The sequence below is a fragment of the Pholis gunnellus genome (genome assembly GCF_910591455.1).
Source record: "Pholis gunnellus genome assembly, chromosome: 14".
In the NCBI taxonomy this organism is placed as follows: Eukaryota; Metazoa; Chordata; class Actinopteri; order Perciformes; family Pholidae; genus Pholis; species Pholis gunnellus.
This window is the reverse complement of record NC_136541.1, coordinates 20,174,778-20,297,108: the sequence shown is the minus strand read 5'-3', so window position 1 is coordinate 20,297,108 and position 122,331 is coordinate 20,174,778. Positions and strand designations below refer to the sequence as shown.

General features: G+C 42.1%; 6 protein-coding genes across 16 annotated transcripts; 3 read left to right on the top strand and 3 right to left on the bottom strand.

Moving 5' to 3' along the window:
* The first annotated feature begins 829 nt into the window (after positions 1 to 829).
* Positions 830 to 31,139, top strand: depdc5 (DEP domain containing 5, GATOR1 subcomplex subunit). 9 transcript variants are annotated; one of them, XM_079173996.1, is made up of 42 exons: positions 830 to 1,089; positions 1,466 to 1,533; positions 1,632 to 1,719; positions 1,796 to 1,842; positions 3,030 to 3,115; positions 3,197 to 3,280; positions 3,367 to 3,416; positions 3,693 to 3,762; positions 4,590 to 4,668; positions 4,741 to 4,802; positions 4,888 to 4,957; positions 5,041 to 5,113; positions 5,408 to 5,511; positions 5,618 to 5,692; positions 6,364 to 6,498; positions 6,613 to 6,674; positions 6,754 to 6,827; positions 7,031 to 7,100; positions 7,201 to 7,237; positions 8,169 to 8,289; positions 9,434 to 9,642; positions 10,121 to 10,321; positions 11,185 to 11,320; positions 11,422 to 11,513; positions 11,784 to 11,843; positions 12,893 to 13,049; positions 13,908 to 14,068; positions 14,361 to 14,481; positions 16,251 to 16,418; positions 16,529 to 16,739; positions 17,263 to 17,399; positions 17,493 to 17,589; positions 19,580 to 19,686; positions 19,955 to 20,035; positions 20,478 to 20,610; positions 21,283 to 21,382; positions 22,202 to 22,456; positions 24,271 to 24,440; positions 25,294 to 25,465; positions 26,719 to 26,779; positions 28,315 to 28,397; positions 28,480 to 31,139. In XM_079173996.1, the coding sequence occupies exons 2-42, from the start codon at positions 1,476 to 1,478 to the stop codon at positions 28,776 to 28,778; spliced, it is 4,656 nt and encodes a 1,551-aa protein (XP_079030122.1). In that variant the 5' UTR covers positions 830 to 1,089; positions 1,466 to 1,475; the 3' UTR covers positions 28,779 to 31,139. The 9 variants fall into 9 exon arrangements, with proteins under 9 accessions (XP_079030122.1, XP_079030127.1, XP_079030120.1 ...); XM_079174001.1 differs by having other exon boundaries at positions 12,866 to 13,049; positions 17,266 to 17,399; positions 22,217 to 22,456; XM_079173994.1 differs by having other exon boundaries at positions 12,866 to 13,049; positions 17,266 to 17,399.
* A 1,051-nt stretch (positions 31,140 to 32,190) lies between these two features.
* Positions 32,191 to 45,056, bottom strand: LOC306705638 (major facilitator superfamily domain-containing protein 12-like). Its single transcript, XM_079172449.1, has 11 exons — positions 44,314 to 45,056; positions 43,060 to 43,179; positions 39,852 to 40,062; positions 39,617 to 39,746; positions 38,272 to 38,511; positions 37,985 to 38,077; positions 37,763 to 37,855; positions 34,545 to 34,715; positions 34,371 to 34,465; positions 33,151 to 33,281; positions 32,191 to 33,044 (listed from the first exon to the last, which is right to left on the bottom strand). The coding sequence occupies exons 1-11, from the start codon at positions 44,459 to 44,461 to the stop codon at positions 33,001 to 33,003; spliced, it is 1,476 nt and encodes a 491-aa protein (XP_079028575.1). The 5' UTR covers positions 44,462 to 45,056; the 3' UTR covers positions 32,191 to 33,000.
* A 2,245-nt stretch (positions 45,057 to 47,301) lies between these two features.
* LOC306706309 (casein kinase I-like) lies at positions 47,302 to 69,518 on the bottom strand. Of its 2 annotated transcripts, XM_079173330.1 has the most exons (11): positions 69,405 to 69,518; positions 61,636 to 62,798; positions 61,303 to 61,372; positions 59,690 to 59,838; positions 59,359 to 59,593; positions 57,428 to 57,513; positions 57,238 to 57,322; positions 56,941 to 57,089; positions 54,351 to 54,431; positions 50,501 to 50,607; positions 47,302 to 48,532 (listed from the first exon to the last, which is right to left on the bottom strand). In XM_079173330.1, the coding sequence occupies exons 2-11, from the start codon at positions 61,948 to 61,950 to the stop codon at positions 48,478 to 48,480; spliced, it is 1,332 nt and encodes a 443-aa protein (XP_079029456.1). In that variant the 5' UTR covers positions 61,951 to 62,798; positions 69,405 to 69,518; the 3' UTR covers positions 47,302 to 48,477. The 2 variants fall into 2 exon arrangements, with proteins under 2 accessions (XP_079029456.1, XP_079029457.1); XM_079173331.1 differs by lacking the exon at positions 69,405 to 69,518 and having other exon boundaries at positions 56,941 to 57,086; positions 61,636 to 61,828.
* Positions 69,519 to 77,337: 7,819 nt separating this feature from the next.
* Positions 77,338 to 86,257, top strand: mrpl37 (mitochondrial ribosomal protein L37). Its single transcript, XM_079173049.1, has 8 exons — positions 77,338 to 77,820; positions 79,811 to 79,994; positions 80,399 to 80,514; positions 82,033 to 82,221; positions 82,338 to 82,492; positions 82,767 to 82,898; positions 84,946 to 85,020; positions 85,933 to 86,257. Exons 1-8 carry the CDS (start codon positions 77,436 to 77,438, stop codon positions 86,008 to 86,010), a joined length of 1,314 nt encoding a protein of 437 aa, XP_079029175.1. The 5' UTR covers positions 77,338 to 77,435; the 3' UTR covers positions 86,011 to 86,257.
* A 3,492-nt stretch (positions 86,258 to 89,749) lies between these two features.
* LOC306706135 (acyl-coenzyme A thioesterase 11-like) lies at positions 89,750 to 106,572 on the top strand. 2 transcript variants are annotated; one of them, XM_079173047.1, is made up of 16 exons: positions 89,750 to 90,470; positions 90,649 to 90,718; positions 90,823 to 90,883; positions 94,008 to 94,112; positions 94,296 to 94,431; positions 95,815 to 95,906; positions 96,018 to 96,079; positions 96,189 to 96,308; positions 96,484 to 96,622; positions 99,777 to 99,832; positions 100,206 to 100,272; positions 104,181 to 104,228; positions 104,580 to 104,713; positions 105,453 to 105,620; positions 105,704 to 105,830; positions 105,924 to 106,572. In XM_079173047.1, exons 1-16 carry the CDS (start codon positions 90,260 to 90,262, stop codon positions 106,161 to 106,163), a joined length of 1,836 nt encoding a protein of 611 aa, XP_079029173.1. In that variant the 5' UTR covers positions 89,750 to 90,259; the 3' UTR covers positions 106,164 to 106,572. The 2 variants fall into 2 exon arrangements, with proteins under 2 accessions (XP_079029173.1, XP_079029172.1); XM_079173046.1 differs by having other exon boundaries at positions 104,145 to 104,228.
* A 1,086-nt stretch (positions 106,573 to 107,658) lies between these two features.
* On the bottom strand, positions 107,659 to 121,744 carry fam151a (family with sequence similarity 151 member A). The gene is made up of 13 exons (XM_079172476.1): positions 121,635 to 121,744; positions 121,289 to 121,452; positions 118,330 to 118,479; positions 118,043 to 118,192; positions 117,779 to 117,941; positions 114,137 to 114,194; positions 113,368 to 113,457; positions 112,662 to 112,738; positions 112,331 to 112,467; positions 111,251 to 111,421; positions 110,069 to 110,175; positions 109,368 to 109,547; positions 107,659 to 108,422 (listed from the first exon to the last, which is right to left on the bottom strand). Exons 1-13 carry the CDS (start codon positions 121,643 to 121,645, stop codon positions 108,129 to 108,131), a joined length of 1,752 nt encoding a protein of 583 aa, XP_079028602.1. The 5' UTR covers positions 121,646 to 121,744; the 3' UTR covers positions 107,659 to 108,128.
* Positions 121,745 to 122,331: the final 587 nt, after the last annotated feature.

The following is a 122,331-nucleotide window of genomic DNA, read 5'->3' as shown; positions in this document are numbered from 1 at the left end:
TGGTCACTTCTGCAATATCTGTGCAGTACATACGCCGCTATGTCCATCATTTCAGCGGTGGACAGTAGTGCCTGGACCAGACTCATTTGGGACAGGCCAATATGGACCCTGGTGAAACCGTTGTGGATGCTTTTGATTCTTTTTTGCTGCCGTTTGTTTTTTTAAATACAGTATTGTTGTGGAATATGTCTCATATATGAATATGTTTATAGGCTGGACTCTGTGACCAAGGAAACCAAATCTTAATGTTTACTTTCAAGTAATAATAGTGTAAATGACTCTACTCTTAACTCTACATATATAATGGTCACGACATTATAATGTAATTTCTTAAAGTAATAGCAGCTGTGCTTTTATGAAACCAGTATTGTTGTCAAAGCCTATTAAAGTGGTTTATCAGCTGTCTGAACTGTTCTTCTTCTCATGATACAATTCGAGATAACTAATGGTTATGCAAGATTTACAAGCCAAATACCTAATGTGTCCTTAATGATTAGGACTTTCTTATCTACTGAAAAACAGTGAATGTGTGCAAAGGCTTGAATGAAATATTTGCATCACATTGTAGTGGTTTATGCTTGATCGCAATTGAAGTATGACCAGGAATTCAAGTACATATATACAATTTAAATAAAGTGTGTGGCATTTCGGGGAATTCGTAGGTATTCTGGATAAAAAAGAAATAAAACATTTGTTTTAATATTTAGTCTTTCAAAATAAGTGAAGACAGAAATAAGAGGAGTGAAGCCTCTTACTTCGCAAATACTCTCTGACCCACCTCCAACCAATCACATCACACATGTCCGTGTTTTGGCGGAAGTACGGGGCCGGTGTGAGCTAGGTTAGTTAACGCTGGCTAGCAAACCGCTTTCTATTTCCTCCACTAAACGGTGGCTCGAGCTTTTTTCAACTATATGGATGTATTTTCATTGCAAGTAGTTATTGAACCGTTGGGTCTGGTGTTAGTTAATTTAGTCCAGTAGCTGTAAATTGTCCCCAAATTGGACACATGCGAGGCTAGCGTTACGTCAACATCCCATGACAGCGAGAGCTGCTAGGAGCTTGAGTTGTTGAGGACAGACTGCTAAGGTACTGCTGTATTTATTCTATGTTCACCTGTTCCTACTCATCTATTATTTAGTATTACGTCTGTAATAAGTAAAGCGTTATAGCTCTTGTCTGTGTGATAGAGATTCGTTATTAGTTTGGCTCAACAGTAAAGCTTTAAGGAACGTTACTTCAGTTTCACAACTATATACTTTCAGTCAAAATGTAACTTTCGGATTAGTTAGCCTAGCTCACTACTTTCTACTTAAACATCCAAAGTGACCTCCACCGCTGTGTAGAAGACTAGTGTATTAAATGAATCACGTGGAGTGTAGGAATGGCACCACGATAATAGAGAACACGTGGAAGTTTGCCACTTTTGAGAAGTCCCACATTAACGACTGATGTGAATCCGCAGCTGGTTCACGATGAAGACCAATAAGTCATACAAGCTCGTGCTGCACAAGAAAGGTTTTGGTGGAAGTGGTGAGCAATATCTTGGAATTCATGCACATTAATATTTCTCTTATGAACGCGTTCATTTCAATGAGATTGTCTTACAAATGAACTTGTCCTTGGAGCAGATGATGAGTTGGTTGTCAACCCAAAGGTTTTCCCTCAAGTCAGTCTGAGGGATATAATCGAGATCGCACACCCCACCGATGAATACAGGTGAGCTTCTGAGCTTTCTGTTCATCACATGTTGTCACTGCTGAGCCTGTAACCTCTGTCTCTGTGGAACCCCCAGTCCTCTCCTGCTGCAGGTCAAGAGCCTGAAAGAGGACCTTCAGAAAGGTAAATTCATGATGTTAGCTATAGTTCAAGAATTCAATTAGGATAGTTATAATTAATCTAATAATAATGACTTCATTCAAACATTAAGAATTAATATAACAACAATAGAGTATAGAGCTGAAACCGTAAACGTAGTACAGAAAATGTTATCTCTATAAACAGGCAACGGGACACGGTTTAGGTATCGGAAGCATCCGGTTTACATTTTTAGTCAAAGTTGTATTGACCGATCACGTTCGAGCAGGCTTTAGTTAAATACAGGCAAACAGCCGGTGTGGAGAGCAAAAGAGGAAGAAAGCATTGGCCCAATGTGAACTCTGAACCCACCGGCTATCGTCTGATGACCATTCAGCTTTTTATTAGCTTGTACACTGGCTACTTGTGAAACAATCCGGCTGTACACATCATGCCCCAACTTCATCTCCAGTTGCTAATCCGCCTGTAAACAGCGAGCAGCACATGGAAGAGGAAGGCTTGGCCTGGATATGCACCGGCTACACTGGAAGCCCTGAAATAGACTCTAGTCCCCAGAAGCTTCCCTGTTGACAGCCCGTGGGTTCTGAGATTGCAGAGAATGAAGCGACTTGATTGGCGATTAAAGGAGATATATATACATATATATACATACTGTGCTCATTTTCTGCTCATTTTCCGGTTCATACTTGTATTTTGGGTTTCTACTAGAACATGTTTACATGCTTAAATGTTCAAAAAACACAATATTTCCCTCATACTGTCTGTCTGAATATACCTGTATTCACTCTGTTGGTCTCTTTAAGTCCCCCTCCCAAAAATAGCTTAGTCTGCTCTGATTGGCTTGCGAGAAAAATATGATTCACTTGTGGAAAGGTAATTCTCAAGCTGTGGGTGGAGATACTCAGATGGGGGGGGGGGTACAAGCAATCTGAAGACCTCACTTCAGGCTTAAGGGAACCGTAATGGGCATTTTTCATTATCTTCTCTGATTTTATTGACCAAAACTTAATTGATGAATTGAGAATATAATTTGCAGATTAGTCAATAATGATCATTAGTCCTTCTCTTATAATATACAGCTCAATGGACAAATATCCATTGATTGCAAACGTTCTGCTACTATATGAAGTCCTTTCACTACTTAATGCAAAGCTTTGTGATGGTTGCCTTGCCTGTTCACTACTCACGATGGATAGTTTGTTCTTATCTAGAGACAATCAGTGTGGACCAGACTGTAGCACAAGCCTTCAAGCTGCGTGCCTACCAGGATGTCATTGTTACCATTGTCGACCCAAAGGTATGTTCGCTGTGACCCTTTTGACGTCTTCACTATTTGCCAGTTGAACAGAATCTCTCATAGCTTCATTTTTCCTTGCAGGATGTAACTCTGGACCTGGTGGAGCTGACGTTCAAGGACCAGTACATCGGCAGAGGAGACATGTGGAGACTAAAGAAGAGTCTGGTAGGATATGTGGAGGTTTATGTGTCTGCGTGTAATGTGTAACAATACAGTTGTTGAGGATTCAACTGCTCCAATCTTTATTCCAGGTGAGCACATGTGCTTATGTGACGCAGAAAGTGGAGTTTGCAGGAATCAGGTACTAAGCATACATTCTGTTCTCTACACTCCATTTGCAGAAATACATTTAGAATGACTTGAATGTGGAATAAATCAACATGTACGCACATTTTTCTATGACTGCGCAGCAACATACGTTATGTGGAAAGGTTAAAAAAAAGCACACAAAGGGCCCAGTTGTGCTGCTGGAACTTAGAAAAGAAAGTGTACATTTCCATAGATGAGGACGTTGTTTAAATGTCAGCTGTCGTTTGCTTTATGCATCCTCATAATGTCTTTTTTTTTCATTCTCCAGAGCCCAGGCCAGTGAACTCTGGGTGAAGGGAGAGAAAGTGACCTGTGGGTACATCAGTGAAGAAACCAGGGTAAGAGCAGTGTTGGAAGCAGATGCTGAAATGAACCAACAGTGCAGCAACACATGTAATTTAAGTTTTTCATGCAACAATGCTATTGTTAAAAGTTGACCACAGAATTGTATTGTTACTAGGCTACATTCAGACTGAAGGCCTGAATCAGGTTTGTTTTGTGCATGGGCCACTTCTATATGTGCTCCTGAATCAGATACAGGTCTGATTCTATGCAACAAGAAGTCTGAACCGGGTCAGTTCAGGAATCTGATATTGGCCACATTTTAAAAACAATAATGTGAACAGCCAAGGAAAAAAATTGAATCTGAACAAAAAATCTGAATTGAGCACTAAGGCTTCCAGTGTGAGCGTAGCACGGACTTTAAACGTTCAAATGAACAGGAATTACATGTCAAGTGTAAACGTTTCAAAGCAGCAACAAATGAAGCAAAACTTGAACCTGATAGTCCACTAATGAATGTATATAGTATATATAGTATCGTGTATATAGTTCAACCCCACTTTCAGGCTCAGTATCGCTGCATCCCTAATTATAACCACAACTTGAAATACAATGACACATAATAATCCGGACAAGCATTACTTCTCTTTTTTGTCCATATAGTGTAGTGCAGCACAACTTATGCTGCATTCATCACATCATGTGAGTTTGAACTGCATACCTCCTTTTTACCACAAGTACCTATATTACCGATATTCAAGGATCATATGTGAACTTTTCCCATGAGCATGTGGACCTGACTCCCTTTGGCTTTTAAAGGTTGCTATCAAATGGTCACTCTAGTATTTATTCATCATTCGTTTCTTGTGACCTTGTGACACAGGTGGTGTTCAGATCCACATCTGCAATGGTGTACATCTTTATCCAGATGAGCTGTGAGATGTGGGACTTTGACATCTATGGTGGGTTGGACCTCTCTGATTTGTTTGTGTTTCCTCTCTTGAGAATGTCTAATGTGAATGTTTTGCTCTCAGGTGATCTCTACTTTGAGAAGGCTGTAAATTGTTTCCTGTCTGACCTTTTCACCAAGTGGAAGGTTTGTGATTTTATTTTTTGGGGGGGGGGGTGGATTTTGTTGTAAAAGATATAAAACAAAAGCCGTGTTTTTAATGTTAAAACAGGAGAAGAACTGCAGTCATGAGGTGACAGTTGTACTTTTCTCCCGTACATTCTACAACGCCAAAACTATTGGTGAGTCTGTTTTCCTATGTTTCCAGTGAGTTGTGATGCAAATTGATACATTTATCATTAATCCAAAAAATCATTTTCCTCAGAGGAATTTCCTGAGATTCTGAGAGGCTGCATCAGACAGGATCACGAGGGACGTTTTTATGAAGACTTTTACCGGTAACTATAGCTTTTTAATTTGATATCTAACCGATGGTTAATCTGAATTAGTGTCTGGAGGACAGCGGTCTTTTGACGGTACTTACCTACAGTAGATGACGGTCGGCTTGCCCTCAGTCTATAGAAACAGACAGGAGTACCAGCACGGAGGCAAAGTAATATACTGCTGTGGACGTTTTTCCAAACTAGCCCTTTAAAACCGTGCCACCCGCCATCTACTGTAGGTACAACACTACCTCATAGAACCCTGCCTCTGAATATCCAAACGATCCCTTTTAACTGTTTTGTGATCAGGGTTGTGGCTCAGAATGAGAGACGGGATGAGTGGACATCATTACTGGTCACTATCAAGAAGCTCTTCATTCAGTATCCTGTCCTGGTGCGGCTGAAAGAAGCAGGTAGTGAAGGAGTCCAGAGTGTTTGGCTGATGAATAGATCTCTTGGTCAGGTGTGTTTTGTAAATTCAAATCTTGCCTGTTGTGTCTTGGTGTTTATTTATGCCAGATGGTTTTCCAATTGGTTACAACTCAACTGCTGCTCAAGGAAACTACCTGGAGGCCATTAACCTTTCCTTCAATGGTAAGTAGAAGCAGGTTTATTTAGGTACTTAAATAAATGTAGGATTTGTTGTCATTGAAAACACATGGAAATGAGGGAAAAGTAGAATGACCTGTAAAATCTGTTTTTGTCCTGATAAATTCTTTCAACATTCTCCTATTTTGCCTGCTATCAGAGCTCCCCAAAACGGATAACATTACCATCTGAAAGGGTTAAGTTATGTTTAAGATCATATTAACGTTTATGGACCACAGTGTTTAGGTTATGTTGTGGAGTTGGATGATGATGATGAATGGGAAGCCGTGGTCCAGACATTAAATACTGGCTAACGGTACTTACCTCGCTAGCATTGTGCTAGAGACTGCACTTCTTTTAAATCAGGCTTCCATTGCAGGGAACACATTAGTGTTCGTGTTAGTAGATTGTCACTGAAAATGTCCTGTAAAAGTCCTTGAGAAAAAAAGTTGGAACCCTGAATGTTCCACCTGGTTCTTTGCCCAGTCAGTGCTTCCTTGTTGATCTGCAGTGGATGGTTGGTCTCAGAGGGATTATGCAGTGAAAACACGTTGGAACATATTGGCTTGTGAAATTGTCAACCTGTCCCTTCATATCATATCAAAAGTTAGTCTTTCGCAGGTCACTAACTAAAAAAACACAAGAAGAGAAGCTGTCAATCACTTTGTCTCCCACAGTGTTTGACAAGCACTACATCAACCGTAACTTTGACCGCACCGGCCAGATGTCAGTGGTCATCACGCCCGGGGTGGGAGTGTTTGAAGTCGACCGTCTGCTTATGATTCTCACCAAACAGCGTATGATCGACAACGGTCAGTGTGACAATGGAACTTCAAACTGACCAGATCTGTTTGATCGAGAATGAAAGGTTCATTGGATGAAGTGAACAATGTTGGTGTGTTGACACATATTGTTTCTCTCTTTAGGTATTGGGGTAGACTTGGTGTGCATGGGGGAGCAGCCATTGCACGCAGTACCCTTATTCAAGGTAACACATTCAGAGTGTGAGTCTCTTTGGGTGCACTAGGACCATATACCTGGTTTCTGATGGTCATTACTCTCTGTAGCTGCACAACAGGGTGACACCTGGAGACTCTCGTGTGGGAGACGACTATAACCTTCCTCACTGGATCAACCACAGGTAAAACTGGAATGTTGCACTCAGTAGAAGGCAGATCTCTGCCAGGTGTGTTCTGTAACAACACACACACACACACACGACCGATCACATGATTCTGCTGGCAGAGATAACAACAAGAATGATAAATACAATGACATTGTTCTGCAACGGTGAAATTGATGGATTTCGTATCTTGCTTGCTTCTTTGTCTTTCACGCCTGCAGCTTCTACACCTCCAAAAGTCAGAACTCTTGCAGTTCCTTCACCCCTCGAATCAAACTGGCTGGCCGCAAGGTACATTCACATTTTTACTGTAGCTCTACTGTTTGACTTAAAATTGAAAAGGAATTCTTTTGTTCGTTTAAACATCTCGTTACAATGACTTTTCTTCTAGCTTCATGCTGAGAAATTCAAGAGCAGCAAGGAACACAGTAAGTTGTGACCCTTTTATCTCTCTCACCCCTTTTCCACCAAATTAGCTTTGGTTCTTGACGAGGTTCCGTTCAGGACTTTTGGAACCTTTGTGATATCTAGAGAACCAGCCCGCGTTTCTACCAGTTTTGACCAGAACCATTGTAATCAAGGATGCCCTCATCAACGGAGGGTGTTGTACAATGCAACGGAAGTAAACAGTAGTAGCAAGATTGTGAATGGCATTGAGTACCTGCAAGCTCTATCAGAGCTCTTTCTAATTTCTTGAATCATGAATTCGACAATGACTTTATGTTTAAGCATGCTATGGACGGCAATTTCGGTTTATCAGTCAGTCGTTTGACCACTTTGGTCTAGACTACAGCAACCACTGGATTGAATAAGACTTTGCACAGACATAAATGAATGTAAGCGTTGGATTTTAGTGGAATGGCTTTACAACATTTGTAAGGATTGCCATGAAATATGCCAAAGATATCACCGACAGCAGCAGCAGGAAGTCGGCACACCCCCAGCGTGAAAAAACAGACCGGTGTACCAGCACGGGAGCAAAGCAATGTTCAGCTGTGAGCGGGGGGGCAGCAGCAAAACAAATTTAAGAGATCTAAAGGAATTTAAAAAATCAATTTACGTGTATGCTTTATTTAGAATATTTTCACCTTTACCTTGCTGTCAGACATCCATTTCCAGCTGGATTTTGTATTTTCATCTATGCTCTCTTCAAAGCCACAAGACTCGACAAAAACAGTCATTTTGCCCCGTAGAACACAGGAGTTGCTGGTCTACTGCTGCCTTGTTCGTTTGCTTTTGTTATTGTGTGATATTCTTGGATTTTCGTGAAATGTCTTCACAACATTTGGAATGAAAATATGGTCCAGATATTTATGGAGCCCAGAGGATGAATCCTAATAAATCCTAATCCTCTTCCAGCTCTCTGTGCGCCAAAGGACTCTGAAAACAGCCTGCCTATTCAAGTGGACTACGACGCCTACGATGCTCAGGTGTTCAGACTGCCTGGTCCTTCATTGATTCAGAGGAGCACCAACTTCAGGTAGCTAACTGCTTGCACAACACTACATTCTGTACACATGACATCTATCACACTTCTGTCCGTCCTGATAGAGGATCCTCCTCTGTTGCTCTCCCTCAGGTCTCTCCCCCTTTCCTCCCCGTTAAAGGTTTTTTGGGGGAGTTTTTCCTGTTCTGATGTGAGGGTCCTGAGACAGAGGATGTCGCATGTGTACAGATTGTAAAGCCCTCTGAGGCAAATTTGTGATTTTGGGCTATACAAAAATGAAATGAATTGAACTAAACTACTTGAAAAATGTTTTTATCCTCTATTTAATCAGAATCAGAACCGTTTATTGCCATGGTATGTTGAACATACGAGGAATTTGACGTGACGGGAGGTGCATAACATTTAACAATCAACAACAATCAACACAGTGCAAAGTAGAAACATATAAAATAATGTCGTGTGTAATAGAAGGGATGCAGGGGAGTGACCGGTATATTGTCCTGGGGATGACCGAGTCAGTGGGGGTCCCGGGCTCTGTTAATGAGCCCGGCTGCCGACGGGAAGAAGCTGTTCATGTGGCGTGAGGTCTTGGTCCTGATGGACCTCAGCCTCCTGCCAGATGGAAGGGGCATGAACAGTTTGTGTCCAGAATAATTCTATTGAGCATTTGAATGTCATTTCTATTGGGTTCCTAGCTTAAATGTTTCACACAAGCACCACATAAAAACACTAATAGCATACTTAGAAAAACAAAGCAGCAAAAAGTTAAAGATTCAGGGCCAGGACAAGTACAGTAAGGGCTCAAATAATCCTTAATCCTGTTCAAAATCTTGCATGCTTACTTTAAATGTATCTGTAGCTCACACGTAGATGAGGAAAAACTATACTCCATTAAACACGGAGGACAGAGCTATCCTTTCTAGTAGACCTTGTGGACCTTCCTCCCCGTTGAACCTGTTAAGGCCCATGGGCCCCCACCGGGAGCCTGGTCCTGCCCGAGGTTTCTTCCTGTTAAAGGGGAGTTTTTCCTTGCTGCCGTCGCACCAAAGTGCTTGCTTGTGGGAGAATGTTGGGGGTCACCGTAAATGAACGAGTACGGTCTAGACCTGCTGTTGTGATTTGGCGAGATACAACTCAACGTTACTTGACTTGACTATTGACTGTGTGTCTTTTTCAGGATGGGTCGAGACAAAGAGACGAGTGTGAGGAAGAGCTGGGGCTCGGTGGACGTCAGTGCAGGCATAGGCGTGTCCCCTCCCGTTCGCTCTGGAGGCAGCCTGGCCTCTGATGATAGTCTGGGCCCCGTGTCCAACATGCTGCTCATACCCCGCATGCCTCCCGCCCAGTATGAAGTCAGCAGCTCCCTCGGATACACCAGCACCAGAGGTACCTCCTCCAGATCTTAAAGGGATAGAAGTGTGGTTGAATGAGGTACTTATCCACAGTCAGTCGGCTCGCCCCAGTTTGTAGAAATAGACGGGAGTGCCAGCATTGGAGAAAAGCAATGTTCTGCTGTGGACGGGGGCAGCAGCAAAACGTATTTTAGCCAGCTAGAAAATCGATGTCAGGTTAAGTGTACGCTATATTTAGAATGTCTTCGCCTCTTTATCTTGCCTTCAGACAGCCATTTCCAATTTTCTATGCTTTCTTCGAAGCCACTAGACTCCTTTGACAAAAACAGGAATTTTACCTCGCAGAACACATGAGTCTGCTGCTGCCTCGGTTGGTTAGTTTGTCTGTATTATTCTGTGAATATAAAATATAGTTTTTGTCAAAGGATTCTTGTGGCTTTTAAAGAAAATGCTAACACTTTCTCCTCCTCCATTCCATTCGTCTTGTCTTATTTTGTTTTTCTGTTGTTCAGAGTTGTTGGAGAAGATGATGGACTCTCAGCGGGACTCCAGTGCCCCGGGCAGGTTCACAGTGGGAAGCGCTGAGTCCACTTTGCACATCCGGCCAGGAGGTTACACCCCTCAGAGAGCCCTCATAAATCCCTTCACCCCGTCCAGAATGCCCATGAAGCTCACCTCCAACCGGCGGCGGTGGATGCACACCTTCCCTGTCGGTGAGGGGACACACAGCTTTTTTTTGTAATTTGGTGAACCTATTAAATGTGTGAGTTGGTATTCGTGTATTTATGATCACTTTGGATGATGTAGTTTATGGCGTTGAACTAGGTGGTGTTTAACTTATACTCATTGATATAAGTGGGTAAAGTTCAGCGGCACCACAAACTGCAGCCTCCAAAGCAATCGTATATATTTTATCCACACCTCCCTCAAACAATGTCAACAAAAACCTAAACATTGTAACATTATTCGGTCATCTAGAAAGTACAATATAGTGCAGGACAGCTTTATTAGAATACATTTGTTTGAACTAGATAAACCAAATAAACTGACGAAGTATAGTATTTGTGTTTTAGATATAAGTGAGTAAAATTAGAATTGATTTCTGGGATTTAGTTATTGTAATATTGAGATATGTCTTAGTTTTGTGTTTTCAAGGTCATGAAAGGAAGGGTTCACAATTTTTAAAGTGTCTTAAAACAATGCTCGCATGCATACTGGAATACGAATATCACAGTTCTAATTCCTAATTAATATCGAAGTGTTCGATCTACTTCATATTATTTCTTAATTGAATCTCTCGAAAAAGTACTATATCACTATATTATATTGTAGTTTTGTACAGCATTTAGATTCCTACATTTGTACGTTAGTGAGAATGTGTTTTGACGTTTCAGCAAATTGCAGATTTTTCCAAGTCTTCAGACTTGACAGACCCGATCTCTTGAGTGCCACCATCACAACTTAACACCGCCACACGAGAACGATCAAAAGCTAATGTGAATCTGTGAATCAAATCAACGCTGCAATGCTGGCGGTTATCCGAGCATCAGACTGTAGGTGCACTGTTGTTCTTCAGGTCCTTCTGGAGAAGCAATCCAGATCCATCACCAGACCAGACAGAACATGGCCGAACTGCAGGGCAGCCAGCAGAGAGATCCCGCCCACACCTCCGCTGAGCTGCTGGAGCTGGCCTATCATGAGGCCACTGGAAGGTTAGACACCTACCACGAAACACAAGTTTTCCTTGTAAAGAAATGCATCTTTGAAGCACAGACGATGAGATGAATGCTCGTTATTTATCTCTTTGTTTCAGGCGAACGGCCTCTAGGCATGCAGGAGAGAACGGCCTTTACGTTGGAGGAGGGATGGAAGAGCTGACAGGAAGTCCAGGGAGCAACAACAGTGGTGATAAGTCTACTCAAAAACCCTGTTCTCCTGAAACATACTGAGTATTTTAACCCTTGTTGCGTCAGCGTCTTAGTCGCTTTTCCAATGAAGTATTGAAGATCAATTGTTTCAGTCATTTCTCAAGCAAAAAGGCCAGAAATGTTCAGGTTCCATCTTCTCAAACATGAGGATTTGCTGCTTTCCTTTGTCATACATGATAGTAAATGAAATATCTTTGGGTTTCAACAATACATCTTAATACATTAAGATACTGTAATGTCTGTACAGGAACTCTCACCAACCGCGGCTCCACATTTCAAGACTTTTCCGTCAGTGGTGCCGATCCAAGTGAGTCCATCTTTCCCCCATAAAAACGAAAAAAACGTGTCAATCGCTAAGTCGTCAAACATTGTCATGCAGCCATACCTCAGGATCGGGTTGATGGTCTAAATCACCAAACTTTATAATGCCAATAAACCTTCAGAGGTGTCTTTGACCTGTGAGGGCTTATTCAGCTTTGGCAGGCAGGTTTCTCTGGGCGTCTGTCTCCAGGGGTCGCAGGTATAAAGGACTCTTACAGGTCATGTGGTTTTGGGGTTACCCCTCCTCCTCCCTCTGTATCCTCACTGTCTCTGTCCCACTCTTTTCTTTCTATTTCTCTGGGCCTTCTGTTGATCTTAATTCTCATGATGAAATATTAAATTCCTCCGATTAATTAGCCCTGCCATCATTTTCCTTCACCATGACCTGTTTGCACTCAAAAAGCCGTGTATATCTCATTCCTGCATGGCGGTATGCAAAGTATATTTCTCTTGATTGACTGTAAATTGGTGCATCTATCAAAACAAGTCTCTCGCACACAGTATTTAAGAGTTTGCACTCTCTATGTATGTTTGCACGTTGTGATTTCTCTGCTTAAATTCACTCACAGTCACAGTTCACACCTTTGCTGAGCTCAGGGCACATTTTTCACTTCTTCCTTGTGAGTGATGGCGATCACAGACTGTCACAGGGCCACAATCTGCATGTCTGATCACTGCTCTACAACCACAGCCCTCGGGAATCACCAGCAGGGGGCGACAAGGCCAGTAAAAGTAACACGTTCTGTTTTTTCTTCCCCTCTCTTCTACTTTCTTTTTGTCTGTTTGTTTGTATCGTCATTTTCACTCCTTCTTTTCCATCTTCATGTCTTCATCCTCTCCCTTCCTCTCTTTTCCTATCATCCCTCTGTGCTTCCCCTTCCTCTGTGTATCCCCCCCCACACACATGTACCTCTCCACTCTGGGTACATGCATTTGTCTTTGTTGTGGGGATTTTTTTTGTCTGTGTGTGTGTGTGTGTGTGTGTGTATGGTGTGGGTGCTCCTGAAGCCCTGCTGCTGTCTGCGCCCCCCACAGTGCCCAGCTTCTGCTGCACAGTGGGTGTGGACTGGAAGTCTCTGACCACCCCGGCCTGCCTGCCCCTCACCACCGACTACTTCCCCGACCGCCAGGCGCTACAGAACGACTACACGGAAGGCTGCTACGACCTGCTGCCGCACAGCGACCTGGAGAGGTGGGCAACTTCCTGTCTTCAGAGTAGAACTGTCTGTAGTCGGTCACTTAGTGCTCGCTAAGACAGAACCGGCTAAGGCACTCAACAGCTGTCCATAAATTCACATGCCCGAGAGCGTCATTTACACTAAGGATCTGGGAGACATGTCCCCCTCACTATTACAGTTTATGGTTGATTTTGTTACTGAAATGACTGAACAAAGTATAATAGTCTTGATTAGAGAAGAAAAAAAAAACGATCAAAATGTTGGGACACTCAACAATAGAAGACTTCAGGCACAACAATATGCCCCTTCACGAAATTATATTCCATTTCTGCCTATATATATATATATATATATATATATACTGGACTGTCTCAGAAAATTAGAATATTGTGATAATCCCCATACGTGTGATTTAGTTTACTGAACCAAGCTGAGTGTTTTTCAAGGCTCAGGAAACCCTTGCAGGTGTTTCGAGGTAATTAGACGATTCAAGTGATTAGTTGAATACCCTACTAGTATACTTTTTCATGATATTCTAATATTTAGAGATAGGATATTTGAGTTTTCTTAAGCTGTAAGCCATAATCAGCAATATTAAAGGAATAAAAGGCTTGCAATATTTCAGTTGATTTGTAATGAATCCAGAATGCATGACATTTTTGTTTTTTTAATTGCATTACACAAAATAAAGAACTTTATCACAATATTCTAATTTTCTGAGACAGTCCTGTATATATAATATATATATATATGAAATGAAGTCCTGTGAATCCAATCAAACATTTCATATCACAAATTCCTTTGAGTATAAAATGACCTGAGCAGCATTGAGTGAATCTGAGGATCAGACTATGTGCTCATCTGTCTCTCAGGCGGGAAGACGAAGCCTCAGTGATGAGTGCGTCCCAGGTGTTTGAGGAGTTCATCTGTCAGAGGTTAATGCAGGGCTACCAGATCATGGTCCAAACCAACAACAGGAAACCACAGCCCACTGTGGCTACACCACTTGGCAGCAGTCCTCTTTACTCGAGAGGTAAATTCATGTTTCATATCATTTGTTTTGTTTCTAAATATAATCCTTGAGATGTTGTCATTGTCCACTGTATTTTAACATCAAATTGTAATCATACATTATTTCTCAGTTAGTTTGATTATTAAGTATGACTGATATCTGATTATTCATGGTTGTAGCCCCTGATTCTCAAACTGCGTCTTGTGGTAGTTATTTCCCACAATGCCTTTCAGCAGCTTTTAAATGACATGTTAGAAAACATCAACAGACCCACGGTGACTGAATGTGTCCTCTTGTCTTCTTGGGGTTTCAGGCTTGGTCTCTCTGCGTCGAGCTGAGGAGGAGGAGACGGTTTACTGGCTCAGTATGGGCCGGACCTTCCATAAGGTTTGCCTCAAAGACAAGATCATCACCGTCACTCGCTACCTGCCCAAGTGAGTACACCCGGCAGACAAGATCACTTTAAGCGTACGTTATATTTAGAGTATTTTCACCGCTTTACCTTGATATCATTCAGCCCTTTACAAAAACAGCAATTTTACCTGGCAGAACAGGTGAGCTGCTGGTCTACCGCTGCCTCGATCAGTCAGTGTGTTAGTGCTATCGTGGGACTTTGGTGAAACTGAACTAACCCTTTAAAGCAGTATTTCTCAAACTGTGGGGCGCAGTGGTATTACAGGTGGGGCGCAGGGGGAAATTAAGATTTTTTTTTATTTCAAGAACTCTATTGAGAACTTCACATATTACAAAGTACACGGACATAAAACTAAGTCATTCATAAATACATGGCGAAATGCCCGTACTTTGGTGTAAATGTTTACGTTACGCCGTTAACAGGTTTACGTTGTTTAAAAAACAGGTTTACGTTGTTTAAAAAAGATTTGTAGTGGAAAGCGGCTCATTGCAGCCACTGATACTGATAAACCTGATGGCTCACACATCTGCACTCATTTGGTTTTGCACAGGTTGAACGTTATTGTTATTGTCTTGAAAATATATTCAGTGCAAAACAGGTTAATTGCAGCCACAATAAGCTATTTATTTCCAAATATGATTTATTTTTTGCACAGATAGAACTTTTTTTGCATTGTTCTTACAAAGTGACTGCACATTGTATTTGTTTTTGTCTGATGGAGCAATCTGGTTTACTTGAAAGTGATTGCAATTTTCTTTATTCTATTATTTGAAAAAGCACAGATGGAGGAGTCACAAATGGAGCATTTTGTTACCATGTTGTTGGGGCAGGAACATTTTTCTTCCTCCAAAGTGGGCGTGACAGAAAAAGATTTGAGAACCACTGCTCTAAAGGCAGGGTTGGTGATCTTGAGGAACTACCAAGAGGACGCTAGATTGAAAAACAAAAAAACCCAGCCGAGAGTGGCCAACTCTTCTCCAATGAAAGAAGCAGCACGAGCTCCTACAATCGTATCTAGTAAGAAAGTCGACAACATCGACAGCCCGTCCCTTCAGGCCTCCATCCTAAGGATTCAGTTCTATGTTTATACACTTTATACATTAAATTACTACTTTGACCAATTTGTTGCTCCATTAAAAAGGTTTACACTTGAATTAATAATAATATAATTCAGTAAATGATATCTCTCTATGTATTAATTACATTTTGTTTTTGCAAGGTTGGTAAAGCAGCCTGATGTTGCCTTACAGATAAAAATGATCCCTTCTACACAGTGAGGTATACAGTTTATTAATTAAACACTGGTATCTTATCAGTACTCGGTCTCGGCTGATACCCAAAGCCCAGGTATCCCCATCGGTACCAGGACTGATACAGGCTGGTACTCCTGTCTGTTTCTCCAACCTGTGGGCAGGCCGACCGCCATCTAGTGTCGTTAATACACTGACTGTGGATAAATATCTCATACAACCCCAATTCTAAAAAACCTAACGTCTCAAACAGGAGAGCTGCTCTAACTCAGCTGGAGCTGCTTACAGGCTATTGTGTGTATTAGGCGGGAAGTACCTTCCTGAATATACATAAAAAAAGCAGAACCAGTGTGATGTCCTAAGTTCTGAGTCGCATGTTTTAGAGAAGTGTTCTCCACATGAATGTCGTCCCTCATCTCTCTTCCCTCATCCGCTGTCAGCTGCCCACTGTCTTTGTCCAATTAAAAGGGAAAAGGCCAAAAGAAATACTGCCAAGGAAAAGGAACTCCTGTTTGATCATGACGTGTGTGTGTTTTAGGTACCCGTACGAGTCGGCACAGATCCAGTACAGCTACAGCCTGTGTCCACCACATTCTGACGCTCACTTTGTGTCCTGCTGGGTGGAGTTTGGCCATGAGAGACTGGAGGAATACAAGTGGAACTACCTGGACCAGTACATCTGCTCTGCAGGCTCGGAGGACTTCAGGTACACACAAACGGTTGTGAGTTGTGAGAGTTTGAGTGAGTTAACTCTCTCATAAAGACTTTGTCAGAGCGTCCTTAGCGGACACCTACGCCTTTCTTCTGCCTCCACAGTTTGATCGACTCTCTGAAGTTCTGGAGGACTCGCTTCCTCCTGCTGCCAGCCGGAGGAGCTCGGCGGGTGGCAGACGGGGAGGGGCACTGGGATGTTTATGGGGAGGGAGCAGGAGGCGGCGGGGACTGGGTCCTGCTGGATGGCTTCATCCGTTTCCTGGAGGGCCTGAACCGCATTCGCCGTCGCCACCGCTCCGACCGGATCATCAGAGTGAGGCTCTCCTACTCTACATCATTTCATGAAAACACCTCTTACAGTTTGCTCTTTGAACTTCCATGTCACTGCTATCATTTAATATCAAGGCACCAGACACTTGTGCTGTAGTAATCGTTTTGCGAATTGAATACATTTGTCTTTAAGCTTTTATACATTTTCTGACTCGACTTTGTTTTTGCTACTTTACACTTCTACTCTACTACTGTTGTACTTTTTAAGCTGTATTTACTACCAAACAGAAAATATATCCATCCTGATCACCTGCAGCAGTACCATTAAAATGCACGACTAACAACAACCCAATAACATAATGTAACACCAACAGGAGCTATTTGAAACCGTAGTTGTCTGACACACTTGTGAAGCTTTGGTAACGTGAGCTGCTGATTGCAATACCGTGGTACCGCCAGCCGCAAGCGTCTCTTAACATTTGCTCTGTTGACGTTTGTATTTCCTGTATCTGAAGATGCTGAAATGGACACTTTCCTGTGTTCCTTTCACTCTGGTTTTCACATAGCAGAAGGGCACACCGATGAAAGGACTGCAGGTCACCAGTCCTCTCCCCTCGTACCCCACAGAGCCTGCGGTGCCCCCGCAGGGCAAAAAAGGCACATCGGCTTTATCGGCTTTACTGGAGATGGAGCAGAACCAGAAGTGAGTGTCCCTCTGGCACCCGCAGGCTGTCTCGTTGTCAGCGATGGCGCCACGGATATCAGTTTGAACTGCACTCTTTCTGCTTCCTGCCAGGTCTCTGGAGGAGCAGCTGCAGGCGAAGCCATCAACAGCCGTCAGTGAGCCCTCAAGCGTTGCCACAGCTCCCACATATGTGGACAGCCCCCGCAAGGTGAGCGTCCGTGCTGTGTGTGTGGATCGGAATAAATAGTTCTGCTTCAGGCACTTAGCTTTTGCAGACGCATCTGAGTGTATTTTACTCTGCAACAAATACTGGGATAAAATGGTTCCTCTTTGCTGGTGCTTTGGTGTGGTGCTTTTGCTCTTGTGTCTCTCCTTCCATCTGCGTGTGTCCCCTGTGTCCCCTTTGTCCCCTGTGTTCTGTTCTGTTCCTGTTGCTGGCTTTTGGGTGTTTGATCCTGGGTGATGTTCTTCCTGTGTGCTGACAGGACGCTGCCTTTATTTTGGATTTTATACGTAGCCCTCGCTCCTCCTACATCTATCACTCTCAGGTCAGTAACGCGGCCTGTGTGTGTGTGTGTGTGTGTGTGTGTGTGTGTGTGTGTGTGTGTGTGTGTGTGTGTGTGTGTGTGTGTGTGTGTGTGTGTGTGTGTGTGTGTGTGTGTGTGTGTGTGTGTGTGTGTGTGTGTGCCACGGCTCCTCTAACTCACTCTGCATGGTGTGCATAACCACTGTGTGGTAGTCACATGATGTTTGTACTTTGTCCCCAGTGCTGTAGTAGCTGCTGGTAGGTAGTGACGCTGTCGGCTCTCACACCGGGATCACATGTATCTGTACATTTGTGATGATTCAAGCTGTTGGCAGTTCCCCACAGCTTGAAGAATTTAGGCATAAAACGTATTCAGTGAGGTGTGACGCACTGACAAAAATCTGAACATCATGCAAAGTCGCAGTGAGTTGACAACAAACTGCCTTTCATGATTAGGTGTTATCTGTAGTTGCAGAAGAGACTTGAGTTAACGTTTAATTCTTTAGTTTTCCAATAACCACCCACCATACTTCCTACATGAAACTGCTCACAACAAAGGGATTTGGATTATTTGGAGTAACCTGCTCATGATTTCTGGAAAGAGACTTTGCTGTTGAGTTCTTCAAAAGTATTTTTTGGGGTGTTTTGAGCCCCACAAGCAGAGAGTCATTTAGTCCCGTTATAGTGGAGAGAAGGCCGACATCTCTGACACTCGGCAACACCAAAACTATCTAGATTGATGAATAGCACTACAGGTAAGAGGCCAAATATGTATTTTTTGATTTTGGGGTGAATTTTCCTTTTAATGCTATCAGATATGTTGAAATCTGAGCTTCCTGTGGACAAAGTGTGCACTGTATGCAGTATATTGGGTAGTTTATAGGAATTAAGTAAAAATTGGATCATAGAATATGGGCTGACGTTGAAAATAGTCCCGTCCGATGTGTTTTCCTAACTATTTTTGGCTAAATGGAAAACGTCGTGAGATCAAGGAAAGACGTGAAGGACTCGAGAGAGTCTGACTGCGCTTACACCACGCAGCGGCAGGTGAGACTGACGTCTAAATGATGCCTCACTTTAAATGTTGCTGCCGCAAGGAATTATGGGACAGCATTATCTCCTTTCCTTTGGTAAAGGACGGGTTAGTGTAATGTATTTTAAAGGAGATGAGAAAGGAAAGGTTGAAGCGTTCCATCAGCTCAAACCATGGCCGTACACTCTGATACCTCTGGGTCAATTCAGTTAGGAACCTTCCTCAGCAAAAAGCAAAAGACACAATCATGTAGGCTACTGATAATACCTTTGCCTCAGTACAGAAATCGTAATGGTAATGGTCCTGGTGTAACTAACGTTCTGTAACACAACTGGGCCCAGGTTCCTTACATGATATGAGCACTTGGTAAAAAACAAACAGACACAATGACTTCACGTCCTTCCACTGTGATCCACCCATTGAAAACCATACACTTTTAATGTTATGTTTCCATGCAGCCACAAGCAGAATTCAGTTCAGCTCCGGCCTCCAGGTGTGGCGGCTGAAATCTCCCAAGTCAGATATCTCAACCTGGACAAATAGAACCACGCGCATGGCATGAATGAAGAGCACACTGTTTAATGTGCTCTTTGCTGAAATGCAACAGCAAATTGAGTGAAGTACTTTTTAACTGTGCAGTTGTCTGCTGAAGCCAGCGAGGTTGCAGATAAAGGAGTCCAGCCAGCAGCTGTAGCAGCACAGCCTGCAGGAGAGACTGCAGCCAGCAGCAGCACCTCAGACACCAGGTGGCCTTTTTGTTCTTCTACTGCTGGGACAGCTGTGAAAAAATGCTAATGCTAATTCAAAGGATTACAGGACACTTTCAACAATGCACCCCATAGCAAAGCTAAATAGTATCTTCCATATGTTTGTATTATAAAGTTTTCCTCTTTTAAAATGGACTGTTAAACGCTCTGAAACTGAGAACCAATGAGAATTTCTGATAATAACTTGATGATGAATTTTGGATCATCTGCCTGAACAGTAACCTGACCGGTGATATCTTGTCCACAGTGGGCAGTCTGCAGCGGGAGCCCTTTCTCTGTCCTCGTCCTCAACACTCATGGAGATCCTGGAGGCCATCAAACATCCCACGTAAGAGTCGTCGTTGTGTGCGTTTTGAGTCTTGGTATGTTTTGAGTTACAGTGGCTCACAAATCATTTACACAGCTCAGACATTCTGGCTTTTGCTGATTTGACACAGTTTGAACCAGTTGCCCCATCAGCATCTTTCATGTGGCTACTGTAACCAGTATGTGGTTATGTACGTGCATTTTATATTCATTTAAACAGTTGTAGTTGTTGTTTTTTTAATCTTCTCCTCAATCTTGACTGTAAGGGAGCCGGAGAGGGCAGTGAGATTCAACTCTTCTGAAGGAACCTTTCTAGTGGAATATGTATTAAAAATGCACACCTCAGCTTTTCCTAATCAGTGTCAAATTGGAAAAACGGGGTCTTGGCTTTGGTTGGAACAAAGTTATATCCTCTGCATTTGTACAAGATGGATTATAGTTATCTGTGTCCTCTGGTATCACAGGACCGGTGTACAGCTGCTGCCGGAGCAGAAGGGCCTTCCACTCAACTGCTTTATTAGCGCAGAGGTCGTTCATTGGCTGGTCAACAGTGTGGAGGGCGTGGCCACACAGGGGATGGCTGTGGACATCATGCAGGTAAGAGTTGTATGTCCCAACTTTCCATTTAAGTTGAAGAAAAGTGTCATGTGAACAAGGAACGATGTGAGCAAGATTTCATAATGAGTTTAAGGATTTATTACAACTTATGCCAACATGCAATAAGGTTGTACTCACTGGCTTAGTTGCTGGAATGCAGCAACAGCACAAGAAACAGATGATCAGACAGGTTTTAAACAATCCTCCAGTTTTTGGAAGAGAAAACAAAGGCAAACAGTTAGATTATTAACCAAACTGTCCTGGAGTCCTATTGTCACTGTGAGGTTGCCAGGCAACCAGCAGTGACAGGAAGTCACTGTTCCTGTCCTGGAAATGTTCCCGCTCCTAACGCCAACTGGTTTTTACAGTTTGGTTTGTGTTTGGATTAAAGAAGCAAGACACAATGTGTTCTTCAGAGGCAGCTGTGGTGCTTAGAGAGTCTTTGATGAACTCAAGATGTCCCATGGAGCTAGGATGGTCTGTCTTTGGCCTGCTGAAAGTAATGGAAACACGTTCCATTTATTTGTTAAAGTTGAAGGATACACACAGTGCCTTAAGGTGAATAACTCTGCATATAATCATAACAGGAAAACTCCGCAGGGCTCTATTTTCCTACTTGTATGCATCTGCTGAGCTGTGCACCGTTTCCTTCCCTGTGTTTGGTTTGTGTAGAAGATGCTGGATGAAGGTGTGGTGGCCCACGCATCTGGAGATGCCATGCGCACCTTCGTCTACGGATTCTACTTCTACAGGATCGTGGGAGAGAAGGATGGTACATATGCTCGTACTTGTATGTATTGTGGCAACCCAGGGGTCTTGGAGGCAAGATTCACACCAAAAATAATTCGGGGAAACGGAGTGGGGTCCAGCTTAGACTGAAGAATCCTCCGGTCGGGGGTCTTTGGCCTTTAGCCTTTTCTCAAGGCGGTGGGGTTCCTCTATCCAGTGAGAGAGGCGAGTCTTTGCGGTTGGTGAAGGAGATTCGTTTGGTTTGCCTGCACCGGTGGTCTTCTTTCCAGCCTCTTGGCGTTGATACTCTACTGTGAAGAATCCAAAGGTCAACGAGTGTAACCCATAGACTATAGATGTAACCGGCCAAAAGCCATTAACCAACCTCCACAATGGAGGAATTGTAATTATCATTTGATTTGGCTGGCAAAATATATACTATGTATATGCCTCCCTGTTTCTAAAACATCTAAAAACGAAATGGCCTTCCTGGTATACAATTTGCAGTCATGTAAATAGTCCTCTTATCTGTGAACTTGTCACGTGATCGTGCGTGCCATTACAAACATTCAGAGGTGCACGGCTCTGATTACGTCATTTCCTGGCACGCACCGGATTCACTACGCTTTAGTGTGAGCTCAAACCTCTGTTCAAACTGCTGCTGCTTTGATGCTGGGTGAACAGATGGGTTGCTGGTGTGACCAATGCCATGTGCTCAGTGCCCCCCTATATGATCTCCCCCCAACCTGAGCTTGGGGATCCGCCTCCTGTGTTAGATTGGCTTTGCTGTTTCACCCTGGTTTGCCACAACATCTATAATTAATACTATGCAAACCATCGTGTGTTGTGACATTCTTGGCAGTCCTCTCTTCTGCAGGCCCGACCTCCCAGCTTCCCTCCGCGGCGGCTGGAGGCTGGTCTGCTGCAGCCCTGGAGGACTTTGCTCTGTTCCAGAGGAAGTGGTTCGAGGTGGCCTTTGTGCTGGAGGAGCGGCGACCCTGCGACCTCCCCGCCTTCCTCCTGCCCTGGCTGCCCAGCCGGCCGGCCTCCTACGCAAGTAGGCACAGCTCCTTCAGCCGCAGCTTTGGAGGACGCAGCCAGGCCGCCGCACTGCTAGGTACACCCAGCCCACACCTGATCCAGTCTGATGCTGATCACAAGTCTGCACTTCAGAGAGTTGTCTGGGTCCAGTTTTTACATCACACAAAGCACAGAGGGTGCATTTGTTCAAGGGCTCTTGGTCAGGTAGACCTGACTGTTTGTATAGACTACTGTTCTATACAAACAGAAATCCTAATTGGCTGTTCCAGTGCTGCTGCTGATTATTAATGCACACAATACACAGTTGGCCCGGCCCAATATCCACCCTTCACCTGATCCAGGAACGAACTGAGCATGCTCAAATGAGCCCTCGATCTTCCATACAACATTCATCCACATCTACCTGCGGCTCTTTGTTTTCGGTTGCTAATGTTACGTAGTGAAAATTCAAAATGACTGGATTCAGTTTTTACATTTCAAATAGGCTGTCTCAAATGTTCTTTTTAACATTAGCTGTACATGTTAGCCTTTACACTTGACTTACAATTAATTAGATACAATGTCAAATGGCTATGACAAAATTAGCCAGTAAATATAATTAGGCTTTTAGCAGATGATTAAACAACGCAGAGAGGAGTGAGCCATGGAAGTATAGTTTATTCTCCTGGTAGTGACCAAAAATATAAATGTAGCCATTAGATGAAAGTCTGTTTTATTGAAGTTTGTATGTTGACGTTGAGTTTTGCAGCCACAGAGCATCGGTTCAGAGAGACAGGTTTTAATGCCTCCTCAGCAACCTTTTCCTGATGGAGGTGATCTGTTGTGTAACTCCCAGGCACAAAGTGAGGCCCCTGGTTCACTGCAAACAAGGTTGTGTTGCAACAAGCACAGATCAGACACTTTGTTCACTGATGTAAGTTGTTGAGAAAATGTAGTTTGTAAAAAATGGTTACAGTCCAAATGTTCTAAATAAACACCAATAAATTCATAAATTCAAAAAAGTTATATAAACCAAAAATAATGAGCACTACATGTACATCACCACCACTCACCATTCCAACTCTAGCTACAACAAATTCATCATTTTCCAACTCACACGGTGGGATTCCTACTATCACCACAGAACTGCTTCTGTGACCTCATATAACATTTCATGACATCATATTTGTCACCGTCCCATCATCCACATCATCTCCTTGTGGTGGGACAGAGATACTGGACCCAGCTCTCCTGAGGGTGGACCGTAGATCTGCATTGTGTAGCGCATGACGAGAGTCCCCTACCTCTCGCTGTAGAGTGATTCGGTGTGATCCCCAGCCCCTTCCAAGTAGTGCATGCAGCGGGGTTAGTGTGTAGCTGATCCAGGAGCAGTAATCGGTTGGTGTTTCAGTGCATGCTGTGGTGTTAGTGGCTGTGGTTCAGTAGTGCTGTGGTGTGCAATGTCCTCACCTGTCGCGCTCAGAAACACCGTCGCAGCGGCGTTTCTTCTTCAGCTCCATTCTTGCTTCATGCGACCGCTCAAAGCTTCATTTGTCACTTTTGACCTCGGCATATTTGGAAACGCTTGCGTTCTTTTAAGCAACAACTTTGCAAGATGAATGCTTTTTCAATTTGTGATGTGACCTCTGGTGTCCTGGAACAATGTGATGCTGAAGTTGTTCACTAGACACTGGCTGCATTCATAGCTTATTTGTTGTTCTAATTGCTCTTTATTAAACCTGGGATAATGCAGACATTCATGCTGTTTCAACTTGATGTAACCCTCGCTCACCACCTGCTCTCACTCCTCCTGCCTGCCCATCATGCCATCCATCTCCCCTTCTTGTGCTTCCTTTGCCTCCTGTCTTCCTGTCTCTCCACCTGTCTCCCTCCCTCCCGTCTGTCCCCCAGCTGCTACGGTCCCGGAGCAGAAGACGGTCACTCTGGACGTGGACGTTAACAACCGCAGCGACCGAACCGAATGGTGCAGCTGTTATTACCACGGAAACTTCTCACTCAACTCTGCCTTTGAGATCAAGCTGCACTGGATGGCCGTCACTGCTGCAGTGCTTTTTGAGATGGTATCTAGATGTCTTTGTCTTTTTGCTTCGGTTAATTGTCAGTGGGTCAAATTCTTCACGTCAAGAGACTGTAGCGTGAACGGGTCCTGCCCTCGTACCTAACACGGGGGTAACTCCGTTAGTAGTCCGACCGACCTTCGTGGGTTTTAGTGTCCCCACAGAGGTGTCAGAAAAATACCTTCAGCCTTTAATCTCAGCCGGTAGCCGAGTCGTTAGGATTTCTGAATTATTGTCTTTCTGAGAGTCTTGTACGGCTACGCCCTAGGAGCTCTCTAGGATGTAACGCTAACTATGAGTAGTTAATGTAGATCGTCTATACTTTACTACTGCCTATTTTAAGTTTCTCACCATTTTGACTAACACTGCCAAGTCTTCATCCAGGGAACTTACCGTAAGCTCCTCTGGTAGAGTCGGTCGTCGCATCTGTGTCACACGTTTCAGGGACAGGGGAAGAGGGTTCAACTAGTCTAAAGAACCAGAGTCTTTAGTTTGGGTCTTCATAAATATATATATATTTAAAGGGTTATAATTCTGAAAATGTGTTATTCATGATTAGGACAGATGTTGGTTAAAATATTTAACTTGAAAGTCATATTAATATATAGTTTAATGCTATTCAACACTCTAAGGACATCAGAGCAACTTTTTAAAGTGAGGCACAAAGGGTTAAATTGTGTTTCTTTCTAGTCAGCTACTGCTGAACATTTCAGTGAATTGATGCTAACTCTAATATGCTAATTGTGTTTGTGTCTGTTTCTCACTTGGTTACTACAGCAGAGACGGAGAATATCTTAATAAAACGGGTCCAGTTCCACACTGAACTGCCATTTTGTAATCCGTTATCTTCCGTCAGGTTCAAGGGTGGCACAGGAAAGCGGCCTCCTGCGGCTTCCTGTTGGTCCCTGTGCTGGAGGTTCCCTTCGCAATGACGTCGTACCTGTACGGAGATCCACTGAGAGCCCAGCTCTTCATCCCTCTGAACATCCACTGTCTGCTAAAGAACGCCGGCGACAACCTGTTCGAAGGTACAGAAGCCGTCTGACTTCCTGTCTGTGATGTGTACAGCACAGTGGCGGGCCGTGCATTTTATACATTATTTGTTTCGTGTAAAAATGAAGCCAACACCTATAAATACACTAACTGATCACAAAGAGGACGTCTCCTCTCTGCTCTGACTGCAGCTGGACCGCTGCGCGAGTATCCGTCTGTGAGTGCTTTGGAGCGGCTCACGGCAGCTCCTGCTGCTCGTTCACACAGTGCAGAACGTACGAGCTTTAACGTCAGAGTCTAAACACCAGAAAACTCTCCAACAACACCAGAACAAGTCGCTAGATTTGTCACTAGTAGGGTTTGGAAAGTCGCCAGATTTATTAAGAAAGTCACTGGCACTGACCGACTAAATATGTCCCCAGAGCAACATTGGATGTAACAATAGTTCCTATCACATATAAAACCAAACAAAAATCCATCTTCATAAAAACAAGTTGTACAAATAATGATATATAAACAAGCATCTTAAAGCTACTGCAGATGTAAAAACAAAAGCATTTAACTTACCAAAGCTGCTGTTCAATATTTAAAGACAAAGTCCATCCTCCTTTCTTTGTTAACAAAGAGTTTAATCTCACGGTTGTTTAGTACATCCGTGCGGTTCAGTTCCAGTAAGAAGTCCTTCTGGATTCATGGACGCTAGTGAAGACAGTCGAGCCTCCCCAGTTGTATTTCTTGAACATGTTTTAATGCGTTTGAGGCTGAAAATGTCCGCTCCAGAGAGGCAGCAGATGTTGGGATTGTCACCGCCCAACATGTCACGCTAGCCCACTGACCAATCACGTATGGCTAGGCCAGCTAGAAGGCTCTGGTACGTCAAAGAATACGCCCAACATGTCAAACTAAAGATCTGATTGGTTGAAGACTATGACAATCAACAATATCGTCCCCATTCACTTAAACTGCACATGGAGGCACTGGTGAGTCTGCAGGCCTGGGGCCTCTCTTCTACCGAGAGACACAGAGGTGAAATCTGATTGGATAAAAGCTCTACTTAAATATAAGACCAACAGAACCTTGCAGTCACCTGACACTGGATTTTGACTACATGCACACCACCGCTCTTTGACTGACCGGTGAATCCGCAACAAGAAAGTTATAGCTATGAAATAGCTATAACTTTGTGATTGTGTTTAGGCCAGCAGAGAAGGCTTTGCAGGTCCTGACAGCTCACCGCTGGTAGAACAGCTCAGTCACATGTTGTCGTCTGTTTGGACTCATCCAACAGGTTTTGAACCTGAGACGTACTGGGACAGGATGCAGCTCTTTCAGGAGGCCATACTCTACAGGTTGTTGTTGTTTTACATTTCATGATATATTTATATGTGTGTCTCTTGTGACTCTTTGTGTAAACAGGAATTATGTTTTGTAGAGACGTTATAATCACTCAAAGGATTATTTCATTTGAGCGAGCAAAAGTTTTATTTTCTTCTTGATCACTGTGTTACAGATCACAGCCACACCTCATATTATACATAGTTTTGGATACATAACCAGTTTAATGAACCTTCATTACATTCCATTTGTAAGTGAAAGCCAGCTATCTTGGTAGGGAGCTCGCTAACTCCTGCTGGATACGCAGTAGCTGAGCTATCTTTTAGTTGTCTAACATGATAATTGACCTTTTGCTAAGTCCCGCCCCCAGAACGTAGACTGGCCAATCATAACGTTGCATCGTCCAGCTCCGACCAGGGCCCAACAACTATCCCGCTCTGCTCCATAGACTCTCACAGTGGTTTCAGATGTTCTTCATCTTCAGGTTTAGTGGATTTGGAGCTCGTCATGGTTAAACTCGTTACCCGGAGAGGTTGGGAGGAGATTTATGTTTTTAAAACGTTACGTTTTCTATGTAAAAAGCTGACCTAACATTAGCAGAGTACGTTAGCAAATCATTAACTAGCGTTAGCACTTCTATGCTATGCTAGCCACTGACGGTATACACAAGCTGCCTTTGCTGTTTGAGTGTAACAGTGAGTAAAAAGCTACCCAGCTTTACAGGAACACTTGTTCCTTCATTTTATCGTCTTCTGTCTGCTTCTCTCTAAAATCACTGTTTTTAAAATAAATAGATCACATTTCTTCAGTGGGTGCAGTTAGTGACAGTGTGGGCTCCATGGAGGCGGGGCTTATCAAAGGGTCAATTGCCAGTTACACAGCCAAGGCATTATCATCAGTTTAAAGGTATAAAATTGAAATGGTAAAAAAACATAGAATGTTTAATCCCATAATGTATAAACCCTCTTCATCACTTATGAATATGAATATTAGAAGTGTGTAGCAGAGACCCTGCTCTCTATCGACATGCTTTTGTATGTCGAGACCTAGCGGCAGGTGTACAAATACGCGTTGGTACTTTTGTAACTGTACACAAAGAGTGTACTTGGATGTTGTTTACCAACAGTATGTGATCATGGCTGCATAGTGTAACTAAGATGTAACTGTAGCGCCTGTGACAATGTTAGTAACAGCTGACGAGCATAATAATGACTATTAACCATTTCATAGCAGGCTTTAAAATGAGATGTCGTACGCTCTATTAACAAAATGATATCTTATCTCAACTTTTTCTTTTAAAGGACCTCCATTGATGATTATATTGCCTTATCTCGGTAGCTTGAATCATCAAGTTATCTAACCAGCTCAAATTAAACTTAACATGTTGAGTGATAATGCATTCTCTGTCAAATATAATGTATTTCCATGCAGTTTGTTTTTGTGCTCCGGAATGAGGCACAAAGATAGCACCATGCTATGTTACAGTGAATTACAGCGTGTCAGAGTTACATCATGCAAACATGTGTAAATGTTGTGCTCTTTCTACCAGATTTGGCTTCGTGCACGACAAGGTTTCTGCTTCTGCTTTTAATTTCCCCTCTGAGAGCAAGCCCCAGTACATCCACGTAACAGGTTTGTCACATCACTTCCAAAAAAAACAAAAGTTCTGTTTGCTGGAGGCCGACGAGCTTCAATCTGCCTTCTCCTCCGTCAGGCACCGTGTTCCTGCAGCTGCCGTACTCAAAGAGGAAGTACTCGAGCGGGCAGCAGCGCCGACGCAGAAACTCCACCACGTCCAACAGCCAGGGCCCGTACGGCGGCGAGGAGCGCGTCGGTTACTACTGGGCCTACAACACCATGCTCACCAAGGCCTGGAGGACGGGCGTGCTGGGGGACGAGAGGCTGGCCGACCGCCTGCTCAGGGACTTCTCCGACTTCTGCGCCAACAAGGACAACAGACTGCTCCACCTGTGGGACGGCTGCCAGGAGAAAATGAACGCCAGCGCTCCCTGACGGGAGGAGAGACGACTGCAGGACAACAAAACGTAGACCGTGGAAACTCTTTGTAGTCTTTATTTATCCAGCTCAATGTTGGACTCCGAGTTACACACGGAGCCGTGACAGACCTGCTGCTCCGATGATGAGAATCAAGTCTTTGGACGTTTTCCAGTATTAAATGTTTGATTCTCTCGACACTTTAAATATCATATTCATGCCTTAAGAGCAGAGATTCTGCTGAAATCATATGTTCTGTTAATTCTTTGTTTATTTTCACACTGTAAATAACACTTTTTTTTGAACCAGTGAAACCAGGAACTCTGCTGCCCTGTTTAGCACCAGACAGACTTCCACTAGGTTTCATGACACCCTCCACCTGTCGAATCCTCCAATAAACAAGCACCTCCTGTCAATTTCAGCCAGTAGAGTCACGAGCAGTGTTCTAATGGGGAGGAACTGGATTGCTTTGACGAAGCAGATCGGAGTAGATTGTGGAAAATCACCAGTTGTGTCACTGACGAAACAATTCATTTTCTACAAAGAGCAAAACTAAGAGAAGTCAACCCCGGATGCATCCAAAGTCCATAACCATCCAAATCTGATCTGATCAGGTTCTTCACTGATTACATGAGTATAGGTACTAACGCCCCTAAACACCATATAAGGACAGGTGTTGTGCCCTGTGCAGATACTCTGAGAATTGGAGAGATGCCACCACAAATGTGCTGTGAGAAGAAGAAGTTCAGCAGTAGTGAAGTTGAGGTTCTGTGAAACAAACTTAAAGTAAACGTGTGATTTTGAGTACTGACGTTACATGAAGATCTAAGAGCAGTATTTAAGCCATTCAGAAGCTTAACTCCCCCATCATCCGAGGTTTTTACAGTCAATAATGGGATTAACGGATCAATACTATTTTAATAATCCTATAATTACTCTAAAACATATAATAATCTAAATTTCTTTATATGATGTTCAAGCATTCCTTCTGTGAGCTTCAAATTCCAAACTTATGTTTCCTTGCACTGGATAAACAATTTGTGGTTTAAAACAAGACTTTTTTTACTATTTTGGGAAGAGCTCATAAAATGTTCTCTTACCAAAGAGAAGGGTAAAGATAAGAAAACTGGTGAATCCCAGAAAAGAATGGGTACGAGCAAAATAAAAACAAATCGTGGATGAGAACAAAAATAAGAGTAATGTGTTTTTAAACTGCTTACTCATCATCTCTGACCCTAACCGACAATCTCACCACAAGATCATTTTAGGATCACGTCTTCCTCAACAGAACAAGTTGGCCCGGTTGTCAAGGAAATGCAAATTTCCCAGTTTTCTTAACTTCTCGTCCACGTTTGCTCACAATCATTTTTCACATCTTTTTTCTGAAATATGCCTCAGTGTGGCTTTGTTTTCAGGTCACTAAAACATGTCACTGTGACCTCACAACATATGCCCAAATCCATGTTTTGTCCATAACTCAAGAATATATATGCCAATTATGCCAATTTCACAAACAGAATCACAAAGTTATAGCAATTTTATAATTTAATAATTTTTCCCAAATACACTACATGTATTCAAATTATTTTCTCATTGCACAGCTACTGTGTTCCTCAGTTGCTCTGCTTCCAGTGCAGCTTGTTTTAAGTAGAGCTTTTATCCAATCAGATTTCACCTCTGTGTCTCTAGGTAGAAGAGAGGCCCCAGGCCTGCAGACTCACCAGTGAATCCATGTGCAGTTTAAGTGAATGGGGACGATATTGTTGATTGTCATAGTGTTCAACCAATCAGATCTTTAGTTTGACATGTTGGCCGTATTCTTTGACATGTCAGAGCTACTGAGGTAGCCTACAAGTACGTCAGCATTAACGTGCACTGTGATTGGTCAGTGGGCTAGTGTGACTATTTTGAAGCTGAAGCAGCTTGCAGAAGTTAGTATTAGTAGTAACAGTTCAAGTTGAAAGATATGCAAGACGTTATGACATTTTTAGCATTTTGCTTGGTGTAGATTCTTTTTTTTTTGTTTACCTAGCTTTGTTTTTTTAACACTCAATGGCTGAAGGAGGAGAAACGGATTTCTGGAGAAGGACTTTTTAGGAAAGAATGGACATCGTATCAAAGGGTCGGCCAACCCCACAGCTAGCAGCCCTGACCCAGCATGGAATTTGTACGAAAGGTATTTCTGGCTGACAGCGTTGGAGAAGCGTTGCACATTTTGGCTAAGAATGTGTTTTATTTGCAACCAAGCGTCTTGGTGTTTGGAGCTACGCTACGCTACGCTAACTGAGGTGGCTAACCAAGCATATAGTATAACCATAGCACTACAACTCAACGAACATGTTCGCAGGAGGACTGGAACTGAATTGCACCGATGTTCTGTACAACCGCGTCATTAAACTCTTTGTAATCAAAGAAAGGAGGATGGACTTTGTCTTTAAGTGAACAGCAGCTTTGGTAAGTGAAGTGCTTTTGTGTTTTTACATCTGCAGTAGCGTTACTACTGTGTTCATTTTTCTATGGTGTCGTTTTTATGATATGGTTAATATTGTTCCCTCTGATGTGAATATTTGAATGGCTCGTGCTCTTTAGTGTGGGATGAATACGTGTTTCAGCGCCGCAGTGTTGCTGGATTGATTTGTCATATAAATATATGTGACTGGTTCTTGTGAGTTTGTTAATTACATTGATTCTGACTTGTCCGTTAATGACGAAGCATCCCGTCATGCGCGGGGTTATTTCGGACATGTGATTCTCTGTTTGGGCTGTTGTTTTCTTTTACAAAGCATGAATTATGGTCTGGAGAAATGGGGATTGTGTGGCGACTGCTTTAATCAGTCTGTCAGTCAGTCAGTTTAATCTGTTTGAATCAGTAGAGAACAGCTAAACGCTGCAGGTAGAGTTTGTAGCTTGTGTGCTGTTGTTTTCCTGCTAAGCTAGTTTAGCATAGCCTCCCAGAACACATGCGCCTCACCAGGGTACAATGTTTTGTTTCCGGGGTCAGAGTGTCTCTTACGTAGTGGGTTGCCAGTTTGAGCGAAGTCCACCGAAAACATATTTCCCACAATTTAAGCTTCTGCATTTTTCAAATGCACTAGTATTATTCAAACGTATTGTTCGGCTCGTAAGCCTCGTACCGAACGGTTTAATATGAATACGTGTATTGTTACACCCCTAGAAACAAATAACCGTAGCTGTGGCATCATAATGAGGTTATTAGGAGGTGGTTCAACTGTAGAAGGACAGCACTGAAGGCCCAGGTATAAAATGAACGGCCCACCACTGTCTGAGGCACACAACCGCCAGGCCTAATTCTAGTTCATTTTTTTCCCCACGATATGACCATGTGGTTATTATGTGCTTAACTTTCCTCTTAAGCTGAGTAAACGACTAACAATTAGGAATTCAAATCAAACACGGACACATTTCCAGCTACACCTCATGAAATCTGTTTAATAAGCGTCTCTTCACAAAACACCAGAGAATCAGAGAAGTCACCGCAGCAATAAAGATATAAAAAGGAAATAAAAACACAAAGTTATCGCTGAGACGACTGATTATCACGCAGGTCACAGAGAGCTTTGGCACCTTCGGTCGAACAAGACTTGAACACCAGTGCCAGTTCGGTTCATTTACCTGTAGAATTCCCTCACATTATATTATATTGATACACATATTTTAGAGTTTATCCCTTTTAAAGTAATTTTATATTGAATACAATTCTGCTATTCAATTTTCTTTTGATTATAAAAATATTCTTTAAAACCATATTCCATTTGGTCTGTAAGTAAGTAAAACAATGTACCAAGAAAAAGAATAGAAATAGAAATAATATCACATCACATCATAACAATGATTTGATCCATGAGTGAGAAGCCTGCCGAAATCGAGTTCTAGTCTAACTGATCCACAACAATTAGGCACAAGCACAAGTTATCCCAGTTCAGCTTTTTAGAGATTTTTTTACCAGACTGAGATGAAACGGGACCTATGTTGAAAATGTCTAGAACTAAAATGTCCCTTCTCAGCTCCTGTGGATTCCCCTTTACTCCTGTAATATCATCAGGGTTAAAGTGCACCAGTCCAGCAGTCAAGTCAGGAGTTACCCTGGTGCCTCTAAAACCAAAGAAGAAGAATCTTCTAGAGAAACTAAAGGGAGAGTTCTTCCAGCTGAACGCTCCAGAGTTGTTTCCCTGTTGTGCTGATGAGGTGTCAGTTGTAGGCAAATGTGGGGGAGGGGCTGTTAGTTGACTGTGGGTTCATCCTCAGAGATGAGTGGCAGACCACCTAGAGACACACACACACACACACACACAGAGAGGAAAGCTAAGATGTGAACCAGAACTAAGCCATTAGGAACAGCTCCAGCTCCAATACATCAGCAGAGACTCACGTGGTCTGATCCTGATTGGCCAGATGAGGATGGAGCAGAGCGCCAAAGCTGCGATGACTGCCACGCCTCCCGTTACGATGACCATGATGTAGTGATAGAACCACACACAGGCTGGACAGCACACTACGGTACTGAGGGAGACAACAAAATGTGTTCGACTGAGATGTACAACAGCGTGTTAGGACAACGTAGGGAAAAACAAACTAACGAAATGAAGAATGTCCAAGATTTAAGTCGTGAATTTACTTGAAAAGACTGACAAATTTGCACGATGGCTTCTGAGCGGGGCGAAGGTCCTGAAAGATACATATACGTGTCGTCTTTCATGTTCTTTTATGAACATAATGCCGACACTGGTATGAATATTACCTCATCCTCAATGGCAGACCTGGTGCATGTTTTATTTTGCCAAAGATAAATCAGATAAATCCTCAAGATTGATTTCAGTCAAAGTGGAAAGTTACATACGCACGTTTTCTTTCATGTTCATTCAGTGTTCTCTTATGAACAAAACACTAATATTTGAACAACAGTTCATATATTTAGCACTCTGCGGCTCACATTACTGCATGTTTACCGGTGGCATCTGTGGTGTGATGAGGTTCATCCAACCTTGAAGTGATGTGTTTTTTTTATTGCAAATTTCTGATCTCAGAGAATATCCAAGTTTTACCTCTGGATATTAAGAGTGTTTGGCTAACCGTTAACAGCTAACCGTACTACCAGTACACACACGGCTGAAACTCCACAACTCACCAAGCTGGTGACTCATTTGGTATGAAATGTCTTAGACTTGGAGCCGCATCCATCGCCGCTATTTTTTCTTTATTTGAATGACGTGCGTTTTAAAGTGGTTTGGCGTCTAGACGAGGGTTGAGCCAATTGTGGGTTGCATCGTTCATTTCCACATCACAGCAGTGGTCTTTGCAGACGCACATGGTGGAGATGTGCCTTCTACTGAGTGAAGCTTTCTAGTTGATGTGTTTGTCCCTACGTAGACGTGGAACCAGCAGAACCCTGACTGGTCTGAACACTGAGCTCATTCAAAATGTCAGTCCTCTTTTTGATCTGTTTTCTAACATTTCCCTTTTGATTTCTTATCTAACCATAAATATTCTTTGACATTTTAGTAGTTGTGTAGAGTAGTTTGTCATTGAACTTTAGAGGAGGTCCTAGAATAAAGGTTCATATAAGATGTGCGTGTGTGAGTGTGTACTAACTGGCAGGGGTGCAGAGCCTGAATGATCATCACAGCTGCTCCGTTAGCCAGCTTATCAGTGAAGCTCATGGCTCCGTACACAAACGCTCCACTTTGCTGCACAGAGAGAAGATGATAAATATAGAGAATGATGGGAAAGGAGTGTCTCTCACACACACACACAAACGCATCTTACCGTCTGGTTGGCGATGAGATCGGCCGTCATGGCGAGCGATATGACCAGGACGGTGGCTGACCCCGCCCCCAGCAGCACAGCGGCCCCGTACACACGCTCGCCCATCTTGTCGTCCAAAAGCACCCAGTAGGAGAATGCCATGATCAGCAGGAGGCCCACGAAGTAGGTGAGCTGCACCAATCAGGAGAGAGACACACGGCAACAGGTGAGTTGCTGGTTCAAATCCAGCCCCAGTGAGAGCCAACACTTTGTTCTGGCTTAAACGCTTCCACTTCTTATTAGTGTAGATACGGAATCAGATACCTCACCCCCCAAAATGATCATTTGTGTATTAATTGCTCACCCCGTGTTACTTTGAATAATAAAAATAAAAGTTTTGTTTTTCTCTCATGCGTCTCAAGGTGAATGTAGAAAACGGCTACAGAACACGTGCAATCATGCATTATGTTGCTCTATCTGAAGGGTAAACCACATTGTGTAAAAGTTACGTAAATCGGATGCTGTTTGTCACAAAAATGCAGATTTCCTTAAGCCAGCAGGTGGTGCTGTGAGTATTAGTGAAAATTAGCTTGTAGACATCCTCAGGCCACGAGTGTTATCAAGCATGTGAAGTTTGGGACCATTTGGAACAAGTCCAGCTGAGTTACACTAGCTTTTTTGATGTGGAATCCAAAAAGGTAGCCACCCGCTACGGCTAAGCCATTCAACCAAATGTAAAGCTTTTGATAACTTTTAATCACAAAGTTCTTAAGATTGTACTGACAAAATTTAATCTGGATCTGACAAAGTCCCTAGGAGGAGTTCGTTTAAGTATAGCACCTATAAATTGTCCAAAATCAAGGGAAAATTCACACAATTCAAAATTGCCAGCTTCCGGTACAGTTTAGAGCATGGTCCCATGAGACTTATCTTTAAGTCTTCATGGGATACATGTGCATACCAAGTTTCATACATGTACCTAAAACGTAGCGCTGGGGCTGCTCTTTTGAAATATTGTAGGGGGCAATTTAAAGTGGCCAAGCCAAAAACCCATATAAAATATTTCTTCCCATGACTTATGAGACATGTACTAAATTCCATGAGTTTTTGAGCCTTCCAAGCTACTGAGCCATCAGCTTCCTTTTTCATAGTGAATGATGCGTTGCCACGGCAACAGCGTTTTACGAAAAGTCAAAAACATCATCAATGTGTTCAGGCTTTCCTTACCAAATTTGAGAGTCATCAGGTCAACTGGCTAGGAGGAATAAAGAAAAGTATAAAATGTGACATTTCCTTTTGCCAGTAGGTGGCGCTATGAGTTATTGAACATTTTGGCATTGGAATATGCTCAAACTTGAAGTAGCATCATGCACAAGAAATGTGCAGATTGGATAATGTACCTTGGAGTTATAACAACTTCTTTTTCATGCCGAATGAGACAAAATGGCTGCCACACCACGTCAAGATTTTTCCATGAAAACTCACGAATTTGATAACTTTTTATCACAAAGGTCTGAAGAGCATTCTGACCAAATCTGAAGTCGATCGAATAAATTCTGTAGGAGTTTGTTAAAGTACAAAGGCTGAAAAATGCAAAAAGTGACAAAAAAGCACAAAATCGCGGGTTTACTCTAGCGCCCCCCAGTGTCTGAATGGAAAGAAAATGTCAGGGTATGTTACAGGATGCGATGTGCAAATATGCTACAAATTTGGCGATTTTAAGACAAATGGTTGAGAAGTTACGTGTATTGATATGTAAGCCACGCCCCTAAGACGTTTATTGGTCCATATCTTGTAAACGCAAACAGATATCAAAAAGCTTTTGATAGCTTTTGATGATCGAGATCCATTAATGATCCACAGCAAATTTGGTAACAATCTGACCCAGCGTGTAGGAGGAGTTGCAAAAATGTGTTTTTCACAAAATTCAAAATGGTGGAAAGTTTTGGTAGGTGGAGTTTAGGGGTCTGAGAGGCTTTTTTGTAGAGCTGGACATGTGTGTTGAATTTCAAGTAAATCGGGGATACTGGCCGAGGGGCATCGCCGGTCCAACTTCTAGGGGGCGCTGAAGAGCCATTTCTTTACACATAAATATGCAAACTATATCAGATAGCTATTTTCACCAGGCCTGACAAGTGTGCACAATTTGGTGAGTTTTCGTGCATGGCAAGTACCCCAAAAATGCTCCCAAAGTGTAAAAATAAAAAGTAAATAAAAACCCTTACGCTTTCAATAGGGCCTTCGCTGGCCCGAAGTTGTGGGTTGCTCGGGCCCTAACTATATAGAAACAGACCATCTTCTCTCTGATGGTTCACATATGAAGGTCATATAGAGGATCAGGACTACATTGAGATGGTTTCACAACCCATTAATAGATCCTCAGTAACTTTAACATCCAGTGACACTGAAGCGTCTGATGAGGAAACGTTGTACAGCACAGAACCAGTCCGTCTACTCCTTGGCTCTGCTTGTGCATGGAGAGCTCTCTTATCTGTGGTCACATAAATAGTTGTTGTGTTATACAGGACTGCATTGTACTGAAAAGGGTTTCTAACATGTTGTACCCTGCTAAACGGACAGGATCTGATATAAGAAGGGATTGAGCTATTAACAATCGCTCTCTCACTTATTTTCACTCCCTTTATTTAAAGCCCCTGATTTTGTATTTTAAGTATTTCTTTGTAGGATTAAATGTACATGTGAACGCCTGCTTCATCAGGACTGTTTGTGTGTGTGTTTTGATCACATTTGATTGACAGCAGCGAATGTAATTTGCCACAATTCTGTCCACAGGTTTTCAACACATCGTAAGTATCTGTATCTGAATCTGTTCCAGGAATAACAACCATGTTACTGACACAGCTACGCACTCCGCCTCTCAGGGATACGCCGCTGAGAAGAAAGGGTTTGATTGTGAAGTATGAGATAGTGGGTGTGAAAGGGTTGATGGTAATACGGTTCATTGACACTGAAAGAGAGAGTATAGTTGGCTTAAAGCTGGATCACTCAATTCGTGGCAGACGACCACAACGCTGCACAACAGGGATATGATGACAGGCGAACAAATTACATAACATAAGTCGAGTCGTTTTTAGACATCTGAATGAAGAAAAGTTACATATTTTACCTTTAAAGTTGAAAGTAGCCTGATAGACTAAACGTGTTAAAAAAAAAGGGTCAAAGATAAAGTGACCCATTCAGAAGTCTGGAGCCATGCTGTGGTGTGAGGTTCTACTTACACACTTTCCAATGAGTCTACTGACAGGCTTCATGATGAAGGAGGACAGGAAGCCACTCAGGTACATCACTAGTGGGATTGTTGCGATGAACTTCTGTTGGCGGGAGAAAGAGAAGGAAGGAACGCTGAGGACAGACTGGTGCAGGTCGCTGTCATACAGAATGTCATTGATGAACGCATAATGTAGACATGAAAAAGGACGACTGTGGTGAATCTGTGTTACCTTGGGCAGCCCCAGAGTGTTGATGAGATACATGGAGATGTACGTCTGAGACAGATTGACCATTAACCTGGTGGACATGTAGAGTAAGGCCACCTACAAGAGACACACAGTAACACAGGTCTGTCAGCCTGTGTGCTGCAGGCAGGGGAAAACATTTGATTAAAGACAACGCAGACTGTCAAGCTGCTGGAATGAGAATCATTGCCAAGAGTCCGAACACAGAAGAACGCCCAGCGGAGCCGCTGCAGGTGAAGTTTAGTTCCGCTGTGTTTGTAGAATCGTCCCACCTGGTAAAAAGAAGGCTGCTGCAGCCAACATTTCCACTGCAGAAGAGGCGAGGAGGTCTTACAGCGGGGAGGCCTTGGCTCATCCTCCTCATCCTCCTCCTCATCTTCCTCCTCCTGCAGCCTCTTCCTCCCCTCCTCTCCTCCAGCCTCCCCGTCTGCTCCAGGGCTCCTCTCTGCGATTCCCAGGTGGAATAGGAGGGAGAAGAGAGCGCCGATGCCCAGCACGATCAACGCCAGATTCTGTGATCAAACAACATGGCAACATGGTCAAGGGTTCATTTAAACTAGTCGATCGCCAGCTGTTCTTCATTGTTCCTTCACTTCCCCCAAAGTGTGTGAGGTTTTATAAAACGTCTGGGCATCCGACAGCCAGCAGTAAGCTGGGTCGTGGAGTAGCCTTAGGCCCTAGCTGGGTTAGCTTAGCTTCCATCTCTGCTCTCTTCTTCCACTGCACTGTTCCTCCCGCTTCTTTAGCTCATCAATCATAGCTCAGCAGTGTGTGTGCTGGTAGCTCCATTAGCCAAACACATCGTCCAAAACACTAGAAGTGAGCAAAGTGTGGGCGCAGAGTAGCGGCTGTTATCTACAGGCCGGGGGACCGGTTAAAAGGTACAACGTAAACCCTTCAGGGGATCCTCGCACAAATAGAATATCATATTAATAACTATGTCATTAGTGTAAAATCACCTGAAACTAAGAATTGTTCATATCTGTATCGGGAGCGGGTCCTCGTCACAGAGTCCACCACGTTATTTGTGGTCCACCGTAGTTCTCCGACACAAAACTGCATTAAAAGTGGGGTTAGCCGCCGTCTGACTCCCGCTGCTCCTAAAGAAGTGTTATTACTGTGAGGATGGCCTCTGAGCGAGGGGAACAGCGTTACAACAGTTTTGCACTCACTCGCTAACGTAACCACAGTCTCGGAAAGTGGAGGGGTTTGTAAGTTTGTAATTTTGTAAAATTGTAATATTATATAGGTGGAGGCTTCAAATAAGCCCAGTTGGCTTTCTGCCTCTTCCTGCACTGTGATATTCATTTATCTCTGTTATGTTTGTTTATTTTAAATGTCTTTGTTTGAATTGTGCAAATATATATAAATAAATAAATAACCCTTTATGTTGGGTACTAGGCAGAACCCTCAAAAGTGCTTCAGATGGAATCTTTATAAAATGTTCTACCAGGAAGAAGACTTCCATGGGGACAAGCAGACGAACCCTATATAGTTCTAGTTAGCACCTTTATTTGGAAGAGTGTATCTTTCATTGTCTAGTAGGTTTTCTGTAGCTCCGCCCACTATTCAACACTGTCAAGTGTCATGTGTCAGTTGAGTAGAACTCCTCCTTACCCTGAAGACGGGGATATCTTGTGGTCCGAGCATATCACTGAGCGGGTCGTCATCCCCTCTGGCCTGGATATGGAACAGCAGGTAAGCCACTGCATACACTGTGATGTTGGCTATCACTGTGAACGCATACCTGCGCGCGCGCACACACACACAGGCAGAAACTGCATATTCAGGATCTGTACCTTACCTTGCCACGTGTACCGTTAGGTGCACTATCTTTGCATATAAAACGCACCTGTATGCAGTGAGTTCGACTCTAGCGTGCTCACAGGTGACCAAGTCTGGAATGAGAGACAGGTGGGAGATCTGGGTGGCGGCCCAGCCGAACTGAAAGACGATGATGAACGGGATGAAGTAGGTCAAACTGGCCCACTGAGGGGTGAGGGAGCCACAGCCCAGACACTGGTTGAAGATGAAGGCAAAGGACAGCATCACGCTCAGTGTACCTGACACACACACACACACACACACACACACACACACACACACACACAGAAGCAAACAAAGATATTCAGTTTATACTGTAAAGATACACATATCCTTTTTCTTATTCACTCAAGTGAACTCGTATCAGATGACCTCAATGATACCCACACACATGAAAGTGACTAACTGAAGCTTAAAGCTGGGGTAGGAAGTGGGTTTTTTGGAGCATCATTTGGCAAAAACTCCACCTTTCAACATATTGTTGTGGTGATACCCCAGAGAAGGCAGCTTTCTGGAACAGGCAAACAACACCAGAAAGATCACATACATTGTCCTTCATACAGTAACCTGTACTAGTACTAGTCATTAATTTCCAGTGGCGGGCCGTGCATTTTATACCTGGGCCTTCAGTGCTGTCCTGCAGCTGAAACACCACCTAATAACCTCATGATGGAGCTACAGCTACGGTTATTGGTTTCTAGGGGTGGAACATTACCTATTCGTATTAAACCATTCGGTACGAGGCTTACAAACCGAACAATACGTTTGAATAATGCTAGTGCATTTGGAAAATGCAGAAGCTTAAATTGTGGGAAATATAATGTTTTCGGTGGACTGCGCTCACGTAGGAGACACCGGGCTGTGTGACTTCTGAACCCGGAACAAAAAGAACCAAAACAAAAGACAGCTGAGGCCCCGTGTGTGTTCTGAGAGGCTAGGCTAACTAGCTTAGCAAACAATAACTCCGCGCATGACGGTATGCTTCGTAATAAACGGACAATGCATATAGTCGAAATCTATATAATTAACACAATAACAACAAACTCACAAGAACCAGTCATATATATTCATATGACAACAGAGCAACAAATCAATCCAACAACACTGCAGCGGAACACGCATTCTACTACACACTCGAGGGCCATTACACCAAACGCAGTTGACTTACCAAATGCTGTTCACTTAAAGACAAACTCCATCCTCCTTTCTTTGTTGACAAAGAGTTTAATCCAACGGTTAAATTCCAACTCACAAATCCATTTCTCCTCCTTCAGCCATTGAGTGTTAAAAAAACAAAGCTAGGTAAAAAAATAATAATCTACACCAAGCAAAATGCAAAAAAAATGTAATTACTTCCATATCTTTCAATTTGAACTCTTACTACTCCGACTAAGCCTCTGATGGCTATTTTAAGTTTCATTTTCCAATAGTCACGTGCTCGCCCACTGACCAATCACAGCACACGCTGCACCTCACTGCAGAGCTGCACCTTAAAACTGAGCTGCGTGTTAATGCTGACGTACATGTAGGCCAGCTAGCAGCTCTGACACGTCAAAGAATACGCCCAACATGTCAAACTAAAGATCTGATTGGTTGAACACTATGACAATCAACAATATCGTCCCCATTCACTTAAACTGCACATGGATTCACTGGTGAGTCTGCAGGCCTGGGGCCTCTCTTCTACCTAGAGACACAGAGGTGAAATCTGATTGGATAAAAGCTCTACTTAAAACAAGCTGCACTGGAAGCAGAGCAACCGAGGAAGACAGTAGCTTTGCAATGAGAAAATAAGATAATGGGAAAAATATTTTTATAAATTATAATACATGTAGTGTATTTAAGAAAAATGACCCTGACGGCCCACCACTGTTCATTTCATACATCACCGTGGGCCGTAGGGTTAGGGTTAGTCAGAGCAGAGGAGACTCAGTCTCGGCGTATTCATATATCTGCACTCTGCAGTTAGTGTATTTATAGGTATTGAGCTTCATTTTTACACGAAACAAATAATAACCGTAGCTGTGTTTCAGCTGCAGGACAGCAGTGAAGGCCCAGGTATGAAATGCACGGCCCGCCGCTGTCATACAGTAACCTGTACTAGTACTAGTCATTCATTTCATACATCGTCCTTCATACAGTAACCTGTACTAGTAACTAGTTTGAAGCCAATTATGGTCCAGTATGTATGGAGCTGTCTTCCTACCTTTATTTAGGATCATGGTGTATTAATTTGAGAGCATTACTCCTTCATTTTGTGGGCATCCTTGTCAGTGTATGGCAAAATAAAAACAGGTTGGCATGGGCAGTAGATTACATAATAGAGCCATGAGGGACACTCTAAGAAGTTAAGCAAACGCACCCGCAACGAGGCAGGGATCATTTCATTGGTCAACACTACACCTGGCATTCTATATAGCGGCAATATATCTGAGTGAAGCAGACAGTTTGAGCAGAAGCTGAGCAAATCCAAGCACAAGCAGGGCTATTAGTGTGAGGACAGCGTTTTGAGGGAAAGCATTACAAAATCAATGTGTCATGCTCAAATCCAATGACATGCTCTTGAAAGAAGATAGGAAATAAGCTCCATAAGTATGCACCTCACACTGAGAATGGACTTTACAGTGAAGTAGGAGACACCTTGTGACCAGCTGCTCAACACAATGACCTCGTATAGGTTTATGATGAAGCTTTCCGTGTGTGTGTGTGTGTGTGTGTGTGTGTGTGTGTGTCACTAGCATACTTCCAATTCTTAAGACGTTCCACTGTGAAGCACGGATAACCCCCCCCCCCCCCCCCCCCCCCCCCCTGACATCAGTCATTACGGAGTCTTGTAAAACATGATCTGACCTGCACTTGATCAATAAGTGCATAGTCCATGCAGGAGGTTTTCTTTAAGTTACATGAATACCCTTTATGGGAGCATGTACATAACAGCTGACTGACAGAAACAAGGACTAAACCACAGGGCTGGTGCACAGAAGAACATTCACTGAGTACTACTTACATAAATGTGAGCATTAAGTAATATGTATCAATAACAATATCAATAGTTTAGACAAAAAACTCAGAATACACAGAATAAATATAACAATGTATAATATATTATGTTGTCTCCCTACCCTGGACCTTTAATTTTATTTGGAGGTACTATGTGAAAAACAGCTGTATGTGGATTACAAATTCTCTGAATGTACACTTTACTGCTGAAGGGTTTGTATATCTATCTGACTTACCAACTAAATGCCATGTCTTCCTCTTGCCGTAGTTGCCACAGCCAGGCGTTCGGTCTGACTCGTAGCCAATGAGAGGCGTACAGATGCCATCAGCTACCTGGCCAACCAGCAGCAACACACCTGCACCGCGGGTAAACATTCACCAATCAGTTATGTACAATACAAATCAACGTGCGACAACAGACAGAGAAGAAAAATGTATGGCACGGGTAAATATTCACTGTATTAATTCAGTACAAATATCCATACAAAGGAATGGCTTTAAAATAACTAAGAATGCATAGCCCTCCTTTAAAAACACCAGCGTAAACTGAACGGTGGAGTCTCTTCAAAAAGATGTATTAATGGGTTATTGTACTACATGCATTGTCCAGATGTCATAAATATCACATACAACATGTGTATAACTGTAGAGAATGTGATGTCATACAGATACAACATGTAAAGAGGCAGACAGACCGATGGCTGGACCGATATATACGTATACACTCACCGGCCACTTTATTAGGCACACCTGTTCAATTGCTTGTTAACACAAATAGCTAATCAGTCAATCACATGGCAGCAAGGCGTGATGAAGACGAGCATCAGAATGAGGAAGAAAGGGGACTGAAGTGACTTTGAACGTGGCATGGTTGTTGGTGCCAGACAAGGCTGGTCTGAGTATTTCAAACTGCTGATCTGGGATTTTCACCCACAACCATCTCTAGGGTTCACAGAGAACGGTCCTAAAAAGAGAAGATCTCCAGTGAGCAGCAGTTATGTGGATCAAATGCCTTGTTGATGTCAGAGGTCAGAGGAGAATGGGCAGAGTGGATGGAGATGATAGAAAGTCAACAGTAACTCAAACAACCTCTCGTTACAACCAAGGTATGCAGAACACCATCCAGTGTTTCCCCTACCATGTTATTGGGGGGTGCAGCCGACAAATCTGCAGCAACTGCGTGATGCTATCATGTCAATGTGGAGCAAAATGTGTGAGGAATGTTTCCAACACCTTGTTGAATCGCTGCTACCAAGAATTAACGCAGTTCTGAAGGTGAAAGGGTCCAACCCGGTACTAGCAAGGTGTACCTAATAAAGTGTCCGGTGAGTGTATAGATCGATAGACAGACAGATATATATATATATATAGACATAGATCGATAGACAGACAGATATATAGATATATAGACATAGATCGATAGACAGACAGATATATAGACATAGATCGATAGACAGACAGATATATAGATATATAGACAGACAGACTACCTGCATATGTGTTCTCGAATCCCAGGACTGAGTGGTAGAACACCAGCAGGTATGTGAACCACATGGAGGCACACAGGTCGTTCAGAAAGTGTCCCACCGCATAGCTGAGTCTCTTGAGGGCTGGCAGAGACCTCTCCGTGTCCGACATGCTGGCTCGTGGGAGATGGAACACTGAGGAAAAAGCTCAACACCGCCTTCACCGGCTACATTGACGGAGCTAAACCAAGTTTAATAAATTAGCTAAAGTTGGTCGACAGAGCTGAATGACTATGACCATTCCTCAGTTCCCCTTTCCACATGTCACCAGTATTTCACACACGCTCCTCATTGTGTCAGTCCGCTCAGCAAGGTTCTACTCTGGTCGTATAAACGTTGGGAGGACACAGAGACCTTCCGCTCTGTCTCGGTTGGCTTGTAATCAGGTGACAGTGAGCTGTGTCAAAGCCAGGAGGAGGCGAAGCGAAACCGATTCACACGAGAGGACTGAAAGCGGTTTTCATCGCGGAACTTCTCCCCTTACATTGCGAAACCTAACTAGCTTGAACAATGAAACTTATTCGAGCTGTTGTGCCTCAGCTTTCTGTCAGGTTGGTCCCATTGACAGTGACCCCAAATGTAAACCCCACGTGCGCCTTTTCTTCGTACATTTCGTTCAATGGCAGCAGCGGGAAATGTAAATCCACCTCGGTACGGAAAACATCATTAACCTTTAGCTAACTAGCTACACTGGTAACGCACATCTGGCGACACAAACATAAACAGATGTAAACAACAAAGCAGACCGGGCAACTACGATGACGAAAGCATGACAAGCCAGAGGAATTGACCAATAGGAAACCCCTGTTGCTCCGCTCAGCCAATAGCGGAAGCGCCGTGGGTTCAACTTCCTCACGTGACAGCCAAAGATCGTGTATCAAAATCGAAAAAGCGACATCTCAGGTCACTTCCGCCGTTGCGTAAAGATGTTACCTATTAAAAGTGTCAAAGCTATAAATCACTGTCAATTTGGCCACCATTAGGAAATATTATAAAAGTAGTTGCTATGTTATTAGTCTACATATGTTGTATTAGTCAAATGATGTTACATATTGGTATGTCATAGATGCAAAAAGCAGACAAAGCAGAAGTTCACCCACAGTTCCAGTTCCTTTTCAGCGGTTTGACATCCAGTGCCTTGCTCAGGGGCACTTGAGTTATTTTAACAGGAAGTTATCAGCTGCCTGCCTCACAAGGTCCCAGCTGGCATTAGTGCTGAGATGCATGTTGACGGGCCATTCAATATGTCTTTTTCAGCAGTGTGGGTAAAAGATCACTGAAAGTGTAGAATAGAATACATGATTTGAGTTCTACACCCGGTTTGAAGATGCAGGTTTACTGGATTATTTGGATAACTGTGCCGAAACAGTCACATCATGAAAGATAAAAAAAGTCAAACCCATCTAGGAAGATCAAGTCTAGATTTCATTATACTGTGTTATTAAGATATTTGAGAGCCTCACCTACTTTGACTATTCTCCATTGCTTTTCTGTCTGTAGATGCTTCCCCGAGCTCTCAGTCACTACCAACAAACAAACATATCTCTACATTTTTATGCCAATGTTATTCAGTCACGCTATATTCAAGCAATTAGGCTTCACATTTAGAACGTGTCAAACTTCCCTCAAATGTAATGACAGATAATCTGAGATTGTCTCTTGTGGTCCACTAAATGTCTCCATTTAGTGGACCACATTATATAAATAAAAATGTCATAAATACATACAACATATTTCTATTTCCTACTGACTTGACTGATATTCATGCTCATTAATCACTCCTTTCAATGTGGCTGCCAGAAAAAACACAAATCACAGAAGGAAACACTGGACTGGTCACCCATTGATATTAATATTGAACTGGTAATTGTGCGCAAAGAATAAAGTGAGATTACTAGGACTGGATTTGCGGAGGCTTTACAAAATGTATAAGCTCTACAGGAGGCAGGAGGCCAAGCTCACCAGCATCTCCCACAACATCTCCCCTTAGAGGACCATGGAACAAAAATAGTGCCAATATGTTTACATATCCTGTGTACCTTAACAAAACCTGATCTCCGTTTATTTTTTTAAATATATATTTATTCTCCATAAGTCTCTTTTACAAATAGCCCACTTATTTGCAGCATGTTGTTTTCAGCCCCACTAGGAGGGCAGAAGAATCCAGAATGACACGTATTGACAACCACTGGGTGTATTGTACCATCATCACTTCATCATCTTCCTTTTGTTCATCAGCCTCAGCTGCGCTTTGTGTTTACTGCTAATTTGTACGCCAGCAACTGTTAGCATGCGGAAACGCTAAACTAAGAGGGGGATCTGTGTAACATCAGCATGTGCATGCTAGCAGAGCAACCCCCCAATACCCTTCATCAGATCATCAGACTGAATTGCCATTTCATTTCATTGAATTGTTCAACAAACTGGAGATGTAGACAGAAAAATTCAGAGTTCTGAACAAGACTACGACCAATAAGGATCAAAATCCAGTTTACAATGTGCTTCTCTTTACAGTGACTGGTAGCGCCTCACTATCCTGGCTGCAGGCGCTTAGTATTCCATTTAGTCTGCTTAGCCCTTTTCTGTCAGTTCAAGGCCTTCATGCTTTCTCATAAATTGATGTTTCATTATGTATTTGCGTAAAGCACTCACTAATAGTCGTAGATAAACTTTTAATATTACATGACACTCTCCAGCTAGATCTGTACATGGTTTTATCCTGTACCAGTTATTTCTGGTGTGGCAACCGTAATCTCAACAGGAAGGGACCGACAAGACTTCTCTGGTAAAGCTTTACAATTATCCTTCAGTTCAGATTCTCCAGACCCGTGTCCTGACCCGCCTGTATGATCACACTGTATCCTTAGTTAAGGCCAAGTTAAATGATGTACTCCAACATAGGCACAAATATCAAATATCAAAACACTGAAACAAACATTGTTCACGATTCCCTTACATAAAGATCAGCTTTTATTTTGTTTGGTTGTTTTTTAATGGAGTTATCCGACTTTCCATCCTCCAACCCAGAGAGAAAGAGGAAAAAATAAAACAGAAAATTAAAATTACAAGTTATTAAAAAAAAAAAAAAAAACATTTTCAGGAACACACTCCAAGCTACAAAACACAAACTTTTCCAACGCATATAGACAGAAAAAAAATAAAAACAGGATCCAAATTGTAGACAGTTTTTTAGTTACAAATTAAAACAGGAAAAAGCATTGCTTTCACATAAACATCTTTTTAACTTTTGATTCTTGTGGTTGTGAGGGGTTTCCTCTGAGGGTGAATGTGTCTGAGAAGTACACTGAGCCCAGTCTGTTGCAGGAAATAGACCAAGCCGCTCACGGTATCTTCCATTGACCCTAGAGAATAAAAACTTTATAGACTATATGCGAGACCTGCATCTTTTTGTCCATGAAGTCTCTTTATGATGAGCTCGAGAACGTGTGCAGCGTGTTTGTACATATGTGTGTGTGTGTGTGTTTGTTTTGTGTGCACGTGTGGTCCGACAGTCTCATTGCTTCCAATCTTTTTTGTTGTTCTCTCTTCTGTATCTCCTCAGAAATACACTTTTCTCTCTCTCTCATCTGAACCAGCCAATAAGGAAGAAATAAACCAAAACCCCCAAAAATAGAGAACTAGCCAGTCTGCCATTAAACCAGCTGAATCCAGTCTGTCAGCCAATCAGCTTGCCTTTTACAGTCTATCAACTGTTTTCATTTGTGGTCACTTGTTTCCCCCCCAGCAGTTTGTGTTGATCCAGTTTCAGTTCAGTTTGTGACCATAAATACAAGAAGACTCCTGGTGCAGCTGGTCCACAGTTAAAGCTCCCAGGTGGAACAGCAGAACTCCGCCTGTCCGGTCGTTCCAGACCAGTAGAAACCAGTAGATCAGCTTTGCAAACATATCCTGCTGCCCGGTGGGCCCAGCCAGTCCAGCCGACTCAAGGTAAACTACAGGACCTCCAACAGCAGGGTAGGAGGGTCAGAGGGGGAGTGGGGGAGGGGGAGGGGGAGGGGGGGGGGGGGGGGGGGGGGGGGGGGGGGGAGAGGGTTACATGAAGAGGGCTCGAGGAAGAGACGGAGAGAAACCACAGAGAGACCAGGGCTTCCCTCTCCTCTCTCCTTTTCATTTGTGTCTCTGGAGAGCTTTCCTCTTCCTCCTCTTGAAGAAACAGCAGCACCTGCAACACACGTCAAACAGTCTGTCATTTGTTATCATGGCATTTGAAGTAACCATGAATTTTGTGAATTAAAACGTGGAAACTCCAGTAAGACCTCTCATGAAGCTAATCAATAACAATACGGATGATAATACAACTGTATTTGTAAAGCACCTCTCATACAAGAAATACAGCACAGAGTGCTGAAACATAAAGGAAGGCAGAGATGGAATGAACATTACAGAAACTTCAGCGGAGGTAACCAGCTTCTTTGTCTTGCCGAGGGTGTAACCTCACCACAGCTCTTATCTGAACACTGTGGACACACACACCAGTCTGTGTCCACATGCAATCAGTACCCACACTTAGAGCATGCAGCCACACATCAGCACATAGACTGCATCAAATCAAGGAAAATACAACATTTCAAAAGAATTGCAGCAGTGAAAATAAGACGCACTATAAAATAAGATCAGAATGAAAACATGAACAAGTGCACTAGTGTTACTAGCTTTGTATACTGTGGGTGATGGGGTCTTACATGAACACAAACCGTACAACCCTTTAACCCTTCCTAGAGATGCACTGATACCTGCCCACACAGATATACCTCCCATATCAGAGCACAACTAACACATATAGAAATATTCCAACGCTATTCATTTTGAAGTGTCAGGTCGGATTCACAGACAAACAAGTGTAGGGTTGAAACTCCTTTAATGTTTTGAATAACGTGAACCAATCAACGCACAGCAGCTACTGGTGAGAAGATTTCTATGCATGCATTCCAAAAGTAAGACGATCGTTTTAAAGAGGAGTGCAACGGCAAACCAACAACTCCTTCATAACGTTTAAGACCATGTAGAGTAGGAAAGCGGTAGACAAGCTAGACTTCAGCACCCTGTAGCAGTAGCCTGAAGGAAACATGCTGCAGGGCTGTCACTATGAAAATACAAGTATAGCCATGTGCTGTTTATCTCACAGCCACTCGACCTCCGTGCTAAAGACGCTAGCGTGGCTAACAAGCTTCTTATCGGCCGTAACACAGAGGGACATCTCCACCATTATTACATATTCATATGGAGTGTTAACCTCAGCGATTACCTCAGTGTCTGAAGCCGATACCAATATAGGATCGGATCAGTCTCATCTCTAGTTATGTCACATCGCAGATTTCTTCTTCTGTGGTCACTGAATTACTTGAACTGGCTTAGTTGGAAAAATATGATATCGCATCACTTCCATCCACCAATCTTTTTTTAGCAATACTTAAATCAAAATGTGATGGTAGTTTCGAGGTTCTCTTCTTCCAGTTGGAATCAGACTCCTCCCACACGCCACTAAATAAGCAGAGCTTTTGTCTGTAATGTCGGGTTTGCATTAGAGGTGGAAGCGCCGCGATTTCCAGAGAAGCGAGTGCGGCGCTAATATTGAATGTTAGCAAAAAAAACCCATAACAAAGCACTTCTGTAGAATGAGTCTGCACTGTCACCATCCTGTTAGTGCAAGGTCAACACTTCCTGAAGCACTGCTTTTGAGAGCCACAGGAAGTCACACTAACGGTCACATGAGCAACTCCGCCTAGGGTTGTTAATACCTGGTTTGTTTTTACTACATAAGTTAGTCTGAATCAAAATGATCAAATATAAGAGTTGCAGGTGTTGACATACTCTACACATATATTCTAGTAGAACTTGTGTGTGAGTTCATGGTAAATGGACTTGTACTTGTGTAGCACCTTTCCAGTCTTCCGACTGTCATTCCCCCATTCACACCCATTCATTCACTGATGACAGGGCCTAACATGCAAGGTGTCATCTGCCCATCAGAACTAACTAACCACTCACACACCTTCACACACCGTAACAGCTCTGGGAGCCATTTGTCTCGCCTAAGGACACATCGACATGGAATAGTGGAGCCGGGGATCGACCCGCTCTACTACTGAGCCACAGTCGCCTCGCCCTGTGTGTGTGTGTGTGTCCTTACTTGGTATCATCAGCCACCTCCACCTCTGCATTGGCTGTGATTGGTGCGTTGGAGTGTCCTGCAGTGGGGTCGTCTGTATTCAGCTCCCCATTGGTGGAACTCATCACCTGGAGGTGACAAATGGAGGAGAGGAGGATGAGTACAGGCGTACCATCGTCCTATCTTGGTGGGGCAAAACTAAAAAAGAATTGTACTATGTCCACACTGAGACGGATACATTTGAAAACGTTGCTCATGAGTGAAAACAACATGCTTCTACACTTGTGTTTTCGGTTCATTTTTCAGAAGTTTTTTTTCTCTACATTGTAGCACCGAAACAATAGAAAAGCAGACATGTTCTTCTTCACTTCAGTTACCGTGCCGAGTCTCAGCTGGTCAAACGTCCATCTGTGTCCCGCTCTGCACCCTCACACAAGGAAAAGATTGTTTTCAAATGTAGCCGGCTTAACGTGGACTTAACAGTCCATAAGAGCTGTGACCTCCAGGGAAGCGTCACACTCTACAGACACAGGCATTGTCAACATTCATTTTGCTGCCATGCAAAAAAAGCAACACCTCTGCTTTATGACTTATAACAAAAAGCAACAACTACTTTTTGGCCTTGAAATGTTTTAACTTCACTCTGAACAGCTGTTCTGACATCACATGCATGCTTTTGAACATTTCCCTTCCCTTCAGTGTGCCTGACATTGCTGAAATGTGTTTTTTTTTTTGCCAAAATATCAGGTTTGTCCACTCCCTGCAAATACTGCAGAGGCTTAAAGGGCCAGTGTGTAGATTTAGGGGGGTTTATTGGCAGAAATCGATTATTCATAACTATTAATGTGTTATCACCTGAAACATTTTAAGATCTGTACATATAACGCAACACAGACGTATTCCAAAAGCAGGTTGAAGCACTGGTGGGCCGTCAGGGCCTTCAAAGCCTTCTCTGCTGGCCTAAACAGAATCACAAAGTTATAACTATTTTATAATCTTTCTTAAATACACTACATGTATTATAATTTATAAAAATATTTTTCCCATCATCTTATTTTCTCATTGCACAGCTACTGTCTTCCTCAGTTGCTCTGCTTCAGTGCAGCTTGTTTTAAGTAGAGCTTTTATCCAATCAGATTTTACCTCTGTGTCTCTAGGTAGAAGAGAGGCCCCAGGCCTGCAGACTCACCAGTGAATCCATGTGCAGTTTAAGTGAATGGGGACGATATTGTTGATTGTCATAGTCTTCAACCAATCAGATCTTTAGTTTGACATATTGGGTGTATTTCTTTGACGTGTCAGAGCTGCTAGCTGGCCTACAACTACATCAGCATTAACACGCAGCTCAGTTTTCAGGTGCAGCTCTGCAGTGAGGTGCAGCGCGTGCTGTGATTGGTCAGTGGGCGAGCACGTGACTATAGTGAAACAAAACTTAAGGTAGCCAGCAAAGCTTAGTCGTAGTAGAAAGAGTTCAAATTGAAAGATATGGAAGAAATTATGAAATTTTTTGCATTTTGCTTGGTGTAGATTTTTTTTTTTTTTTACCTAGCTTTGTTTTTTAACACTCAATGGCTGAAGGAGGAGAAATGGATTTGTGAGTTGGGATTTAACCGTTGGATTAAACTCTTTGTCAACAAAGAAAGGAGGATGGAGTTTGTCTTTAAGTGAACAGTATTTGGTAAGTTAACTGCGTTTGTTTTTTTACATCTGATATCTGAATGGCCCTCGAGTGTGTAGCAGAATGCGTGTTGCTGCTGTTGTTTTCCCGTTTAGCTAGTTTAGCGTAGCCTCCCAGAACACACGTGCCGTGCCTCAGCTGTTTTTTGTTTTGTTTTTTTTTGTTCCGGGTTCAGAGGCCACAGACCGTTGTCTCCTACTTGAGAGCAAAAAACATTATATTTCCCACAATTTAAGCTTCTGCATTTTCCAAATGCACTAGTATTATTCAAACATATTGTTCGGTTCGTAAGCCTCGTACCGAACGGTTTAATACGAATACGTGTGTTCAGCTGCAGGACAGCAGTGAAGGCCCAGGTATAAAATGCACGGCCCGCCACTGGGTTGAAGGAATGAAAGAGGGAGGCTGTGTTCACACGGTCGAACCGTCCGCCACCGCTGGGAAACTTCTGATTTTGATACAAAGAAGCGAAAGGGAACAGTCGTTCCACTGTTCCATATTAAGATTGTTAATCAGAGATGGTAATGCACGGCTGCATGTAATAAGGAACATTAGTGGACATTTCCTTTAACCATGTTAACAGCTTAATAGTCATTTTGTCATTTTCGGAATAAGGGCAAAAAAACAGAATACTTTGTGCATGTTAACATAGTCAGTGACGAGAGACCATATATGAGGCATCAGGCATGTACACTACCTCTGGAAAAGTAAGCCTACAAGGAAACAACTGTGTGCAGCCAACGTCAGCTGACACAGGACAGCTACTAGTGCCTCAGATTGCATTGAATCCCAATATGTTTAGACATGGATTCTGTCATGTGCATTTCCCTCTGAACTGTGGTTTGATGATATAACAGGTCACCACTAACTGAAAACCATAGAATCAAATAAGAGCAATGGCAGGTATTGAGCTACATTTGGAGTTCTGGGTCCAGAGTGCCCGGCACAAGCCTAGATATAACAGAACAAAAAGCCAAATGCAAGCTGAACCTTTCTTTACCAAACTCCTATGTTACACACAGAGTTTATACACCAACTCGTATGATCTCAGCAATAACTATCAACGTATCTGTTCTGTCAATAGAGAGGCCAAGACACAACCTTCTGTCCCTTGTAGAGTCTCCATTATTTCAATGTGACAAAGGAGGTGCTAGTTTGAAAAACAATGCCCAAAATACACTAAGGTGGATGCATTCATTTAGAGTCTATATTACAATAGCCCCACAAGAGGGGATGACTGAGGTTCTGAGGAAACAGACTAGAGGTCGGCCCTGCTCCGTCTCGGAGAAGGTCATGCAGGCAGACAGATAGACAGGTAGGCAGACAGACAAGAAGCCAGCAGAGCTAACCCTTCCTCTCAGTACCTGGACGGACCCGCCCAGCCTATCAGCAGTGAGATGGGAGCCCAGCAGCTCTCGATTGGTCACTGGAGTGGGCTGCGACTCACTGCCTTTCCCCTCTGGAGACTAGAGGAGACAGGAAGCCGATCGCAGGAGGAACGAGAAGGGAGGAGGGTGGTGGTGGAGGGGAAAAGGTGAAAAGGATAGATAAGATGGAAGAGGAGGCATGCCATGGAAAGGGACGGAGACGGGGTGGAAAAGAGAAAATGAAAAAGCAGTGAGGCGAGGGAGAAGTGAGAAGACAGGGCCGATGGAAAAGAGGAGCAGTACGGTGAGGAGAGAGAAAAGAATGAGGAAAGAGAAAAGAAATAGTGAGTTCAGAGTCAGTATTTGGTGGAGGAGCAACAGGCGGGTGAGCACTCAAGTGTGCATTACAGTGAAGTGCACAGAAGGCTGTGCACAAGTGGAAGCCCCATGCAAAAGGGGAAGGAGGAGGTCTATTTTCAGTGTTTCCTCACCCTCACCTGTCTCAGACCCACAGAGCAACCTTTGTGAACCTGGACTGACATGTATTTGTGTTTATGAATGTAGAAGAAGCGGGGTATAACCACAACAAACCGCTCACTGTAGAATATGCAAAGACATTGATTGGGAAACTCATTTGTTCTGCTACAGAACGGGTTAGAATTATGTGCTCACATAACATCGACACATTTGAGCAAAAAGGATAATATTAGGGTTGTCCCTGAATCAGGATTCAGGACTTTGTGGGGGGGGGGGGGGTCATCTTCGGTATGTGAATGAAAACACCAACATAACCGTCTCCTAATTTGTTCAGAGTGAGTGTGTGTACCTGGTTTTTGGTCTGCGGCACTTTCTCTCGGTTGCTCGTCTGAAGTGGAGTCTCACTGGCCACCGGACCAATAGGAGTGGGCTAAACACACAGGAAGTCAGGTCAACATGGGATCAGAGTAAGGAAACAAGACGTTTCTTTATGTGGACTTATCCACCATTATTAATCTTACACATTCAGCCATTAAAAACTAGCCTAGAGGCGTGAGAGCGATGGCGCTGAATGTTGCACCGCTGAACTCAAATCTCACGTTAATTGCCACTCAACTCTATTCAGATTACAGTTCACACAGAAGCTTAAAGGAGGAGGAGGAAGTGTCTTTCTGGAGTAGAGACATTAATAACTTGGGTGCATCACAAGTCTCTTAAACTTGTGTCTTAGTTCCTCCCATCTGCGGTGCATGGAGAGACACAAGGAAACAAGTTTTTAGAGAAATGAGACATTCCTTTTCTCTGAAGCGACGTCTGTTTCTGATGAGGGCAGATCAGCTGATCACAGCTGGATCGGCTGTCAGTCAGCTTTAACAGCTGGAGAGACTTTAGATGGAGTTTGTGTCAACACACATGATCACTGTCCTTATACTAATAAAGACACAGTTATCTTCACTGTCATTAACAAACAACCTGCATTCTGTATCTGTACTGTGTCCATTCCTACTGGCAGAATACGTTTATATCATTTATTCATTATTTGATTGTGAAGTCATTATTTCATAACCTAGAATTTGATTAGTGTATGGAAATGATGATAAATTATGTTAAAAGTGTTTCTTGCTGACAGACTCTCCTTGGTCTCTTTGACTTGAATTCATTCATTCATTCAGTGTATATACTGCCAGTGGCGGGCCGTCAGGGCCTGCAAAGCCTTCTCTGCTGGCCTAAACAGAATCACAAAGTTATAGCTATTTTTTAATTTAATAATTTTTCTTAAATACACTACATGTATCATAATTTATAAAAATATTTTTCCCATTATCTTATTTTCTCATTGCACAGCTACTGTGTTCCTCAGTTGCTCTGCTTCAGTGCAGCTTGTTTTAAGTAGAGCTTTTATCCAATCAGATTTCACCTCTGTGTCTCTAGGTAGAAGAGAGGCCCCAGGCCTGCAGACTCACCAGTGAATCCATGTGCAGTTAAAGTGAATGGGGACGATATTGTTGATTGTCATAGTGTTCAACCAATCAGATCTTTAGTTTGACATGTTGGGCGTATTCTTTGACGTGCCAGAGCCTTCTAGCTGGCCTAGCCATAGGTGATTGGTCAGTGGGCTAGCGTGACATGTTGGGCGGTAACAATCCCAATATCTGCTGCCTCTGTTGAACATTTTAAGCCTCAAACGCATTAAAACGTATTCAAGAAATACAATTGTGGAGGCTCGACTGTCTTCACTGGCATCCATGAATCCAGAAGGACTTCTTACTGGAACTAAAACGCACGGATGTACTGAACAACGTGAGATTAAACTCTTTATTAACAAAGAAAGGAGGATGGACTTTGTCTTTAAATAGTGAGCAGCTTTGGTAAGTTAAATGCTTTTGTTTGTACATCTGCAGTAGCTTTAAGATGCTTGTTTATATATTATTATTTGTACAACTTGTTTTTATGAAGATGGATTTTTGTTTGGTTTTATATGTGATAGGAACTATTGTTACATCCAATGTTGCTCTGGGGACATATTTAGTCGGTGCCAGTGTTGCCAACTTGGCGACTTTCTTGCTAAATCTGGCAACTTTCCAAACCCTCATGGCGACTTTTTTTGTCAAAAGCTACTAGTGACAAATCTAGTGACTTGTTCTGGTGTTGTTGGAGACTTTTGTGGTATTTTGACTCTGACGTTAAAGCTCGTACGTTCTGCACTGTGTGAACGAGCAGCGGGTGCTGCCGTGAGCCTCTCCGCCGCGGTAACTCTCACAGCAGCCTCGCGCAGCAGTCCCAGCTGCAGTCAGAGCAGAGAGGAGACACAGTCTCGGCGTATTCTCTGCAGTTAGTGTATTTACAGGTGTTGGCTTCATTTTTACACAAAACAAATAATAACCGTAGCTGTGTTTCAGCTGCAGGACAGCAGTGAAGGCCCAGGTATAAAATGCACGGCCCGCCACTGATATAATGTATAATAAAAGTTAAATAAAAGATCATGAAAATAAATCTTTCTAATAAATGAAAAAAAGTTGTTTGTGGCCTTTTGTTTTTCAGACCTCAAAGTACCACAGATTTTTAACTAGATGGTGAATCAGAAAACAAATAAAATATGAAATTTAGGAATGATACACTTGAGTTGAATCTGGTCTGATGCTGAGATGCATCAGATCCGTCATAGCAGCTGCAGCAGCCAATCAATAACTGATCCAGTGAGGAGGTGTGTCGGTCACTAAAAGGCTGCTCCTCAGAGCAGAAAGAAGAACTTTGAGAAAGATGGCCTTCAAGATGACACACCAGAACAACTTCCGGTGCAAACAAGGAACGAGGAAGTATCAAATAAGAGACTTGGGATGCACCCCGTGACTACTTCAACGGTTCTCCAAATGATTATGCGTCAATGTTTGAACTGACCTCTCAACACTGACCCTGGCATAAACCCAGACCACACTCACCAGTGGCTTTCCAGTCCAGTCGTACTGGTAGTCGAAGATGTATCCGTTTCTGTCAAAGAGGTCCGTGAAGAGTTTCCTCAGATAGTCGTAATCTGGCTTCTCGAAGAAGTCCAGCCGACGCACGTACCGCAGGTAGGTGGCCATCTCTTCTGTTACATAAGCACAGGCACCAAACCCACACACGCACACATTCACACACAGACACAAGATTAGATCAACATATGCTAACCTGATCATAAATCACACTTGCACAGAAACGCAGACTTTTTCTTTGTGGAGGTGTGTGTGAGTACGAACCTGGGAAGCTTTCACAGAGGACCTCTATGGGTGTGTCTCTCTTCGTGTCTCCTATCTTCTGATAACGTTCTTTCAGAGTGTCAGCCTAGTGAAGGAAGGGACATTTAATCGTAACAGTAATGAAGGAGAAATGAAACAAAGATGTCTGAACTGATTAACACACTGGACGGTTGATCAACGGCCTCCTCACCTTGAGTCCCTGCCAAGGTAGGCTGCCTCGCAGGAAGTACATGAACATGTGGCCCAGAGCTTCCAGGTCATCCCGCCTGCTTTGCTCTGAAACACAGAAGCACAACAAAAGGCTTCAATTACTCTCAATCGCGACATGATTGATTGAAAGTAGCTGTCAAGCCCAAGTATGTGCATAGCAGGCCTGCATACTCAAGTGGGATGAGAACGTGACAGCTCTGACACTCCCCTCCCCCTTGTTTTTTAATACAAGAAATTAATAACCTACAATTTGGACCATCCATTGATGTTTTCAGCTATTTATTCAGCAAATACGTCAAACATTTTCTGGTTTCGGCCCCTTAAATTTGAGGATTTGCGGCTTTCCTTTATATTAAATAAATGACTGACTGACCTTGGTGAATGAAAAGCTAATTATTTAGCCACGATGAAAAAAAAGGAGAAACTAGAACGCCACTCTCAATTGACTTTTTGGGCAAAACGCCCTTCTTGAGCGCGTATGAATCCACGTCCGTGAGACAATATTAAAAAGTCTTTCCTGTTATTAATATCTACATCCAGCACCCAGTCTTTGAGGCCCAATAGTGAGTTGAGCACGTTGTGTCCATAGACTGTAAGTGGACGTAGTCGTCATGACGTCACCCATTCGTTTGTGACTAAATGAATATCATGGTGTATTGTGACTTGAAACAACAAACTCATGTTTACAATGTTTACTGAGGTAATAAATCAAGAGAGAAGTAGAGTCATTTTCTCATAGACTTCTAAACAACCAGAGGAGTCGCCCCCTGGTGGACATTAGAGAGAATGCAAGTTTCAGACACTTCTCCATTGTCTTCACTTTTCAGACCTTGAGGTTGCCGCCCGGTTGTGTCTTAATTTCGACCTCCTTTTGACCCTTTGCTAAGCCCCGCCCCCAACTACCACACTGTCACTAACTGCTCTCTGAATGATTATCATCCATGCGATTTCAGAGAGAAGCAGACAGAACGGTCTACAATATGTTTGAAGGATATATCCAGGATGTCAAACTGATTCAGCAGTGAAAACAGGTCAAAAAGATAAAAGATAGGAGCTAAAGCTACATGTCAAAGTGTAAAAGTGAACCACCACATCACCTTGTGATCCAGACAGACGACAATGAAGTTAAAGAATAAGACTGTTCCTCTTTATACACTGTTACAATCATTAAAAAGCAGAAGAAGCATGTGTAGCTTCTGTAACTAGTGTACCATAGAAGTGCTAACGATAGTTAATGATGTTCTCATGTACTCTTCTAATATTAGCTATATAAATCTCCTCCCAACCTCTCCGGGTAACGAGTATCACTATCACACGTTTAACCATGACAAGCTCCAAATCCACTAAACCAGCCTGAACATGAAGAACATCTGAAACCACTGATGAGAGTCTATGGAGCAGAGCGGGATAGTTGTTGGGACCTGGTCGGAGCTGGACGATGCTACGTTATGATTGGCCAGTCTGCGTTCAAGGGACTGGATTTAGCAAAGGGTCAATTACGGAGGGGATTTCTCACCATTATCCAATATGTTCTAGATTAATCAAAACAGTAATTGACATATTACTCTACAATAATAACAATAAATTAGTTGCAGCCCTTATCATTTTCTCTCTCTTTGGCCTTCGCCATGTGCCTCTTTCTTGCCACTTGCCGTGGCGTGCATCGACATGTCGCCAGTGGTGGGATTTTACAAAGAGAAGAACATACATATGGGTGAATTGACGCTGTTGGCTACAATGCCTTGAAAAGCAAATGAATTAGGTCAAACTTTGTGACACTACTTTCAGTAGATCGCTGCTGCTGCAGAAGCCAAACACGGCTAAAGTTACATCAAAGAACAAGCTAATGTTACTGTGATTGCGTTAAAGAGTTGTATATGTGTGCACATGCATCATGGCGGAGCAGCTCACCTTTCCCCAGATGTGTATTGATGCTCATATATCTTGCAGTTCCAGTCAGACTCTTGTGTTCTCTGTATGGGATGTGTTTCTTGGTCTCTGGGTCTATGTATTCTTTCGCCAGGCCAAAGTCTATGATGTGGATGGTGTGTTGCCGTTTGGAGCCAGGTCGGCCCACCAGGAAGTTTTCAGGCTTCACGTCTCGATAGATCAGGCTTCTGGTGTGGACAAACTCCATACGGGTTATCTAAGGGAGAGGACAGGAGCGAAGATGCAGAGCTAAGTAATCCAGCACTAAACTAAAAGTGTTTTTGAGATTTCAAATAATAAAAAACGTTTTTACCAGTTGTATGGCTATCATAAGTACAGTCTTTAGAGAGAAGGTCCGGTCACAGAGGTCGAACAGATCTTCTAAGCTTGGTCCCAGTAGCTCCAGAACCATAGCATTGTATTTACCACACGGTCCAAAGTAAAACACCTGTGGTACGCCCTCTGGATGAACAGATAAAGGAAAGTCAGAACACATTTATGTATAAACGGCATACATTGATCAATGATATCGGTGAGGGGAGGTGCCTGCGCAGAGTCCAAAAGATAATAGCCGCTTCGACCCCTGTTGCCATCTGGCAAGAAATACAGATGTATGTGCTGCCGTACCACCAGACCACAGAGCAGCTTCTTTTCTCAGGCTGCGAAACTCCGAAATTCATCCTCCACCATAAAACTAGAATTACCGCCTCACGGGTATATGCATCGGCCAACCTGTCAAGTTCCAGTTTACATCCATGTATGTCCAAAATATCATAACTTAATCATTTTGTTTTGTGAGGTCACAGTGATCAATACCAAAATCGACTCAGTTAATCCTTGAGTCCAGGTGGACGTTTGCGCCAGCTTTGAAGAAATTCGCCTGGAGGCACTCGAGATATTACAAGAATGGTACAGAAAGTGACCTTGACCTTTGACCTTCACCATCTAATCTGGTCATTCCTGAGTCCAGGTGGACACACACGTGATGCAACTTCGCCAAATAGGACATTTCACAACACACACAAACAACTATCTCAATGCAGGAAACAGGAAATCATAGTAATCGTAACTTCTTCAATTCCTATTGTTTTGAAAGCGTGACTTCTAAAAGTGCAGTGGATCGGTTAATCCCGACATCCCTAATTGCAATATTAGTAGTTTATACAACAAAAGATCCTGTATCCTGCCACGCTAAATATTGCGATACTATGCTGTAACAATTTGTGTGTGTGTGTGTGGTGAGGTGAGGTGAGGCTCCATCACACTCGGTAAAACATGAGAGCAGAAGATATTAATGATATGGTAAAATGATTGCAGTGGTGCATAAAAATAGGGTAAACAGTGGCCATCAATGCGATTTTTCCGATACCCAGCCCTCCTCAATACTGTGCCTGATCACCTCCTGTGGAGACACACACAGAGGACTGAAGCTGCTGCTCTGCATGCTGTTGTATTCTACTTTATGTGGTGCACAAGAGACCCAGGGTTCAATATCAAGTACCAATTCTTCTGGCTAGGTCATGAGTTCCAAAGAAATTAATTTGTCTGGTTGGAAACCCATCCAGTGGTCTTGAGTTTGTTCGCGGCACGAAAAACACATACTGGTTTGTGTCGGCACAATGAGGGGATAGCATGAACCTCCCACGTGTTACAGTGGAAAGAAAGTGTGAAGTAGGAAATGGCTGCCGACATCCTCACAAAGTCTGCATTGCATTGGGAAACAGGGATTCTAAATTGGGCAAAAACGGGATAATAAGCAGAAAATGAAGAGACAAAAATGGCGCTACTCTTTGAGAATTATGCTAAAAAACATAACTTAAAAAGTCTTATTTGCTTAGTTGACATTCGTGTTGATGCGATGGACAGCCAACTTCATTATGAAATTTGCTCATATGCAAAGCTTTCAATCAAAATGCTGATTCTCACCTGAACTTCCCAGCTGTTTGTAGAAGCGATATTCTAGGTGGAGCTGTGGCGCCCGCGACTTGATAGGCTCCTACAAAAGAAGATAATGTTTAAATTACAATCATTCTTTCGTAACACAATTCATAGTATACAATTCATAATACACGTTTTTTTCAGGGCAATCCAACCCAAATTTTAAGTTCGAAGAATATAATGGAATGAAACAATTTTTTGTCCCTTTCAAGTGCGAATCATTTTATTCTGAAATATGGATTAATAATTGTTCTTCTCACTATTAAACATCGTAAAGTGTGTTGCCCTACGATACTATAAAATAGATACAAACTATTTTACCAGTTTGATAGCCACGTATTCATTGGTATACAGGTTCTTTCCAAGTCGCAGCTCTCCAAAGTTCCCACAGCCGATCTTCTTTCCGACGCGGAAGTTTGGTCCGACCATCAGAACCCCGGAGTTGGAGCTGGCCCCCCGGCCACCGTGCCCTGATCGACTCCCCGTCTTCCCAGGCATCCTTTTCCCCTCCTCAGTCTCCGCCTTCCCTCCACCTCCGCCTCCACCACCTCCTCCTCCTCCTCCTCCTCCACCACCACCACCTCCTCCTCCTCCTCCACCACCTCCTCCCCCTACTCCTCGCTTGTCAAAGTCCATCAGTTTGTGGTAGCCTGGTCTCTCCACGGTTAAGCCGATTCCATGCAACCAAAACAACTACCAAAACAATTGCCTAGCAGCTTTGCTGTTAGACGTGAGGGTGGTCTGGGCTGGGCCAAAATGCAACTTAAACTGGGCAGGGTTTAGTTGAACTTGAGCTGGGGGGGGTGTGGGGGGGGGGGGGGCTTAAACTGAAGTGGGACAGATGTGAGATGAATTCAAAGAAAAGAAGTGGCTATCAAAAAGAACCGGAGCCGAGTTAGAAAAAGCTAGAACCAAGAAAAAGTGCTGAGTGCTGATGAGAGTGAAAGAAAGCAAAAGCTGATGATTTTGGGGTGGGGTGGATAGATGACTAAATGAAAGAGAAATGAAAAGATGACGGGGTGAGGGGGCACCACTACCAACTAGTTTATACCCCCTTGAAGGGGGCCAGAGATGGTGATGGAGGGGAAGAGTATAATGGCCTGATCAGTCACCATACGCGGCTAGCCATATGCTAACATGCTATATGAAACTGGGAAGCCACGCTAGCTTCAGGATCAGACAAACCAGTCCACCATGACAACAGCCTGCTTGTCAGCACAACACCCATGCACCCAACCTCAGAACAGACTTTGACAGCAGAAAGTGTTCAGAGGTAGAAAAGTATTTCAGAAGTTACCCTTTCTTGCATCCGATATTTAGGTACGACTAAAAACTTTAGGCGTGTGATTTATTGCCATAAGTCTTAGTTGGCTTTAGAGCATGTGATCGTGTAAATGCTGGACCTCTGTACTTGTCCACTGTCAGAACACCAGGTGAAGCTTTGGCCCCCGGGTGTTCAGAACGCGGAAGTTTCAACGTACCACCTGAAAGACACAGAAAAAACATGAAATGATGTTATATTTGAATACTTAATGTGTAGCACAGTACTTTGTACGTCACCACACCAGAAATGTTGTAGTCGATACCAATACCTGGTAAATGATTGATACATGATAATGATAACGTTATAATCTACCTTTGCGCAGTACAATTTTATATTGCAAAGAGCTTGAACGCATCATAATGTAACTCAATGCAACCTCCGCAGGTTAGCTCCGTTATTTAGCCAAGCAACACTGTGATGCTCATTGGCTGCTAATAGCTAACAGCTAACGTTAATTGGCTCCCCTTCTGCCGATTACAACACAGATCTGTTATTCACAATGTCGACTTATCAGGGAAATGTTCTATTGTCCCCGGGATGACGGGGCGATGTTAGCCATGACTCAAGCCCTGAAGAACCAGTACCAGCCTCGGGCTTTCAGAATTTTAACTTGGTACCGAAGTATCGGTTTTCGTGACACCCCTAGTACTTTGAGACAACACGGAGCCATCATTGTTGGGCTTTCTGAAGTATTTCAGCTCAAAGGTAAAATGACAAATGGCTTGTATAGCCTGTAAACTGGCCTATTTAAAAGGACACCATAACAAATCCTTTTAGAGGAAAATATGTTAAATACCAAACAAATGACCTAAATATTCTGGTGTTGTGCAGAACTCCTTAGAAAGGAATCCCATTGTACTTGAGGAAAGATCTTTTAATAGATTCAGACATATGCATTTTAATAGTAATAAGAGTAAACCTTATCCATACAGCACCTTTTAAACAGCTTCAAGGAGGGATTTAAAAGACGTTACTCATTCTGCAAGCCTCAGATCTTCGTATCAATATCACATTTTACTGTAAGTGCTGACCTCAGATTATGTAGAAATAGATACGTCTACGTCAGATAGTGTGTAGCAACTAAAATTGCAGAAGCGCAAAAACGTCATGGAGGCAATAAGCAGTTCAGGGATATTAAAGGGGACCAGAGAGCAGGCCAACAAGTTGTGAGTGAACTGATTCCCTGACTAAATATATTTCTTGCATTCAATAAGCATTTTGCATTTTAGTATGAAGGTGTTTGTATTTAAAAATCTACAAGAGAACCCAAGTGACAGCATTTGACCTCCCTAAAACCAGGCCAATCTTCCACCAGGAGGACAGGACATCTTCTAATAATAACACTCATCCTAGCTTCTCTCATTCCTTCCTTCTCTCCTCCCGCTTTTCCTCTGCACTCCCATTTTCCTTTTACATCCAATGAATCCCTTCTCCTCTGCTCAGACCCTCGTCTTCCTCTCCATGCTATAACCAGCTGGTAAATAGCAATGCATGTGTTTATCTGTATTTATTCGGATCTCTCCAACTATGCAGGTAGAAGATAAGACATCGCGTGTTCTTGCTTTATACTTCAAATATAACTTCCCAACTTCCATTATTTCTAAAAACACATCTTATTTGAGTCAACAAGTCAGATACATTACGTCAGTATTACACACACACATGCCGGGTATTTTTGTGCTAGATATACATTACACATAACTGCAGGGCAATTACTGAGACTGTAATTGCTGCAGAAAAAATGGAATCCTTAACTGCCACTCATAGTAACAATTTGAGCTACAATTGGTTGGGTCCTGTTCGCTGCCTTCTAAATGAACTTTAGAGGAGACCGATGGTCATCGGTTAATGGACTAGTCTTCCGACCAGTAAAATTTCTTGACACTACATGTCATCATTCACCCATTCAAACACCCATTCATACACTGATGACAGAGGCTAACATGCAAGGTGCCACCTGCCCACCAGGTATATAAACTAACGGACATTCAGATGAGCCAACACAGCTCCTGACCTCTTGTTGAGTGTCACATCATGGCTCTGCTGGTGGTTTTGTTCAGCCTCAGAATACTTTGTTGCAGGACAATTTGTTCGGAATAAATCAAATTACTGAAAATACGGCTGCTTTTTTCATTCCCCTTATATTTGGAGTAATTAAGATACTATGTAGTTATATGTCAGCTCAATAATGAAAAGGTAAGAAAGAATAACAGTTATATTACAGTAACCAAACAACATTTTGTAGTTTGTATTTTATCTGATACTTTACAGAATTTGAATCTAAAGTGTGATCAGGTAAACGTGTCCTCGGTTTCGGGTACATTAGTGCACCTGTTGCTTTCAGTCACTGCGAGCTTCTTCATCCGTTCTCTCCCTTTACAGTTTTGGTCTCTGTGCTGATTCTCAACACAGATCCATTGGCCCTTCAGATTTGAACTGTTGGATTGTGGGTATCTCAAGTGACACAAACATCAGCTTGTCCATTAGGGCTGTCACAATTGGCCAAAAATGCAAAAAATGCTAATATGCATTATTTTTTAAAACATGAGTTTGAACTATTAGAATATATATATTTGTGCGTTATGTCCATTGCACCGTGTGCTAACCGGTCGTGAGCGACGCAGCACTGAACTTTTGTGAGACGCCCTTTTTTATTTATTCCCGTTACTCGCTTTGAGAGGAAACCAGAAGTTATCTGTCAGGAGTTATATGATACCTCCTCATTGCATCTACATGAGTCAGAGGAGTCGAGGCAGACAGCCGCTGTAGTGCTTTTTTTATCTCACAATTGAATATAAATTTCCGAATATCTGGCAACCAAAGGCTAAGAATTGGTAGCCAATTTCAGAAAATGGTTGACCAGGTGACCTTTACCGTCGTATTACTAAGTTTAAGACAATGTGTCCTGAATTGAATTGGTAAATATTTTGTTGGCTGAATATCTGGTTGACTTCAAAAGATTGGCTGAAAAACAAATTGACTTGAAGTGAAACAGCCTCTCCTCTTATCACAAAACAGACCGTCAATGGGAATCTCTATTTCCTTTTTATGGAGGAAGTTCAGGCTGTTCAACTTCACAGTAATAGTTCAGTGCCCAAGGGTTTCTTGACCACTTCTTGACTGGAGATAATAGCCTGGAGGACACACAGATGAGGACACAGTGAGGAGGAGGAAATGTCTGAGATAGCGGAAAATGTGCAGTGTGTCAAAGCGTCTCCTCTGAAGTCATTAAGGGGAATGACCATGTGAACCCATGCTTTTAGGTGGGGTTCTATTGTGTTCGCTGAATTTCTACAGAATACCAGAATTACAGCACAAGGCTTGTAATGTACCACTGTGGTCTTACAAAACAACTATTACAGTCTGTTCAGATATTGACGTTCTGAATTCATCAAACTGATTTTACTAGAGGCGCACCACACAGGACATTTGTAGCTAATAACAGTTGTTAAATGCATGTTAAAATAAAGGCTGATGGCGATTCCATTCTATGAAAATATTGATTCAAGCAGACTTCTGAGCTATGTGCAACACAAACTTCACCTCATGTGCAGCTGCGTCGACTCTGACTTGACACCTGAGAACTTTAGAATTCGTTAATTATGCGGGAACGCTGCTCAGCTAAGTTTAACAAATGAGGAAATTTGTTTGCTCGGAATTTAGCAAACAGGTCTGTAAGATTTGCTAAAATCAGATTCTATAAAGACAAACAGCACTGTGCCCTGACTGAAGTCAGTCGGATTCCTGTAATTACATCCGCTGCAGCAGGTCAAACACTGGCTTTCTCCCCTCCCACAGAGGCCTCTGTCAGATTGAGCAACTGACAGCAAAAATCAATGCTACTGTATAGGCCATATAAGAGAATGGGTTAGGCCTGCTCAAAGCAAGAGGCAACATCACTCCCACACACTATCTTTGGCCTCAGCTAAAACAAGAACACAATCTAAACGGCAGAGGCCTTTGTTTTGAGCTAGATGTCTTTCGTCAAAATGGACTTACTGTACCAAAGCTGGTTGTTAAGCTGATACGAATGCTACGCTTCCACCTGTGCCGGACAGAATCTGACCTGTTTATTGCCAAGTACGTTACACACACACAAGGAATTTGACTTGGTGAATGGTGCATAACAATAAACTCAGTGCAATAGTATGAGACATCATTTTAAAATAGAAAAATATTAACATTTACAAAAAAATATAAGGATGTGCAAGGGTAGGAAATTGTCTAGGGGTGTCAGAGTCAGAGGGGGTCCTGGGCTTTGTTGCCCAACTGCAGAAGGAAAGAAACTGTTCTTATGGCGGGAGGTCTTGGCCCTGATGGACCGCAGCCTCCTGCCAGAGGGACTCAAGCAGTCTATGTCCAGGTGAGAGGCGTCGGCTACAATCGTTCTTGCCCCCCCCCAGGGTCTTGGAGGCGAACAAGTCGTGGATGTGTGGGACGGCAGATTGCAGCCAATCATTCTCTCAGCAGAGCAAATGATACGGAGAGACGATATTTATATATTTCAACAAAGTCTCTCAACAAATTATTGCCAAAGTTTGAATTTCTCTACTACATCCTCCTTTAAAATCAAACCATGCATTTAATTGGGAAATATGTTATGAAATAGCTTGGTATGAAAAACTATTTATTTTAAAAGTAGACATAAAATACCAGGAAGCCTTTAAACTTATCTTTGACCCGAGCACTTTATCCCTGCATCCCTTTCCTCACACTGATGTCTTAACATATGCTTTCAGGGTTTTTTAAGACTTTTTAGGAATCCTTGGATACCCGAACTTCTCTGAAAACTACTGTACACTGGAGATGGAGCATTGTGGGTTATATAGAATGCATGTTACTGATGACATCTCTTGTTGTTATATTAATTTATATTCACTGGTAACTATACTGGCAAATGTTCCTTATTTAATTTAGAAAACAATTGAAGCTCTATAGGTGATGACAATAGTATTTGTTAGGCACTGATATCAGGACACTAACCCTGGTATCCCATAGAGTCCTCGCCGGTAATGTTCTGGTTCCTATCTGACCACATCAAGCGGAGCAGTGAAAGTAGTTTACTCCACCCACTAACCTGCATGCAGCCACACACCCAATAGTATCCACTACACAAGCATGTCCACGGGCTACAAACCCCGACCCCAATTACCAAGCAACTGGGACAACAGATTCAACAGTTTCTCCACAAAAAAGACAAATCTGACTCACAGGAACTGTTTCTGAAATATGCCAATGTAGAGACTTGAAATCAGAAATCTGTGCAGAGCCTCTGTATCAGTCCTAACACACTATTTGCTTGGTGTATAAATTGTGTTCATATGTCACAAAAAAGTGAGTTTCATTCAGTGATCTATTGACAATGCAAATACACACAGCAATGAATGTTAACAAGGGGGACATACATGTGCAGGACTATGGTTACTGTATTTACAATTAGCCTCAATTCTAGCTTTACTCTACGGTTTTGATTTATGAATAATTAATTGGGTCCATGAAATCAAATTGACTGATACAAAACTTCCTCTGTAGAATTCCTGAGAGATTAACAAAAGAAGAATGGCCGTTGGCTAAAATGTCCTTAACATTGCTGTCTCAAATAAAAAAACAGTGTTGTGTTCCTTTCAGTAAATTTAAATTTAAGACCATCCACATTTGACTCTCTATCCTTTCCTCTATGGTGACTGAATGACTACTTATAATGCCCTATATTCATTGGTGTTAAGTACGGTATTACCATTTTTTTTAATGTATATTCCTGTTGAAGGTTTTCCATTGTATGCATCAATGGCCCCTTACAGTGTAACTAGCTCACGAGTGCATGTTAGTTAGCACTGATGCGTGTATCCTAATATTCAATGTGTTCTTTTCAAACTGTTCTCGGCAGACAGCACAGAGTCCTTGATGGGTTTTTAAAAGGAAACACAATGTAGCTGTACCAACATGGCCTGGTCTCACCACCCACACTCCAATGATCCACTTAGCTGCACCACCTCGTACTCGCTTCTATGAATGCCTCTAGACACCTGAGAACACCGAGTCAACCTGAGAGACTGCACCACTCTGTTCAAGACCGTCGCAAGCTGTCACCGTCTCATGTGTTTCAATGTGGAACAGAGAGCTGTGAAAGGGACGAGCTATCTGAGCCAAGGAGCAGGAGTTTGCTAATGGAGCTAACGTTAGCAGATACGACTGCAGCACATTTCCTCCTCAGAGGAGCAGAGGCTGTTCAATCTGTTCACTATACGTCTGCAATCGCTACCCGACGTTGGCTGGTAGCCTATTTTGTCAAATATAATAATGTGGTGTTATTACACATCAAACAATCAATCGAGCTAGTTAACGCAGGAAGTTAGGCTGAGGCCACAGTAGTTAGTGTGAGTGTTTGGCCTCGGTGTAGCTTGACAACCGTAGCTTCATTGAAACAAATGTGAAATAGTGAATGGAGAGAATGCAATAGCAAATGAAGCGAAGTAATATCGGAGAATACATCAACGGCGGTAGTAACGAGCAGCAGTGTACGCGATAGATGTGAACCTTATCAACAACTCGCTAGCCAGCTAGCGTTCACTAGCCTCTGTGTTCGTAACGAGACGTAGTCCGATAATAGACACAAACGTTGGCTAACATGTTAGCCAACCCGCTAACTAGCCAATGTTGGCTAACGCTGAATTTCTGCCCATACATATAGTCATTCATAAACGTAGCAAACGTAAGCGAATTCAACAAATACATGTGTGCAAAGTTGAAAAAAGAGATTACGTACCTAAAGAGATTCTATTTCTGTCGCTATTTGTCTGGCTTGGAATAAACTGTTCTTATTTTCTTCGTCTCGTTTTCCTGCTCATATCTTTTTCTGTGGATGTTTGGCTAACCAGCTGAAAAGCCTCGCCAGTGACTATAGCGGAATTTGCGTAGATGGGGATGTGTACGGCACGGCGAACGGCAGGGGCGAGCGTAAAGTGCTTTGAAGAATATTGACGGAAAATCTGTGTGCGCGGATGTGCGTCTGTGTGAGTGTACGTGAGAGGGGGTCACGCACACTTTGATTTGTGGAGAAGAGTTGTTTTTACTTTCACCAGCTCTTACTTTTTCATACTTTCTGTGTGTGAGAGAGCTTTGTTCTTTTAAATAATTGTATGCAAACTGGACAGCAGTACATTAATTACATTAATTACATTTCATAATATTATAATAATAACAATAATAAAGATCACAATAATAAGAATTATGCTAATAATAATAATAATAATAATAATATTTGGTTCCTAGTCTTTTAGACTTGTTGAAGTCTGTTACCCACAAACATAAAGCAGATTGAAATCCCCCCTGCTTGTGCTCTGCAGCCTTCACTTCTTGCTTGTTTTTTGTTTTGTTTTGCCTTCAGTTTGGTCTTAAGCAAGTAAATCACGGGCTCTTTTGGAGTGGCACGAGGTAAAGATTGGCCACCTAATATCGATGTGAACCAAGGCTGGATTAGTAACCGGGCAAAGAGGGCAACTGCCCCAAGGCCCCGGGTGCCCATAAAGCCCTACTTCCTCAGTTTGTCAACTGGTGGTTTGTACTTTGATTAACTGCATCTTTTTTAGGATTTTGCACCAATATCAACTAAAGCATGTCCTGCATTATCCTAATCTTATTACCTAATAGAGGGGCACTGTGTCACAATCCACAATAGTTTTAATTAAGACAAACATTTTGACTGTGCTTACAAGGTGCATATTCTTGCAAAATTGTCAATGTGCCAGTTTCGGACTACTGGTTGGATCGGCATATGATGAGACTTTAAATAAAAATAAATAATAAGGGCTAGGATGGACTATAGGGGTCCAGCACCAAGAATGATTGCATCGTGGTCCCCTATAAAAGGTTAATCCAGACATGTTGTGAACACCCTCAAACACTATCTAGACTCAAGGTCACTACTTTAACGCCGTAGTTTAATGTTTGATTTCAAATGTGTTTCATACAGAGCATTTTTTTTAAATGTGTGTCGGTTTATGGACTGCATATTTTCTGCACTATGTAAGTCATTAGCCAAATGAGCTACATGATTCAAGACTAGGTGCTCATCATTTGCTACTTTATTGTTATTGATGTAAATCTTTGACGAAACTGTCATGAGAGAAGATAAAAACACCATAAGATAAATTAAAATAATCCTTTAGTCCCACAGCCGGGACATTTGCAGGATTACAGCAGCATAGTGGATAGTGCAACAAGAGACATCAGTAGAAAACGAAACAAAAAAACAAGTACGTTAAATAGTCAAATGACAAAGATATGATAAATAAAAGTACAATATTATCAGATTGAGTGGTTGGATACACATTATTGCACATGTGAGGTAGTACAAAGTACAATAAAGCTATGATAAACTACATGACATGCATTGTTATTACCTTGTTGGGCCTAGTTCTGTTACAAAGTGTCATTTGTCTTTTTTGATTGGGTAGATAATAAAAAATGTCCTATTATTGTTCTAACATCAGCGTTATTGTTTGTTTTGGTGTACTTTCTACCATCTACTTTTCAACACTGCGGCTCATGTGCAGTTTCTTTTACCATTACCTTCAATGTGTGTCAGCTTATGTCAGTTCTTATAGGTACATGTCAGTGTGACCAGAGACGTCCTCAGTCAGGCAGACAGGCAGGTGACAGACACACACACACATCGGATGAGAAAAGAGTCGGACGTGTCTGTCTCTCTTTCTCCGCAATCTCTCTCTCTCTCACACACACGCCTGTCATTTAATAACCTCTGTTTGTGTGTCAAACATTATGATTCTGTCTCCTCTCCCCCTCTCTCACCCACCCAGTCCCACCCTTTCAAAATAAAAGCGCCACCAATACAAGATTCAATCCAAGAGTATGAATCTAAAATACAGAAAAGAGAGAAGCGCTATCTCAATTGAACCTTAACGACACTACCGGTAACATCGGCGTGTATGTATATTGCGACGTCTTCGGGCAGTAGAAGCCAGTAGTTTGTGATATTATTGAAGAAATTATTGAAGTCATTATTATGAGCTGTTGTATTTACATTTGTTTTTCAAAATAACCCGTTTAAAGTTATTTTCCCCATAACACTTTTACATCATGTTTAATGTAAAACTTTTCATAATGTCACATTTGATTTCATAATGTCCCTTTTAATAAAAGTGGTGCGCACTCATCCCCACCAAAGATTAGTCCAATGAAGAGTGTGTTGTCTGTGAACTTAATGGACTGGTGACTGGAAGTGCAGCTGGTGTCCGGGGAGAAGAGCAGAGGGTAGAGGACTCAGCCTTGAGAGAAACCAGTGTTGATGGTAAGAGTCAAAGGTGTGTTTCCCCAGCTTCACCTGCTGCTTCCTGTCGAACAGGAAGTCTCTGAGACAGGTGCAGCTTGAGAGCTCGGCATGCATCAGAGTCGAGATGATGGTGTTGAAGGCAGAGCTGAAGTCCTGCTGAGTGCAGCTGCTGCAGGATGAAGTGACGGGCCATGTTGACTGTGTGTCTACGGCCCTGTTGGCTCTGCAGGTAAACTGCAGTGGATCCCGGGTCTGCAGTCTGGCAGGCTACACGACACACCCACACTACAGGAGTCGGTCGTGAGGGTTTTGAACATGGTTCTCAAAAAGACCTCATTACCACAGAGGTCAGGGCGACCGGTCTAAAGTCATTCATGAGTTGAGTTTTAGCAATTTCGTCACAATTTATTCATTGGACTATTTCACACAATATTTTTGTACAACTGTTTTATAATTACATATTCATTTATTAATATTGAACTGTTTGTGGCTGTATAATTAATGATTAAACGTCCCCTCTGCAGATAACCTGACCACATCCAGCCTGACCACATCCAGCACCCCGGCGGTGTGACAGCAGGTAAGAGCTCACAGCCATGTGGTGCAGTGTCTCAGAAGGGATATGGCTTCTCTGAACTGTAAGCTATGGCAGAATACTATATCTTATCTCATATTATATATCTCAAACACAGGCAAATATTGATGCGTCCATTTAACAATTTAAATTTTACGACCACGAGGAGGCAGCGCCCTCCACTTCAGGCCTCGGATCCTCCACGAAGAGGACCAGAGAGTTGGCGCTAAATCATAAATAATTGAAATCATTATTGATGGTTAACCAGTACAGAACGTAATGGTACATGTAGGTGCAAGGGAACAAGATGTGATCTTAATGAATAAGGGGGGAATAATGTGGGAACTTAATTCATTATTATTATAATTATTATAATTTTTTATAACACTACTGCAGTTTATTTCAAAATGATCATATAGAACTTACCAACACTGGAGAGGCTCAGATGATCACAAAATAAGGAACTACATAGAAAATAACTTCACGGTACATTTGTGTTTTTACTTTGCAACAAACAGAGGTAGAGGTTAAAGAGTACTGTCAGGTACATGCTGTGGGCCTAAATAGATCATTGACAAATGTGAGTCATTGAACAATATCAAAATGAAATTATGATATGACGAGGCCATCTTGGTTATTATGGCTTTTGCGTCATCTACTTTCCTCCAGTAGGAGGAACTCTCATCATAAATTCAGGAGGAAGAGCAAAGGAACACTGTTGTGCTATCAGGAACACAAATGAATCAAAGCAAAGTTGTCAATATCTAAATGCCAATAATAGCATGCGTTGAGGCAATGACAAAGACAAAACTGCAAACAACGAAGAGATGATCAATACGTTGAATTGGAATCTATTGCCGGAGCAGTGTTGGGTCAAAGACTTGAAGCTGGATAGAGATATTTGGATCTGACTCCTTTGAAGTCAGACCCAGGACCACAGAATTAGAGATACAAAAAAATCTGTCCAGTCAGTGTTTTCTCCTCAGAATGAAATATGGTATCTCAGACATCACCAGTTGTTTGCGTTCTGCTAACCAACAAAATCCACCAAAAGAGGAGATGATGGTTTCCACAACTCTGCACTACTACATGCATGTGAGATCACATAAACCCAAAGTAAAGCACATGATGACACTCAAAATGCTGTGTGATTAATTACAGCGAGCATAACATCATTATAATCTACAATGGTAGCCAGTTTGTCTTGCAGTGTTCAATAGATCTGTTTTCTGTTATGAGACACTTTGCCCAACAACACATGTACCCATTTGAAAACATGACAACAATAGTATACTGTATAGCTAATCTTCCCATTCACTGTGCTGGGGATGAATTTTGATATTACTCACCTTTTTAAATCATATTAAGGCCTAAAGTCAGGCATAATTGAGGTCACGGCCGCTCTGAGTGACAGGCGTGTGCCGTACCAGGTCGCTAGCTGCTAGCTGTCTGCTCTGCTGCGTCACCGGGCCGACTCAGCTCCGCTGACGATCCACCTCTTTGCCCAGTGTTGGTCATCATTGCCAAGATGGCGACGGCCGGAGCCGCCCACTTTGAGCTTCACTACGGCTCTTCAGAAACCTCTGGGCAACGTCATGGTGACGACGTCCATATTTGATACAGTCTGTGGTTGAGTCATGTTTTCTGATCTCGGCAGCACACAAAGAAATGTCTGGGTTGTCTTATTTCAGTTTGTGGGTTAGTTGGCCCTCCAGATATGTATGTGCACAAGCAAGTTTCTCATAATATGTCCTCTTTCAAATTACACACAATTAACACATAGTAGTTGTTTTTATGGCTGATTTTAATAGTTTGTATAGACTCAGCGTTTTTAAAATTGGTATCTTCTTTTCAAATAAATAACTAAATCGAATAAATGAATCACATTCCTATCAAATAAAAGGACTTTACACTTATAATCCCAGCAGTGAGCAAAGATTTTGAAAAGTATTTAGGCCATCATGGAGGGAGATACATGTTAGATTAATCATAACCATATACATAAAAATGAGATAACTTTTGTTAAAGTTTGGACTGATGACAACAGTATTACTAAATTCCTGCAAAGGCCCTACATACAAGTTATACTGTATATACTGGATCTTGTATACACATATATATATATATGTGTATATATATATAAAAGATCCGGAAGATCAGTGTCAACTGGGGCTTTTTTTTACAGTACCAGAAAGAAAAGTTGTTTGAATCAAGTGTACATCTTGTGTAGCCTTGATTCAGTGTGAGATGCTGGCGCAACAGGCTACTCTTGGCTCTGCATTAGGCAGATGAATATAAACCAGAAAACAATTCTGTTACAGCCTGAGATCCTTCAAATTTCAGCCATCATCTTATTTTATCCAACGTATGACAAGTAGCCTACATTCAGAGACTCATTCATCAAAGTATGTCAATTCTGTTTCTGTGGGTTCCTGCCCATGTAGGCTGTAGGTCTGAAGGGGGAAGGAGCAGGTGGAGCGGAAAAAAACAAGTTGTTCAGAGAGATGCTATGGATCGTTCCATCAAGCTATAGTTTGGAATAAAACAGTGGAAGATTGGAACACTGAAGTAAGGGGAAGGTTTCTGTCCAATTTAAACAATGAAGTGAATTCATTTAGAGACAAAGTTATGTAAAGAAAGGTTTGTTTTAACAGAATAAGACTTGGATATTAAATGCATTAAACTTAAGATAATAGAAAAGCATCCAACAGGTTTATGTGAGCATTGTCTGGTTGAGGAGTCTGCGGTGCATAACTCTTTATAACTGTATACTTGAAATACACCTTTTGATGTAAGAAACATACATATGTGCACTAACTGATCATACAATTGATATATTTTCACTAATAAGGACAAGACTGTCATATTGAATTCAAGAAGAGTGTTACAATTGCCCCCTAACCACTAAGGGGGCAATTGTAACAAAGTGAAGTATGTTTATTGATGAACTGCTATCCTTAGAACACACTTACTGTAATACACACTTTTAAATGGAATTTTACACTAAAATCTCAAGGTGTTTACATTGTTTATGTTACAATTGCCCCTGATCTTGGATAAAATCGGAAAGCAGAAGATCAAGATCATTTTCTTTGTGACCTCAACTTGCCAAAGAGCTTATGTTTGCACTAATAACACGACCAAAATATCCAAGTCTACAGTTTTATATTATTTACCGGTTGGTGCCGGTCATCAATAGATCTCACCTAACTTAAACTCCAACTGATCTACCCATTTCATACCAGGTGATGATGATAAATAAATCATTTCAGTCATATTAATGGCATCTAGCGGTCTGTGGGGGTGTTTTCTATAATATCATCATTGATTGTGTTTTTATTATGTTCGTTGCCGACTGCCGTCAAAACCAAAACGCAAGCAGCAGCAAAAAAGCCATGTCGAAAACAAAGTGAGATAGAATACAATGCAGAGCCATAAGACTTAGCTTGGGAGCAGTCAAAAGCACTTCCATTCATGCATTGCTGGTGGAATCCAGGGAACTGCCATTACATCTGAGGAGAACTAATTTAGGTTAGCACGATCACACTGGATTAGACTTAACATAAATATAGCAATGACTGTCCTGTACAATTGTTGGGAGTACTCGACATTCTCTGGTAAAAGCTCTGGATGGGACATTAACAGGAAAGTGAAACAGTTCAAATGAGATACCATACAACATAGTCCAGCAGTTATTAGTAGCAACATTGCTCCATGATTATTTCCACAACCCAAGGTAGATCTAGAGATATTAGAAAAGAAAAGAGAATGGCCTGAGAGCAATTTTAACACTGGATACTTGGTTCAAGATTACCTGAAGAAAAGCTATTGTAATTATCTAAATATGTTTACAGATGGATCTAAACACTCAGATAATAATCATGTAGGAGTGGGCGTATACGTTCCAGAATTCAACAAAGGAATTGTTCAAATAATTTCAAACAGGTGTACAGAACTGACAGCAGTAATCATCAGTCTTCAGTGGGTGGAGGAGGTTAAACCAATGAAAGTAGTTATATGCTCAGATTCTGCAGCTGCAATACAAAGTATACAATCCGGTCAAACAGTACGAGAGGGTCCTTTAACTGAAGTTTATATATCATTACTGAACTCACAATATTTAGGAATAGATGTACATCTCTGTTGGGTACCGGCTCATGATGGAATAGATGGAAATGAGGTTGCAGATAAACTTGCCAAAACCGCATTAAACAAAAATGATATTTTAGAAATTAGTTTTGGGAGGTCAGAAGCTAAATCAGTAAAACAGCACGGAATTATTACATCTTGGCAGGAAATCTGGAATAATGACAATAAGGGCAGTAATTTTAACAAAATTCAGACGTCAGTAGAAAAGAAGATGTTACTTTCAGAAGATTAAAATTAGGACATACAGGTCTCAATGACACCTTATATACATCATGATACGACAGTGTGCAATAATGTGAGATATGCAACTGTAAAGAAAGTGTTGAACATGTGCTGATAGAGTGGAGGAAGTTCAGTGGGCAGAAAGAGAGACTGAAGGGCAGAGTGGTAGATACAGGGAGGGAGTGGAGCATCAGAGGACTGTTAGAGACAGGGGACAAACAAGTTCAGCTTAAAAGGACTTTGTTTACATGTTTTGAATGGAACGTGTTTAATATCCAGAATATACTTTCTATATGAAGTCTTTTTTTATTTTATTTAGTATTTATAATAACAATATTATTGTGTTTAAATGATAAATGTCATAACGTCATGATGTTACACACTCCGGTACAGTAGGTGGCGCGTGCACCTTAAACGTTGGTTTGTAGTCCGCCAATAAACTGAAAAGAAGATGAAGAAGCAATCCAATATGGCGGCGCCTTGCAAATTCATTTACTGACTGAGGTCAGAATAACAGCTTGAATCTTGAAAACTCATCAAGAAGAACACCAGAAGCTGACATGTTTTCGGAAACGGCTCAGTGTTTAAAAGCGGCGGCTCCGTTGTTTCCTCAAACCGGTTTGCTGAAGGATTTGAGACGCTTGTCCACACATGGAGGAGCCAGTCACGTTCAGGCCAGGAGACACTTCGGTGTCAGCCGCTCTCTGACAGCCAAGGTCCCCCCACCGCGCAAACCCAGGGAGAGAGTGAGCATCCCCGGGCTGGAGATGGTCACCTACGGGGAAAGGATGCACTTTGTGCCGGGGCTGTCGAAGCCCGTTAACCCGCATTGGGAGAGGGACTACAAGGACCCGAGGTATTACAAGTCTCCTCCGGCCCACGAGATGCCGCTGTTCAAAGAGAAACCGTGCTTTGTGTACCACCAGAGGACCAGCGCACTGGAAGGTAACATGTCTCCCCTGTATCGCACTTCAAGCACATATTTGTTGTATAAAAACAAAGTAGTATTCCTGGCCAGGAGTGGGCAATGTGACGTCACAGACGAGGCTTATTATTCCTATAATGATTTTACACAATGACCCAAAGACGAGCAGTTCAACTGCTGCTTGGAGGATTATCGATATGCCGAATATTTTATCTTATTTGTTATTATTCTATTCCTTCAATTCAATATCTGCTCTGTTTTATTGTACTGTATATATTGTGCATTTCCATACTTAATATTTTATTCTACTCTGTAACTTGCTGCTGCTACAAACTAATTTCCCCCTGGGGACGAACAAAGTTTACATCTATCTATCTAAATTAAGTTTAGCCTCATTTTTAAATGCTCATCCGACTCTAACTTTGGCAGATGAGCCTCGATTTATGCCCATTTTGAGCCCTTTATGAACCCTTTCCGTAAGTGAGCATGGTATGCTGACTTAAGGAAAGGGTTCCGTTCATGCTGATTTAGCCTAAAGTAATTACCCACAAATCATTGCAATGTGACATTAAACACGGGTAACCAGTGGACGCATGGAGACCTTAAAAAAAAGGTAAACAAAGAGGACTGCTCACTGTGTTCAGCCTGTCATAATCCATTTACTCAGAAACATTAAGGGTTAATGATGGAACAAAAAATAAGCATGAAATCAGAAGATATTTATTTATTTATTCATCAAATATTTGATTATGTCATTGAAGCTGTTTTGACAAAAAATAGTAAATAGGTTAAATGAAGTTACTTCTCATCTTGTGAGGAAAGAGCCTGAAGACGTTAAAATCAGGGAGTACAAAGTATAAAATAAATACACACAATTACACATCATATTTTTTGTCATTTTCATGGTAACGTGATATGTTGCAGCAAAGTGCTGTCCCATTCCTATTTACACCATCTCAAGCCCTCACAGTCTCTCACACTCAACCACTTACCAGGTGACATCAGTAAGGCCTTGAGGGTTCAGGGTTTGAGGGTTTAGGGGGGACATTGGGATTTGGCCTTTGAGCCCTTTATGAACCCTTTCCGTAAGTCAACCTAAGGGAATTACCCACAAATCATTGCAATATGATGTTAAACACGGAGTAACCAGTGGACGCATGGAGACGTAAACAAAGAGGACGGCTCACTGTGATCAGCCTGTCTTATTACGTTTACACAGAAACATTATGGGTTGAAGATGGAATAAACATGAAATCAGAGGATATTTATTCATCAAATATTTGATTTTGTCATTGGGGCTGTTTTGTCGTTTTCATGGTAAGTGATAAAGTACTGTCCCCAGGGTTTGAGGCTCTAGGGGGGACATTGGGATTGGGCCAGTCACTCGTTTAGTATGAAACATACTGTTTGGAACACAGCCGAGGGACTCACAGGCAGAGGCAGCGGAGCCCGGCCGAGCGGACGAACTTTGTTATAAAGTAGTGTGACGATAACTTGCACAATTTGAGTTTCCATGGCAGTGATGCGGTTGCTGTAGGCTAGCCACTCGCTGACTCCAGGGAAGTGAAGAAAACGTTTGGTTGGGACGTTATCCAGCAGCCGCGTAGCGTTAGCAGGCTATATTCAGCAGCCACATTGAACTGCAGCAGTCCGTGGGCTACTTTCTCCCCGCAGCAGATGACAGCAGATGACCGCTTCTGCACAGAGCGCTCTGTGCTTGTTCATTCAAAGTTTATTAATATTGCACTTGTCATATATCATAATTCTGCAAATATGCACCAAATTCGAAAAAACACTCCATGGGGTCCCCAAACCACGTGTGAAGTAGATGAGATGAGCTTTGGAGGAGATATGTGAAAAACACAGACAGACAGATTCCCAGCTTTATGATTAGATGTAGTGCTGGCTACAGTATAGATCCAACCTGCATATGAGTGCACGTGACCTCCAGGTTAATTAATCATTTTTCAAAACCTCATGTCTTTAAATCTGTATCTCTCTCTGTCTCAGGCGTGCGTCAGGCTTTGTGGTTGACCAAAACCAAACTGATCCCCGGTCTGCCGCCTCAGCTCCTCTCATTAGCAGAGAGTCCTGCCAATCAGATACCAGATCAGGATGAACGTGTGCAGAACGCCATCAAACACGCCCGCTTCTGGGACACGAAGGAGGAACGGCCGGGCAAAGAGAAATACAGGTAGTGTGTCAGTGTGTTGTCTGGTCAAGTAGATTAACAACTAGTGAGGCACATTTTTGTTTACGTGGACACTGAATTACAGTAAAAATCATTAAAGGTGCTTAATATGAAAATTGAGAGCATATCTATTGCATCCACAGGCTGGGGCCACATGAAGTCATATACTGTTTGTATTGACTAACCTTTTTAAATGAGCCTCTGTGATCCCCTTTGCTAATAATGAAGTGAGTTTGGTGTTGTGATTCAGAGGTCTGAATGTGTCTCTGGCAGCTGGGTTTCTCAAAAGTACAGTTGCCCACTAAATATTTGGTTGAGAATCCGATGCTGATGGCAGCACAGGTGCTTTTACAGTCCTTGTTTGGGCAATAAATCTCGCTCTCGCTCTCTGTTTGCTCCTCTTCCAGCAACACGTTGCTCTACAACCTGCTCCATCTGTGTGCAACTCTACAGTCCAGCCACCCTGCAATTGGAAGGAGGATCCTTTCTGAGAAATACTCTTTGGCAGCCACATGGAAAAGAGGTAATACACCGTCTGGGATTACCTGGTGTAGTACTTGTCCTTGTGGAGTTTTTGACCACTACTAGTACTAATGGAGCAATGTGTTTACCTTGTGTTTAAAGTCCATGGAACTCTGGAAAAAGCATGAATCTTTTTAGTCCATGTAGAGCAGGGGTCACTAACTGGCGGGCCGCGGTCCGGATCCGGACGCCGTTGTATCCGGACCCAGGACCTAAAACCGATAGATAACTGAGAATTATTACATTTTGACGGAGCTCTTCTATTTTAACCGGCGCAGCTTTTCCAGCATTTACGGCACTTGTTCAGCGGTGCAGGAAACACACCGACCAATGCGTTATAAATCACATCACGTGATGCAGCTCAGCCAATCAAATATGGGTATTCTGACGAGTTTCCTGACTCGAGTGAGATGTACACAGAGAATGGACAGACTCGTATCGGTGAATTCTTCCCCCGGGGTGCTAAAAAACAGTGTCTCATATTGAGTAACCGTATCCACTCACATCTGAAGACACAGATAAACCCAAGAGCCCAATATGATCAGAATCTAACACATGCATTCACTGTCCAACAATGATGTTAACGGAGAGGAATAGAGCTGAAGTCCTGAACACTAATTTCTCTTATTACAAGATGAGAAAAATATAATGTTGTGGCTTTTTCACTTCACCCTCAATGAACTGAATTTAAAGCTACAGGGCGATTCAATGAAATTAATTTTATTTTAAGATGCACATTTTTCAAAAGCTTTCTGTTATGTCAGTTATTCTTAAATCCAGCCATTATTTTACTTGAAGTTAGAACATTTATTTATGTATTTCTATGTATTATTTATAATCCATCCAGTTAAATTTGAAAACTGAGAATAATAATTGTTAAAATATAATTGATCTGTATTTTCTTTATTTGATTTGACAGTTGTTGACTACACAGAGACGTTACTACTACTACTAGGCTTCTTGAATTTGAATATATTGATTAATGAATGCGTTAACTTGCCCAACACTAATATATATATATATATATATATATATATATATATATAGTGCAAGTTAGATATTATTGTAATGCAGTGGCGGGCCGTTCATTTCATACCTGGGCCTTCACTGCTGTCCTGCAGCTGAAACACAGCTACGGTTATTTGTTTCGGGATTGTCACCGCACAACATGTCACGCTAGCCCACTGACCAATCACGTACTTGTAGGCCAGCTAGAAGGCTCTGGCACGTAAAAGAATACGCCCAACATGTCAAACTAAAGATCTGATTGGTTGAACACTGTACCAATCAACAATATCGTCCCCATTCATTTAAACTGCACATGAATTCACTGGTGAGTCTGCAGGCCTGGGGCCTCTCTTCTACCTAGAGACACAGAGGTGAAATCTGATTGGATAAAAGCTCTACTTAAAACAAGCTGCACTGGAAGCAGAGCAACTGAGGAACACAGTAGCTGTGCAATGAGAGGGCTTCCATAATACTAACGGACTTCCATTTTCATTCCATGTTTGATCACCAGGTGAGGACGTGTTCCAGATCAGGGGTCAGAATGGTTTACTGCATAACTGCATGGATGCTCTCCCAGAGGTTTCTGGGAAACAGGAAGTGGACGAGACAGCAGATCATGCCCTGGAAAGCTTGTACCCCGTCTCCCCCACCATCGACCTGCAGCAAGTCCACGTGTACAAGGACGAGCTGAACTGCACTGGTGAGAGGTGTGTGTGAGTGTGAGTGAGTGAGTGAGTGAGTGAGAGCGAGAGAGACAAGGAGTGTCACTTTGTCCAGTGCTCAGTCCTGCTAATGACGTCTCTGTTATCCAATCAGGTTTCAGGGGTGACTACCCTTATCCTCATGCCCACACGCTGTACTTTCTGGAGGGAGCCGATGCTGGCTGTAAGCTCCGGCCAGAGCAGTTCAGAGCCAAGATGCTCATGTTCACCTTTGGAAACGCTCTGGTCCGTGCACACACACTTTATGGGGTAAGGATGTACACATCACTTTTAGCAGGGCGCCATTATACACAGCAAACCTGTCAACATAGTCTGTGAACATACAGTATTACCAGTTGCTAATCCACATTCTTAAACTCCATAATGATCCTTGTCTCTTTCTGCCTCTTACACTGTGTGTGTGTGTGTGTGTGTGTGTGTGTGTGTGTGTGTGTGTGTGTGTGTGTGTGTGTGTGTGTGTGTGTGTGTGTGTGTGTGTGTGTGTGTGTGTGTGTGTGTGTGTGTGTGTGTGTGTGTGTGTCAGAGCCAGCCCCAGCGCGTATTAGATCGTCCCATAACCGTACAGGCAGTGGGGACGAACGGCAGAATTTTCCAGTTTATGGTCCTCCAGCTCAACACCACAGATCTCTCAGGAGACGACGGCATCAAGAACCAGGTGCTTCATTCTTCTTCTTTATTTTTTATCAATAGCTGCATGTGGTGCTTAGTGAGGAAGTAACAAGTTGCCAGATGTTAGAGGCTTCGTAGGGACATTTGTTCCACTACTGCAGAATATGCCTCTATTAACTAGAGGACTATTGCGTCTGCATGGGTAGACCGAATCAACAGTACAATTCAAAACGGCACAGAACACCCAGCAGTAAATACAATGAAGCTCATGTTTGGTTAAATCAGCTTCAATGACCGAGGGAAGGCCGTTACACACTGGGGACGAAAATGCAAACACTTGACTGTGAATATTTTGTATCAAGACTATTACGCATCAGAAACTATGCAAATTTGCCACAGTTGCAACCCTTTTTCTATAAAAGGTTATATATTATTATATATAACTTTATATATATATTCACGCAGGCAGATGTGTTGTACAATACAGGCGTGAGTTTTGAATTTGTCCGTTCCTCACAATGTGATGGGTTGATGCCTTTATTCGCGCTGCAGCTACCGCTGTGTAACATTTTGCGTTGCAAGGGAAAGTATTTATGACAAAAACAATAATTTGAAAAAATACATTGAGTGTGAGTGAAATTTTTATTTTTTGCATTGCTGTCAATGTACAGATAAATAACTCATTAGTAAACTGCAATAGAGTAGTGCAAAAGGTTGCTGGAATAAGTGAAGGAGGATTAATGTAACAGCTTTTTATACATATAGCTTTGTATACATGAGGTAGGTGGATATGACAGTATATTCAGCTATGCTTGTATTTCTATTGGTAGTGATGATATTAACAGGCTACAAAACGGTGAGTATTTAAACGATAATATATGATTTATTCGATAAGTGGGTGTTTTTGACACTGCATGATTGATTGAAGTGTTCATGGGCCTTTGGGGAAAAAGACCCGTTCTTGTGTCTGGTAGTTTTTGCGTGCAGGGTTCTGTAGCGCCTCCCAGAGGGGAGAAGATGAAACAGGTTGTGTCCAGAGGGTGAAGGGTCTGCAGTGATGTTTCCTGACTCTGGGAGAGTCCAGGTCCTGAATGGAGGTCAGGTTAGCACCAGGTGGAAACCTCCGGTTCTGAGACGTGAAGCCAGTGCTTCATGTCTTAAAGCTGCATTCTCTCTAGTGGCCATCAGGGGGCGACTCCTCTGGTTGTATAGAAGTCTATGAGAAAATGACTCTACTTCTCACTTGATTTATTACCTCAGTAAACATTGTAAACATGAGTTCATGGTCTCAATCTCTAGTTTCAAGTCTTCTTCAATACAGCATGATGTTTTTCTTGGCATACTAAATAGCACGGTAGTGTGGGTATTTGAACCACAGCGTAATTGACCTACGCCCAATACTCCTCTTTACTGAATGGAGCTTGAATGCATCACAATTATCAGCTTTGACAGCTGTTAGTGCTCTTATTTAGCCGAGCAGGACCGCGCTGCCCACTGGCCGCTGATGTTACCTAGTGCTCCTGCTGCTGATCTGTACTAGTTTGCACATGTCGCCGTACGGAACGGGCGGAATGCACAGAGTGTTGTTGTGCCTGTGTAGCGTAATGAGCTGATATGTGATACCATAATAGGATAGCGGATCAGTGCATAGCCTCGCGTGCTCGCCGATACCCGATCCTGCATTTGAGGCTGTATCTGAGGCATTTCAGGTACTGGTCTGCATGACTGATCCACTACGTCTACAGGGGGAGACTGTTCACCATTCAAGAGATTTTCTGTGGAGAATATCTTCAACATCGAATGGTTTCTATCGTGACTAAAGTGTTCAGTCAGGATATTGGGAATGTATGTTTGCACTGGTTAATGCTTTTATTGAGGACTGAATAATATGGTCTACATACATGCAAATAAGCTTGTCCTCAGAACGAGTTTTCATGAATATTTTTCATCAAGTAATGACAAAAAAGAGTCTGTGCTGGTAACTCAACCAGTTTATCAGTTCTCCATATCAATCAGAATCCCAGAGGTTAGAAAGAGTTTGCTGCTTTGTTCATGGTCTGCTGGGTTGTTGACATGCTGTCTGCTCCATACAGGTGTGGCTGGATGAAGATGTTGAGCTCTATGACTTTGCAAAAGTGCGACCACTCATCAAGAAGAAGCAAGTGAAGGTATGACCAAGATCCACTTCTGTCTGTTGGTAACTGTGACTCACCATGCTCAGTGTGACTTACGGCCACGTTCTTTTAACACTGTTGCCTCCTCAGCAAATCAGAAACATTACCATTATTTAAAGGGTGGGTCCATTATTATTATTATTATTATTTTTAGGTTTGTATATCATTCTGTAGCTTCCCAGTGATGTTCCTTATGTATTAACATTTTAGTATGTATGTTAAAGCGTCAAAATGCTATTTTCCCAAGCCTTTTAAACAAAACCTTTCCTCTATGACATTATACTGGTTTCTGCATGATGACACTACATATCCAGTATATAGTCAGTGTATTACATACAGTACCTTAGATGGAGGTCGGGACGCTCCCAGTTTGGAGAAGCAGACCGGAGAACACGGGCACTGTACTGTGGACGCCACGTTAGTTTAGATCCTAAATCACACAATAACACAAACAAACGGCGGTAGACCAACCTTGTGTTCTGTGAGCCTAGTGGAGTCTAGTGGTTTTAAAGAGAGCCTCGATGGACATAACGGGTTCAGCTCCCTGTCAGAAAGGTTTGTCTGATGGCAAGGTTAAGCGGTGGAAATAATCTAAATATAGCGTACACTTTTAGGTGTCTAGACTATGTTTTTCTGGTGCTCTAATCTATATCCACTTCATTGTGAAGCCGTTATATTGCTCTCTTCAAAACTCCCAGACTCCATTGACAATTGGACAATCGTCATTTTTGCCTAGCAGAATATAGGGATTACCATCACGCATACAATCCCACTACAAAAAAAAAAAGTTACTAACCCTTTAAGTTGTTTTTAAAACGTAGCACAGCTAATGCAATGAATGTGTGTGTACTAATAACTGTGAAGTAAAGTTGTGTTGCTGATTGGTGGATGTGTGTCTCCCTGCAGGTACCAGCTGGTCTGACTGGATACAAACCTGAAGTCTTCAGCAAGTTCCTGGCCCTGTACCTGCACGGGGCTGTGTAGTTTGTGTGTGTGTGTGTGTGTGTGTGTGTGTGAGAGAGAGAGAAAGAAAGGTGTGAGTGAGAGGTGTGTGTGTGATCAGACGATATTCTCCTTTCCTTTCAAACTGTCAATAAACTGGTTCACAACAATATTACATTGTCTGGATAAGTTGAACAGACTGAAACTACAAAACTCATGTTAACACACTTGACTCCATCTCTCTGTCTGTTCTTGCAACTGTAGGAGCTCACTCAATAAAATCACTCTTATTTTGAATGTGTACTTTCTGTTTTTATGCCTTATGGTGTACATTGAAAATGAACAACATCCTTATCAGTTCTGACAAATGTTCCTCCCCAAAGCTGAGGATATAATAACACACTGTACTCTGTCATGTGAAGAGACGGTTATCTAATATGGGCAAAGTACCTAGAAGTGATTTGAATACCAGCATGTCTAAACATCACAATAGAAAGGAGAAAGTGCTCTTAAATATAGATTTTGATTAACGATTTATTTTGTATTAAAAAAAAGTATTAATTAATTAATTATCATTATTTGGAAAATTCACATTATGATCACAAAAGTTATAAGCCAAAATTAATAATCTAATACTAAGCCAATTGCTGTGTGTTGTTTTCTAGTAGTGGGTCTTTAAGTCTTCGTTGGTGGTACATTTTCATGATGAAATATAAATCATTAACCTCACTCACATTTCAAATATTAGACTGCAGTTTTAATAATCTTTAATATATCCCACCTGCATCATAATTATTTCACTTAGGAATATTTTCTATGAAAAATATTTCATGCCAGTCACGCTGAGGTCATGTTATTAACAGCTGGTCTAACACGGTTAGCATTTGAACAGGTTTAGTCTGAGTAAATGAGGTTTTTATTTTGAAAGGTATTACCGGAACACCCTCTGCTGATGGCGTTATCTAGCGTAACGTGCTACCAACGTTTAGCTTGACACTGCTACATGTTGCTGCAGGTACGTGCACTGTAAAGTAAGCTAACATGTCAAAGTTGAACTGTTAAACTTTCATTTTAGTCCGTGTTTACTCAAATAACCAGGGACGTTTGTAGCTTTAGCATATACGTTAGATATCGTTACTTAAGCTATATATAATGTAGCATAAATTAGGCTGTGGAAAGTTTTTGATTCGTTGTTATAGAATAAATTATTAGATATGCAGTTAAGTTATGTGACTAAATTAGCAGGTCTCTTGTCGTCTGTACTAGCAGTTACACATGCAAAGCTTCCATTTTACGGAATAAAAGTTAAAGATGAAGTAATGTTGTGATGTCGTTTAACGCCAACCTTTACAGAATGCGTAACGTTACGTTATATCTAGCTAGATGTTACATATATCCAGCTAGATATACGCTGGAACCAGACTTCTAAACCTCTCACTCTACAGGTGTTGAGGCTACTTAGCTCCTGCAATGCTCCTTTAAACTCTCGGAACAGGCGGCACTTCAGATCCCTGTGGCTGACGCATACCTGTGGTTCTAAGCAGACTCCATTGAGATAAGATAAGGGTGTGTGCATTGATCCACCATGCAGCACTGACGTTATATGTCAACCAACAGTCACCTTAAACACGAAGTTTAATTGTATCTAAGTCTGTTGGGTCAGTTGAAAATGAGTCATTGACAGGAAGCTGTTGCAGTGAACGATGTGGCCATCATTGACCTGATGTGTCATATGAGGACATTGTGTGTGTAGTGTAGTGACCTTTGCTTCCCAAAAAAGTCCCCACGGTTGCTGAAATGTTTGTTCTGACGCCTGCCATAGTCCAGTTTCCAATATAGGCATTTTATTTCTCACATAAACAGAGGCCAACCACTTTCTCTGTCGCTATCCATGTTCTACATATACCAATAAATCCTAACATTTACATTCATTATATGTGCACGGTCAAAAACTGTTTGCTCCCTTCTGTTCAGCAACACCTGTATCCGATGACCCCACTGATTATGTTACCTGTGCCCTGATTCACACGGCACTACGCCCCCACGTGGTGGGAGGTGGTACAAAAACAGAACAACAAAATGGCGCTCCCAGCCTGTAAAAGTTAGGCTTCGTTTAAATACTGGATGTGTATCGCTGTTAGCTGCATGTGTAGCTACTCCGCTGTGTCACTGAAGAACTTTCCAGAAAAACGGCTCCAGACAGATTCAATTCAATTTAATTTGTATCGCCAAAAATCACAAATTTACCTCCGAGGACTTTACAATCCGTACACATGTGTCTAGGGCTGCAACTAACGATTATTTTAATAATCGATTAATCTGTCAATTATTTGTTCGATTAATCGATGAATCGGATAAAAAAACAAAAAATCATCCATTTCCAACCCTTTATTCAAAAACAGAACTGACAGTGCAAAAGATCTTCAGAAAGTGCACAAACAGGTTGCTCGAACATCCCTGAGCTGTTAAAGTAATAATAAAAAAAATAAATGGATTAATATCAGGAGTGGGGTTCAGCGGGTTACCCACGCCTCTCGGTGAAGGGTAGACACACGCTGATCCACTCAGTGTGGCGCGCGTGCAGCCCCGGACATCTAAGTGCATCACAGACCTGTTGTTGCTCAATCTCGTGTGGCTGAACGCCACTTGTCCCTCTGAGAAGCTGGACGCCGACCGCACGGGGCCGCGTAACTAGTTAGCATGCCGGAGTCTCGTTCGTTATCGGAATTAACCAAACAAACCGCTCCACCAACTAAGAACGGCAATGCACCACCACCCACAGAATGGAGAAAGAGCATCAATCTGTCAATCCTTTCCGTGTCCGGGCCGGGTGAGGTTTCCCCTGGCCGTCCCTCTTAATCACGGCCCCCGTTCAGAGAAAAACCCACAAAATAGAACCGGAGTCCTATTCCATTATTCCTAGCTGCGGTATTCAGGCGACCGGGCTGCTTTGAACACTCAAACATCTTCGCCACTTATTGAGCGGCGTAATAATCGCGCGACACAACGAATCGATAATGAAATTCGTTGCCAACTCTTTTAATAATCTATTTTTAACGATTCGTTGTTGCAGCCCTACATGTGACATCCTCTGTACAGGAAAAAAACCCAGATGTTCCTGGTATAAAGACAAAATGAGAAATGTTCAAATGAATTAATTCAAGACACATACGTTGATATATTCTAGGGGTGTAACGGTTCACAAAATTCTTGGTTCGGTTCAATACAATACAGTGGAGCCACGGTTCGGTACGTCTCCAATACAGCAAGAAAGCAGAAATGCCAAATCCTCGCCGGTGACTCTCTCAACCCTTCTGAAGAACACGGCTCTTCATCTCCATTCAGTAGTGAGGTAATGTGTCCTTACAGTCAGCTAGCTTTGTGTAGTCCGTGACGTTCGGCCGTCTGTTGTCAGATGAACAGCGGGTGCTTTGGACATATGATTCTCTTGTTTGGACTTTTGTTTTCTTTAACAAAGCAGGAATTATGGTCTGGAGAAATGGGCTTGTGAATGCAGCAAGGCCGAGATCCTCCTTGTGGCACTGGCACCGCAGTGGCTAGACTGTGGCAAGTGTCAGTCAGGCGTCAGGACTGTGGCACAGCAATTATGACTTAACACTGCCAAGTCTTCACACAGGGAACTCACCGTAAGCTCCTCTGGTAGACTCAGCCGTCACCTGCGTGTCACACGGTTAACGGACAGGGGACGAGGGATCAGTTGTTCTAAAGAACCAGAGTCTTTAGTTTGGTTACAGTCACTTACAAATGGTAAGGCTTTGGTTTTATTAAAGTTTTCTCACAACAATCACAAACAACAATTTCAATTCAATGAAACAGTCTCAGTGCTACAAGAGCTGATGCTGACACTCCTGCTGTAACAGGCTCTCAGTCAGCTCTCACTGTGAGTTCTTTTTCTGGTAGCAGAAGTGTCTTCTAGTCGCCCCTAAGGGCGTAAGACCTTTAAGCCTATTCCTCTTGTTAAAGAAGTATAATCCAGACCCGACGCTGGACAATCCCAGCCTCTCTCTGCTCTGCTGGCTCCTCTTAAGGTGGTCTGAGGCTGGTACCTCTCTATCTCATGCGTCACTCACACATGAGTCCTCCTGTTTCTAGGTCAGGTACAGAATGTAACTGGTTTGATCCTGTTTTGAACAGGAAGGATTATTTACATTTTCAGTGACTATTTTATATAAGGCGCCTATGCAGTTTATATGTTTAATCACTTATATTATGTAATCAAACAGGTTACATGTGGTAAAAAATAGAAACGTTTCTCCCCTCAGCTTTGAAGATGAGTTCCAGAGTGTCAGGTGATCTGGAGAAAGCAGAGGAGGAGGAGGAGGAGGAGGAGGAGGAGGAGGAAGAGGAAGACGAAGAAGGGAGCGTCAACCCGACGGAGGTGAAAATGAGTCAGATAGTGATGCCCTGTCACAGCAACCATCGACAGGAGCTGAGCGTGGGTCAGCTGCTCAAATGGATAGACTCCTCTGCCTGCCTGTCCGGTGAGGTGTGTGTGTGTGTGTGTGTGTGTGTGCGTGTGTGTGTGTGTGAGAGAGAGATTCATTGAGTATTAGTCATGTGGTGTGTGTTGGTTTCATCTGTGAGTGTCCACGCTATGTCGTAACCCCGGACTAGCCAGACAGGACATGAGGACATATATGTCTTGTTTCACATGAGCAGCTGAGCGGCATGCTGGGTGTTCCTGCGTCACCGCCTCCATGGACGACATTCACTTTGAACATACCATCAGGTAACGGGAAGAATGTGTACAGAGACGTGGGTCCGTCTGCATTGCTGGTGTGTGTGTGTGTGTATACAGTTAACAGCATTCTTCCTCTCTGTCTCTGTGTTCAGCGTGGGCCAGGTGGTGAACATCAAGGCAAAGGTCAACAGAGCCTTTAACACCAGCATGGAGGTCAGAGCAGTATATTCTAGCATTTCTGTTACTTCACATTCATACCACTACACCCAATGTTTCTAATGCAATACACTTAGAATGAACAAAATCAATTAGATTTAGTTAAATATTCCATTGGATTTGGAATTACACCAGATTACAGTACCGTAACCATGTAGCAGAGAGACTTATGAAAGATTTATGGCCCTTATATTAAGCACCATGAGTGGCCCCTTCCTGACTTCCTAGTCAGTAGTCGCCCCCCACACACACACACACACACACACACACACACACATTTTTAGCCTGCCTTCCTTTGCGACTGACCTTTATTTGTTTGTATTTTAACACCTGCTATATGATCATTTACGGTAATTGTATTTAGCCATGCAGATAGATTGATTTGATTTCTTCAGCTTTTAAATGATCTGTTGCTGTTTTTTCCGCTGCCACCACAATACAACGGAGGCAAAAACATTTAGCAACATAATCAGTGCCATGGTTACTCAGGATAATAAACAGACCTCACAGTGAGCAGCCCTGAGAACTACTCTCTACTATGTGTGTGTATATATATATACACACACACACACACACACACACACACACACACACACACACACACACACACACACACACACACACACACAATATATATTGATTTCTTTACATGTGCTGTATTTGTGTATTTATGTGTAGATTGAAATATATCCCATATTACTACCTAACCTCAATCGACTCACCTCATCAAACGGAGCACACATAAATGGACACACACACACGCATACACGCATACACACACATGCATACACACAAATACACGTACACACATGCATACACACACGCAAACACACACACACACACACACACTTACATACATTTAGCTGACCTCCGCCTCTCAACCTGTTATTTTCCTCAGTGTCCTTATGTCCCCTTCGTCCCTGTCTTACTTTGTATAATTTCTTGGCTTTTGTACTCACTTTTCTACACAATAAATACAAAAGAACTACTCTCTATACTAGGGCTGCACAATTAATCGAATTTTAATCGCGATCACGATTTTGGCTGCCACGATTAAATGAGCATGATCGTTGACGTTTAAAATAAGTGCTCTGCTACATATCAAATCAAGCACTTCCTCAATTAACAGTCAGCCAACCACCAGGGGGCGAATGAGATGAGAGCTGTCATGCGCGCACCCTGTAGAAGTAGAAGAGTAGAGAGACGGGAGCTTGAAGGACGAGTACTTTATTTACACTCCGGCATGTCACATCTGTCACTACATGGTCACGCGTTTACAATTCCCCTGCTCTCTGTATCGCGCACGGCGGTGTTCCGCCCCGATCCGCGCGCACATTGCAACAGTCGCTCTCCTGCGAGTAGCACCCCCCCCGCCAAGCATCTAAGGTCCGGTAACTGGTCATTAATGAATAATCGTGATCATTAATCGTGATCTCAATATTGATCAAAATAATCGCGATTATGATTTTGGCCATAATCGTGCAGCCCTACTCTCTACCAAAGGAATAGTTCCAAGGAAATCTGGTCACCGTGAGGCCTGTGCATTTTCCAGAATAAAGGTCATTACACACCAGGGGAGGTTTTTTTGTTCTTTGTTCAACTGATTCGCTTGCCAATATATTTATATACAAGCCTTCACTAAATGACTACTGCTAGCTATAACCTACCTGATGTCAGCTGTAGTGGGGCAGATAGTAGAATAATCATGCAAATTATGATACATTTGTTGTTCTCTAGAGGTATCTGGTCAAATCTGCCCGATTGGCCATTCAAAAATCCAAGATGGCGGCTATGTTTCAAGATGGCAGCCAATTGGGCCTCCCGAAATTTGTTTTCTTTATAAAACTGTTTGTATTTCCACAATTTAAATGATCTTTGTGTCTATTCCTATGTTTTTAAGTACTCTGGAACTAAATATAGTACTTTTTTAGCTTTATAACTAAACATTTTCAAAACTTTGCAAAATTTTAATGATTTAAAGGAAAGAAACGTCTTAAGTTATTGAAATTTGTAGCAGTAACCACTGATACATGAGGTGTATGGGTGTGGTGGTAGAAGTAGTACCTTTGTTTCAGCAGTCAGCCACATCCCTTGGATAGACTACTGGCACTGGTCTTCATCACTGGCCCAACTCTCATCTATGGCTCCAAGAATTGCCAATGTACTGTAGCGGCAATGGCCACACCCCGGTAAACCCATTGATCTCAGTGCAGCCATCTCTATGTGAAGTCCACCAAACATGATTACCAACTTGTCCTCTCCATACTCAGGCCACTTCCATTGGATTTGTTTAGCCAGAGCATACAACGGTTGATCAGCAGTAACAGGTGTCTGCCCTGGGTTAAGGAAAGCCACTGTGTCACGAACCTTCCCCAGGACATGCTTGATGGTTGCAACTGAGTGAGCCTGGTCTCGCATTAGTGGCATCAGTGCTGAAATGCTAACTTCAAATGGATGGCTCCTGTTCTGCATTGCATGATGGGCTGACCATGTTATGCAGGCAGCATTATCCACATCTTCAGTTAGGTAAACATCTTCCAACCAGGCAAATTCTTGTTTCAAGTGTGACTGGATTGACTCTGGTGCTGGGAGGGAATTGTATGCTGCTGGAGGAGGGTTGGGATTCTTTGTAATGTAAGCTGGGAGGACATTAGTGAATGCTTCTGGTAACTCTGGAACTTTCTTCACCTTTACATCTGACTTCACTTTGGGCACTTCACGTTCTTCACCAGCATTTTCAGTACTTGGAAAATGGATATACTTGTACCATGGAAGGATGTTTGAGCAGTGGTTGCAGATGGATTGTGGTTGATGTTATTAAATAAATTAGCATATTTAGCTCCAGAGTACCTAAAAACATAGGAATAGACACCAAGATCATTCAAATCGGGGAAATACAAATAGTTTTATGAAGAAAACAAATTTTGGGAGGCCCAATTGGCGGCCATCTTGAAAAATAGCCGCCATCTTGGATTTTTGACCAGATACCTCTGGATAACAACTCCACTAAATGTCATGCTTGTATCCTAATTTGCACGATTCTTATTAAAAAATGCTTTTATCTGCCCCACTATTGTCAAAGAGTTTGACCATAGAGTATCCCTGATGCATTCCCTCCCAGGTGGGGGTACAGGTGAGCTGTGAGGACCTGTTCCTGGATCGGCACTGGAGGGTTTGTCACGCCTATGCCACCTTTGTTACCCAGCGCACAAACACAGGACAAAAGGTAAGGCGTGTGCTGTGTGGAAATCATTTTTCATGACCTTTCTGGCTTTTTAAGAAAGTGTGTGATAGGGTTGGGCGATGTTGAAATTGATCAGTCTGCATCTGTGTGCGTGTGTGTGTGTGTGTAGGTATTGTTTAAGGCTTCCTGACACTAAGGAGACACATTTACTGACATCTATCACAGGTGATCTTGAAGCCCATTGTACCTCACACTGAGAAAGAGCAGGTGGAATACAGCGTGGCCGCTGAGAGACGGAGGGTCAGGATGCTACACGATGACATCATCAAAGATCTGCTCTCCCATGGGTCCGTCCTGCAGGGTAGGTTTGATGCACACTGCTGTAGCAGTTTCATCTGATAAAGTGGACACTGCTGTGACTCCAGGGAAGTGAAGAAGAGATCGGTTGCAACATTCGTACATCGAGGAGCAAAAGTGAACTGAAGTCAATGAGTCGCGGGGCCAAGGCCCGCTGAGGTCAACTTTTGCAGAAAAGATCTTCCTTTAATAACTTCTGATAATAATCTAAATCCTGTTTGGTTTATTTATCACCACAAAAGTTATTTTTTGAATAAATTCAATTCAATTTTATTTGTATAGTCCAATATCACAAATTCAATATGTACAACAAACAACATCCTCTGTCCTTGGACCCTCACATGTCAGCGCTCTGTCCATGATACAAGACAGATAGGGAGGAAAAGAAGTCCTTCAACTGTTAACTTATTTACCAATTTGGCATTCTCTCTTCCAAATAATTCAGCCACTAACTATACATTCATGAAAAGAAACCCACTCTAGGATCCTCCTTAACCCGGAAATATGCACCAACATTAATGTTTTGTAAAAGTGGTAAATCATAATGTAACCAGCTGATGTGGCGTGAGAAACTTTTACTTCTCTCTTCCTACAAAAAATAAAGTGCCTCTCATCTAGATGTTTTTATGGTTAGTTTGAGGCTCAGTTCCAGATCAATTACTGTGAGTTTGGTGTTCACTTCCAGATTTATTTAGGCTTTATATTTAGATAGGCCTATTTATGACTTTCTTAGTTTGATGTTCAGTGATCCAGATTCATGTATTTAGGTGTTACTACTTTGACTTATATGTTCAGTTCAACAGTTTGTTTGTCTGGAATAGAGCCACAGATTGTTTATTGAGACTAATAGATTTTTCCTTTTTGTGTGGGGGAGGGGTATCGGCTATTGGCTTTTTACTGGTGGTGATTATAATGGTGCTTTTGGTCTTTTATTCTATATTTACACAACCATTATTGGGAAATTGAGGAATGTAATCCTTAAATAATGTAGAAAGTAGCCTCCCATGACAGACTCACCTCTCAAGGTGAATGTGGTACAACAAGACAGGACGGACCGCGGCTAGCTGGTTAGCATGCTCATTTCAGCAGATATCTCTGCAACACAATACATGGACGTCTTTCACATCAACACTGTAACCTCTTCACCTTCTGTTGATCATGTTAGTTCATGGCCAGACACTGCACCCTTAAATATCTACGTCTTCAGTGGGAACCAGTGGGGTTGAGGGCCACAGACGGTAGGGAAGTCATAAAGTATTGAGAGAAACATGTTGGTTTGGGTCTTTTCATGAGATTGTTAAACATATTTAGAAAACACCAACCATTTCCTACTAAACCTTGCATTCACTTTCATATGTGTGTGTGTGTGTGTGTGTGTGTGTTTCAGCTGACAGCTGGGCAGTAGGCAGTGCGGTGTCAGCAGAGAAGACCAAGGTGGAGAGTGTTGAACTGGTTCTACCACCACATGCTAACCACCAGGTTCTTTATTGATTTATTGTTCTGTCCACCACCTGATCCAGCTCATGCACTTCATCAAAGTCTTTAGGGGTACGTTGACTGTGTCATCATTTCCGTTTGTCTGAATACCAGGTGAATACATTTGGAGGACAGATCATGGCCTGGATGGTGAATGTAGCTACAATTGCTGCCAGGTACAATCACACACACATTTGAAAATGCTCTATTTGAATGCACCAGGGTTACAGATATAACGGTCTCTGTCATTGTTTTTCTTATAGTATAATCTCTTTCTCTGTGCAGTCGTCTCGCTCAGGCTCACCCAACTCTGCGGACCATCGACATGTTCACCTTCAGAGGGCCTTCTCAGGTGGGAGACAGACTGCTGCTGAGGGCTATAGTCAACAACGCCTTCAAAAACAGGTATCAGTGTGTCCAGAATCACCCATAAAGATATGAAAGATCAGATAAGATACATCTTGACTGATTTGTGAGAAAGCAGGCCATGCTGACAGCTCAGTGTTAGAAGGGTACAGCAGAGAAAAATAGGAACATAAGTAGGAATGAAACCAAAAGAGTGATTCTTTGTGTGCTGCAGCATGGAGGTGGGGGTGCGAGCAGAAGCCGACCAGGACGAAGGGCCTAACCGACACATAAACTCTGCCTTCATGACCTTCGAGGTGCTCGACGACCACAGGAAGCCATGTACGTTACCACGGATACGACCAGAACCCTTGGTGAGTCAGCCAACAGAACGAGCTGCTGATGAACACATTAAGATTATTATTGAGAAAGGTGGTACAGAAATAATTATCCTCCATGTTTTAAAAAAAGGCATAGTTGCATGGCCATCTGCTACCAATCAGATGGAGGCAAAGAACGTCACCCAGTTATTTTCTAAATCAGGACACCTCACAGTGTAATACTGTGCTAATGCCAGGCCACAGGCCAAAATGGCGTGACGCTGTGGCGCGATAGCCTATAGCCTAATCATCACTGACTTCCTGCCATTGTTGAATCAGGAAACAAATACTGTAGCCGTCTGTGATCACCCAGAGCTCTACGATCCCTCATATCAGTAGAGACCAAACTATGTGTATACATGTGTGTGTGTAAACCACATGGTGCAAACAATGAAATAGACCAGGGGTGGCCAACCAGTCAGAGACCAAGAGCCACATTTTTTACTGTGTTACCGCAAAGAGCCACATCATACACATGGGCACACATGAACATCACCCTATCCCTTCCTCACACACACACATACCTTTGCTCAGCCAGATTTATTGTAAATGTCACACACCAACATGATAATGACAGAAATTGACTCCTAAGACCACAGGCCAGTCATTTTCAACAATGAACATTGTGTGCACTGTCTCACACAGACAAACTCTCAGTTCAACTAAGTCCACAAACAAAAATATAATAATTTACAATAGTGTTTTTCTTTTACTATGCATGTTACTTAGTGGGACTTCTGGCATTCCTTGCCTTGAACAATCCTCTTCAAATCTGGCTTGTATTCCGTTGTTGCCACTCGAAGCAATTCTTTCACATGGGTGTCAGTCAGAACAGATCGATGCTTTGATTTCACGTGTTTCAGGGTAGAAAACACAGACTCGCAGACATATGTTGACCCAAACATTGACAGTATCTTAAGCGCAGCCCGTTTGACATTGGGGTATTTTTTCATTGGCACACTTTTCCAGAACTCAATGGTCCCGTCCCTTAAAGCAGGTTTGAGTTGGTCCTCCTCACAAAGATCGATCATCTCCAACTCAGCCGCAGCCTCATCTGTGACTAGCGGGGCTTTCAAACAGTCCGTCTCGGCGTTAAATGGGTCGACGAGGAACGTAATCTGTGGCCGCACATGCGCGTTTGACGAAAATACCGTATTTAACTCAAGCGAAGCGAACACGAACATTAAAAAAACACAAATACAAACTTCGATATGAACGTAAGAGCCGCATGAAACCGGGCAAAGAGCCGCATGCGGCTCGGGAGCCGCGGGTTGGCCACCCCTGAAATAGACGCTACCGTATTTACGCCGAGATGACGTTATATTGAGTGTTGAAGGAGCTGCTACAATGTTAGCATAGCCTAGCACCGATCGGCTATGAGCCAATCAGTGAGTCACATACACTAACATTACATCAAAGGCACACACAAAGGGAGAGTGACTTCATTCTCAGCTCAGGTAGACATCACTCCACTATATCTTTACATAGACAATAGTCAGTTGCTGCTATTTTAATGCTGAATGGTTGTGCTTGATACTTAAGATCTTCCTCTATGTTTCCCACACACACACTCAAACTGAAGAACTGTAGTGGGAAAAGTTTCATTTTTCAAACTTAGTTACAAGGCTGTAGGTCTTCACGTACTTAAAGTTACTTTAAAAATCAAAGTTTTAATACATTATGGGTCAAGAAATTTGGTCAACACGTCTCTCACTTGTTTCCTCTCGGTTTCGTTATTGTCTGTTGTCACACTCGTAGCTCTGTCGTACCAGAGCATTTATGCTTTTGTTCATTCATAGTTTCTTTGTCAACTTCAGAATAGTGAACAAAAACAGAACAAAATAAGGCTCCGTTTTGTCTCCATGGGATCACAGGTGTCTACGTCATCGTTTTCAAAGGTCCCTGCTTCTGCCTGTCCACAATGCAAAATATATGCGTGTTTAAACAAAAATGTAGTAGTGTGGATGTAGCCTTAAATACAGTCCATTTCAGTGGTCACTGATAAACATAAACTGTTGCTACGGTTGTGGACTGATTAGCTGGTATAGAGGCAGGGCCAAAGGCAATCAGAAATTTGCGACTGTGGCTCAGTGGTAGAGCGAGTTGTCTTTCAATCAGACGATCGTCGCTTCGATCCCCGGCTCCGCTAGTCCATGCTGATGTGTGGGCAAGACACTTTTTTAAATTGCTCCCGTAGCTGTGCCTACGGTGTGTGAATGTTGTATGAATGTTAGATAGTTCTGATGGGAGCTCCTGCCATCAATGTGTGAATGGGTGAATGATGACATGTAGTGTTAAAGAGCTTTGAGTGGTCGGAAAGACGAGAAAAGTGATATACAAGTACAGTCCATTTACCAAATTTCATTTTTTTGTTTCCATTGTTCAATGTCAATACATGGCTGCTCTTCTAAAGGTGTATGTGTATTAGTCATATACTATAATCTGTAAACGATAACAGTGAACAGAAAATGGCAATTAAATTGTGTGACAATTAACCGTTGGCAAAAATGTCATAATCATAATCATGACAGTCCCACTGTCCACACACACCCTCCTCCCTAATTATGTACCATGGTCCTTTCCCGTTGTCTCTCCTGTTTGTTACCAGAGTATATTTCATAATAAATAACTCAATATTATATTGTACTTATATTCAATTTTCTCATTACATCTCCTGCAGCTGTTTAACGCTAAAACCTGTTCTGAAGTCTGCTTGAGGAGTTCACATTCTCACTGCACACATTCTTCCTTTATAAATACCAGTTCATGTGTGGCAAAAGGAATACGCCCGTTTTTTGTGCACTCATTTATATTTGCTGTATTTGTCAGTAAAATCTGCTGAACTACTTTATGGTAGGAAACGCATGCTTTTCTTCTCGTGTACAGCTACAACTGTTAGAGTGAGAAAATATGTTCCTCCTTCAGTTATACCAAGAAGAACATCTTTCTCTAGGGAGAACCAGCCACTGTGACAGGAAGAAAGAAAGATAATTGGAAAGTGACCCTTTTTATGACGATAATATAACAATATCAAATCATACACATTGCATCTTTAATACAAGCAACATTCTGGAATAGTTGCCCGGAGGAGGGTGCAGAAGATGGATAGCTGAATTGAGGTGTTTAATGAACTGACTTTCATTTACAGGAAGGGGGGAGGAGGTTTCAAGAGGCCATAGCCAGGAAGAAGATCAGACTGGACAGGTAATCTATCCGTCTATTGCTGGGAAGAGCACATATTTCTGTGTGTCAGAAGTGATGCAGTTTGTACGATATATTCACTTCACTCACTGCAAATAAGAGGGATTGAACGTTTCAGCAAAGATCACAATCTACAGAAATGTCAACATGCAGTACAGTCCTCTGCAGAGAGTAGAAATGTGTTTCACACCGCCCCTCATGTTAAAGGCATGCATGACACATGTCAACATTGGTCTACTAGTGGTCAGAAACGACATGCTGAGCCCATAGTAGACAGTGTCTCAGTAGATCTAGATAAATAGAGTTATCACCCAGTTGTGACATTACAGCACCTTTGTCAAAAGTTCTTCTAATTGCTCTTGTTTTGTTGTTTCAGAAAGTACATCATTTCCCACAAGCAGGGCGAGGTCCCTTTGTCTGTGCCCTGGGACCCCAGAAACCAGGTAACAGAAGCACCTAGTTAGGGTTAGGAAAAGATGGTGAAATACTTGGTTAGGTTCAGGCAACAAAACCACTTAGTTAGGTTTAAGAAAAGATCCGCGTTTGTATTAAAATAACCACAGAAGTGCCGTTACTGAAGAACGCAAGTTACGTGACAAAAACATCAACATTGACATCACATTTCACACAGGGAACGACTGACACCATCCTCCTCTCCTCCCTCCCTACTGGTGTGTGACGTAGCTGTCTTTATACGTCCTCATTCGTGATTTCGGGGATAACGTATGAAAGAATTTCGTGGGATATCTACGAACTACGCCGCATTATTTTTTCATAGGTATTGCTATTGGATGAGACCAGCCTTCATAAGTTACATTTGTTGTGATCAATAACACATTCATTACATCTCATTCCTGCATTCATTCCTCTGTGTATGTCAATACATGGAGAGGAATGGATGCACAGAGAGAGTGTAAGATAGCAGCACGCACTAGTTTGCTGGCTGAAGCACAGCTTTGTTTATTGACTCGTATGGCACCGGATCCCATTCGACCAATGAATACTGCTTTAAGCAAGAAATGCATGACGAAGATAAAGAGCGATTAGGGAGCAGGACATAATAGAGGGTTGACAATAGCTGACATTTTAATATTTACCTGCCCAAAACGAACAGATGTCTTTTCAAATGATTCTGCATCATTGTAAAAAAAACTTTTACATTTTTAAATCAAATGCTCTGACAAAGAAGAGAGAAAGATCTGTGTCTGATCATCTCATTTGGCCCAAACGAAGGCGACTTTCTCGCTGGATTTAGCGACTTTGATTTCTCTGTGTTGTGATTGAATGACAAACGCATATGAAATGAAAATGTTGTTTGTCCTAAATAACTGAACTAATTGATTTACAAACTCATTTTCCATTCCACATTCAAATCTAATCACAACATAGAAACACTAGAAAAGTTCCCTCAGTAGAGTACAGATCTCCACCAGGTGTGTCTCCCTCTCTCCTCCCAAACAAAGAAGAGGTGAATCTCACTCAGTTGTCCATCTTTGGCTCCTTCACAGCCAAGATGGCAGTGAAGGAAACAAAACAACAGGGATGTATTCATCTCGTATGGTGCCTAACGTCAGTGGATCATAACAGCTCTGATATGGAATTAATCTGCAGATTCTCCCGTTCAAATTGAGACCAAACTTTCCTCTGGATGTCAGTTTATGAGCCACGACAAAGGTCAAAAGGTGGCCTACAACAGAGTAGGTAAGGCTTGTTTTGAGCCTGGTAAATACTACAGCGGGAGCTGATGTCATAAATGAAGAGTTATAAAGACAGCGGCGAGAATCATAGGGACAACACTTCCTTCCATGGACTCAATGTATGGGCAGCGCTGCCGGAAAAGACCAGAGGGAATCATCAGAGACTCACTCCACCCAGCTCACTCTCTGCTCAGACACAAACACTGCACCTACAACTTGAGGCACAGCAGAGCGGACAGCATCATCACACACACAACACGTTTTTTCAACAGCTTCTTCCCTGCCACAGTCACAATGATGGCAAAATAAAAAGGCTGAAACATGTGTAAAACAATAATCCACTTTACTTCACCTCACCTAACATGTGCAATATTATTATCTATGAAAAGGTGCAATATTCTTATCTGTGCAATATCCCCACCATAACCTTCTTCCACCTCTCAAAATGTGCAATATTCCCATACACAGGTACTCATTCTCCATATTATGTACAGTGTTTTTATACTTGTATATCCTTCTTATTATAAAGTGTTTTTATCCTTACTTTTATCTTTACTATCTCCTAATGTTGACTCAGAGAGCTCTGCACAAATAATTCCAATGTATCTGGACTGTTGGTCTATGTGCAAATGGCAAATAAAGAACCTTGAACCTTGATGACAGCTAGCTGCGGTGGCTTGGAAAATAGCGACATGGCATGGGGCACTGAATTGAATGAATTTACTGTTTATCAGACAAGAATTACACCTCGTAGTCCCTCCGCCTCACTCACCGCCGCCAGGAGGAGAGCGGCGCTAGCTTTGGAGACGGACTGTTGTGGCTGTAGGAACTTAACCCAGTGTCCAATGTCCAGCGTCCAGTGTCCAGTGTCTAGCTCCTAGTGGAGCGGCCGTCTGCTCTCCTCCCAGCTGTAGTCTCCTAGATGCCAAAGGAATGAGCTCTGCTGTGATTGTCATGCTACACGCATAATGAAGAAGCAAAAAGGATGGACCCTGTGGGGAGAGATGAGGAGGGGGTCTGATTTCAGGGGGTTCTATTGTGTTATGTCATGATGCAGATTAGTCCCAAACAGTCTCAGATATAGCCACAGGGCTGATTTAAAACAGTAGATGGTAGAGAGTAGATTGAGCCATTTTCAACCAGGAAATTTGGAAAGAAATGTCAATACTAACACCAGCATCGGTGTGTTTCATCACAGTACAGTCGTATCATTTAGTTTACAGCTTAAGAAACATAATTAAGTGTACAGTTACTCTTACATGTGTCATGAAAGATCTGTATCACAATGAAAAACTGTTTATTCAGTTGTTAAAAGACAAAAAGCGACATATATTGTTCTTTTAATTGTGACAGTAAATCCATGCATATAATATTTCTGCATTTGATTTTATTTTTACTTAGACGGTAAAAATCTTCCATATAGCTACAGTGTCCTTCCACAGTAATCTTATTTGTAGTTTTTATCAGATAAGCTGTGTTACTGTGGTTAGCGATAGATAAAGACACACAATTACTCATAACAAGCTTTTTTATTAGCTTCACCTTGTAAAACCAAATGACTTACGTTGGTACTGATATCATCACTGTGTTTTACAATTCACTATCTGAGATCAAACAGTCAGAAACTGTTTCACCTGCTTTATCAACATTTAGATTAGACTCAGTCAATAACAAGGTCAGTATCAAACAACCCACTCAGTCCAGTTAATAAAGCCACTGTGGGAAAAAGTCATTGGAATACTAAGAGAGCATTAATGATTTATGATTCAAGAGACATACCAGTTCTTCCATTTCCAAATCATGTGAATGTGTTTTAGTTCATGTTTGATTTGTCTTCTTTTAAGTACAGTCTAAAAAAAGTCAGCTTGAATGCACATCTATTGAGATCACTCTCTAAAATGAGGGACATAAAACAATACGTCATCGTTGGAAAATGATTTGCAGTATTGTAAATTAGATTTGACTTGTAAAACTAATATGAACTGGTGTGGCAGAAAATGTCATAAAACAAAGATAGAAATGAATCCTCTGTACCAAATGTCATTGTTTTACATCAAAGGCTCTACTGAAGTTTTCCAATGAAGCCCCTAAAATGTGATCTATGTGTTTAAATGAGTCTTGATTGATTATTACATTTCTTTAATGAATATAACTTGGCAGTCAATTTTGTGTGAGATAAAAACATGTTGTGAATTTTTTCTACCTGCTTTCTTTCAATTTTGACTTTTGGACTTCACAACAATTTTTGGAAATGTTTGGATCGATCCTCCACAGCCACCACTGGGAACTCATTTTCAAATAGTATAATACTACAAATATTAGTGTCGCCTGATATTTATCTGCCACTGGGCAGACATACCGACTTTAAACACATAAACAGACAAACAAATTCATTAACAAATTAATTCATGTTCAATTATTTTGTATATAAGTATTTGAATATGTAAACTAGGCTGGTGGAATTTTGTGATTTTATCACAATATGTTGTCTTTTCATAGTCACTGTGTGCGTGCTCAGCGGAGCACCAGCAGAGGAGTAGCATAAGGCCCAGTATTGAAATAGTGTGTGCATGCTTATGTGTTTGTTTGCTGATACATGTGTGTGTGTGTGTTTCCAGGTGTATCTGAGCTATAACAATGTTTCTGCTCTGAAGATGTTGGCTGCTAGAAACAACTGGCGACTCAGCTCTGAGAAAGACAAGGTATCCGCTGAAAGGTTTTGTGTTTTACGTATGAGAGGTTTTTTCCTCCCTCTCTTTCCTTCAGAGGATCGGTGGTTCGATCCCCGGCTCCGTAGTCCATGTTTATGTGTCCTTAAGACACTTAAGCCCAAATTGCCCCCTGCCTGCGGTGTATGAATGGGTGTGAATGTTAGTCAGTCCTGATGGGCATGGTAGCTGCTACCATCAGTGTGTGAATGGGTGAATGATGGCAGTAATAGGGTAATAGTGTCATGATGTTTTTGAGTGGTGAGAAGACTAGAAAGTACAAGACCATTTACATTTGCCATCACCATGAGGAGTTGGATGTTTACTGTGATGATTTGCTCGCAGGTTCGTCTTTACACCATGGAGCAGAAGTCCACGTTGAGTTTCAGGGTGGAGTCAGAGGTGGATGTTCCTGCTCACAGAGCTTTTTGTCTGCTGGCTGAGCTGAGCAACAGGCCGAGCTGGGACACACATTATCAGTAATACTTTAACACACACACACACACACACACACACACACACACACACACACACACACACACACACACACACACACACACACTTACCACGTCACATCTCACAAAGACACACTGTTGCAGAAAAAGATCCTGAAGAAGTGAAGAATCCAGAAAGTGTGTTTTTGGATTCAGTTCATAATCGGTGCATGAAGGGATGAACGTTGAACCATTATTTCTTTAGTTTAGTCTGGACTCTGGTTTCTGGCTGACAGTTATTAGAGTGTGGCCAAATAGGAATACAGGTCACAAGAACAGTCCAATAACACATGTTACTACAGCAGCTTTAAAGTTGTATGTAATAAAGCGGAGTGAAAAGTAGTGCTTGGGTTGAGGTATGTTCTATACTAATGTTAATGTTCTATCATTACACAGATTTAACAAACAAGATATAACGTGTTAATTAGTGAGCTTCAGAAGTGCTGGTAGCTGGATTTTGTTACTTTTGGATCCAGCCAGGCTCGAGTTTTCCCTCATTTCCAGACTTTATGTTAAGCTAAGCTAACTGGCCTCTGGCTGTGTATCGTATAGACATGAGAGTGGTATCAGTCTTCTCATCTAACTCTTAGCAATAATGTGAATAAATGCATTTCCCAAAATGTGGAACTATTCCTTTCACAATATAGTTCAAATTACTTTTCAAATAAACTACATTTCCACCAACATCATCAGCGGTATCTTTCTGTGTCTTTTCCGGAATCAGGAAATGTGAGCTGATTCACCAGGTGGACGATGATGACTTCCTGTATCGAGTGGTGACCCCATCAGTGAGTCACGGCGCAGTAGTTTCCCAGACTTCAGCCCATCAGGGAGAAGGGATTCTGCAGGACTTCATCTTGTTGGCTTCCATGAGGAAGCCGTGTGGCAGTGGGTCAGTGGAATGACAGGTCAAAGGTCACACACCTCTACCCCTTCAGGACTAACTGTCGTCTCTTGGTTTTTTTTCCTCCTCAGAGATCCATACGTCATCGCACTGCGCTCAGTGTCCCTGCCCACTTACCCTCCCACTGAAGGATACAACAGAGGAGAGGTTCTGTGTGCTGGATTTACCATACTGGAGACCAGGAACAACATGTCACTGGTGAGACCAATAGTGATCATAGCTGATTAAACAGGAGTTTATTTACATATAATCTGAACAAACTTCACCATTTTCTTTTGTATCTTTTTCCAGATCAGTTACTATAACCAGGCGTCTCCAGAGGTTCTTCCCTACATCTCCACCGATATCGCCGGCCTCTCCTCCTCTTTCTACCACAACTTCTGCTCCTGCAGCCAATACTTGACCAGGAACAGACTGCAGTCCGCCTCTGAGGTGCAGACGGGCCAATACCAGGCCACGAATACAGACGGTCCCGCCGATGATATTGAAGCTGACAATCTGTCAGTGGCCCTCCGCAGCACCCAGCTGTAGTCAGTCAGTGGTCCTCCCCAGGCCAGTTTACAAGCGTAGTGAGGTCCTGCTGCTGTTTATCCAACATGGTACTATTAACACTGTTTTTTATACAAAGAGATTAGAATATACAATCTAAAGATTACAATAAAGTGAGTAAAGAAATAACTGTCAATGCTCACTCTAAAGTCATTGTTCATTATTGTGACACAATTAAAACGTAATCTGTGTCACTAAAGGTCAGATCATGTTTTTTTATGTTTGCAGATCGAAGTTAAATGTTCATTTGATTCTAAATCCAACCAAGTGTGAGGTTTATAGGAAATGCGGAGTGCATTTTTACAAACACTAACAGATGAGAGAACTGTCTACATTTGCTTCCTGCAATTATCTTTTTGATAAATATGAACAAATAAATATATTAACAGAATATGTTTTCTCTGTCTCCTTCCATTCAGAATTCAACTGCAAACTAGAGAACAACATAATGATATAGTTACATGACTGCATGGTAACATGTTAACACATTATCTAGTCAGCAGCCATGCTAGCAGCTCTGTGAGGCAGGACTGAAGCACAGCATTGCTTCGAGATAAAGGCTAACGTTAGCATGCTGTGTAAAAGAGAAATAGTCACGATGCAAAAGGTATTCAATAATTGACCAACGTTTCGACATGCCAGTCTTCTTCAGGGTGAAAAGGGACAGAAACCCTGAAGAAGACTGGCATGACGAAACGTTGCTAAAATATTATATCATTGTACATCTCTTGCATCGTGGCTACGAGTGTGCGACCATTTTTTCATTACACTTTCAAAACATTAGCATGCTAACATGCTGATTTGTGGCAGGTATGTTCTCCATCTTAGTTTAGCAAGTTTGCATGTGTTGGCATGCAAATTAGCAACAGACAGTACAAAACGTACAGCTAAAAAGCTGTCATTAGTTTTGCAGGTATTTGGTCATAAATCAAAGTTTTAAACATATTGATTTTTTGACCAGATGATGGAGCTAGGGGAAAAGTCAAGAGATCACCAAATTTGTCCCAATTAATCCTGTGGGGAACATGAATGTCTGTACAAAATGTCTTGGCAATCCAGCCAGAGGTTGTCAAGACATTTCACTAAAAGCCTCAAGTGATCTGTGGGTGCTGGAGAGAAAAGTCAGGAGATCATCAGTCAGTAGTATTGGGTCTCTTGGTGACCACAAAACATCATCCTCAGTGCCCCACTATCGGTGTGGTTAAAAGGTTATAGAGTGATTGTCATGGAATTTGTTTGTTTGTTTGGTCAGTACATTACTCCTTTTCCATACAATCAACTTGAAAACTTGGCATTAAGTATTAAGTATCAAGCATTTCTTTCCAAAGTCAGTAAGTCATCCTCTGGGCGCTGTGGTTTTCTGTACAAAATACATTGACAGACATTTCAGTTGGGACCACAGTGGTGATATCATTAGTGTACAGCCATACTGCCAGCTCTGTGAGTGTGTAAAGAAAAACAAATAATAAGAAAAAAGTTGAGGTCCAAAGTTTGATTTATTCTCTTATAAGCAAGATAGAGTTAAGGCATGAGGTTGTATGGTTTGGTGGCATCATCTTTCGCTTGATCCAGACTCTTGTCGGAACATTGTTGAAATCAGCTTAACATTCAGCCACGACATTGAACATCTTTAAGAAAAAAACTTAGCTACGCTTTCTGTACTCCAACACAACAAACTCAACACCAGCACTCCTCTAACGTTGTCAGACACTTCTAATAGCAATGAGCCTGAGCCTCAGTGGCAACAACAAGCACTTTTAGTGGATGAACATTGACGGTGAGAAATTGCCAGAAGCATTACATTACAGCCCGTTCAGCGTCTGCAGCTACCACGTCCTCGCTCAATACAGGTCCAGTTTCAAAGACTACAGAATTTTCCCTTTAGAATTAAGAGGTAACACGCATATTTAAGTGCTGTTATTCTGGGTTGGTCATATCCCTCCTCAGTTAGGCTTCATCAGATATCACATACAGGTTTGTGTTTGCTCTCCCTGCACGCTGGCTCATGAGTCCCTTGAAGACCGAGAAAGCTCCATCTGTACTTTTTGTGTCCTCCTCCACTATGAGGTCATATCTGTCCATCATTCCTATTAGAGAGTCATGCCCCTCCTGTCCGCTTGGCAGTGATGCTGCGCTCAGATGTAGAGCCACCCTCTGAGATAAGCCGGTCACTGGGATCAGAGGCTCTGTCAGGACGAGGGTGACGTAAGGAAACAGCCTCTCTACTGTGGATACAAACTCCTGGAAGAGAGAGGAGGAGGGAACAATGGAGGATCATCACTGCTGCACTGCAGTGGAACAGAGGCCCCTTAAAAACACACTGAACTACAATCAGGTGAATGACTGATGAACTGAAAACCATGTACATATACATGTTTCCAGCTGTGCAGTTAAATAGATTTAATGCGCTTTTTTCCTGCTGTCAGTCAGCCATTGGTTTCCATTTCACTACAGTACAGAAATCCTAATTGGGATCATTAGCAGACTTTTGAACCTGCCTGGGTTGTGTTATCTGTCAAACTGAAACTCAAGTCTGCATCAACTCTTGTTAGTATTACATTATCATGATCTACGTATATAAAACAATAATAAAGAAAAATAAAGTTCTAAACAATTCCAACAGTACTAAGAGTCTGTTCATCTAGCGTACTAGTGTCCAGGTCCAGTTTGTTCCCTCGTAGACCAGTCCGACACCCTCCAGCCCTCCGAACTATTCTGTCTATTGTGGGGAACACTGGGACGCAATGAAACGCTGACAAAACATTAACACAGATGGAATAGAGAACTCTGCTAATTGGTTTTCCAACCAATGGCTGCATTGATAATTCTATAATACGAACAACAATAACTATAATTGTAACAATAATAATAATGAACTTTATTTATAAAGGACTTTCATACACAAAACACAGCGCAACGTGCTTTATCGAACAAAAAAAGAAAAGATCAGACAATCAGTCAATACATTAAGAAACATGAATAATATGAATGAACGGGAAAACTGTTGCGAAAACTACATGATATCAGACTACTATCATCATTTTAATAATTGCAATTATTTAAGACACTTCTAACACAGCTTTTACACTCTTTATCTTAATAATTAGACTACTGGAAAAAAAAGAAATTGAAGCTCAGTAATAGTGTATCAGAAACCCATGTTGGTTCAGACAGGAAGCTCCTTACCTTGGTGTCGTCAGCGCTCTGTGAAGTCTGCATGCTGACCCAGACCGGTCTGTAGAGCTGTTCTCTACTGTAGGCCGAGTGCAGCAGTTTCAGAGAAGCTTCCAGAAGCTGCTGAGTGTGGACCCGCAGGAGAACACCAAAGGGGACATCGGCTCTCTGTCCGAGTAGCAGCAGGACGTCCTGCAAACACGTGCACATATAAGGCCTTATTTATGTCAATGTCAAGACGACAGCTCAGCTTTTGCTCTGAGATTCAAATCTGGAAAAGGAGTCATTTGAGCTTAATGAGACATGTGGATCATGGACCATGGATCGTTGTGCCACAGAGAGTGTTTAGATGTTAATGTCACTTGCCGGCTTCTAAAATTTCCTGAAGACATATTTAAACTAGAAGTTGTAGATATAAAAGAAATCATTATTTTTACCAGCTTCTTGGCTCATTCCTTTCCTCAGATGGATCCACAAACTGATTTAGGTGGATGTCTCGAGAGCAATTTGTCATTTCTAGAAGGGGCCACTATGTTGGCAATCTAAAGCAAAAGCTACTGACAGCCCAGAGTGACGTGCTTTTACACTCAGCTGTAAAACAAGTTCATACTGTTGTCTCAGGGAAGGAGGGAACTGTTAGTCAGTTATTAGGGCCCAACTGAAATGTCTCAATCTTATATTCTTCAAAAGACAAAAAAGAAAGATTATTGTACCTGCAGTGTGAAGGCCTCTGAGCTCTTTCCAGAACCCTCTACCAGAGGCACTGCAGGTCGGTTACTGTCAGAGGCCACATGAACCACCAACATACCACCATCACCACCTGGGTACACGCGGATGTTATAAACAGGACAGTAAAGGTGAACAGGATTAATGCTTTATTACTGTCACAGTGACTTTATGATTCAAAAAGACGAACAGTGTTCTTCGGTTTACACTATCAACATGTCCTGACTGAACAACTTTCCATTTCTGTGTCAACAACAATGTAAAAAGTTGCTGCATTGCATTATTCTATTAAGAGCTGTGATTACACATTAAATCTGAGACATCATGACTTTAAACACCAAGTTCATACATTTTATTCACCATGATTGGATTATAGCTTTTGCGATGCTAAGGTGACGTTCAAATGCTGCGTTTTTTGCCCCCTCAAATAAATTGTTGTCATGTCGACGTGCAGAAGGCGGCTCAAAAGAGAGCGACACTGTTGTGATGCACAAGCGTTCCTGAACACCTATTTTTCATAGTGTGACGGCTTCTTCTCCATATATAAATATATAGAGAATGTAATCATTTTAGTGCTACCCAGAGCTTTGCTCTGTCCCACAGACTATTTGACTTGCTTCACCCTTTCTGTAGAACGTCACAACATCCGGTTGAAAGGTCAGCCAAACTGACAGACAAATCCATTAATCTTTGTTGTTACTTTGTTTGGTTCATCCAGTGAGGCTTACTGCTAAATGACCACACATCATTGTCATTGCAGCGCGCAACCTTAGATAAGTGGTACATATGGCGTTGTCCATGCATTTCTAGACACATGTGAATGGTTTGTTATTTTACGTATGTTATATTACATTACATGACCTAAAATAACTGTCAGAAGCTTCTGTGTTGCCGTGCTTGATACTACCACCACACGGGTCCAAAGTAAGGGATTTTTACAAATCCCACACATCAAACGCTTTGAAGCTTAGTTATTTTAAATGTATTTGTTTAGCCCAAAAACTAAAATTTGCCTCAGAGGGCTTAACGATCTGTAGAGCGCACGACATGCCCTGTCCTCAGACAGGGAGAGAAACAGTTACTGATGATTGAGAAAATGCTTTAGCCAGACAGCCTCATCATTTACTCATTGAGTGAAAACAGACAATGATGAAAGTGAATGCCTCTACCTGAAAGCTGAGCCAACAGGGAGGGCCGATCAGTGACTCTGAACCAACGGACTGCCAGGCTGTTGCGTAGGGTGACAGTGGACAGGAAGTTGTTGTCTGAGTTTTGAGTTGGGTAGAGGAAGTCCATCAGGTCTCCTCCAGGATAGAATCTCCTCAGAAGGCCCTGCTGCCCTGTAACCAGAAGGAATACATCAATAAGTAAATAGCAAGTCATTTCTAACCTTGCAATTAAATGTACGCTAGTAACAATTGTCCAATATGCAAAACACTATACACAAGTTCTTGACAGTCAAGTGGTTATTTTTGGATCTAGAAATTCAAGTCAAGTCAAAAAATCTAGTTGCTCAAATGTATGAAAGATAAAACATTTGAACTTGAACTTCCAGGCTACCTGGAACTGATAAGACCTCTGTCCTATCAGGTTAAGTTCTGTCAGAGAAAAGTTCAGATTAGAGATTGAAAACCCTGGCCTCGGAATTTAGGAACCACACCAAAAAAAGGTTTTTCAAAAACTTAAAATGACCTGAAAAATTCAAAGGGTAATTCATACCACATAAATTAAAATGGATGGTTTTCATGGTAAATATGTCAGTGCTATAAGTTCAGTTGGATGCACAGTCATTTCAACATTAAGTATTCAGTAATAGTTATATTTCATAGAATTTCAACAAATATCAATGGCAGAATTTTTTTGCTTCCATAAGTACATCAAGGCCTCACAACAGCTGTAGTTGTTCATAGCTAACAAAATATAATAAGTATTTTCTTGCTCCACAATTTTGATTCCCAAATAATTGTTCTACAATTTCAGTGTCCAGTAGAGCAGTGCAGGATCAGTACCGGCTTTTATGCCTCATTTTTACGAGATTGTCAGATGTCAGCTATGTCTTGTATTTTTTTGTTTAGCTTTAGGTTAGGCTCAAATATAGTTTTAGCATTTTTATTTTGCAAAAGATATTCAGCAATAAATGATAAATTGTAAATTCTTTCCTACATTTTGCAAGACAAAATGTTTCCAGGTTTATTGATTTATATTTGTAACAAACCACTTTGGTTGTAAACTTGCTCACTGTTTCTTACTTGCAGCCTGTTGGAATGCAGACAGCGTTGGTTCATATATATCGTAGTAGACTCTGGCAGGGTAGCAGTTCTCACGAACGAACAGCAGGTCACTGATTGTTGGGTGAGCTTCACCCTGCCACAATGTCAGGCTGAACCTGAAAACCAAATCACAACACCAAAACAGTCTCCGTGTCACAAAGTTTGTAACTGAACACAAAAAAATGAACTAAATCACAGTCACAGTCATGATATTTCGTGGATTAGAACAGACAGAGGGGTGGGTCATTCTTATAATCAAATGATTGAGTTTCCCTCATTATATAATACAGGTGGAGGTTGGTTGTGTTACCGTGGTGACTGGCTGAGGAGCCAGCTGATGTGCTGCCAGCCACTGCGAACCAACAGGGCATGGACTGGGAACGTCACCTAAAGACACAAACTATTCTTTATGTTTTATTGCAGATTTTAAAACCCTGTCTGTTTCCAGCTGAAGGATCTGGTGAATCATCATTAAAATGCAGCATGGTAATTATGCCAATATATCAATCAACAGAGCCCTGTCGATCACATAAAGGCCCGGTCACACCAGCATTTAAAACTGTAATATCTTGGTGCAAAAATGATTTTAAGTCAATGGAATTTCTGCAAATTCATGTTTTCAAGTAGAGGTAAACTTTGATCAACTTTGAGATGCAAATGTGTGCCTTTGAACAAGCCTTTTTGAAAGTGCTGAGCTTTGAGGCAAAAAGGAGCAAGCTATTATATTAGCTTCAGCCAATATTACACATGACCCTGCTCTAGCGGACTATAAACCTTTCCACAGAAGAGATGCAACAAGGATAACAGTCAGCAAGTAGTTAGCAACTGAGCTAGCTAATTAGCAGCCAAGTGGCTAACCCAGTCGTCATTTTCTATTCCCGCTCTTTCGTGTGGACTTGTGGATGAATCTCGCAGTGCGACTTTCTCATCTGACAAGGGTCTAAGATTAATTCAGACACTTTTCCAATATTTTTTTTCTCTCCACATATATTATTTTTGTAAGTCTTTTAGCTTACCTTTTGGGGGACATCTTGGATCATATCGTACATGTTTACTACCATGGACCTGGTGTAAGTTGCGATCAAAGGTGGTGGAAGATAGACTACCTGTCAGAAACAATGCAATGTCAGCTGTGAATCACAATCATTCTGACTAAAACAGGACTGAGCTAGCAGTATCATGGGACAGTAATAATCATTGGATTCTTCCCTGGAAACGGAGTGACAACGTTGCTATCCTTAAAGAATGTCCTGGCACAAAGACGCAAATATAGACAGTGCAATTGGGGCGGGGGGGGCCCCCAGAGAGAGCGGGCCCTACAACAGTGGGATGGACAGAGATCAGGCCCTTACAAGTGATTCAGATTGCCACCTCAGAAAGATACTTTGGTTTATGACCAAATACCTACAAATCTAATGACATTCCCATCAGCCTCAGCTGCACTTGTGTTTAGTGCTAATTAATAAATGTTAGCATACTAACACCCTAATCTAAAATGGTCAACATGGCAAACATTATACAGCACTTTCTAGACATCACAATATTAGCAATGCTAATGTTAGCATGTTAGCATGCTGATGTTAAGCGCAGCAGTGCTTAGAGCTAAATGCCTCATAGTAGATGCCTGTAGGACTCATGAGCTCACTATTTCTAAAAAGCTGCATAACTGCTATCTTTGACTTCAGCTCTGGACCAAAGACCACCTGACTTAAATTACTAGCTTGTCTAAAACCTACCCTATAGTAGGTATAACGTGATTCTTAATCAGTAGGTGAATAGTAATACCCTCCATCCCGGAGACACGGTCACATTTGGAAACTTCTCCTGAATCAGCTGTAGAAATCTGGAAAGGAAGGATGAAAAGAGAGGAGAGCAATGTACTGTATGTAGTGATGGGGCAGTGAGTTAATGGACATGTGATACCCAGTTTATGTTGTTTTTCCTGTAACTATATATTCTTGCATATTGCGTCATGATTTTATTTGCTGTGGCATTTTTTCATTGTATCTTCTCAAATCTATTCATCATTGGAGCCGGAGACACCAACAGACTTAACCAACTGGTTAAGAAGGCTGGCTCCATCATTGGCTGCAAACAAGACGGTCTGGAAAAGGTGGTGGAGAGAAGAACACTGAAGAAACTAATATCCATATTGTGGAGAATTTAAGAATTAAAAGCATTATTTAGTAGAATTTATAACATCCTTAGTGGTGAATAGAGGTGTCACAATAATTAAAGGTAAAATATGATAGTCACAAAATATTTACTGAAGAATGAATTATGTTTGTAATATGTTTACATGAAGGATATTATATGTTACAGTATATTGACATATTGAATGTATTGAAATCATGAATGCATAAACACTGGAGGATTTAAACACTGAAGAATAGCCATCAGGGAAAGTTAAGGAATTCAAGGCAAGGCTGTTCGGAGACATCAAAGGGGACATCAAAGGGGACACAGAGGTGCTGGACAAATGACCAACAGAGGGGGAGGAGAACCGGAGACAACTGATGAGGAAGCAGACTGCCATAAAACAACAGAGAGGACTCCTGGGTAACACCATGCGGCCGCAGGACAGAGGGCAGGTCAGAGGTGATGTCAGAGGTGATGTCACAAGGAGTCCAGCCATTGAGATGAGCAGTGGATCGATGAAGGAGGCGTCAGAGCGATTGGAAGCCAATCACTGACCCCAGAAGACGGCCTTTGTGTTTTACGACAGATTTCGGACACTTTACGACCATCAAAGGACATAAAAGGACTGTTTGCGAGGACGTGCGCCAGGCCATGGTAGTTCGCTTTGCAGGACCCGACTTGGTCGGGCCTGTGAGGGGAGTTGCACGTGGTCTCTGCTCTCGAGATGCATACTATCGATAGTGTATTATAGATTGTAATTGTCATCATCAGTTTACAGTCGTCATTGTTTAATTAAATACTGTTTTGAATTTGGACCGGATCGAGTTACTTTATGATGCGCCTGCGCAGAAAGAAGTAAACACAGCAGCGGCCTTGCGATTCCTCCAGAAGCTTCAGCCTCAACAATATTAGATAACCTGGAGCACCCTCTCCACCACCTTCTGCAGGGCAGTGGCGGGCCGTGCATTTTATACCTGGGCCTTCAGTGCTGTCCGACTACAGTTCCATCTCCTAATAATCTCATTATGATGCCACAGCTACGGTTATTATTTGTTTCTAGGGGTGTAACAATACACGTATTCGTATTAAACTGTTCGGTACGAGGCTTACAAACCGAACAATACGTTTGAATAATACTAGTGCGTTTGGAAAATGCGGAAGCTTAAATTGTGGGAAATATAATGTTTTCGGTGGACTTTGCTCAAACTGGCAACCCACATGACGTAACAGACAGCTGTCTGACACTCCGACCCCGGAAGAAAAACATTATACACGCGACGCTAAACTAGCTTAGCAGAAAACAATAGCAGCAAACACGCTACACTCTCCCCGCAGCGTTTAGCTGTTCTCTACTGATTCAAACAGGTCTAAAGCAGTCACCACACAATCCCCATTTCTCCAGACCATAATTCATGCTTCGTAAAAGAATACAGCCCAAACAGAGAATCACATATCCAACCCTAACTCCGCGATGACGGGATGCTTCGTCATTAACGGACAATGCATATCATCAAAATCAATGTAATTAACACAATGAGAAGAACAAACTCACAAGAACCAGTCACATATATTTATATGACAACAAAGCATGACACATCAATCCAGCAACACTGCAGCACTAAAACAGTATTCCACCGCACACTAAAGAGCACGAGCCATTCAAATATTCACATTAGAGGGAACAATATCAATCGTATAATAAAATCAACATGATAGACAAATGAACACAGTAGTACTGCAGATGTAAAAAAATAAAAGCACTTCACTTACCAAAGCTGCTGTTCACTTAAAGACAAAGTCCATCCTCCTTTCTTTGATTACAAAGAGTTTAATGACGCGGTTGTACAGAACATCGGTTCAGTTCAGAACATCGGTTCAGTTCAGTTTCAGTCACATGTCCTCCTGTGAACGTGTTCGTTGAGTTGTAGATCCACTCGGGTCTCTCCAAAAGTTTTCAAAAGCACCTGAAATGTTAGCGTAGCGTAGCTCCAAACAGCTCCAAACACCAAAACGCTCAGTTGCAAATAAAACACATTCCCAGCCATAAAATGTGCAACGCTTCTCCGACGCTGAAATACCGTTTGTACAAATCCTTTTCCATGCTGGTTCAGGGCTGCTAGCTGTAGGGTTGACCGACCCTGTCCAGCTTTTCCTGAAATGTCCTTCTCCAGAAATCCGTTTCTCCTCCTTCAGCCATTGAGTGTTAAAAAAACAAAGCTAGGTAAAAAAAAAAAGAATCTACACCAAGCAAAATGCTAAAAATGTCATAACGTCATACATATTTTTCAAATTGAACTGTTACTACTAATACAAATTAGCTGCTTCAGCGTCAAAACAGTCACACTAGCCCACTGACCAATCACAGCACACGTTAATGCTGAGCCAGCTGCACGTTAATGCTGACGTACTTGTAGGCCAGCTAGCAGCTCTGACACATCAAAGAATACGCCCAACATGTCAAACTAAATATCTGATTGGTTGAACACTATGACAATCAACAATATCATCCCCATTCACACTGCACATGGATTCACTGGTGAGTCTGCAGGCCTGGGGCCTCTCTTCTACCTAGAGACACAGAGGTGAAATCTGATTGGATAAAAGCTCTACTTAAAACAAGCTGCACTGGAAGCAGAGCAACTGAGGAACACAGTAGCTGTGTAATGAGAAAATAAGATAATGGGAAAAATATTTTTATAAATTACAATAGATGTAGTGTATTTATGAAAAATTATTAAACTATAAAATAGCTGTAACTTTGTGATTCTGTTTAGGCCAGCAGAGAAGGCCTTGCTGGCCCTGACGGCCCGCCACTGCTGCAGGGACAGCGGAGCACTTCCTCCAACAGACTAATCCAGCTCCGCCGTCACAAGGACAGATACAGGAGAACATTCCTGCCCACTGCAATAAAACTTTATAATAAATCACCTCTGGCCAAATCAATCACACACTGTTGTTTGTTAAATGCATGTTTGCACTATTGTTTAGTTAGTTAATTTAATATTTTTCTATTTTATTGTATATATTGTGCATTTTTATATTTAATATTTTTTACTCTGCTATTTTTATTGCTTTGCTTTACCTGTACCTATGAATGCTGCTGTAGCAAAAACAATTCCCCTTGCGGGATTAATAAAGTACCTATCTATATATCTATCTATCTATCTAAACCCATCTTTGTTGATACTGTGCTTCTAATTTACCATGTGGCACTAATAAATGTACAATATAAGCTAGTGATTAGCAAAGAACTGATGGACAAAACATCTAAAGATCAGGCCTTTTCACCTGGTTCCATTGACTGGAGGCAGGAATGCTGGTGCATTGGGACCTTGGAGGATGTCTGCATTAAGCCACACAGGTCTGTTTATTCCTCTGCTACTATTCTTTTGAATCAGCAGGTCCAATGACAAACCCACTGAGCTCAGAGACTTAAAGTCCAACTTCATGCCTGCAGGAAGACACAGAACATTGAAACCTGTTTTACTTCTTAATATCATCAGATGGACACAGACGTACAGATAAAGACACACCTGTCCTGCTCTACATTACCTTTTCTAGAGGCCAGCACAGCATCCAACCATTGGTCCAGAGTGTTGTCACTATAGATATGAGGAGGGTGGGCCATGATGGGGACTGGCTTCTGACCGGGTGTTCCATAACCCTCCAGAGTGATATCAGACTCCAGGATCATAGCATCACCTGAGAGGAAGAGCGTAGGGGTAACAGTTATCTATTTAATGGAACGTAATGTTATATTGTACAGTACAGTATGTATACCTCAGGGACAAACACCATCATCAAAAACAAATGCAATTTGTGTGTGTATCTGAGTTTACTTGTGAGAGCTTTGTTCATTTCCTCCTTGCTATTAGCTCTGTGAAACCAGGTAGCCAATAGACCGTCAGGTTTGCTGATATCACCTGACTGAACCAGGAAGTCCAGCATGTCTCCACCAGTAGAAAACGAGGGAGGAGAAACTGAGGAACCTGATTGGATAGCAAGCCAAACACAGGCACATGTGTAAGTGTAAGACTGTAAAAACATGGGACTTTACATCATTCATACAAAAAGGAGAAGAGGGAGAGGGTTATGTATTTTCTTTCTTTTCGCTGATGGTATGGTGGTCCAAATTTTTGGTGAGGGTCTTAAGTAAGTTCACTTTATATCTCCGGAGAGCAGGTCATTTGTTATTATCCTATAGCAACTCTTACCTTCTCTTTATTCTATTATAACAGAAAGCAGAAGCACAGCAAAGAAAATGTAAATGCGTCATGTAAATGTGAAAGTTAAATAATAAATGTGAAATAACTGTAATAGTTGGTGAATGGGATTCATCCTTTTGTTATGTTTGCCATTATTTTGGCAAATTTGGATTCAACCTATTGTGCAGTTTGGTGTGTATGTGAAATGTATTACTCCACTTAACATTTAAGCTGCGTAACAGTGAAAGCAATGGAAACAACGACAACAGTGCTGACAGAGCTAACAGTATTTACCTGGGGGTCGGGAACCCGAGGGTGGGCGCTACCAGGGTTGAAATCTGGTTGGGGCAGTCCAAAGCTCTGTCGTGAATATGATTTTAAATGCTGTGATGCTCAAAAACGTAATGTGTGTGAATGTGCCATAGTCTACATAGAATAGAACTGACTCCCGAAGTAAACTCAGGTCTCTAAGCCCACTGTGTGTGAGTATGTGTAGGTGCCGTTTTATTTTACAAACCTCATGTTGCATAACATCAGGCTACTTTAAGTTGCGACATGGCTCCAGAACGAACTAAAACAGTAGACTACTAATTTCACTTTAGGTGAAAACTCTGTCTTGCGAACACACTTTTGAGAGAGACAGACAGACAGACAGCAACAGATAGAGAGGTAAACAGTGCAAGCGCTCTCCTGCAGGGTCTGTATCTGGAAATGTTGTGTGTGAAAGGAAACCCTTTTAATATTTCAGTAATGTAAATATACAGTGGTGGAAGAAGTACTCGGACTTGGATTGGATTATAATTTTCATTTTAATTTATTTAATTATTAACTATCTGAATTAGAATCTGTAAAGTAACTAAAGCTGTCAGATGGAGTGAAAAGTAAAATGTTGGAGAAGAGGAGGAAAGTAGCATTAAATTAAAATACTCAAGTGCAAGTACTAAAGTACAGAACTTGAGTAAATGTACTTCCACCATTGTTAACTTAAATCCATTTCATAAATGTTTTTCCAACTCTAATCTAACAGTATTTTTAACATCGCAATTCATAAACATATTTAAAATGTTCAATGATTAAGACTTTGAATGTAAATGAGATGCCAGATTGCATTAAAAAGCATCAACATAGAGCTTGCTTATAAAAGATTTTCCCCAAGGGAAGACCCCGGACACCCTATCAAAGCCACAAAGCCTGATTTTACAGCTGAGCGCTGCGCTTCTGCAACTATGCTGTGGGTTGTGATGGCGGTATCAGCGGTTATCATTAGCGAGCCAGAGGGGCGTGCACACAGGCACCAAAAGGCAGGAGAGGCTGGCCAGGCTATGTCAACAAAGCACAGAGAAGCAACACATACAGAGGGAGAGTTGCTTAATTCATGACATTACTCCACTATGTTTTTACATTGCAAATAGTTGTTTGCTGCTAAAGCTCTGAATATCAGATAGAGAACCATAAATATTACTGGGATATAATAATATTATAAGTGTAACATAATCATCATCCCCCTCCCCACCCAATATAATACAGTACAGTCTCTAAACTCTGACTAAAAAAGCAGATTTAGCATATTGTCTTTATTTTTCCTATAATCAATACCAGATTACACCTCTGTTTTTTTTAGGAAACCTCCGAAAGTAACAGACTTGCAAAGAAGACATTAATGTGTTAATGTTGTTTTAAAGAAAAACTACAGAGGACATGGCCTCAGTGCTCAGTGCCCTAGTGGTAGCTATGGCCCTTTAAATTATTAAAACTACACTACAGATGGGGTTCAGTTATCTTTCTGTAATACCCATTGTAAATATGAAGCCCAAGAGAATTATTGCTTGGGGATAAATATATGTATGGTGCATTATCCCACTACACTAAATAGTGTGTGTTATCACAAGAACTTTGACCGCTCTTATCAAATAAAACTTTGGATCATGGCATTATAAAGTTATTATGTGATATTGTGCGCACAGCTGCTGTTGTAGTTTAGTCTGCCCGGACACAATATGGATGGAGTTATACAGTTGAAACTCACTCATATAGTGCATATACCACTCCCTCCAAACTCAAAGCAATTGCATTCTTCTGGACATAGGTGACTGACTCTTCAACAACTCTTTACATAATATCTCTACTTGTCCTTTTGTATGACCATACTATTTAACGCTGTGAAGCGGTCACAGTTTTAAACACATGGTTAACATTGTGAAACTGAACTACGTGGATATGTTTAGACAACAAAACGACTCTCTTATGTTGAGGCAATAAAATGACTTTGTTATGCTTAGGTATATGTAACAAAACTACTTGGTTATATTTAGGCAGCGAAAACGACTTAGTTAGAATTAGGCAACACAACTGCTTGGTTAGCTTAAGCCAACAAAACTACTAGTTGTAACCTCTTTTTGCAAACGCCTGCTCTGGGTCACAGACAGGCCACATTTCTACTTTTACTACTATACATGATTATGTAACTGAATCAGGTACCAGATATGTACATTGTCTTAATAAGCTTGGATAAACAACACGTGTCTAATGGTTTATCATGACTAAATGGCCAAAATTACACTTCAATGAATCATATATGACGACTTGTGTGTACCTGACTTTGTGGTGAGCACGGCTGTGACAGTAATGATAATCACCAGGATGACAATTCCAACAGCCGCAGATATCATTATCAGCTGTTGTTTTGTTAAACAGCCCAGATAAAGGTCTGTCTTTTGTCCTGTGTCCACACCTTGACGGTTAGACTGCGGCCTCGTCCTGGAGCAAAACATAGAAGACGTCTTTCTATATAAACATATCATCAACATTTAGCATTTATGAAGAAATATATATCCTTCGGTGTGACCTCAACGACACAACCCACACCACCTTTATTTAAATTAGTTTTTGCCAAGTTTGTCTGTACAGTTTGATAGATGAGATTGTGGTATATATCTTGCCTTTCTTCCATGCCTCTGTTAATCCTGTGCTCTCTCCGATTGTCCTCTCTTTCTCCCAGCCTCTCCTGCCTTCTCTTTCTACTCCGTAGAATTCAAAAGTCTTTCTAAGGAGCAGCAGAACAATACAGTGACAGATGGGGAGTCATTTATATGAGCTTTATCTACAGAGCAGAGATCACAGTGTTTTCACTGATAAGGTGCACATACACTCTACAGCAGTGGCGGACCGTGCATTTTATACCTGGGCCTTCACTGCTGTCTTACCAACTAATAACCTCATGATGGCGCCACAGCTACGGTTATTTGTTTCTTAGGGTGTAACATCACGTATTCGTATTAAACCGTTCGGTACGAGGCTTACAAACCGAACAATACGTTTGAATAATACTAGTGCATTTGGAAAATGCAGAAGCTTAAATTGTGGGAAATATAATGTTTTCGGTGGAGACAACGGTCTGTCTGTCTGTTTAGTTTCCGAAGCAAAACAAAACACAACTGTGTGTTCTGCGAGGCTATGCTAAACTAGTTTAGTCAGGAAAACAACACGCACAAACTCACGCTACACTCTCCCTGCAGCGTTTAGCTGTTCCTACTGATTCAAACTGGGCTAAGCAATCGCCACACAATCCCCATTTCTCTAGACCATGATTCTTGCCCAAACAGATTCAATTAAAGCTGCGAGCAGCGATGAACGGGC

Excerpts from the sequence above, each read along its gene's own strand:
- depdc5 (XM_079173993.1), top strand. The coding sequence starts at position 1,476 with ATGAAGACCAATAAGTCATACAAGCTCGTGCTGCACAAGAAAGGTTTT. Across the intron at positions 10,322-11,184 it reads GATGCACACCTTCCCTGTCG|GTCCTTCTGGAGAAGCAATC; the intron begins GTGAGGGGACAC and ends GTTGTTCTTCAG. Across the intron at positions 11,844-12,865 it reads CGTCAGTGGTGCCGATCCAA|CCCTGCTGCTGTCTGCGCCC; the intron begins GTGAGTCCATCT and ends GTGCTCCTGAAG.
- fam151a (XM_079172476.1), bottom strand. Across the intron at positions 111,422-112,330 it reads TGCATTCCAACAGGCTGCAA|GGCAGCAGGGCCTTCTGAGG; the intron begins GTAAGAAACAGT and ends TTCTGGTTACAG. Across the intron at positions 110,176-111,250 it reads CCTGTTGGCTCAGCTTTCAG|GTGGTGATGGTGGTATGTTG; the intron begins GTAGAGGCATTC and ends GCGTGTACCCAG.
- LOC306706135 (XM_079173046.1), top strand. The coding sequence starts at position 90,260 with ATGAGTTCCAGAGTGTCAGGTGATCTGGAGAAAGCAGAGGAGGAGGAG. Across the intron at positions 94,113-94,295 it reads GCACAAACACAGGACAAAAG|GTGATCTTGAAGCCCATTGT; the intron begins GTAAGGCGTGTG and ends CATCTATCACAG. Across the intron at positions 96,623-99,776 it reads GGATACGACCAGAACCCTTG|GAAGGGGGGAGGAGGTTTCA; the intron begins GTGAGTCAGCCA and ends TTTCATTTACAG.
- mrpl37 (XM_079173049.1), top strand. The coding sequence starts at position 77,436 with ATGTTTTCGGAAACGGCTCAGTGTTTAAAAGCGGCGGCTCCGTTGTTT. Across the intron at positions 79,995-80,398 it reads CCGGGCAAAGAGAAATACAG|CAACACGTTGCTCTACAACC; the intron begins GTAGTGTGTCAG and ends CTCCTCTTCCAG. Across the intron at positions 82,493-82,766 it reads GTGCACACACACTTTATGGG|AGCCAGCCCCAGCGCGTATT; the intron begins GTAAGGATGTAC and ends TGTGTGTGTCAG.
- LOC306706309 (XM_079173330.1), bottom strand. The coding sequence starts at position 61,950 with ATGGACTTTGACAAGCGAGGAGTAGGGGGAGGAGGTGGTGGAGGAGGA. Across the intron at positions 59,839-61,302 it reads CAAACAGCTGGGAAGTTCAG|AGGGCGTACCACAGGTGTTT; the intron begins GTGAGAATCAGC and ends CTGTTCATCCAG. Across the intron at positions 57,090-57,237 it reads CCTCTGTGAAAGCTTCCCAG|AAGAGATGGCCACCTACCTG; the intron begins GTTCGTACTCAC and ends CTTATGTAACAG.
- LOC306705638 (XM_079172449.1), bottom strand. The coding sequence starts at position 44,461 with ATGTCGGACACGGAGAGGTCTCTGCCAGCCCTCAAGAGACTCAGCTAT. Across the intron at positions 40,063-43,059 it reads GAAGACATGGCATTTAGTTG|GTACACTGAGCGTGATGCTG; the intron begins GTAAGTCAGATA and ends TGTGTGTGTCAG. Across the intron at positions 38,512-39,616 it reads AAGATATCCCCGTCTTCAGG|AATCTGGCGTTGATCGTGCT; the intron begins GTAAGGAGGAGT and ends GTTTGATCACAG.